The sequence below is a fragment of the Camelus bactrianus genome, chromosome 2 (assembly GCF_048773025.1).
Source record: "Camelus bactrianus isolate YW-2024 breed Bactrian camel chromosome 2, ASM4877302v1, whole genome shotgun sequence".
Lineage (NCBI taxonomy): Eukaryota > Metazoa > Chordata > Mammalia > Artiodactyla > Camelidae > Camelus > Camelus bactrianus.
In genome coordinates, this window is record NC_133540.1 from 82,171,298 (window position 1) to 82,285,114 (window position 113,817).

The following is a 113,817-nucleotide window of genomic DNA, read 5'->3' on the forward strand; positions in this document are numbered from 1 at the left end:
AAAAGATTTGAAAAAAAAATTCATCCCATTGATTATATATAGATCTGCTTAGGAAAAAAGTGGGGGAAATTAGCATTAATCTATCAATGGGGTCTAAGAAGTTAAGCTCCCAGATAAAATGCAGGATGCCTGGTTAAATTTGAATTTCATATAAATAATAAATAATTTTTTTTACTGTAAGTATACTCTATGCAATATTTGACATCTTCCCACATTTCACAGCTGTACTGCCCAGATTTGAAACCCAGCTGAGCTATTTATTTGCAAGGACAAGCTATATTTGAAATACATTTATACAAAAAAACTAAATTTTCACTTACTTAAATTCAAATTTAAAAGTTTCCTATCTTTTTATTTACTAAATCTGGTAACTAACTCTATCCCAAAGTGAATGATTCATCTGTGAATATATATCTCTGGATATGTATTGTTATGAGTGTGTGTGTGTGTGTGTGTGTGGAGAAAGAGATGAAATTGAGATGACTTCAAATGGAGCAGAGGCAATACACTGGGTAACAGTGACTGTATATGGTTGTTGTCAAGCAGCAGTGCCCACACCTGTAGGCTCAAGTCCCACAGCACAGTGGGCAGCATAGATGACAAGCAGTTAGCCTCATTGTCTGGAGTATGTGTGCATGCCTGAGCAGGTCACCAGAATGGGACCTTGGTCTGGATTGGTAGTGGCAGTTGTGGCAGCAGCAATACAGGTAGCAGTAGCAATGGCAGTGACCATGGCCCAGGAAAGGTCTCCACATGGATGCCGGGCTGAAACCAGCTCATCCAACTGTTCCAGAGCTGTCCCTGCAAAGTCTGCACAAATATTAACTCTCCAGCCTGAGATTTGTCAGAAAGACTGCAAGCATTCCATCAAAAAACTTTGCCAGTAAATTATATGTATACATAGTGTATAACACATATATGTATACAGACATATTTATTATGTAATATACACATGTAGACATATTTCCTCCCTCTTTCAGCTGAGAAGGTTTAGAAGCAAGGAAACCAAATAGTCAGAAGCACACTTAGCTCCCAGATCTTGGTTTCTAATACCATTCTCCCATAAAAGAAACCAGAGATCCATGCAGAAATGGCTGATTTTAGGACTAGAGCAGGAAATACACAAGATGCACCCACAATATCTTATAGTTCTGTAAAGAAAGTACTAAAAAGCAAACAAAGAAAATGATGGTGGTATGCCAACTAGTTCGGACACAGAGGGCAACTGAAAGAGCTCCAAAGGTCAAATTTGGAACAATTTGAGAAACAAAGTATTGGATTATAATTTAAAGTATAAAATAAATATCCATGAGCATATACCGATATAAGTAAATGCTTAAAAAAAAAAAGTGACAGAAAAGAGCCAAGTCTCTCATGCAGAAGAATTCCAAATAATTTATGTAGATACTCCATTCTCAAGAAAGTGGGATATAATTCTCCATTTCTTAAAGGCAGGCTGCAAATAGTAATTTCCTTCCAAAGAGTATGGTATGGGAAGGGGAGGAAGAAGAGTAACTTTACAGTAGAGAAGTGTCATAAACACTGCCTCAGCCAGGTGACCAAGATCAACATTACCAGTAATAAACCATGTTGATGGCACATAATAGTGTAATGAAAATGGCACTTTACCTCTAGGGTCTTCCTCCCCAAAACCTGTGACAGCAGTCTAATCATCAGAAAAACATTAGACAAACCTTAATTGAAGGACATTCTCCAAAATACCTGTCCAGTATTCCTCAAAATTATCAAGGTCATCAAAATAAGATAAGTTTGAGAAACTGTCACAGACAAAATGATCCTAAGGAGACATGAGAACTAAATATAATACAGTAGCTGGAATGGTGTCCTAGAACAGAAAAAGGACATTAGGGGAAAAAACTGAAGAAATGTAAGTAAGGACTTCATTTAATAATAGTGTACTAATATTGGTTCATTAATTATAACAAATAAGCCATATTAATGTAAGATGTTAACAACAGAGAACAGTACGGGTGTATAGACACTGCACTTTTCTGTAAACCTAAAACTGTCTAAAATTAAAAGTTTATTTAAAAACTTTTAACCAAAACATTTGCCTTTTAAAAAAGGAAAAAGGAATTGTGATCTCGCCAAGAGCCACTGACATTAATTTTAATTACACCAATTGAAAACTAGATTAGTAAAAGTATAAATTTTGATAACCTAACAAATGAGTTTCCATAAATGTACACCAAATGTTTTATAATAAACCAAGGTATTATATTATAAATTGTTACTGTTTATTGTGAGAGAAATAGTTGTATTTTTGCAGTTTATTGGTTTATAATCTTACTCATGTACCATCGATATCCCTATTATGTTTTACAAGTAGTTAAATATTTTTAGAGGACAAAGCTTAATAGGGACCTCAAATTTTCACATTTCACTAGGCCCCACAAATTATGTAGCATCACTTATTTCTACATCATAGGGCTTTTAGGAAGTTAAATGAGATCATTTATGTTAAGCACTTAGCTTACCACCTGCTACGTAGGAAATGCTCAGTTAACAGTAAGTATTGTTACTGAGGAGTTATTGTCAATGCCCAGATTTTGATGCCCACGAAAAATCATTCTTCAGAGAACATCTGTAATACCTCAGTTGAATTTTTAACTAATTGGGAGCAAAGCCACTTTAAGACCCAACCAATTGGTGTTACATAGCTGGTGGGAGATACTGGCATACATATTTGCATGTAAAATTAAATATTTGAGAAGGAAAAAAGGTGTGGCAAAATACAGTTCAGGAACAGCTTCTGCTTTGAACAAGATTTGCTGATTTCCTGTTGCTGTAACGAACATTTTCAGTACTTTGTTTCCTTTAATCCTCACAGTGCTGTGACGTGTACAGCACAAAGCTGAAAGCAGACTGAGATCAGGCAAGTGGAGTAAACTTTTCAGACCACAATATGAGTAACAGAATCGGGAAGGGAACTCACTGTTTCTTACTTCCAGGTAGTTTTCATCACCTCACATTTCCCATGGTACATGTACTATTTTCATTTTTTTTAATAAAGGTATAGTTGATTCACAATGTTAATGTAAGTTTCATATGTAGAACATAGTAATTCACAATTTTTAAAGGTTATACTCCATTTATTGTTATTGTAAAATATTGGCTATATTCCCTGTGCTGTATCCTTGTAGTTTATTTTATATATAGTAGTGTGTACCTCTTAATACCTATCCCTATCTTGTCCCTCCCCCTACTCTGTCCCCACTAATAACCAGTAGTGTGTTCTCTAGATCTGTGAGTCTGTTTCTTTTTTGTTATATTCACTAGTTTTTTTTATTCTTTAGGTTTCACATATAAGTAATATCATACAGTATTTGTCTTTCTCTGCCTGACTTACTTCACTAAGCATAATACCCTCCAAGTTCCTCCGTGTCCTTGCAGATGGCAAAATTTCATTCTTTTTTATGGCTGAGTGGTTTTCCATTGTACCACATCTTTATCTGTCCATCTGTTGATTGACACTTAGGTTGCTTCCATATCTTGGCTATTGTAAATAATGCTGTTATGAGCATCAGGGTGCATATATCCTTCTGAATTAATGTTTTCAGTTTTCTTTGAATATATACCCAGGAGTGGAATTGCTGGATCATATGGTAGTTCTATTTAGTTTTTTGAGGAACTGCCAGACTGTTTTCCACAGTGGCTGCACCAGTTTTCATTCCCACCAGCAGTGTACAATCCTGGGTTCCCTTTTCTTCACATCCTCACCAACAGTTATTAGTTGTGGCCTTTATTTATGATAGCCATTCTGACAGGTGTAAGGTGATATCCCATTGTGGGTTTTGATTTGCATTTCTCTGATGATTAGTGATGTTGAGCATCTTTTCATGTGTCTGTTGGCCATCTGTATGTCATCTCTGGGGTACTATTTGCTTTGGTTAACATTTCCTCACTTTAATGCATATTGCAAAATGATTGGATATCTTTAACAAACATAGTTTGAACAGGTAAGAATTAAGAATGACTTGTTCCCCTACCTCTTTTACAAGTTTAGCTTCCAGTTTTTTCTTATAATGACTACAATCCTATATCATGAGCTCATTCCCTTCCAGCTCTGTTGGGTTATGCCTGGAGCCAGCTTTTGTTTAACTCTTGATTTTAGACCATAATTTTCTCTGCAGGATGGTCCTGATAATCCTCTAGACGATCTCCTGGCATACCTGGCCTAGCACATCAGCACAGACCATAGAGGAGGGATTTCAGACTTTGTTGGAGAAAAGCTTGTTGATGTCTTCATGGTGGGAACCATGTTTTTATGACATTCTACCTGCTTGGCCAGCCAGTCCCATTGAGGTGGCTGCTCTCAGTCCCTCATGGGATTCTCAAGCAAGTCCTGACAGCATGTTATCTCATTCTTTACTCTGCACCTCTTGCTTACCACCTGGGCTTTTCCTTTGCTTGTGAGACACACTGGAGGTGCACTGGATTGCCCAGCTAGGTCTGTGAGACTTAAGTCTATACATGGACTGGTGGGAAGTATAGTATCACTGGCTTGTTTCTGTTCACTAGCTTACCTCATGCACTGTGGTAGGTGCTATGAATGCTGTCACTGCTGTCTTGGGATTTAGCTTCCTCATGGCTGCTGGAAGGACCAGGTGGTGGTACAACCTAAAAATGTGTCACTGTTGGTTCACCATATGGTGAACTTTGTTCAGAGGCAAACAGGAGAAGGTAGTTGAACTCTTCTCTCTCTCACTGGTCAGACTATTCAGAAACAAAGTAGCTTATACAGACTTTCTGAAGATACTACAATCACTTTGTATAAGGCTCTGGCCAGACTGGTAAGCTACCTCATTGCTTTTGCTTTTCATTCCTTCCTGCTCATTGGCCCCTTTCCCTCACTCCTTCCCTAGAATTACATGCCCCACCAACGTAAAGTTTTCGCCGAAGTTCTGTTTTCTAGGAAATCCAGACTGAGATAGTTAGTGATCCTAAGATCCCCTTTCTGCCAAGAGTCAAATCCTATTCACCTTATTGAAAAAGATCAGCAATAGCTTTAAATTGTAAAAACAAAATCTTTGTGAACTTAACAGTTAACTGATTGAGAGATAAAAGTGGGACAGAAGAATCCTATCTACTGGGCTCTAAGAAAGTAGAGGAAGTTGCATTACTAGGAGAACCATGACAAATTTCACAGGTTTACAGACAGTATGGTGAGTGGAAAGCAGTTGCACATGCGACTATTCAAGGCTTTAGTACTGAAAAAAATCTTGATTTGTAAGAGGTGGTGTTCAGGATTTTCAGTGACAGACATATCAGAAATAACTGATGTAGTAATAGGTGAGTATATGGATAAACAAGTTATTCCATGTGTAATTGTTTGCTTGCTTGCTTACTACTGTGATTTATATTAATGCATACTCTTCATTCATGGCCAAATAGCCAGAGCAAATTTATCCAAGTAATGTGTTTAAATAATAACAACCAGACTTGAGAGAAGAAGAGCACAGCATGACCACTATTTCCACACTCCTCTCATGGGTTAAGACAACCCTGTCAAATCCTTGGGAGAGGAAATTCAGTGACGTAAAATACTTTAATGGAGCTATCAACTTGTGCCCTACAATTAGTAGTAATCTAATTTATACGTCAGAATAAAGAGAAACGAATAAACATGACAAGGGATCAAATAATGTGACGATATTAAAAAATCAGATGTCTCCTGACATAATACTATATATTGAGTCTTTTGGATCACACCAAACTTCCTATCAAACATATCCTTTGATGGCCTGCTTGCTTAATGTATATGCACAGAGCTTGTTTCTGTTACACTTAAGCAATTTCATGACACTTGATCATTTTCTTGTGGTGGCTGAGGCTGCAGGAGTTCAGATGCACTGGTAATGGATGACTGGTCATCCAAGTGACAACACACATGGCCTAATTCTAAATAATACGTTAGAGGTTTAACCTGTCTGAGGTTAGGGGAAACTCTGATTAATGTCTTAATCATTTGAGCACTGAAATGAAGAGTCATGTCATAGTCTTATATCTCAAAAGCAATGTTCTTTCACCGGATTAAGCTGCAGTCTTTTAGAATAAAGACTCGTTTCCCTCTTATGTGTGTCATAATTGGGCCAATTCTTCTGTGGCATCTCTAATATTAATAAGAAATTCTCAAAAGAAAAAAAAAAAGAAATTCTCATTTCAGGCAAAGGACCAGTGGATGATTGTAAAGAAGAAGTAAAAAAATCTGTTGCTATTTTAACTTAAATTATTCACTAAGAAGACAAAGATCACTGAATATAAGGTAATCAGTTCATTTGCCTTGTAGTATGCATTTGAAACTGGTACTTTGTAGACTTGTTTATTTATTCAGCAAATATTTACTGGAGGCCTACCATCTAGAGGCACTGTTCTAGGTGCTGGTGTTTTGGTACTGAATACAACAAAAGTCCTTGCCTTCATGGTAGCTTGAGAGGTAGTCAAAGAGAGGAGACAGGGAGTAAACAAATAAATACATAATATAATTCCAGATTGCTTTTGGTACTATGAAACAAATTAAAGCAGAATGAGGGCTAGGAAGTGAAGAGGGCCTGGGCACTACTTCAAGTAGTGGAATGAGAGAAATCTCTCTGGGCAAGTGAGATTTAAGTTGAGACCTGAAGAATGGAATTCTTTGATAAATATTAAACCATTTTTAATTCAACAGCTCTTTTAAATAAATTTATATTTTATGAATTTCAACAGCAGCTTTACACGTTTGGAGGTGGAAAGTAATAGATATTCACTATAAGGCATTGTTTGGAGCACTAACGGATTTGAGGGTTCCTTATGATAACTGTGCACACACTCCTTCATTTAGGGCTCCAAAGCTGGGAAGCACTTCTCTAAATTAACCCCATATGCCCCGTCCTATCCCTCTGCTCCTTAATGTGTATTTCTTTCCTAGATTGCTCAAATGTGCCACCTTCATTGCTTTGTTCAAGTTCATTATTCCCCTCGCCTGAAATGCCAGCCTTTACCCACACTGTCTACCTGACCAAATTCTCCCTTCCCATCAAGGCCTAAACCCCTTGAAAGCTTCTCTAATGATACATCATAGTTTGGGTGCGTAGGGGGTACTATCTACTAGGCACTGTATTTAATACTTTATGTTTGTTATAGTATGTATAAGCCTTGGTACTATTAGCATTCCTACTTTGTAGACAAGGACATGAGGTCTTGGGGAGTTTAAGAAACTTGCCTAAGTAGAGAGAGAAATAAAAGGGATCCAAATTGTAAAAGAAGACATAAAAGTGTCACTATATGCAGCTGACATGATACTATATATAGAAAACCCTAAAAGGTCCACACAAAAACTACTAGAACTAATTGTAGAATTCAGCAAGGTAGCAGGTTACAAGATTAATGTACAAAAATCAGTTGCATTTCTTTACACTAACGATGAATCAACTGTAAAAGAAAGTAAAGAAACAATCCCCTTTAAAATAGCACCTGAAGTAATAAAATACCTAGGAATAAATCTTACCAAGGAGGTGAAAGACTTATACACGGAGAACTATAAAACATTGATTAAGGAAAATTAAAGAAGACTTTAAAAAATGGAAAGATATCCCATGCTCCTGGATTGGAAGAATCAATATTGTTAAAATGGTCATACTGCTCAAGGCAATCTACAGATTTAATGAAATCCCTATCAAATTACCCAGGACATATTTCACAGAACTAGAACAAATCATAATAAAATTTATATGGAACCCTCAAAGACCTTGAATTGCCAAAGCATTACTGAAGAAAAAGAAAGAGGCTGGAGGAATAACTCTCTAAGACTTCAGAAAATACTATAGAGCTACAGTCATGAAGACAGCATGGTATTGGTACAGAAACAGACATATGGACCAATGGAACAGAATAGAGAGCCCAGAAATGAACCCACAAACTTCTGATCAACTCATCTTCAACAAAGGAGGCAAGAATATACAATGGAATAAAGACAGTCTCTTCAGCAAGTGCTGTTGGGAAAACTGGACAGCTGCATGTAAATCAGTGAAGCTAGAACACTCCCTTACACCATATACAAAAATCAACTCAGAATGGATCAAAGACTTAAACATAAGACAAGATACAGTAAACCTCCTAGAAGAAAATATAGGCAAAACATTATCTGACATACATCTCAAAAATGTTCTCCTAGGACAGTCTACTCAAGCAATAGAAATAAAAGCAAGAATAAACAAATAGGACCTAATGAAACTTACAAGCTTCTGCACAGCAAAGGAAACCATAAGCAAAACAAAATGACAACCTACAGAATGGGAGATAATTTTTGCAAAAGATGAAACCGACAAGGGCTTGATCTCCAAAATATATAAGCAGCTCATACGACTTAATGAGAAAAAAGCAAACAGCCCAGTCCGAAAATGGGCAGAAGACCTAAAGCAAGCAATTCTCCAAGGAAGAAATACAAATGATCAATACGCACATGAGAAAATGCTCAATATCACTAATTATCAGAGAAATGCAAATCAAAACTACAATGAGGTATCACCTCACACCAGTCAGAATGGCCATCATTCAAAAGTCCACAAATGACAAATGCTGGAGAGGCTGTGGAGAAAAGGGAACCCTCCTACACTGCTGGTGGGAATGCACTTTGGTGCAGCCATTGTGGAAAACAGTATGGAGATTCCTCAAAAGACTAGGAATAGACTTACCATAAGACCCATAATCCCATGCCTGGACATATATCCAGAAGGAACCCTACTTCAAAAAGACACCTGCACCCCAATGTTCATAGCAGCACTATTTACAATAGCCAAGTCATGGAAACAGCCTAAACGTCCATCAACAGATGACTGGATAAAGAAGAGGTGGTATATTTATACAATGGAATACTACTCAGCCATAAAAACTGACAACATAACACCATTTGCAGCAACATGGATGTTCCTGGAGAATGTCATTCTAAGTGAAGTAAGCCAGAAAGAGAAAGAAAAATACCATATGAGATCTCTCATATGTGGAATCTAAAAAAAAACATAAATACAAAACAGAAACAGACTCATAGACATAGAATACAAACTTGTGGTTGCCAAGGGGGCGGGGGGTGGGTAGAGACAGACTGGGAGTTTGAAATTTATAGATACTGACAGGCATGTGTAGAATAGATAAACAAGATTATACTGTATAGCACAGGGAAATATATACGAGATCTTGAGGTAGCTCACAGCGAAAAAGAATGCAATGATGAATATGTGTATGTCATGTATATCTGAAAAATTGTGCTCTACACTGGAAATTGACTCAACATTGTAAAATGACTATAACTCAATAAAAAAAGTAAAAAAAAAAAAAAAAAGAAGAAGAAACTTGTCATACAGATGGGCACAGCAACGTCAGATTCCAGCTCAGGTCTGACAATTCTGATGTCCATGATTTACACCATTCAGAGACAATGATTCCATCTCGATATGATCTCACCATCTTAGAATGCTTACAGAAAGTTCTCTTCCTAACTTGGTCCTGGCTTGTTTGTCCACTAGTATTTCATATTCTTAGTGTATACTTCCCAAGTTTGTAGGCAAGGAGCATATTTTGTACTTCTTGAGCAGATTCAATAAAAATAAGTATGGTTCTGAACATAATGTAAATTCAGAAAATACTTGGTGGTCCACCTGCAGTGGGGACAAGTAGGCCCCTCCTGCACACAGATGGGTTGGACCCTACCAGCAGCTGTAGCTGCTCCCTGGCCAGCCAGGCCCTCCAGTGCAGTGCGGCCATCCACCGGCAGGCCAGGCAGAAGCAGCAGCAGCAGGAGGAGTGTTACATTTACTACAACCTCTTGGACAGGTGCAACTGTGGAGAGTGCTACCCCTGCTTCAGGGGATTTGCAGTAACAGCTGCTGTCCTACAGGACCCCACTGGGTGCAAAGTGCAAGAAGAAACTCACAGGGATGTGCCCTGACTTCTCCCTCAGGGACATCTGCCTCCTGGGCACCCAGTGATGTGAAATGGAGTTTAAACATCTAAAACTGGCACTTACTCCAGTTATCTTGCATCTGAGTTTGCTGTGCATTTATACTTTCACTTATACTTCACTAGATCATATGTTTTCTACAGTGGAATCCATTACTTAATACATATACATTTATCATGGAACTTGATACTGTCCTTTGCAGAAGTGAATTTTAAAAGTAGAACTTAATCTGTGCGTCTTCCCATTTTTAACCTCCTTTAGATGTGATACCACGCTCATTAAAAATTGTCCTCTGGGCTGTTAGTTATCTCCATACATTTTGATACCTGGTCCAAATTGATAAGAATATGCACACATCATCTCAGTTTATACTCCTTGTTTACCCGAAATAAGGATTGAAAGGGAAGTTTTTCCTTTGTATATTATCTTATCTCCTGGTGGGACTATACTTTGTCCCTTAATGAGAACTGTCAAGTAACTATGCAAGTTTGACAATAATGGAAAATTTGTGAGGCCTGATACTTGGGTTGTAACGCCCTCTGCTGGGAGAAATGATAAAACATAGGTGTTCTGCTCGCAAAAGAAAAAAAAAAAAAAGTCCAGATTTCAGAGGTAAAAATTAAATACTTACTATCTTTTAAGCAAATGTATGTGTGTAGACATAGTTTATACAGAAAAATAATTCAAAATAATTCATTATTCAAATACTAAGCTATTTTGGTAATTTAAAACATTCAGTTTATAAAAACTGGATTAACATAAATTTCAGTAACACATTGTGGAGGGCAAGACTGTATATTGTATGTATCACATATAAATATGTCCCATTTGAGCTTAAAGAAACATAATTATAGCTTTTCATTTCTTTGTGGCTGTGCAGTCATATGATTTTTTAGGACTGTTTGATGCAAAATTTTCAATCTTGTCAAATTTTGTATCAAGCCATACATCCCAATTTAAGGTAGGGGAAAGTATATTCATACTAATGAATTCATATTAATGAATATCTCATCTCAATATCAGACTTGTGACTTAAAATTAACCATTTAGGTTGGCATTTTTAACAAAGCTTTTCCTTTGGTTATAAAGTAACCATGCTCATTATGGAAAATTTAAAAATCACCAGAATTAACTGTTGAAATCGTCCTGTATTTCCTTTTAGTCTTTTTTGTGCATATTTTATACAGTAGAGACAAACTACATAGTAGTTTTGTATAACTTTTTTCTCTTAACATTATGATATAAATTTGTTTGATTCTGGGGGGAGGATATAGCTCAGTGGTATACCATGTGTCTAACATGCACAGGGTCCTGGGTTCAACCCCCATTAAAAATAAATAAAAACCTAATTACTTCCATCCTAAAAATAAAATAAAATAAATTTGTGTAATTCTTGTCTTCTCTCTGTATAGTACCTGCTTCTCTTTCCCTTCTTTGAGGTCTCCACCTCTCCTTCTACTCATTTTTGATCAGAAGCTACAGCATGAATCTTCCTATTAGTCATCATTCTGGTTGATTAACAGAGCCCTTAACTTACTCTTAGAAACTCTCTGTTCTTGGCAGGAGTAGAAATTAGTGCCAGGGGTCTGTTTTAAATAACTAGGCTAGGCCAGAGAAATATATGGGTCTCAAAATATCCAAGTGTTCGCTCACATTTTTCAGCCCCTTTAAGTTAGAAGGGGCCGTTTGAGGGGTTATGGTTACTGGTCCAGGAGCATTAGTGGGTATCTGTTCAGTTCTGTTAGTGGAGCTACTAGCAGCTCTCTCTTCTCTGCCATGGAGTATGCAGGCCACATGTTCACGTGGCACAGCCACAAGGCAAAAGCAGCCCGGGTTGCTGATCCAGCTGCCTTGGAGAGTCATCCTACTGGAAATAGTCTATGAGGGAGAAGTCAATTTTGATGTGTTAAACTGTGGAGATTCAGGTGTGTGCTAGCAGGGTACAGTCTAGCCTGTCCTGACTAATGCACGGATGCTCTGTTCAGTTACGGTGTTTGACAGTGTGTCTTCTCTGTTTGGGATGTCTTTCCCATGTACCTCCACGCCTTTACCAAGAAGTCTTACCCTCTTGTTCATTTTATAGGGCTTATCCTCGGGGCACTTTCTCTAATAAATCTTTGATTGCCACACCTCCTTTCTGAGTTGCCTCTTCCACGTGCTTCTGTCATATATAGGTATATGAATGAATTATTCTTGGTTATTTATGTATTGATAAGATTATTTTGTGGGTATTGGTTATGTACACTTCCCTTTACAACAATTAGCACAGATCAGAGGTTTTAAAAGTGTGGTCTACTGACCCTAGAGAGTCTCTAAGACCCTTTCAAAGAGGTCTGTGAAATCAAACCAATGGTGTAAAAGTAGTGGTGGTGAAAACTGCTAGCACCTTAGCAAGGCAGTGGAATGAAACTTTATCAGGAGTCAACTGTATCACTGTATTTTTCACACACACTTTCAAAAAGTGTGTGATGATTATTGACCAGACATCAAGTTTCCAGACTTGGCAGACAATGAACTCTCTGAGGTTTGAGTTCTTCTGGCACAAACTGAATGAATACCAGGCATAATCCTTTCAAGTCATCATTGGTTTCCTTTTCTTAATCTCATATCTTGAAAGTACAATATTTTAGTGTGTAATACATAATATACATTGCCATAAATGTTCAAAACACTTACATTTGAAACTTCCTTTTTATTATACATTAACTGCATGAGTGTTGTTATGCACATTTAATTAATTTATATGAAATATTTAAGGTAAATGTTTCTAATCAAAACTACCTGTGCCAAATTTTGCACTATTCTTAACATAATGATAACATCAAGACTATCAGAAAACAAATTTTAAATTATCATTTCATAGATAAAGGAACCAAATTAGTAGTTCTTTTTCTAAAGTTACCAGTTTATATAATTAATTAGAATATACTTTAAGTTGTAACTTTTTGTTTATGGTAACTCCATCATTTAAAAATATTCACAGAATTTTCCATCTGTTTTGAATACAGTATGAGTTGAAATTATGCTGACTGGCAGCACTTGACTTAAAAAAATAGCCAATAAAATTTTATATATAAAGCAGCTGCTTCTGCATTGTTACTTCCCATTACAAAGTTTGTCATTAACAAACTTATATTTAATAAAATATGGAATATAGTATAAGTAACATGTATTTAAAAGCTGAAATGATTTGTCAGTTAGGCTCCATAAAGCTCTTTTCATTTTGCATTAAAAATTGAGATGCACATTTATTTGTAATAAATTGATTTTTTCACAAAAAATGAAATTTATTATTCCACATTAATAAACTCTAGCCCTCATTAAACACAGGGAGCAAAGAAGATTTTAAGTCCAAAATGGGGTTCTGACAAGGGTTCACGTTAAACAATTCAACTATTGCGGAAGCTGCATCTGAAGTCTTAGAAACATGTAATTACAGAATTAATAAAAACCTTAATGGTCACTAGTATCACTCTTCTCCACTTATAATTCCACCTACACTTCAAAAACCAAATCTTTGAAATCTTTATGCCCCCTCCGGATGAGTAGATATCCAGTTTCTACTTAAACCCTTCATCATCCTCCTGAAAGAAGGTAGTTTTATTGCTTGTGTTATTTTTCCTCTTTCTTAGATGGCTCACAGGAGCAGTTGTCAGGAAGGTTACCCCAGTATAAAAAGGCACACAAAAATGTAAACTCTTAACATCTCTGGTCAAAGTCACTTCCTTATTATGAATTTCTGTGATGGACTGAGGCAGAATGATGTACAGCGGATGTTATTCTGAGTTTTCCGCAAGGTTTTTAATGTCTTCCTGTCTCAATTCCTTCACCTGTAAATTTAGGATAATAGTAGGGTACTTCATAGGACATACGGATTGATTGGGACAATACATGTAAAATTATTAGAATCGCATATAGTAAGGACTCACTAAATGTTAAGCTTTATCGTTTAATTGATGATGGTGATGCAGTATTTGATGTTAATTATGACAGTGGGTTAAATATCAAGGCAGTTAACTAGAATTTAATATGCTGAGACTTCTTTAAGAGATGTTGGTCTTTGAAAATTTTAGGAAACTAGGATTACACATGATAGAAAAGAACTGAAAAATACCATTTAAAAACAAATTTGTGAAATTTAGGACAACTCCATTATATGGCTGCACATGATAGGTACTTACTTTTTCAGATATTTGATAGAAAAATGATTATCAGTAGACTGAGTAAAATTCATATTTTCTGAGTGGAGAAAATTCAGTAGGTAAATTATTTTATCTTTGTACAATCCAGGTAATTGGAAATTATGTAAAATTTAAATCCTCTGTGTAAGGACTATTGTGAAGACTCTAAGGCAGATTTTCAGTAAATTTGAGTTAAAAAAATTAATATTACAAACTGAAGTTACTTAACTTGTGAGGACTGTACGGTTCATAAAACAGGACACTATGCTCACGTCCACAAATTGTGAGTCCAAGAATATGGCAAATAATATTTCTCCCTATAAAACAGCCAGCTATAAGGACAGGGTGTGGATATGTCTCCTGCTAGGACGGAACCATCCCGCCAGACTTTGAACACCCTCAACTTCCTCCTCAGCCCCCAGCCGCTGTTTCTGGAACCATCGTCTCGGCCATTCCATCGTCCACCTCTGAGACCCGCTAATACCATTCTGTGTGTAGTTGGCTCCAACGAACCATGAGCTACATCAAGTAGACGTACTCCTCCAAGGTTGGAGGCCGCTGTCAGCGCCTGGTCAACCGGCACCTGGGGACCTAGCTTACCCTCCTCCTTCCCTCCCTCTGGTGCTCCATACCCAATGCAGGACAAGCCCTGATGGCTGCTAACGCGAGTTGGCCGAGGAAAAGCGCACAGCCGCCCCGCGTCTCTGGAAGACGGAAAACCTGCGCAGCAACCGAGCCCTCGTCCAGGAAGACCAGGAGCCATGCGTGGGGATGCGCGGGGCGGCAACCTGCCAGCTGTGGAAGCTGCCTTGGCCTGGGAGACAAGCATTCCTGGGCTCTGCCTGCCACCTCTGTGGCTTCCTAGAGAGCCATTTCCTAGGCCCAGAGCTGAAACTCCTCCAGAAGATGGGCGACCACCTGACCAAACCCCACAGGCTGTTGGGCCCCAACCTATCGTCCTCAAGTGTCAGTAGTAGCCTCCCACGCCCAGTGGCCTTTGAGGACCCACCCGCTGCTTCCCCCTGGCCTGCCTGAGTGCCTCTCTCTAGCTTCGAGGTAGCTTTTTAATCACCGTGGACCCCTCTCCCAAGCCATGGACCAAGTGGAAAAAATAACAGAGAAAAAGCCATCTGCAAACGACTCAAGAAAATAACAAACAAAAACAAAACAAAGAAATGAAAAGAAAATTTTCATATTGAAGAAAGATAGGTTGCTTTTAAATTCGTTTTAATTAAAGTACATTTTCATGGTTCATAGCTATATCTTTTTGTATCTTACAAATAAAGAATCTCCACAGATTCTCTACAGTGTATCAACACTGAAGAATTAGCGTACCTGATCTCTGCAAGAAAACATGTTGTTTTGCTGATGGTGAAATTCTTTCAGTGATTACAAGAGTTGATCAAGACCCCACTACAAATAGGAGGCTAAGTCAGTGCCTAAATTCAGACCAGATTCAGTTCACAAATACACGCCTTCCGCAAAAGCTATGAAATGAAGGCAGATACAGCATGTTCCAAACCAACCCTCGGAAGGTAATTGGTTCTGGTCTCTCAAGTGCTGCCTTTTAACTTGCAACAGACAAGGATTTACTTTCGTAATTACAGAAAGTCTGAATGACTAAAACCATGAGCTTTATGCTGTGGTGAGATAACCATGATGTGGGTTCATGAAATAGAAAACAAATAGTAATAGTACATGACTGATAGGAGCACTTTCTTTACTTAGGCTTTTGTCAACTAAATATGAGATTTCTTGTCTTGTAGAGTCTGCTTAAAGTTAAAGTTCATCAATATTCCCTTAGGACCACAATTCTTTCAAAACAGCCATTATACATACCAATTTAAAATGAATATTAAATAAGGCTTAGGAGTAGTAGGCAAAAATGAGATAAAAGAATGGCTACAAGATGTGTTTCCCTTAGATACCAGTCTTGGAGGCAATCCAGTTGCGGTAGGCAGTCACTCGCGTGTAGACACCTGGCTTGTTGATTGTACCACATTCTACTCCCCAACTTACTATTCCAACAAGGTACCAAATGTTTCGAGAATTGGGATGAACCAGTGGTCCTCCAGAGTCACCCTAAATTAAAAAAATGTATTTATCATTATGAGAATTTACTTCCAGATACTTTACTTACACTCACTGATAAGCCCAGATGAAGTTCGTGATTCATGCTTCATAGAGACCATAGGAAGGTATGTGATGTAAATCCCTGCACCTCCCTTAACCTCAACTGTGGCTGACCAGAATGTATTTCCTGGGGCTCTTTGGGATTAACTTGAACCTTAAAGGCAAGAGCTCATAAGTTTCAAGGTCTAGTTCTATCAGAAAGCTTTGGGAGACCTGTATTAGGGATATTTTTGGAGTACAATTCTTTATATCTGAGAAAAGTAACAAAACTGTGGCCATAAGTGGCTAGGAAGATAAAAGAAATAGGCTAGACGTATTTTAAAAATTTCTGAGCCTGAAATGTGGTTAAGAGTACGGACTGTGTTGCTAGCCTACCTTGGCTTACATGCCAGTTCTCCCACATACTAGCTGTGTAACCTTGTGCAAATTATTTACCTTCCTTTGCTTCAGTTTCCTCATCTGTAAAGTGATGGTAACGATAGCACCTATATCACAAGGTTGTGATGACAATTAAATGGATTAATATTTGTAAAAGACTTCAGTCAGTGCTTGACTCAGAGTAAGTCCAACATGTGTTTATTAAACAGTTATAAACAAATGTTGTACTTAGGGGAGAATTACTTTAGTGCCAGAGCCAAGAGGGAGTTTGACAGGATTGTAAAAGTGCAAATTAGTTGAAGCATAGAATCATTTCTATGTTGATGATTTACATAAAAAATAATAGCAGTTACTTATATACTATATGGTCAGTGTGAATAATGTCCAGCCTTACCTGGCACGCATCAATATTTCCTTCCATGTACCCAGCACACAGCATTGTGTCTTGTACCATACCATTATATGCTTCCTTAGCGTTACAAGTGTTTGTATCAATAATCTTCACAGGTGCCTTCTGAAGTAACACTGGGTATTCACCTAAAGGAAGTAAACATTATCAGCAAAAGAGCTCCTCTGTAACAAAGCAGGATGGAAAACTTGTTTTGCCCTCTGTGTGTAAGACCTGTATTTGCATATTATTAGGATGAAAAAGCCCACCCTCACTCAAACCAATGAAAAAGAAATACTTAACAGTTTGAAACATCTTTCTAATGCTGCTTTTCTGTGTCCTCTCTCTTCTTACATCTTTGCACCAGAAACTTCTCAATTAAGTTCTTCAAGTTAAGGAGTTTCTACAGCAAAATTGGTTCCCTTGTAATGTTTCAAACCAAGGCGATTTGCAAAGTCATAAGTTCATATGCACCATTCCCTGAATAGTTTCCTGAGAGTACTGGTCATCTAGGGGTAAATGATGCCTTTCATTCTGTGCCTAGATCACTAATTTTTCTTGTTGCTTTTCTGCCTTATGTGGTAAGTGTTCACTTGACTTACCATCATATGAAAGTGCTCCCCATCCTGTAACAACTACTCCTTCACCTGGTGGAAAAATCTGTGTGGCTTCAGGAAGACAAACTCGATGTACATCGTTCTTAAATAAAACTTTTTCAGTGAGCAGTATAACTGCAATATCATCATGATGTTCACCCTTGATGTAGTCTTCATGAATAATAATTCGTTGAATATGATGTTGCATGTAGGGAGGACTTACTTTGGTGCCAAAGCTGACAGTATAGTTTTTTGGATCTTCTGTCCTAAGGAAACAAAAATAATGTGCTTTGTATTTATTTCAGAGGAATAGAAATAGAGCTTGCATCTATTATAGTCTTTTCATGACATTAGTGGTATTTCCTTGCTTTATAACCCATTAGCAGGAATACAATCTGATTTTTTAACTCATTTAAAAACTCTTGTTTGAGCCTGTACACCATATGCTTGCATAAGGCAATGAGAATGTAGAAATAAAAATAGTCCATGCTTTCAAGAAATTTAAATGTAATGAAGGATGGACATAAACACAGGCAGCTATAATTGCTTAAATGGTTATGTATATAATTAGTGGTACCACAAAACAGAAGGACTTAAATCTGCATACCCTAGGGAATGGAAGATTTCTTAGGAGAAGTAGCTTTTTGATGAGACTTTGGAGCTGAGCCATATTTGCCTAAAAGACAATGAGAGGGAGACAGGCAGATGCAGAGCAGAAAAAGAATATGAAACAGGATGATATGTTTCAGTGACTATAAGTAGTTTGGGATGTCTGGAGTATAAGGTGATGAGAGAAGAATCATGTTGAGAAATACAGCATCAGGAATGAATGACTTTTCCCATTATTACTGATAAAGTAGGAAAACCTTAGATTGGCTTGTCATGTAATTTGTCTTTCAAACCAGGACACTTGAGAACGAAAGGGAATGGCGCTGATGATTAGCTGGGGATAAGGTGTAAACTGGAGCTGTTGTCTCCCTAGCCGTGGGCAACATGATGAACTTACTTTCGAAAGCAGTGAGCTGCAGTCACCAGGTATCTTTCACCGATCAAAGATGCCCCACAGTAGTGTCGGCCATTCTGTTGGAGACTTGCTTGCCAGGGCCACTCTCCCTCCTGAGCAGTGGAACCTCCCTTGATTCTATCATATGTAGCTGACATCCTTGCTCGTCTCCCGCAGCCTGTCAGAAAGTCAGTTTTGCTCCATTAAGAATAGGAAGACACTGTTTGATTACAAAGCCAAGAATAAGCTGAGTTATTCTTGTGGGGTTCAGTCTGACACTGTTACTGAAAGGAACAGAATGTAATCTGCACAAGAGTCCCCAGCAGCCCCTGGATCACCCCCATACCCAGCCTAGTATCTCCAGGACACTCCAGCACTTGAAGAATATGAAAGCTGTGCAAGGCAGATAATGTCCCAGTTAAGTCTGTGGGCTCTGCAACCAGACTAGACTCCCTGGTTTGGCCCATCATTTACAAGCTACATGAATTTACAAACTGCATAAATTTACAAGCTACATGAATTTGGGGAAATTATTTTACTTCTTTGTCCTTCAGGTTTCCCATCTCTAAAATGGGATTATAATAATACCTATTTCTAGGATTGTTGTGAGGATTAAATGAGTTACATGTAAAGCAATTTGAACTGTGCTTGGCTAAGAGTGAGAAACCTTGACTGCTGTGTTTTAAATCATCTCACATTTTAATTAAAAAATATCTGAACTTACGATTGTTGATAATCTTTTCAGCATTGACCTTACTGATTTCTGAAATAGAAGAAAAAGCCCATAGTAAATTTAATGCCTGGCATTTGTCCACTGACCCTGGAGCTAATGAAGTAAGATGGTAGGTCCACCAGAGCAGGAGGGTCTAGAAATAATTTTGAATCTCAGGATAAGATGTTGATAGAAAGGAGAGAATATTGGTTTATTCGAATTGCTCTTTTACTACATATGAATGTGTGATATGGAAATACCATCTTCATGGTTCCATGTTAGAGACTTCTTTTTATTTAATTTGAATTGCACTGTATGTCTTCTAAAGGGGAAAATTCCTAGAATCTTTCCTTTGAAGACCAGGAAGACCCCAGGTGAACCTGACTCCTGGTAATACACAAAAATAACTTTTAAAAAGTGACCTGTCTCATAATGGCAGATCATATCCTGTTTTTGAAAGTTATGGGAGATTATGAAAAGAATACAAGAATACATCATTACTCATAAAGATTTTTCAAAGACTTACTATTTTCTTTAGAATGAGCAGCAGATTTTTTCTCCCAGAACTTTCCCCCAGAATCTTAAGGTATGGCACTATAATGATTTCAATGTGTTTAAATGGTAAGGATGCAAATTATTGCTCTGAAGTAAAATGACTTATTCATTAAAAAAAAATTAAGGATAAGTTTTGTGCCTGGTGCTTGTGCTATATGTTAGGAATAAAAAGATGGAAGTAGTACTACTTCCAACTAATACATGAGCTTACCCTCGAGTCTAAGAGAATCAGGATCTGTAGTCAAGGATCCTGAGTGGTTCCTTAGCATTTGACGTAAGATGCTTTCAATTCTTCTTCTTGTGTTTTCCTTCATTGATCTGGGAGCCTTGAATATCAGCCATATATTTGCTGTCACGCTGTTGTGATCAGGACTGAAAACATGGTTAAAAAAATAGCATATTCCTCTTTATTCCCTGAACTTTTATATCTTTATCTTTTCCTGCTCCTTTGTGAGTTTGTGCAGTACCTTCACTTTAGGTTAATCACAGGACCATCCATCTGCCTATGTTTACTTGGTGACAGTTTGTATACAGCTATTCAGTTTAGGGAACAAGTAGTTTTACACATCTGAAAAAACAGGAAAAGCCTGAGGCACAGGGTAGAAGTATCACATAAGAAGTGGGGTCATTTATTCATGTATTCATCAATCATTCATCTGGGCACCGTCAGCCCAGACAAGTGACTGGGCTAGATGCTACTGAGTGATGCAAAAGTGACTGTAGCATGGCTTCTACTCTCAAGAAATTTCCAGATCTATAGGAGAGATAAAGCATGTATACAAATGACTATAATAAATGAGGCAGAAGCAATAAGATACTGATCTTATCTGCAAGTAGAAGATAGACAAATTGTATTTTACTTAAAGGATCAGAGAAATTTTCATGGAAGAGGTGACATACACACTAGTGCTCTAGAATAACTGATAGTAATAATATTAATTAACACTTATTGGGTATCTGCTGTGTTCCAGGTAGTATGTTACCACATTTATTATCACGCTTAGTCTCAACAGCAGCCCAGCAGCATGGGCGTCATTGTCTTCATTTTATAGGCAAGAAGAAATTGATGCTCTGAGAGGCTACCTAATGTGCTCAAGGTTACACAGCTATTAAATTAGGATTCAGATTCAGTACAATTGACTGCCTAATCCAGACTCTTTACACTACGCACTCTGTCCCTCCAAGTCTTGTCAGCCAGTGTAACAGTGCCTAGGAGATTGTGCTCAGATGGACGTGGATTTTAATGCTAGCCAATGAGTAGCAGTAAAAAGGAATTGTTGAATAAAACCGAACCTAAGGAAGATTAACCTGACTTGTAGTGTTCAGGGCAGATTTGGTTGGTTTTGGAATATGGGTATGTAGCCCAAGAGGCTGGCTAATGGACATGTAGGAATTGTCAAGCAGCTCTGAGGCTAGTGTCTGAAGTGGCATTATTACGCTTTGGATCTTTCTAATGGATGATTACCTTTTAGCATATAAATAAATATTTCTAGGTAGCACTCAGCTCATACAAGTTTGATTTTCATAACAAGGTGAGCCAAAATGAAAACCTCTGTCCTGCAGCCTCTCCATCACTTCCAGTGGGTCCACACTTCCTATAGATACCTGAAGTTACATGCATGGAAAAACAAAGCAGAAGCCTTTGGGTGGTTGTTGTCATCTTTGAGAGATAGCTGGGCCCTTTAATTTTAGCCTCGTGTTTCTTTCCAGTACTAAAATCACCACCCTCCAGGTTAATTCTAGCTGAGATCTTAATCCATTCTGCAATTCCAGGAGTCCCTGTGAGTTCCAGGAGCAGGAGAAGGGCAGACATGGTTTGGTGGCATTGATGAAGGTAAAAGCAATAATTGCCTTCATTAGTAATGTGTTTATTTGCAAATATTTGCACATACATTGTCCTCTTTGATCTTGAATACAGTTTTATGAGGGAGGTGGCGTAGGTGTTGTTATCACTATTTCACAGACAGGAAAGCAGACTCAAAACGTTATGCTGATTCACCCAAAAGTCTAGGACTACTAAGTGGCAAAGACTGGGCTTGGGTTGTCTAACTGCTATTCTAGGTCTCCCTCAGCAAGTCCGTGCTGCTGCAAACACACGTGCAAAGACCACAACATAGCTATTTCAGTTCTTGTTATGGTCACTAGAATGATTTCCCTGATGTCAAAGCCTCATGTAGATATGCTCTTTTCTACCCTAAAAGAACTCTAGGGCAGTTTGCCAAGGTGTTTAGCTGACTTGAAGTAAAAGGACGTGAAAAAACAGGATATATGCTTATGCTACAGTTAAATAAAAATGTTAGGCCATTAAACATTGGTCTAAGGGACTATCTAGTATTTGCTGGACATGAAAACTTTAAAAACTATAGAGATGAGTCATCTGTAATTTAAGGAATAATCCATTCTCAATAGAGCTAATGAATTCAACAAAATAGCTCAAACTTTGCTTCAATTTTTTACTGAATAATTATCCTGACATTTAGCTTAGGATAATGTTTATTATTAACTTACTGACTAATGACTATAACATAACAATAGACGCTTTTTACAGTGGCACTTGAAATACAATATTATGTTTGATAGGTTGATATCTTTTCTGTTATTGTTACTTACACTAGTGTGATGACTTGAGAATTGATGTATTGTCTGTAAATGCTAGAACTTTGAAATGCATCAACCATCTGTTAAAGAGAACACAAAGTCAAACATCAAATTCCAATAATACATTTTTGTTTCTGAGAATTAACAATGAGATAAATATAAGAAAATTCTAATTTACCTTAGTCTCGAGAATTTTGCTAAGATAGTTATTTTCTGGTGATGTCTCCCTTTCATAATTGCTATTATATGGGATATCCAGCACTGTGAAGCTGCCTTTGTAATAGTAGGTCGTGTTTTCTGTGAGATAAAGAAGTGATCCAATAATTATTTAAATGAAGTTGATTTCAAATCCAGACATAGATTACATAGTAATACCAGCTAGTAAATATTGTGCTCATATTAGATATTGCTAAACTCTGTGAATTTTTCTGGCACAGTTGATTAGATAAACCGAGCATTGTGGAAAGCATAAGACCAATAATGGAGCAAATATGTATCAGACAAAGGTCAAAAAGAAGAGTAACATCTTGATTGAGACAGATAGAATAGACTATAAATGATATTTTTGTCTACAATAACCAAATGTCAAACTATAAATAAAAAATAGTTACCATTTATTACATATCCTATATGAAGTTACTTTGTAAAAACCATGTAAAGTATACCCATTTTTCAGGAGAAATGTGGTCTCAAAGATATTCAGTAATTCACCTAGTACCGTTCAGCTACTAAAAAGAGCCAAGGCTAAAAACTTGCTCTGACTGACTCTGAAGCCCAATTCTAATTCATTACATTTTATTCCTAAATTTTCATAGATACTAAGCTGTTTGACATATGATACATCTTACTCCTAATTTGTGGTAGATATTAAGCATCTAGGAATATGCTAGAAACACTGTATAATAGCACCTAGCATGTAGTAAGCAGTAAATAAATGTTAACATTATTTTGTAATATGAGCATTGCCTTTGAAGACCATCTTGTGGAAGAGATGGGCTCCATATGGATAAAATCATTATGTGAGATACTAATAAGGATATAATTAAATGACAAAGTTAATTGTTCAACTAGAAGTTCTGTATGAGTGCAGAGAAGGGAGGCACCATAATTAAAATAAAATATGATTTATCATTATAAATGTGGTGAAATATTCTACAGAAAGGTGATGGAAAAAGAAGTCAGAAACTTTTAAACAAAATGCTGAAAATGTGTTGTTTATAAATAATAATTTGGAATGAACATTGTTAATTGTAGTTAGCTTGTCTGTGGTTCATGGATCACTACCATAGAGATGAGGCTTTGCAATGGTGGTATATAAGGGTTTACCATAAATAGCAAAAATAGACTTTAAAACTGTTCAACTCTATTTTTCATAATTTAGTATTCACAATGCATACTTCAGTTTTTATTTAGATTTCTAAATATTTCTACCTATTAAAGTAATTAAGCAGCCATCAATATTCCTCAGTATAAATTAATAAATTGGCAAGATACAGGGTTTTTATTACAACTGCATTAAGAACTTCCGCTGAGCTAGTGGATAAACTGAACATTTAATGTCTAAGACATTTAAGACTAAGAAACCATACCCTAGAATAAGGAAATGCATTCTTGAGTATCCTATTCTCAATTTAATTCTATGCAACAAGCCTAATAACACCTCTGAGGTTGCTCACCATGCTGAGGTCACTGTGAATACATCTATGGTACTCTGTTGGTACCTGATGAGATGAAAGTAACCCCTTATGGATGAAAACTCTATAAGGCATTCTTATACCTTATGATGAACATTCCCATCTCCATAAGTAGTCCAAATGCAAATATGAATTGAGAAAGATAATAAAGGGGCAGAAAGAATTGTTTTGCAACTTTTTCATCATTTGATTACTTACAACTTATTCCCGTAAAGAAAACCTACAATTTACACACATACATTTTTCATAGTTTTGAGTTTGGGGATTTTTTTTTATACTAGGTATCTGGGTGCAAAAACAGGATTTAAGCATGATTTATGGGAGCACTTATATTTAAAACCAGTAGAGCAAAAGCACTTCTAAATTCTCCTTCTCTATGCCCAGAAAAAGGTAAAAAAAAACAAGTGTGAAAGGCTTAATTAAAAGAATCCTAAAAGGCACTGACACTTTTGGACATAGGAGTGGAAATGTGATTAAAACCAAGAAGATTGGTTGAAACATCTAGATCCCAATGTTTTTTTCCCCAACTTCTAAAGTTTTTAGATTAGGGAAGTTGAGACACAGTTGAAAACAGGTGCACCATACTAAAAATCAATGTGCTGAATTTTTCCCTCAACTTGACTACAGAAAGCTAGTAGTCCAGAATATACTCATGCATTCCATCTAGGAATTCTGACCAATTCAACAGAAAATACCCAAGTATATTGGTAAATTGGCTTCTCTTAACAAAACAACCTAGATAGAACAGCCTATGGTTAAAGCCATTTGTTAACATGCATTTCTTTTATAGACTTCCAGGCAGCTCTTTAATCCTCATTCTTAAACATTAGCAGACACTAAGCTAAAAGATCAACATATGTTTGAGAAAAGTATCTAATATGAAATACTTCCAAAATACGCAGAGAAAATCTTGGAAAAAAAGAGACTAAAAATTAAAATAAATTACTATATTCAGAGAAGATTTTGTAAGAAATAATATTAACATGTTATATAAAGGAATATCTAGATAATAAAAAGAATATCTTAGCTATTGAATATATCACTGCAGAAATGAAGAATTCAGTAGAAAGATTGGAAAATAAACTTCAGAAAATGACCAAGAAAGTGATTTTTAAAAATAATAAGGGATGGAAAATACAGAGAAAAAGATAAGAAAATTAAAGACTACATTTAGGAGGCCTAATGCCCATATTACAGGAGCTCCAGAAAGAGAGTGAAGAGGGTAGAAAATTATCAAAGAAATAATCTAAGAAAATTTTCAGGCACTAAAGTACATGAATTTCTAGATTAAAAGGACCCACTAAATGCTAGCACAATGATTAAAAATAATATCTACATTATAGCACCTTAACTATAAAATTGCAAAATACTGGGACAAAGAAAAAAATTCAATAAGGTTTCAGAAGGTGGGGGAGTAGGAGAAGAGATTTCATTCAAAAGCTCTAGAATCAAAATGTCATCAGACTTCTTGACAGACATTATGAAAGCAAGACAAGTAGAGCTTTAGTTTCAAAATTCAGAGGGAAAAGTTTTTTCAGCCCAGAATTCTGTGCCATTAGTTGAGGTTAAGAGTAGCTGAGACATTTTCAGACATGTGAATTGTTGAAAGTGTAAACTTCCCTGAAAGCTTCTGGAGCATACAGTCCACCACAACTGAGCGAATAAAATAATTAAAAACGAAATATGGAATCTAGGCATTAGGGGACCAAACCCAACAGACAGTTGAAAGTAATACCCAGGATGTTGCTAAAGGGAAATCCCAAATCAACAGCTATGTGGTCAGGGTGAGAATGAGTACGAAATCCATAGCAGAAAGTGAATACATAATACCAATAACTGAAAATTTAAGGTCTGGCAATGTTAAGAATCAACTTACAGAGTGAAAGTGGTTGCCTCTGAGAAATGGGAAATAAAGGTAGTGGAGGAGAAGCTGCATTTCTCATACAAAGCTTTGATGATCTGACTGTTTAAATTATGAGTACATGTAGCTTTGGAGGAAAAAAAAGTCCAAGCATGACAAAGTGATTAATGGTGAGCATACTCCCCATTTGAATATATGTGTACATATATTTTCATTCAAAACTAAACAACTAGTAGTTATGATTATGATTACAAATCAAAATGGAATGTTATAACTGTTGACAATGTAAAAATAATACTGGTAACAAACTACTGGGAATTGTGGGAGAAAAATGAGAAGTATAAGTGTGCCTATTTTCTTACCTTTCATAGCAGGCTACAAATAAGATAATGTTTAAAGTTAAAACATATGATTTTCTAAAAATGATTGCAGCTTTCCTTATGTTTTTCAAAGTCTTTTTTAAAAATCTATGTTGAGAAGACTTTAATATTAATGTCTGTTATGAAGAAACAAATAGTTAAAATTCCATATTCTTTGGTTTCTCTTCATCACATACAATGAGTGTGGTATTTTAATTATAAAATAACACACATATTCCATCTCAGTAGATTACTTTTTCTCCCTGTCTATCTGTGCATTCACATCTCTATATGACATACATTCTTTTTTTACCTGTGTATATTCAAAAACATGTCTGTAATATAATGTTTGGCAAATGTTAACAATGCTAATTTCTGGGATCTTGGGTCATTAGTGGACATTCCAAAAGGAGATTATTCATTGTTTGCAGTCGTTTCTTTGTCTTGTAGAAATAGAAATGAAGATTACAACAAACTGTATTTTTTTAAAAATGTATTCTTTACCAACCTACTGCCAGAAAATGAACCAGGAGACCTATGGTAGTTCCCAGGATTGCCAACACTCCAAACACAATGAGGGCAATCATCCATAGCGGCAAAGATGTACGCGAAGCTGTGACTGGTCTGCAAGTAAAGGATGTGAGTAAGAAAGATATGTTAGAAAAATCACAGTCATTCCAAATCTTTCTTTCTTTCCTCTTACTCACCCCTAGAGGCTTCACAATTTAGGCACAGTAGTAGCAATAGACATTTGAAGACAGAAAAAGAAAGAAGGAAGGAAAGAAGGAAGGAAGAAAGGGAGGGAGGAAGGAAGGAAGGAGGGCAGACGAGCCAATGAGCTTATCTTAAAGCTTATGATTAAACCCCTCTGGATCTGTGCTATGGAATTATTATTCAGAAATATGATGGTTGGTCCCAGGTTATCTATACTTAGAACCTAAGTCCCTCCCATGATCAGTGGTTAGTTACAGAGTTAGTATCAAGTAAAGACCTTGCCAGATGGGGCTGGAGAGGAGGGGAGGAGAATAGAAGTGTCTTAGAAGTTCTCGATGTCTACGCTTATCATAATTTTAAAAATTATGGTCATGATCCTATATTATTTATTACATCCTTATATATAAAGAACACACACAAATATGAAGTGCTATATTGGATCAGAGCAATGTCCATCTCTGCTAGCCATGAACTCTAAATACTACCTTGGCAAGGATTTAAAACACAGCTTTTTTTCTGAGATTTTTCCCATACCATCTTATAGGACTACCCTACAAAAAAAGGAAATTGATAAAATATAGTTTTGAAGTCTTTACTTCCACTTTTATTGCTTCTTTCCTACCTGGTGTCTGTACATCAGACACCCATATGCAACCACAAGATTAACAAAATCTCTTCAAATGCACCTGCAGAATCGACCATGTGTCCAGATCCCTCCAGGCTCTCCTGGGCAATCAGATTAATGCCTCCCTGAGAAGCTACCCACTGAATTAGGCATGAACCTTTCCTGGGTGACTAGGAGTGCTTAGAAACAATGGATTAATTCTTGAAAATCTTTCAGGTTAGGGCTTCACATAAGTGTCAAAATGATGAAGCAGAAGGAGGAGGTGCCCTATAAATAAAAAAAATTATCCACCCATCATAAGGTGATGACCATCTTACACGCAAAACAAAACAAAACAAAACAATCTGTTTTCTCTCCACTTTTAAATGTATGTGATTACTCTTTCCTTTACTGATAGACCAGATGTGTCACTAATAAGATATCAGGGTTACAAATAATATAACATCTTTAATAAAAAAGAAGTCACACAATATTTACTTTAGTTCAAGAAAAAATGTTCTTAGTATGTTCTATCACAGTGAGCATACTCTTTCTAACATTTTTATATGGATGTGGCTATTATGAAAAAATATATGAATATGTCTTGAGGGTCCAACTGTTGACTCAAGATGTACATTTTCAGAGGAATATTTGCGTAAGGTATGAATTTATATTTCAATTCTTGGGACATTAGATATTTTAAATTAGGTTTAGTTTATTTTGCTAATATATTGCATACATTGTGAAGAAAACTCCTTAGGAGCCAAAAGCATGTTTTTAAAAGGTTGGTATTAATGAACATGGTAACTATCTAGTTAGATACTTAAAAATGAATAGCACATCTGTACATAGTTATACTATTCTAGGTCATGAACATTTTACAGATAAAAATTTATGGTTTTATATATTGTTCTACAGAGAACAACTATGAAACAATGGTACGATGAGATTCAAGACAATTTTCATGAAAGCACTTTTGAAAGAACACGATGTGAAACAAAAACAAGGGAGTCATAAGAATCACCACCACCAATAACAATATAACATTTGCTTTATGAGAGAAGAAAATTCTCTCTCCGCTTCTTTCTCTCTCCTTTGAGACAGCCACACATGCATATTACTTTTCATTCATAGGATGTAAAGCTGCATGTTACCTTTCTGAAGCACTCCTCAAATCATTTAATGAAACTATAGATCCCAGATACAAATGCATGTATGTGATAAGGCTGAAATCCAAAATGCTGTGAGAAAACTGCAAGTTCCCCCCAAACTCAGTTGTTTTACTACAACCTTTGGATGGGAGTCATAGTGGGGAAACAGTGCTAATTCTATTTAGGTCAGAAATTGAGGCAAGCAAATCTCCACTTACCTATACATAATGTGCTGATATAATGGCTGTTGATGTTAATAATGATAAAGGAAACTTCTGCACTTCTTTTGTCCTGATCAGTGGTTCTCAGGTAAATGTACTAACCACAGTGATACTTGGGATTTTAAGGGCTGGGTGCAATAGCAGAAAGCAATTAAAAGGAAACTTGTTTAACAAGTGTTGATGACAGCTGTGGATCTGTGGCTTAAAGGAAGACATGAAAATTCTCTTTGAGTGAATACTTAAAAAAAGACACTAGACATAAGCTGGATTGGTTGCCTGACAGGTCCACCCAAGAAATATCACCACAAATTGGTGAACCAGTGTTCTGACTCAGATTCCACCCACCCCTTTCACAGAGCTCCTCCCCAGTGAAACTAGCTATACCCACCAGAGCAGTCTCGGACAAATGACTTCAATATACATTGTTTTCTTAATACAATAATTCTGCCATAGCATTACTCATTTGAAACATGCTTAATCTAAACATTCTCCCAGGGACTCTGCATACTTTTGTAGAAATGGATTTACTGATGGAGGTAGGTTATGGTATAAGAAATATCGGTTCTATTTTGGTGATTCTTTAAAGGAAATGGAACTAATCAATCCAGTCGAGTTGTTTTACTGAGTATGCATTATGTTTTTGGATGACACACCAAATTCTTATGAAAACAAAAAATCAGGACATTGTTTAGATATTTTGGATACAAATATCTAGAGTCGTGGCATCATATTTCATATCTTTAACCATCCAATTTCTCCATTCACTCATTTAATAAATATTTGCCATGTACTTCCTGCGACTATCCATTGTTCCTAGTAGTGGAAATACAACAATGGATATAATAAAATTCCTGCCTTTATGGAGCTGACACACTAATGGAAAAGACAGACAAACACTCAAAAAATAGTAAATATTTCATTTAATATGAGATATTTATACATGCTATGAAGAAAATAAAGCAGAATAATTGGGTAGAAAGTGGGGGTCCTCTCTTTAAGAGGGTCAGGAGAGGTCTCTCTGAGGAGGAGGCTTCTGAATGCAGAACTGATGATGATATTAATTGGCAAGATACATCTTCCTAAAACACATATTCATGACATTTCTTCATTCAAAAAATCATCAAAACTCTCAGTTGCTTTCAGGATAAAATACAAACTTCTCTGGTTGATATTCAAGGCCTTTTAGAATGCCATTTCTTTCTTTCTTTATTGCCCCATAATAGCATGGTGTAACATGGTGTAACAGAAAGGGCATGGCCTCTACCCCAATGCCAGGCCCACTAGTACTAGCTGTTTGACACAAACCTCTCTGAACTTCAACTTTCTCACAGGTAAAAATGGTGTCTAACAAGATTGTATATGTAAGGTATGTCTCAGCTGAGACCATGTATGCTAAGTGCTTGGCACAATGCCCAGGACATTGTGTTACCCTAACAATGACTTTACCTAAAGCTTGAATTTACTTGAGTCATTTCTCACAGTTCTGTTCCTTGGATGGCAAGTGCTTTCCTAACTCCAACTTTTTATTCATGTCATTTAATTCTCCCAGGACTGCCATTTCTACCATCCAATGTTTATTCATTCTTCATGGTCCAACCTAATTGCCACTTCCTTCATAAAGCCTTCTTTGTAAAGCATTATCCTCTTTGATCTTTTTTTTTTTTTTGGCCTCTAATATTTACTGTCATCAGTACTCATTTTGGATTTAATAATCTGCTATATTATATTGGTTTCTACTTAAAACTGTTTTGTGGATGGTCCTGTCACATCAGTGAAAGTGTAAGCTGGTTGAACCCGAAGGCACAAACTATACCTTCTTTTTCATTGTTTTTCATAATGACCATCAGAGTTTTAGTATCCAGTAGATGTTCAGCAAATAAGTTATATGCTTCAATAAAATGATTACCATCCAAATACACATAGACCTCCCAAAAGTCAGTAAAATATATTAAAAATGCATTATGAAATGTAGGTAGGATTTTAATAGAGTATTCGCAGAAGAAACAGAGATGGAAATTAATATATAAAAAGATGCTTAATATCATCCATTAGCAATTATAAAAACATACATTAAAATAATATAACACTACTAAAATTAAAAGTTAAAGATAGTATTTCATTATTTGGTAAGTGTGTGGGGAAATAGACTCTCATATGTTGGCAGTAGGAATCATAATTGAGTCAGCAACTTTAGAGGGCAGCTTGGCATCAACTATTTAATTTTAAAACTATCTCCTATAACTAAGCAATTTCACTTCTAAATACATATGTAGATATTCATCCTGGCACATGTACTTGAACAGAAATATATAAGGATGTTTATTATAATGTTTTCAATAGCAAAAACAAAATGGAAACAAAATGTTAATTGGCAGAGGAACAGTTAAACTATATTATACTGGTATAGTGGAATATTATTCAGCTGTTGAAAGAAACGAGGTAATAATAGATGCGATGAGTTGGCCCCACTGATCATTCTCAGGTCCCCTTCTATGCTGTAGGGATTAGAAAGCTAAAAATGACATCTCCAAGACTGCCATGCCTTTAGGATTCTGAATGCAAAATAGATCCTGCCAGCTGGATGTACTCATATGAAACTTGAAAGGAAGAATGTCGTTTAAGGCAGAAATGAGGCTGCTTTGGGATTTATGCTGGTAATAGGTCATGAGGGTATTCTGTTCTGCAACAACATTCCAGTTTCCATTCTCCGGCTTCCGGGGGCTAAGAAACAGTTTTAGAGTAGGCAGAGACCAGAGCAGTTCATGGATGTCAGGAGGCTTTGGTAGTAATATCACTGGTGCTGGTGTCTTACTGGTCCCTGGATTGACTTCAGCATTGCCAGGTGCAGTCTCTTCCCCTGGGCTTTGGTTCTGTAGTGTTCTGTGGATCATCCTTGAAGCTCAGCCCAGGGCCTGCACAACCAGCACTCTGACAATTTTTGAAGTATGCTGATTTCCTACTTCAAATTTCTTTCTGCTTAAAAATGCCTTTTCTACTCTGAACTCTGACTGATACAGTTATAGATGCATATAGAAAAACTGTAAGAAGAATTAGAGATGCAGAATAATAATTCAATATGACATCATTAATAATTAAAAGAGTAAATAATACTTTACATTTTAATGGGTGCTAATATATGCACTTAAATCTGTATATTTATGTATGAAGAGATACATAAATATATAAAAAAGATCTGGAAGGATTTCAAAACAGTGCTTAAAGGGGGAGGATATAGCTTGGTAGTAGAGTGCCTGCTTCAATTTCCAGTACCTCCATTAAAAAAAAACCTACCCCCCCCCCAAATAAAAAGGAATTGTAAAAAAAAAAAAAAATCCAAAACAATGCTTACCCTCAAGGAGAAGAAAAGAGACCAGAATTGAAAATGATGACTAAAGAAATTTTAGCCTGATCTATAATGGGTTTATTATTTTCACAAGGATAATGTATTAATCCATTGCTAATATAATTAAACATTTTAAATATACTTGTTGAAATGAAATAAAAATTTATCTTTGATACGGATCTGAGTAGAGGGAAAAAGGAGGAATTGGCAATAAAATACAGGTTCTCAGGGATTAGGGTCAAATTAATACTGGCTAAAAATTAAGTATTGGCTTTGTAGAACTTTCCAGGATGAGATGATGGCTTGATGACAATAAGCACAAAATCCATGAGGACACAGTGGATTAAGTTTCATAAAGTTGTGGGTTAATTTTTAAAAGATGGTAGGAGTTTACCAGAAAAAAAAAATATATCAGAGAAGGACATTCTAGACAAGGAGTACACCATTTGAAAGGCTCCAGATAGCACGTTTCAGATAATAGTGTGATTGGAGCACAGGTTAAACGCGAGGAAACGATGGGAGAGAAAAACAGCGATGCATGGAGCAGCCAGATCTTAACAGTGCACTTCAGTTTTATTCAGTTGGACAGGATTATTACCTCCATTGAACCAGCCACTGGTCTGGGAACACAGCGACAGAAAAGAGCCCATGAGAAGTTCGGTCTAGTAGGACATTCAGATGCCAAAACAGATAATGTTTACATGTTGTAGAAAATGCAGTAATAGGTGAATGCCTGGGGCTATCTGGAACACTAGTCTGGGGATGTCAGGAAAGTCTTCCTGGTAAGAGGTAACACCTGAGGTTTGTCTTGACAAATGAGTTGGAAGAGTGAGTCAAGCTTTTTATGGATTTGTAAATCATAATAAAGAGTTTAGGTTTTATTCTGTAAGGTTATTGAGACGAAGAGGGGTGGAGTAGGATTTTAAGCAGAAGAGAGAGGTGCTCCTAGACTTCCTGATTATTAAGACCTTGTACCTGCTCTGATCATGGCTCAGTTTGATGCCCTTTAATCCCTTGTCTTTCATCAAATGGTTGGGAAGGAAAATAGGGGGACAATCTCTCATTACCCTGGCTGGAGATTTCTGCCTTGTTGAAAATTTTTTTTTATTAAATGAGATAAATCTGACTTAAAGAGCATAAACCTATGAAACCAAAGATAGAACCAATGGAATTCTTTTGTGATATATACTCATATTTAATTAAAATAAAGTTTGGTTTATTCAACCATGAGTGTAAACCGTGACAAAACTCCAAGTGAAGAGAATTAAATTTATTGAGGAAACAACATAGGAAAGCATGATGCAATGATTTTATTTTCATAATTAAGCATAATAATTGTAGGGAAAACAACATATTATAATAACATATAATTGTCTTTTCTGGAATCCTTTAATTAACCACTATAAACTGCAAATCTGAAATGTGCTTGACACACCACTATTAAAATATTACAAAAATAGCTTCTTCTGAAACCTCCTCTTGCACTGAAATCATGAAAAGTGAAAACCAGTAACAAACCTACTTTACCTCTGTCACTAGCAGGCAGTACTTAAGGTATTTAACAAAACATCTGGCACAATGGCCAGAAAGCTAGTTTGTAATGTCTTGGAATAGAAATTGTGCTCAAATTGCGTCATCTAGTGAAGATTTCTTTTTTTGTTGTTTTTTAATTTTGAGGGGAGGTAATTAGGATCAGTAATCAAACTGGCTCAGGGGTTGACAGGAAAGTTTCAGGCTTTAAACCTCACATAAATCCCACTGACCTTATTTCATCCAAGATTCAAAGCCAAATATCCAGGCATTTCCAAAGGTAAGTACGATAGAGCTTTCCTAGTCCAGTTGTAAATCCTATACAAAATATGGTAATTAAAATAACAAAGGATGATATTTTAAATATATATTCCCCAGGATGATTCCAGGGCCATTTGGGGGTTATGTGAAAGACTGAGGAAAGGTGAAAATTCTGTTTTGACATACTAATATAAATTGCATATTAGATCCTCAATTGGAAATTTTAGATGTTTGCCACTGAAGGTGCAGGGAGAAGTCAGAGCTAAAGTTAAAATGTTTGGGAGTTGTCAGCAGATAGTTGGTATTGAGAGTATTGGACTGGAGAAGACCATTAGGGCATGAGTGTAAGTAGAAAAGAGTAGAGATCTGTGGTTTGAGTCCTGGGAAACTCCAACATTTAGATTTTAGGAAGATGTAGAATAGCCAGCAAAAGAGACTGAAAAGAAATAGCCGTCAACATAGAAAGATGACCGAAAAAAGTGGCTTTTTTTGTGGAAGCCAAGTAAAGAGTTTTAATAGAGAATGATCAACAGTACTAAATGCTTTTAATATTATTGATATTCTTACTTAAGAAGAGGATTGAGAATTTAGCATTGGAGTTGGCAACACAGAGCTTATTGGTGACCTTGACAAATGTGGTTTTGGAGGAGTTTCTGAAACAACATCCTGATTGGAGTGAGTTTAAGAGAAATGAGAAAGAAAATAAATGGAGACAATACTTTCAACCATGTTTGCAGAGAAATGTGGCAGGAAGATGTAGGATTGGAAAAAAAAAAACTGTTCTTATCTGAGAAATACTGTATAATTACTGTGTCTATGAAAATGATCCGGTAGAAAGGGTAAGATTATGATATAGGAGGGATAGGTGACAGCAACAGGAACAAAGTCCTTGAGAAAGGATCTTTTCATAAGTGCAGAGTTTGGCCTTAGAGTGGTGTTGATTCAATAGTTGATCCATTGTGACAAAAGGAAAGACAGGTGACAATAGTGGCTAACACCAATCTTGCATTTGCTATGTGCTTTAAGGCATTGTACATTTGTTAACTCCTTCAAAACTCCGTAACAACACCATGAAGTAGATACTGTTCTTGTCCCCATGTTACATTAAGGAAACAGAGACACAGTGATGTCGAATAATTTGCCCAAGATCACACATCTAGTAAGTGACAAAGCTAGGATTTGAACACAAGTAGTTTAACTTGAGTTCACTTACCGATACTACCTTTCAAGAAGGAAGTAGTTTGACAAATTTTTATGGTAAGCACTAACAGAAACTCTCACCTGATTCCTTCTGTTTTCTTGGTGAAATAATGAGCAAAATTATCAGCTGAGTGTGAAAAGAAACTGTTGGCATTAAGGAGAGGAGAGAAGATGCGAATGAATAATTTAGGAGAATGAGAGCCAGTTTTGACAAGGAAAGTATAGAAGGATTTTCAGGAAGTACTAAGAACATATTTGATGTTTGTGATCATAATTTTAAAGTGAGACTAGTCATCATGATGTGTATTTTTCTCCAGCTACAGTCAGTAACTAAGATCCATGCACTAGAAAGTTGGAGAGTGGGGTGTTTGCAAGTTTGTGGTTTTGCCCTGCTAGGTGGTAAATGGTGAAAGGGGCAAAGCAGTAGGTATATATGGCATGGTTGACCATAGTGTGTAGTAGTAGCTCAATAAGAAGAACATAGTGACTCAGTAAGACGAACATGAAGATATTTGTGGGATATGCAAGAGAAGTTTCAGTCAGTAGGATAGAGTGACTAGTTTTTTTTTTTAATAGAACCATATATATTTTTTAATTGAAGTATAATCAGTCTGCAATGTTGTGTCAATTTCTGTTGTACAGCATAATGTTTCAGTCATACATATATACACATACTCTTTTTCATATTCTTTTTCATTAGAGGTTACTACAGGATATTGAATATAGTTCCCTGTGCTATGTGTCAATGGAATAGAGTTACCAGTGGGTTTTGGACCATTAAGCCTATACCTAAGACTAAATAAAAATGCAAACTTAAAACAATTATCTAAACTTTGCATTACTTTATTTTCTCTTTTCTGGCTCACTTTTCAGTGAAAGCATTCCTTGAATGCATTAATATGAAAGTCTGTGTTGCTAAACAAAATACTGTTTATGAGTTAAAAGATCTAGTTTCTATCTGCTGATAGGTTGACAATGTTTCTATTGTAAATACAATTCTTGAACAAGAAAGTCATTATTAATATTCCATTATTAAAGCTAAAATGAGTTGGTTTTAGCTTCCATCACTTCTGTGTTAGGGGTATCACTCATTCAGTTCTATCTGATTTCCCCCTGGAATTAGCAGGAGACAGACTGAGATCAATGTGCTATGGGCCAAATGTTTGTGTCCCCTCAAAATTCAGGTGTTGAAACTTTTAATCCCCAGTAGGATGGTATTTGGAAGTGGAGCATTTGGGAGGTAATTAGGTCATGGGGGTGGAGTCCGTATGATAAAATTAGTGCCAGTATAAGATGAGACATATGCTCTCCATCATGAGAAGATACGAGACAGATCCTGCAAACCAGGAAGCAGGCCATTACAAGACAATAGATCTGTTGATGTCTTCCTCTTGGACTTCCTAGCTTCTAGAACAGTGAGAAATAAATGTCTGTTGTTTAAGTCACTCAGTCTATGGTAATTTGTTGTAGTAGCCCAAGCTGACTAAGACACCATGCTCATGAGTTTGGGGAAGAAGGAAGCAAATTCCCAAATATCTGGCTTCTGAATTAAGGGACTACTACACAGCCACTAATACCTCTTATATCTCTTAGGAGTAGCATTATCCTGTAAGTCTGTCTTTTCTTCTCTACTTTGAGTTGCATTATAAAAGGATTCCTTCTGTTCTTATACCTAGATAAGTTCTTGACCCAAGGAAAAGGGTGAGTATCTATCTGTTCATTTCTTTCCAGGAAAATTGCAACAGCCTTCTACCTACTCTTCCTGCTTCTCTGTGTAGCCTTCACCTCCAACTCCAGCCCACCCTCGTCATCAAAGCTAAAGCAATCTTCTCAGAGTATGTATTAGATCATCTCTCTTGCTTCTCTGCTCAGAAAACTCAAGGGTCTCCCACTGCAGTTAAAATAAAATCCTAGGTCATTAGAAATCCTTATTTGAGTTGGCCCTCAACTGCCTCTTCCAAATTCTTTCCTACCCATCTCTTACTTACCCACCAGGCTTCAGACACACTGGCAGACACACTGGGCCTTTTTCTGCTGACACAACCACCTTGCTCATTTCTCTTTTGAGGCTTTTACACTTGTTCTCTTCGGACTTCTCTCAGATGTTTTATGTTTTGCCTCCTCATTGTTTAGGTCCAGCTCAAATGCTACTCTTTTGAAAAAGTTTTCATACTACCAGATCTCAAGTACTTCTCATCTGCCCCATTTTTTCTATCATATTACCTTTTCCCCCTTCCTAACACTTACCACAAACCAAAATTGTCTTATGTGTGTGCTTACTGCCTGTCTTTATCCACTAAATGCAGCATCCTTGGAAGATGATACTGTGTCCATACCTGACAGTTCCTGGAACGCACTGAGTGTTCAATACATACATGTGACCTGCCTGAGAAAGGAGAGGGGAGGAAAAAACACCACCTTGTCTCACTTAGTTATGGATTGGCTTCACATCATTATGTACATCATAAGTCATAATTTATAATAAGGAAAAAAAAGAAGAGTAATATCACAAACAATTGAAGGAAGAGAATTTTTAGGTTTATTTTAGCTGGTTTTAAATTTTTAAGCTACTTTTTAATTTTAGGAAATTACAAAAGGTGAATTATTTGCAGAGATTACAGAGTCTGTCCTCCACACCACTGCATATGCACTGTGAGGAGAGCTATAGATGCCATACAGTCCTCTGCCCTCAAGGACCTCACATTATTCTTGCTGCAAAGGAATACAAACAAATGACAAAAGGACATGAAGAAATATTATATAAATAATTGCAACTTAAAAATCATTTTAAAATTCCTGACTGACTTTGGATTTGAATTCTACAAGGGAAAATTCACATGAGGGTTGCAACTTGTCAGAGAGACTGAAGAATGACTTTAAGGAAATAATTTTTCTTCTTAGTTTCTCGATCTCTATATTGAGACACTCGGTCTAGCTGAACCTCTGACATTCCCCTCCATTCCAAGATCATATGATTTTACAAGGTACACAAACTATCTCACATTGAAATAAAAAGTGAATATACATTATTTGTCTTATGTATTTTGGTTTAACAAAATGCATTTATAATATATAGAATGAAAAATAATTTATTTGGTAGATCCAGCATATGTTCTCATACCAACAAATATGTATTTCTTTAATTCTAAAAAATAAAGGTCTATTCTGAATACAATGGTAAGATACATCAGAACTAGGCTATTAATAAAAATATTACGGTCATCCTTTCTTTTTTTCTTCCTGTTTCCTAAATTAGTTAAATAGATCAATAAATAAATGGATAGTGCTTTAGATAAAACATTAATCAAGATATTTATGCATTTTTATATAAGAAAATGATTAGTATACCAACAGTCAAAAAAGATTTTGAAACAATAGATAAGAATATCCTGTAGTTGTCTTTATGTTCCATTCCAAGGTTACATTTCTTTCAGAGTCCAGTCTTGGAGGTAATCCAGTCACGATAAGCAGTCACCCGAGTGTAGACACCTGGTTTATTCTTTTTACCACATCCTTCACCCCAGCTTACTATTCCAACAAGGTGCCATATATTCCTAGAGTTGGGGTAAGCTAGTGGTCCACCAGAATCATTCTAGAAGAAAAGAGGGAAAAATGTTTCGTGTCTTGTCGAAGAATTTCCTTTTACCTCTCCTCTGGAGTTGCAATGCCCTGAGCATTGCAAACATCCACCCTCTGGGCTTAGAACTGTGGAACTCTTGGGTTTCTTCAAAACCCAGGGCAACTACCAACCAGAATACATTGCCTACAGCAGCTAAATATTGGATTGGAAAGACTAGGATTTGATTTTGTTAATTAGTCCAGCCTTAACTATGGAGAAAGTGCCTCAGCTGCTCCATGAGGAAGCCTCTGAAGAACGGATGTCACGTGCACGTGCTAAACGTCCTGCTGCATCTCTCCATAAGGAAGAGACAGCATTCTTGTCGGCAGGGTGCCCATAAAATAGAGCCAAACTTATTTTATCACCTTGTAAGTATGGATTCCTAGACTGAAAACTTCATGAGGGCAGGCATGGTGTTCACCACTGCATCCTCAGCATCTACGCTGGTATCTGGTACATTAATGAGAGTAATAAATATTTGCTTTCTGGATTGAAATAAGAAGTTACTCTGTGAAAATCATTAAGACAAAAATTTTTTTGTGTGGTGATAAAAACTACCACTGAATTAGTACTTTGGGAAAAAATGATTTGATAATATTTCTTGAGGTACCTGACAGGCATCAGCTTCTCCTGACATAAATCCAGCACACAGCATTGTATCAGTCACCAAGCCAGATAACGCATGTGGAGCATTGCAAACTTTGTTATCAATAATCTTCAGAAAGGCCTGCCGAAGTATTACTGGAAGAGGACCTAAAGGCAATAAATTCTGCAAATTATAGAGATCTTAACCTTGTTTGTTGATACAAAGAGCTTCTGTGGAATAAAGCCGATTCTTTGGTCACCAAGAGCCAGCCAGTCCCTGACTAGACTGGTTTCTTTCTGATGTTTATTATCTGGCTGCCGCATACATTATTCCAATTTTTCCAATTCTCATTCTCAGAGGTATTTCAGAAACTGAAAACAATACCATGCTTTTGGTCCCATCACTTTGTTTTCTTTTCAGTATATTTACTGATTGGTTAATTGTGTGAGAAAGTGATTGATTGATTGATTAAATATTATTCCTGTGAAGATATTACATATTTACAGAAAAACTCACCATTCATATAAAGTGTTCCCCATCCTGTAACTACAACGCTGTCATTTTCTGAGAGCTTCATTTTGGCTTCAGGAAGACAAATCGTACGAACGTATTTCGTAAAAGAGACTTCTTCAGCAAGCTGCACAAGGGCAATATCATCGTGAACCCCAGCCTTGCTATAATTTTCATGAAAAATAATATTTTGGACTTTCCTTGTCATATATGGTTTATTTACTACAGTTCCAAAGTTGACAGTCCAGTCTTCTGAATTATTTTTCCTGGAGGACACAATTCAATTAAAATTCACTCAGTTTGGGGTGTTCACAGAGGTTATTATCTTATAATTTTAAGGTATGAGGTTCCCAAACAATACTTATAAAGCACTTAAATTCTTATTTTTAAAAATTGTCTTTGACGTGGGGATGTTATAAATGCTGCAGTCACATAAAAATAGTGCTAAGGACTATTAGAGCTGTTAGCTTTCTACAAATCCTCCTGACCAGAGTCACTGATGTTTCCTGCTGCTTCAGCCCCGTCCAGTTTCTGAGCATTTGAGTTGGGTAGGGCTCACATGAGCAGCCCCAATGGAAGGGGTCCAGAATCACTGTTCTTTCCTACCATACACCCTGCACTCCTAGAACCTGTGGCAGTCTCCAGGCACTTCCATAAATTTTAAAATTGCAAATTATTTTAACACAGTCACATTACATTTACCAAGTCAATGCCTCTTGGCTTCTAATTTAGATTTTCTGACCAGTTTCTCCAGTTCCCCTGAGATTCTTTCTCAGTTAGGACCTAACATCCTATCTAACCATTTTTACCTTCCTCAAAATGTCAGGTATTGGCGGTTTTTTTGGTGGTTTTTTTTTTAAGGGTTTCAAGACCTTCCTATAACTGTGACACTGTTCAATCTTTCTCCCATTTTAAAATCTTCAGTGACTCCACATACTCAATAGCTGTGTTTTTCCAGTAAGTTAGCATCTTGTCATTTAGAAGTATTCCCGATCCCAGATATAACTACATTTTCTAAGCATATTTTCTAATGTTTCCTTTTACAAATCCTCTAAGATTCAAATTATTCTCTTTGCTTGCTGTCCACAGAATACAACTTGTGTTGTTTCATGTCAACACATTTGAAGAAGGCTATTTTCCCAACTCGAAATGCTTATTATCCTTTCTCATCTACTCACCCTATCAATCAAGTCTTTCATCTTTAGAGTCTGGATCAAATCTTACAACTGCATACCTCAGCTAGATATGTTCTCTCTTGTCATCAGGTTTCCATCAAACTTAGTACCTGTGTTGTACATACACCATGCCACCTTCTACTTTTAATACATCACATTTAAATTTCTTCAAATAGATTGTAACCCCCCAGAGGACAAGACAAATAAGCACCTTGTAACTGGAGTCAGACATACCTGTATTCACATTCAATTTCTGTTATTTAAGAGCTGTATGATCTTGGTCAAGTTACATCACCATTTCTGAACCCTAGATTTCCTCATCTTTAAATAGGTTAAATTATACCTTCCATATGGAATTACTATTATGATTAAATAAAATGATGTAAGTAAAGCACTTAACATTGGGCTAAAGCAGCTTTTTAGAAAATGTTAATTTGCTTCCATTCACTTTTCCCCCCTTCCAAATTTAAATTTCTTTGCTGCCCTTCAATTATACAAGTATTTGTAAATTTCATATGGCTTGGCAAACTTCACACATTCAAGTTAACCCCCACAGACTATCCGAAATAGGCCTGCACCTAGACTCCTACATTTAGTGAAACTCTCAAACTTACTTAGCAAAGCAGTGAGCTGCAGATAGGAGCCACCTGCTGCTGATCAGAGAGGCACCACAGTAGTGCTGGCCCTTCCATTGCATGCTTGCCTGCCACGGCCAGGCCCCACCCACGGCTTTTTTCCCATTCACAATTCGATTGCCAGATGTAATACTGTTGGCCAGTTGTCTCCCACAACCTAAAGAAAAGATTTATTTATACAAGAGCAGGTATCTGTGATTATGCTTTATAAGAAGTATTTTTAAAACATTACTTGAAACCCTTCAGTGATTGTTCAGCACCTCCTAACAATGCTGTCTCTTTCCTGTAATGTATTCATATCATGGTAGTCCACTCTATCTTCGTTTGGGTGATGTTTACTTTTCCTCTTTTTCAGTCTTAAACGTCTTTCACTTACTGAGTTACATTGTATCTGTCTTATAATTTTACTCTCCCCAAATAGATTGCAAAGTTCTTGAAGGTAGAAACTTTGCTTCATTAATGTCTGTATGTTGCATAGCATGTACAGTGCTGTCTGTAAAGCCCCATGTGGATAATAGATATTCCAGAAATATCCACTGATTGAATGAATGCATGGATGTACCATGTTGTGGGCCCCATGATACTTTAAAGAGAATTTGTTTAAAAGGTACAGAACTGTTTTTTACCTTATAATAGACGTATTTTTCTATAGCCTAGTTTTGCATTTTCTTATTATCCTAAGTTGTCCTTTTTCCTTCCCTTTTTTTTATATATTAACTAATTCAAACAAGATATTTTTCATGATTCCATTCTTTGCAAACAGTTGTCATTTCACCCTTTTGGACAACCACTTACAAATGGTCAGTGTTTTTTAAAAAGGAATTCCCAATAAATATCTAGTATATCCAATAATTTTGAAAAACTACTATAGATTTCCACCTGAGGTGCTTCTAGATACTTTCTAGAAAAATGATAGAAAACTGTTTGTGAGTGTATTAAATTTATAATAAAGTTTCTAAACTTACAGTTGTTTGTAAGCATTTCAGCATGAGCCTTGCTGATTTCTGAAATTAAAAAAAAATAAAGTTGATAAAATATCATCATGCAATTCTCTTCAACCCAAGGACTAGATTTCCTAACCTAATTACAGCCAACATTTAACTATTCAGGCTAGTTCGTGTATTGCTTATCAACCCCTCTCACTCTTACTTGTTATATTCTGGCCATCTCTCCACATCTTTACCAGGTAGTACAGGAAAAGGAAATAAAAAAGCAAAGCTCTCAGTTTTATGATAGTTGAAGTAAAATATTTAGTGAAGTAAGAAGCTTATACTCTTACTAAAAGAGGCACTGGGCATAATCTTTGGATTTCTTTCCCTTAGATAATTCTCATTACTCTGAAATACTCAGAGTTATCTATATTTTAAAGGAAAAAAATCCAACTAAAATTACATTGGGCCTATCCTACTCTTTGCAAGTCATCTCATTACTAAGACTGAATTATGAAATTTTGAGAATTTAACTTAAATTCAAGTCTCTTTTCCACTGGGAAGAGACTTTAGAGAGAAAGAGAAGAGAGAACTAAAAAAGAACACATCAGAAAGTGCTAACTCTTAAATCTCGGGGATACAGAGGGGCAGTAACTGGTACAGTCTTCTTTCCCAACAACTACTCACGAAGGAATTGTATTGCTTCTTTCAGAAGCTCTGCCTCAGACTCACTTGTCATGAGTGGCCCATTGGTGACAGGGTCTGTGTTCTGAGGCAAAGGACCTGTGACTGGCAGCTGGCAGCCATTATAGCTTTCAAGGACACTAGGATCAATTGTCAGTCTGGAAGAACCACAAAACTGGGCTCTGGAACCACAAGCTTAGACCACCTAAATAGACCTTTTAACAATCCAAGTTAGAGTTTCAGGACAAATGCAGGACCTTCAAGATGCTTACAAACGTTACTTTCTGCACTGAGACAAAATTCTGTCATTTTCTTCTCTTGTTTTCTGGGGAATTATTTCAGACAAGTTTTTCTTTAGTAGGATTACTTCCATTCTTCTACAAGAATCAATAAGAGCTCTCTGTCCTCAATTTCACACTTACTCCTACAATCTTCAGCTCAATGATCAAGAAAACACTTAAGTCTGTTTCCTATAATGAGATCCTGACAAAAGTAGAAGGTAGGGAGAATAATGCTTCAATTACTACCTTTCACCCCCTTTTCCATCCATAATACCCAACCCTCCCAAACTCACAAGCATATCTGTGGTTCAACACTCCTTCCTATCACTGTTCAGACAAAGATTCCATAGCACTACCCTTTCCACTATCAACTCAATGGTAGGAGTGCCAGAGTTTGGAAAGACTATTTTTTCCTAAGTAAATTTTTTCCTAAGTACATTTTTTCTGGTACTTTTTTTTTTAATAGTCTAGATACTTAAGTAGTAGAAAATAATTAAAATAGTTGAAATACCTATAAATTTAAGGGAGGTGGGAACTGCATTCCAGGATGCCATGTTGTCTTTCAATATCTGATGTAAGATAGCTTCTATTTCAGGCTTCATGCTATTCTTCTTTGCTGGAGGAAACTTGAATGTCAGCTGTAACTGTACACTGGAACCACTGGGATTAGGACTGGACAAAACAGAAATGTTCTCATGTGCTACTTCCTGATTTTTTAGATGTCTTATGAACATACTGAATTTCCCACATTGTAATTATTATATTGCCTTTACATATATTAAAAAACAATACACAGATATTGTCCCAGTATATATAAAGTTCAAGGATCCTTAAAAATCTTCTAATTGGTTTAGAGGTATTGTTTGTGAAAGAGGATGTGAACGTTAGAAATCAGAATATTTCAAACATGTATGAGAAACTGAGTACTGGCCAACAAATAATTGGCTTGAAATTTCATTATAATACAGTAAAAAAAAAATAGTGTTTTGTACAGATGTTTTCTTAATTTTAGAGGAAGAGATAAATAAGAACTTAAATGCAGGGCTGGGAAGCATTCAAAAGATAAATTCTAGCATATATTCAAGAGCCAGAACTAAGCTTCTTCCCGTAGTTTCTTATGAGTGTCCACCCCAATGGATCTATACAATGAGAAGGCTCAGAAAGATAATTCTAAGCATAAGAATATCTCCGTTATCTGTATATTCAGTACATTATTTTTATTGATCAGGAGAGACAATTAATTCATTTTGGAAGACTGTCAATGCAAAAGCTATATTAATCACAATTTTTAAGAAACCACAGCTCTATTTTCAAATAATTAGGATCAATTGAAGGGCCTTCAGACGTTTTTGTCTGTCTGGAGGTAAGTAGGTTGGTTGGTTGTCTAGCTGGATTTTTTTTTTAGTTTTAAGGAATTCAGACTTCTCCAGAATAGATACTGACAGTTGCTAAATTACAAATGCTCTCTCCCTTAATCACTTATCCCCTATGCTCCGTGATACCTGCCTCCCCGCATCTCTCACCACCACCATTACCACTGTCAGGCACACTTACAATACATATTTAGACAAATGTTATCGTAAAGATTCACTTTTCTCCACAGTCATTACAGTGATGGTGATTATTAAAGAGACCGAAGGAGGATTATTTTAAGAAAGATACGGCCAGACGAGTATGAATGGGAAAAGAGGTGGCTAGTAGATGGATAGCAAGACAATCTTTATTTTCCGTAGAGTTACAATTGTCTTTTAAATTATCTTTTATCATAGAAGTCAGTTAGAACTGACTGCCACCAACAACCTTACAATTCCCCTTCAAGTACCGAGATTACAGATTTGTACAGAACACTTCCTACCCTGAACAGAAATTTGTTAGATACAGTGATATTTTAATTTATGGGGAGTCCTTCCTTCCTTCCTTCCTTTTTTCCCTTCCCTTCCCTTCCTTCCTTCTTCCTTCCCTCCCTCCCTCTCTTCCTTCTCTCCTTCTCTCTTCCTCTCTCTCCCTCTCTCTTTCTGTTTTTCATCACTGTTGTTACTTAAAACCAGGACTAATGTGACATATTACCTACATCTTCTTCCATATAATCTTGAATGAATTTATACTTACAGAAGTTTCATGACCTGAGAGTTGATATATTCTTTGTATACCCTAGAATTCTGAAATGTGGTAGATATCTGTCAAGAGAAAAAACCAAAAAAGCCATGATGTATGTTTCAATCAAATTTATAATAAAGTTAATAAAAAAGATCTCTTACTTACTTTAGTCTCAATATCTTTGCTCAGATTTGTGCTGGCTTCTGAAACTGCTTTTTCACAACTGTCATTATATGTGACTCCAGAAATATGAAAATTACCTTGGTAATAGTAAATCTTTCCTGTGAAATAAAGAAATATTCAGAAAATTTTAAAACAGGAAACGGCTTCAAGCCCCTCTGTATCTTTATCTCAAAATTAAATTTCAATAGATGTACTCAGTTAGGGCAATTAGTTTACTACCACTGAATGAGATATTCCCCTAGCTGTCATCCAACTCAAGTTACTCTATTAACAAAGATTGTATTAGCTCCTAAGCCAAAATCCTAGAGCAAAAGGGTTCATCTTTCAAAATGATTTCAAACAACCTTTGCAAGTTTGAATGTCCATTTTTACTTCACAAGAAGCCTGGTTCAACTAATTTAACTTTAGGTAATACAAGCTTGTCTAGTCTTATATCTGAAATGATAGATGGTTGAACATGTAGAGAAATTCAGGGGTGACTTATCATTCCACACACTTCCTACTCAAGCCAGGATGCCTGTAGTTCTCTCTTTTGCATTACTCCTTTCCACTAAGTCATTGTTTCTCCAGAAGAAGGGATCTATTAAAATGCAAACTATATTTTGGAAGGTTAACTAATTAGGCTACTGGTCCCCACTAACATATTGACAGAACTTCTTCACGGGGGCTTAATATGGAAAACTCAGAACTATCCTTAAGGAAATGATGTGAAGAATGTTATTTTTTAATGAGCAGAGACAAAAAGAGGCTAGAAGGATTCAGACTATGGAGAGTTCATGGATAGACATGCCAAGCAAGAGTCTGAGTGTCTACTACACTCATGAAGGACAAGTTTTGAAATTTGAAATTAAGATGATTATGGAGAAACAAAGGAGAAGCTAGGTTGAAAGAAAACTTGAATTGTCACTGAATCAAGCAAAATGTGTCCATATGACATTATTGTATAGGGTGATATATTTCAGAGGAATAAAACAAAAATCATGATAAAGTAGAATAATACACTTGAAGTATTAAAATGTGGGTTTGTGTTCAGCTATGTGACTTAAATCCTGTGATATCAAGCAAATCACTTGAGTTGCCTGAACCTCAGTTTCCTGCGTGTGAGACTAGGGATAGTAGTAAAACCTGCTCTCTCAAGTTCAAAGGATTATTGTGAGGATCAAGTGGAAGAGTAGGTAACAAATTTGTTTAAAAACCTTAAACAGTTACACAAATTTTAGAATTAATTTTTCTGAAAAGTAAAAATAAACTGGAAAACCAAACTTTCTGAATGTAGGTTTAATAAAAGATATTAAAAATAAGATCAAGTTAGTATGAACATTCAGCCATTTAACCATTCTTGACTGTCCACTATTAGAAGAACCATTAGTGGATTATCCATTCTTACTTATCAATTATATCTTTAATAATCAATATTAGAAATGAGCCAAGAAGAGTAGGGATCTCCAAAGCTTGAGGTATATTTACTAAAAATGTACAGCTTAACTGCAAACCTACTATATAAGCTCCTTTATTGACAACAAATATTGGCACCAAAGTATTGAATTTTTCAGTCTTGCCCATACTCCCATAGTTGGTGATACAACTTACAGAGAGGATCAAGGAAATACAGAATTCAGAAAAATTTATAAACTTTGGTGTCAAATTATATAAAATTATTATGTTGAAATAAAATAGTAGTGACAAAGTTTCCATAAGGAAATTTAATATTCATATTGTTTCTTACCAATTTCTAAGAGTTAAAAGAGATTTAGTGGTAAGGGTGAAAATTGAGTAGTCAATACTGACCAACTGCCAGAAAATGAACAATGAGACCAATAGTTATTCCCAAGATTGCCATCGTTCCAAGGAAGATAAGGATTGTCATCCAAAGTGGCCAAGATCTTCTCTGGGAAAATACGTTGTACCTACCAAAGGAGGAAAACGGCTCAAATCAGATGATAGATATTCTAAATCTACCTGTTTCTCCTCCAACTCATACAACACAGTTTATAACTTATGCATTAGGTCTTTATGTTAGTTTAAAACACAGATGCCTTAACTGTCTCAGTGAGGATGGACATTACTGTTCGTCCATTTAGCAAGTCATCTTTGAGTACTGTGTTACAACAGTGAGTAAAATAGCATGGTTTGTGTTCTTACGTTGATAAGGAGAAGTTGGTTTGCTTTTTTATTTATCTAAAGCAAGTTATAAAACATTACATGTGGTCTGGTTGTATCTTTGTAAACTAAAGCCACATCAGATGTGTGGACATATATAGATTTATAAACACAAATATATAACATCATTTATATGTTTAATTGTGTAGGGAAACATCATGATGTCAAAAGCAACTTTCCCATATTATAAGATTATGGGTAGACTTTTTGTCATTTTTGTTTACTTTATTCTTAACTATGTTTTCTGATGTTTCTATAATAAATATAGATTATTTGTAAAATATAATTTAACAGACAGGTAAGATTCATCATCAAAACCAATCAATTAGATGAAAAATAATCAGAAAACATTGTGACTTGGCATCATACAAATAGAGAGGTCTAGGGTTACAGTTAGGCCATATGGCCACCCTTAGTCTAATTTTATAAAGTTTGGACATTGTTTATTCTTTATAGCTTGAAAGATATGATGTCATGAAATTGTCCATTTGGACGAAGACCTGTAACACACAAAAAACAAAATCTGATTTCAAGTTTCAAAATAGCCTCAGCTGTTTCTTCAATCTCTTTGTATTCTGCATCACCCTAAACAAAACTTGCAAAACAGAAGAGTTTGTAATCAGTGGGTACATTTAGCAAATCATATATTCCCTGTGAGCAGGAGAACCTTTTTGTTCTAATCTTTCTAGGACTAACTGATTTTTAGGTAGAGAAGGTCCTTTAAAAATAAATGAGTACCTTATGCCACACCTGTACAACTCCACCCAGTTTTGTTTCCTCTCTGTTCTCTATTCTTAATCCTAACTCTTCCTTGTATGCTTTTATACTAGAATTCAGTTGTTTAATCTCATCCTCAGAGCAAAACATCTATTTAGGCATGGTATTTCTTATACTAGATAAATCACAGTTTAAAAGGAGTATACAGTTAAGGTAATTAATAATGATATTTATAACCTTATTAATATCCAATAATCTGTGTCTTCTAATGAGTAGAAAAGTTCACTGTGATAGCAAAGTCTGAAATTTGTTTTGGATTAGTCAGTTGTAATGTAGTCTGGTAGCTCAGTCTTTCTGAGACATGAAAGTTTGAAAGACTCACACAGGTAGCCTAAATTATGTACATGGCACATAAAGTAGCTGAGACAGTTTCTATGCAAGTAATCACTATATTCAGCTTATAAAATGTTTATCGTTGAAAGCCCATTTTAGGTGTTCTTGGAAGTTCTAAAGAATACATATAGTTGACTGCAGCACTGATAAGCTTTTCCCTTTCATTATGGATTTCTTTCAGTCATAAGCATAATTAGTCCCCCAAAACACACACACACATGAAAACAAAAACAATTCAGCAGTAGTAAACAATCCTATTTTTTAAAAAAAGAACAAAAGCAGAGTCTACAGAAAGAAAATCATTTGAAAACCTTTTAAATTTTGAGGCCCCTTGTATTTTGCCAGGTGCTAATTTAGAATCTGTGTTGTAAAGTACATTATTCCAAAATCTATGTACTAGAGAACAAAAATAATAGTTCTTATGGGTGGATATAAAAAGTAAGCAAAATTTTGCTAAAATTCGTTTCCCCCCCCCAAATTTCTGAAAATTTCCCAGAGACTAAATACAGGGCCTTTAGGCCTCAGAAACAATTGCATGGGCCCAGAAATAACAATCTAAATTATAAAAAGCAACCAATTAACAAAAAACTAGAGGATACGCTATAGCAGCTTGTTAGCTTTTATAGACTTACTCTCCCAATTAAAATCCCATTTACCTGGACATAGTATTTTGATAGTTGTGGTGGTGCCACTGGCAATGGTAGTGATGATGATGATGACAGTGGTGACAGTGATAATGATAATAAGGATCTTCTGGTGTAGCTTTTAAGATGATCAGTGTTTCATAGGTTTATGTGCTACATCCAGTGTTGGTTTGTTTTTTGGGCTGGGTGAAATATGGAGAACAAATAAGATGAAACTTGTCTGACTAATGTTAATGACTGTCATATTTCTATTGTTTCAAGATAGGAGTCATCCAGGGAATGACAAACTTCCTTGACTTGGCTATTTTGAAAAAAATAATTGCCAAGTCTTGGATTTGTCACCTAAAGCTACACCCCAAAAACAGCTTTGTGGTAAGTCGGGATAATCCTAACTCTGTGTTCGGTCAATTCCATCATTCTGGCTTCTTCTTCCTTAACTGAAACCAGCTGTAACTAGGTAGAAATTTCTGACAAAAGACTTTTCACAGGGTACCAATTTTAATATAACTAATATTGCCATCATTTTGCTTAACTTTTTAGCACCCCTATGCCACCTGGACTGAATGACCAATGCCCTCTGGCAAGAAACTGTATGTTTGTAAATCTCAGGCAATATAGTCCTTTCCTTTCATAAACTGACCCTAATACAGTTTTTCCCAGTTTTTGGTCACTCTCTGCTGCCTTCATATGGCTGGTTTTTATGTTTTTTCCAAACTTTGTAATTATTAACTCTAAGAGAGCTTGATATAAGACTACCATTGCTGGAAGTGGAACTAATTATTGGTGATTTTTTAAAAAAAGATTTTCTTAATTTTAGTTTAAAAATTGTCAATATTTCCTTTTAAGGTTAGTATTTTGTGAGTATATGTGTGCAATTCATTTAAGAAATCTTTGCCTTTCATAAATATATACTTCCATGTTTTCTTCTAAAACCTTTAATGTTTCTTCACTGTCTGCACTTAGGTCAACAATTCACATTGCATTTATTTGTGTGTGCATTATGAAGTAGGAGTAAAAGATGCATCTTTTCCCATATGACTATTAATTGACCCTGTACATCTTATTGAAATCATAAACATGCAATCTTTATCCACCGCCCTTCAATGCCACCTTTCTTATAAATCAAGTATAAATCAAGTGTGGATCTCGTTCTGAACTTCTTTTATTGTTTCTTTGATTTATTTTTCTATTACTGTGCCATATCACACTACTTTGATTATTGAAGTTATAGAATGTATGCCAACTCAAAGAAAAACACGCATTATAAGAGTTGTGAATTCAGAGTCTTACTATAGCCTGGTGGACAGCCATTCAGTTAGCTCTGAGGAAAAGGCTCCAAAGAGGTAGGGGAAAAACCAAATTAAATATGATTACCAGATTAAATCTCGGTAAAAGATTACTGCTAGTCACAAAGAACAGATATCCCAAGTCAGTGATTTTAGTGCTTTTCTGTAAAATGGAAAATGCAAAAATCCAAGGTCATTGAAATTCTTCCTGAGATGTTTATCTATTTAAGGAGCATACTTGTCCAAAGCACGGAGGGCCTTACTCATTATGCTGTCCTCTTAATTTCATCTCACAGTGCAGTAGGTCAGTGAATATAGTGGGTTGTGACTTAATCCTTGTAGAACTTGGTGGTGAGCAACACCTTGAGTTTCTCTGTTTACACTTGATGTCTGGTATGTAAGCCCATATTTATTTTCCTTTGTCAAAATTGTCTTTGCTATTTTTAGTCCATTACATTTCCTTATAAATTTTAACATCATCTGATTAATTTCCAAAAAAGAATTTCTAGACTTTTGTTGGTATAGTATCGAATCTATAGATCTTTTGGGGAAGAACTGACTTCTTAAAATATTGAAGTTTCTAATCCATGAACTTGGTACCTTCTTTGTTTTATTTAGATTTTCTTTAATTTCTCTCAGTAGTGTTTATTAAGTATCTGAATAGAAGTCTTGTACATGTTCTCCTAGAATCAGTCTTATATATTTGACTTACTGAATCCTACTGTAAATGTCATTATCGTTTACATTTCATGTCATATTTATTGCTGACATATATAAATACAATTGACTTTTATATATTGACCTTGAATTGAGAAAACTTGATTCATCTATTAATTTCATTTTTTTCTATTTGTGTATTCTTTTGGGTTTTTAACATACACTTCCATCTGCAAATAAGAACAGTATTATTACTTCTTTTCTATTGCTTATATTTTTATTTTGTTTTGGTTGTAGTTGATTTATTGATTACTTCTAGCTTAAGTCATAGAATTCTAGTAAACTGTTGAATAGAGTTGGTGATAGCTGGAGTCCTTCTCTTTTTCCTAATTTCAGGGAAAGGTGTTTGGTACTTCACAATTAAATAGGATGTTTGCTATCATTTTATCAGATTAAGGAATTTTCTTTTGTTTTTAGTTTGCTAATTTTTACAAAAATGGATTTTTAATTAGCCAATGCTTTTTTTGGCATCTACTGAGATAATCATATCCTTTTTCTACCTTTATTTGATCAATATTGTGAATTACATTGATTTGTATTTAAATGTTAAACTGATCTTGTATTTCTACAATAGCCCCAACTTGATCGCAAATAAGATACATTTTACATTCCATTGGGTCTCACATTTTATTTTGCTTAGGATTTTTGTATCCATACTTCTGAGAAAGAATGACACAATTTTACAGTCTTTTAATGTCATTGTTACATTTTGTAATCAAAGCTATGTTGGAGACGGAAAAGATGGCGGAGTAGAAGGACGCTTGCAGGTCACCCTCTACCACAAATACACCAAGACCCACATCTACAGACCCACTCAGCCAACCAGAGCACCTGTGGAACTCCGACAGAACATCGCCCTCTTCAAAAGATAAAGACGCCAAAAATCTGGTACGAGAAAAGGAAAAAAGAAAGAACAAAAGGCAAAGCAGCACCGGACGGGGCCCGCGGGGAGGGAGCGGCAAAGGAGGACTAGCGCTGGCTCGCTGGGTCTCCCCTCTCCAACTGAGAGGCCAGCGGGACGGAGGGGGAGCCTCCGAGGCTCGGATCTGTACAGAGCAGCCCTTGACTGACAGAACTAAGTTAAACGGGCACACAGCGTCCCCCCGACACCCAGCCTGAGACGCGGGCCGGCAGCGGCGGGCAGGGCCAGGCTGCACAAGCCGGGCGGAGGACGGGGACGGCTGCACGGAGGCAGCCCCGGGGGAACGCAAGGGGCTGCGCGCCGTGGCTGTGGGTGCACAGGGCAGAACAACCTGGGCCCTCCATAAAACAGCAAGGTTGATGTGCTCTCGGGGGAAGGGTGCACACCCCCATCTCTGAAAACCCACGGAAAGTTTTTGGGGGAAGAGAGGCAGAGCTCAGGCACAGCCGCCATATACTCCGGCACTTAGCACCCAGGCAGAGGCAGGGGCGAAACCTGCATCCGCACCGAAGCGCTTAGCAGCCTCAAAGGCCAGACAGACTGGCCTGCAGCCTGGGGCAGATAGGATCCTCCATCCTGGTCCCTCAGAGAACTTGCTCCACAAAGACAAACAAGGAGCTGGGTTTTCGCTCGGAGCAGGGACAGGGCTGTCCCTCGGTCTTCCCCGAGCCCACCCGCGGAGCGCCTACCAGGGCGGAGCGCCGACCAGGGCAGAGTGCGCAGCCGCACAGAGTAGCGGAGCTACCGGCGGTGGCGCAGGTAGAGCGAGAGCGGCCCCCCGCCTTTCGGGCAGGAACACAGCCCCTGACCGAGGTGCTGGGAGGGGGCACGACCCGCCCTCCTACCCAGCCAGTCTGCAACATCTGACTGCGGCATCCGGAGGGGCAGCGACCCGCCCACCCACAGCAGAGAGCTGCACCTGACCCAGTGTTAGGATGAGGCGCGATCTGCTTGCCGACAGGTGCTGGGAGCAGCACAGAAGAGGGCGCCAACGGAGGGCCTCTGAAAACAGTAAGCTGAGCTTCCAAAACAGGAGACAAAGACAGAAAGACTTCACATTAAAAGCACACAGACTCCAGGAGAACACCGACAAACACCCCCCCCTTTTTTTTAAAATCTGTTTTTACCTGTTCTCTTTTCTATTACTCTCTTAATTTTTACTTCTTAATTCATTTCTATTTCTCTTGGGTTTTGATGTCCTGCTATTCATTAGACACAGGTTTCAAATACATCTATTCACCTCCCCCCCCCTTTTTTTGTAAAAGTTTCAAAAGGACGTCTCAACCCGATTAATACTCTGCTTCAACTCACTCTTCTATTATTCATTATACACTGTTTTCAAACCCTCTTTCTCCCTTCTTTTAAAATTCTTTCTCTCTCTCTCTTATTTTTTTTTCTTTTTTTCCTAAGTTCTATTCCTAAATAGGCATCAGATAGATAAAATCCTTAAGGACCAAAATAAACAACTGATACTCCATAAACCACAGTGCCGGAGAGGTATGAGCAAGATGAAGAAGCAGAAAAACCTTTCCCAATTAAAAGAACAAGAGAAATCCCCTGAAAGATCAACGAAATAGCCATCGATAGCCTACTAGATCAAGATTTCAAAAAAGGAGTGATCGAATTGCTGAAGGAATTAAAAGAGATAGTGTTTAGAGATATAAAATATGTCAAAAATGAAATCGAAGCTATAAAGAAGAGCCAAGTAGAATGGGTAAACTCATTGACAGAGATGAGGAATGATCTAATAGCTGTGCAAAGCCGACTAGATAATGCAGAGGAACGAATTAGTGATCTAGAAGACAGGGCAATAGAAAGCACCCATTCAGAAGAACTACAAGAGAAGCAAATAAAAAATAATGAAAATAGCATAAGGGACCTATGGGATAATATAAAGCATCCCAATCTTCGCATAATAGGGGTCCCAGAAGGAGAAGAAAGATCAAAGGGGATTGAAAAGGTTTTTGAAGAAATCATGACTGAAAACTTCCCAAACTTAAAGAAGGAATCAGATATCCAAGTACAGGAAGCTCAGAGGGTCCCAAACAGGAAGAACCCAAATAGACCCACACCAAAACATATCATAATCAAGATGGCCAGAGTTAAAGATAAAGAAATGATTCTAAAGGCAGCAAGAGAAAAGCAAAGAGTAAGTTACAAGGGAACCCTCAAAGGCTCTCAGCTGATTTCTCTACACAAACACTACAGGCCAGAAGGGAGTGGCAAGATATATTCAAAGCCCTGAATGAAAAAAAGATGCAGCCTAGGATCCTTTATCCAGCAAGGCTATCCTTGAGGATAGAAGGAGAAATAAAGAGTTTCACAGACAAAAAAAAAGCTGCAGGAGTTTAGCAACACTAAACCCATGTTAAAAGAAATATTGAAAGGGCTATTCTAAATAGAAAAGCAGCAGGATGCTACAGAAATGAGAAACACACAACTGGAAAGGTGATAACTCATGAATTACAAATAAAGTAAACATGAAATTATAAAAGAAGACATACAAATCACTGAGAGTGGGAGAGGGAGGCAGGGAAATATAGAATATCTTTTTCTTTCTTTTTAAAATTTTTTTAACAGTAGGATGGGTTTGAGATCATGTTACTATCAGTTTAATAAGAACAGTTACAGTAATGGGTTGATAGATTTACAAAAAAGGGTAACCACAAGCCAAAAATTTACAAAGGAGTCACAAAATTAAATAAAATCCATAATAATAAAAGGAAAATTACCAAACCACAAAAGGAAGAAGAAAGGAACAAAGAGGATATACCAATTCAACTGCAAAGATAAGTTCAAAATGGCAATAAACACACATCTATCATTAATTACTGTAAATGTTAATGGACTAAATGCTTCAGTCAAAAGACACAGAGTGGCAGACTGGATAATAAAGCAAGAACCTTCAATATGCTGCATACAAGAGACCCACTTTAGGGAGAAGGACACATATAGATTGAGAGTGAAAGGATGGAAAAGGATATTCCATGCAAATGGAAAAGCCAAAAAAGCAGGTGTTGCAGTACTGATTTCAGACAAAATAGACTTTAAAACAAAGGCCACAAAGAAAGATAAAGAAGGACATTTTATAGTGATTAAAGGAGTGATACAAGATGAGGATATTACACTCGTTAATATATATGCACCCAATATAGGGGCACCTAAGTACATACAAGAATTACTAACAGAGATAAAGGGGGATATTGATGGGAATACAATCATAGTTGGAGATTTTAACACTGCATTAACATCACTAGACAGATCTTCCAGACAGAAAATAAACAAGGCAACAGAGAAATTAAATACTACAATAGAAAAACTAGATTTGGTGGATATTTTCAGAGAATTACACCGCCAAAATATAGGATATACATTCTTTTCAAGTGCACATGGAACATTTTCCGGGATCGATCATGTACTTGGGCACAAAAGAAACCTCAACAATTTTAAGAAGATAGAAATTATCTCAAGCATCTTTACTGACCACAATGACATGAAACTGGAAATCAACAACAGAGAAACAAAGGAGAAAAAAAGGAAAGCATGGAGATTAAACAATATGTTATTGAAAAAACAATGGATCAATGAGGAAATCAAAGCTGAAATTAAAAAATACCTTGAGACAAATGATAATGAAAGCACAACCACTCAAAACCTATGGGACACAGCAAAGGCAGTGCTAAGAGGGAAGTTTATAGCGATACAGGCCTTCCTCAAAAAAGAAGAACAATCTCAAATAAACAATTTAACCCACCACCTGAATGAATTAGAAAAAGAAGAACAAAAAGCCCCAAAAAGCAGCAGAAGGAAGGAAATAATAAAGATCAGAGAGGAATTAAATACAATAGAGATTAACAAGACCATAGAAAAAAATCAACCAAACCAAAAGCTGGTTTTTTGAAAAAGTAAATAAAATCGACAAACCTCTGGCCAAACTCACAAAGAAGAAAAAAGAGAGAGCACAAATTAGCAAAATAAGAAAGGAAAATGGAGAAATTACAACAAACAAAGTAGAAATACAGAATATCATATGAGAATATTATGAAAAACTGTATGGAACCAAACTGGATAACCTAGAGGAGATGGACAAGTTTCTGGAAACATACTGTCCACCAAAACTGAATCAAGAAGAATCTGAACACTTGAACAATCCGATCACTAGAAAGGAAATAGGAATAGCAATTAAAAACCTCCCTACAAATAAAAGTCCAGGACCGGACAGCTTCACCGGGGAATTCTACCAAACATACAAAGAAGAACTCATACCAGTCCTTCTCAAACTCTTCCAGATGATTGAAAAGGAGGAAATACTCCCAAACTCATTCTATGAAGCCACCATCACCCTGATACCAAAACCAGGCAAAGACACTACAAAAAAAGAGAATTATAGGCCAATATCACTGATGAACATAGACGCCAAAATCCTCACCAAAATTTTAGCAAATAGAATCCAACAACACATAAAAAAGATTATACATCATGACCAAGTGGGGTTCATCCCAGGGACACAAGACTGGTTCAACATACGCAAATCAATCAGTGTAATACATCACATCAACAAGAGAAAGGACAAAAACCACACGATCATCTCAATCGATGCAGAAAAAGCATTTGATAAAATTCAACACCCATTTATGATAAAAACTCTCGCCAAAGTGGGTATAGAGGGAACATATCTCAACATAATAAAAGCTATATATGACAAACCTACAGCCAGCATAGTACTCAACGGTGAAAAACTCAAAAGCTTCCCACTAAAATCTGGGACAAGACAAGGATGCCCACTTTCACCACTCCTATTCAACATAGTCCTGGAAGTCCTAGCCACAGCAGTCAGGCAAGAGAAAGAAATAAAAGGGATCCAAATTGGAAAAGAAGAGGTAAAAGTGTCATTATATGCTGATGACATGTTACTATATATAGAAAACCCTAAAAGGTCCACAGAAAAGCTACTAGAGCTGATTGAAGAATTCAGCAAGGTAGCACGTTACAAAATTAACGTTCAAAAATCAGTTGCATTTCTTTACACTAACGATAAATCAACAGAAGAAGAAAGTAAAGAAACAATCCCCTTTAAAATAGCACCCAAAGTAATAAAATATCTGGGAATAAATCTAACCAAGGAGGTGAAAGAATTATACACAGAAAACTATAAACCATTGATGAAGGAAATTAAAGAAGACTTTAAAAAATGGAAAGATATTCCATGCTCTTGGATTGGAAGAATCAATATTGTTAAAATGGTCACACTGCCCAAGGCAATCTACAGATTTAATGCAATCCCTATCCAATTACCCAGGACATATTTCACAGAACTAGAACAAATCATAATAAAATTCATATGGAACCATCAAAGACCTAGAATTGCCAAAGCGCTATTGAAGAGAGAGAAAGAGGCTGGAGGAATAACTCTCCCAGACTTCAGACAATACGATAGAGCTACAGTCATCAAGACAGCATGGTACTGGTACCAAAACAGACATATAGACCAATGAAACAGAATAGAGAGCCCAGAAATGAGCCCACAAACTTTTGGTCAACTCATCTTTGACAAAGGAGGCAAGAATATACATTGGAATAAAGACAGTCTCTTCAGCAAATGGTGTTGGGAAAACTGGACAGCAGCATGTAAAACAATGAAGCTAGAACACTCCCTTACACCATATACAAAAATCAACTCAAAATGGATTAAAGACTTAAACATAAGACAAGATACAATAAACCTCCTAGAGGAAAACATAGGCAAAACATTATCTGACATACATTTAAAAAATTTTCTCCTAGAAGAAATAAAAGCAAGAATAAACAAATGGGACCTAATGAAACTTACAAGCTTCTGCACAGCAAAGGAAACCAGAAATAAAACAAGAAGAAAACCTACGGAATGGGAGAAAATTTTTGCAAGTGAAACCGACAAAGGCTTATCTCCAGAATATATAAGCAGCTCATACGACTCAATAAGAAAAAAATAAACAACCCAATCCAAAAATGGGCAGAAGACATAAATAAGCAATTCTCCAAGGAAGACATACAAATGATCAAAAGGCACATGAAAAAATGCTCAATATCACTAATTATCAGAGAAATGGAAATCAAAACTACAATGGGGTATCACCTCACACCAGTCAGAATGGCCGTCATTCAAAAATCCACAAATGACAAATGCTGGAGAGGCTGTGGAGAAAGGGGAACCCTTCTACACTGCTGGTGGGAATGCAGTTTGGTGCAGCCACTATGGAAAACAGTGTGGAGATTCCTCAAAAGACTAGGAGTAGACTTACCATATGACTCAGGAATCCCACTCCTGGGCTTGTATCCAGAAGGAAATCTACTTCAGGATGACACCTGCACCCCAATGTTCATAGCAGCACTATTTACAATAGCCAAAACATGGAAACAGCCTAAATGTCCATCAACAGGTGACTGGATAAAGAAGAAGTGGTATATTTATACAGTGGAATACTACTCAGCCATAAAAACCGACAACATAATGCCATTTGCAGCAACATGGATGCTCCTGGAGAATGTCATTCTAAGTGAAGTAAGCCAGAAAGAGAAAGAAAAATACCATATGAGATCGCTCATATGTGGAATCTAAAAAACAAAAACAAACAAACAAACAAAAACAAAGCGTAAATAAGGGACAGAAATAGACTCACAGACAGAGAATACAGACTTGTGGTTACCAGGGGGTTGGAGGGTGGGAAGGGATAGACTGGGATTTCAAAATTGTAGAATAGACTACACTGTATAGCACAGGGAAATATACACAAAATGTTATGATAACTCACAGAGAAAAAAATGTGACAATGAGTGTGTATATGTCCATGAATAACTGAAAAATTGTGCTGAACACTGGAATTTGACACAACATTGTAAAATGATTATAAATCAATAAAAAATGTTAAAAAAAAAAGCTATGTTGGCCTTATAAAACAAGTTGGGAAGTAACTGTTTTATTACACATTAAATTTTAAAGTTACATGAAGTGAAAAAAATCTTAAGGAAAAAAATTCAAGTTTCTAAAACTGATATAATCACCAGTATAGGAATTGCTACCTGCCCTTCAAGAATACCACATTTTGAACTCTGCACAAACCTGAAATAAACTTTCACTTTACCAACTAACTACGATTCCGAAATTCATATGTTGAAACAGCTAACAGAAATATAATCTGACTCATATAGACATTATATGACACCGTCATTTTATCTTTGTAAAACAAGACAAAGATTTAAAGCTGATGTATGTAATGTATTTATACTAGATATCAATCATCTCATATGCATTTCTTTTTTCTTTTTTGATTTGCTTCTAATGTCAAAAATCGCAACTGTGGATTGATGTGGTTCTCCAACATTCCATGAATAAACAGTGTTGCTGCTGAAACAGTATAAGCCTTTCTTCCATCTTGGACAAAGCCTTAAATGTCAGTGCTTACACCAGTTTTCTCCTCTTGGCACCATTGCCACAAAAATCCTGTCAGTTGTAAAGGAGAAACACACGTCATGTTAAATTTTTGGTCTTATTGAATCATCATCCTTTACATGAGTACATTTTAGAATTTACGTGTGTTCTAAGAACATCCTATAAATTGCATGTCCCAGTTTCAGTTCAATTACAAAGTCTCAGTGTCTTAAGCTTGGATAAGAATTATCAAGTGCTATGTAGCAGCTGATATTATCCACCACATGACAGCACTTCCTCTTCCTGGGTTTATATTTTCACCCAAAGCTTTACCATGATATTTGCATTCAAATATATTTATTTTCAAATTTTTCAAAATCTTTCAAATACGCCTTAAGACTCTCTACTGACTGGCCCACCTTAATTTTATTATTTTCTGTCACGAAGTTGCACATGCCTCGTAACAACTAATACTATTTATTGTTCTGTTTGTGCCATACTTTTTCCCCAAGAATCTTATAGGACCCTAAAGTATAGGGTTTATATCTTATACTAATTTTCCATACATTTCAGGTTTTCAATAAGCACTTACAGTCTCATTGTCTGATTCTTACAACATGAAACAGCAAGCAAGGGCCTCTTCTTTCTTTTATTTCTACATAGTATTTAGCGCTTATTCATACTGTTTTCTTTTGCATTTGCAATAATATTTTGGGTTAGCTTATCTGGCGAGCTAACAGTGGCCTTTTTAATGACGTTGTTCCTTGATAAGCTCACTTCTAACAGGACCTAGCTTTCAAAAATAGAAAAATGAGAAGCTCAGTTTTATCAATAGCCCATCAAGATCCAGCTCTAAGGAATTATTTCATATTTATTAGACTCATGGCATATTTTTTGACCAAGGTGTCAGGTAGTTAACTTAGAATGGGAGCTACAGTATTTTCTATGTATAGAATGCATGAGTCCATTACTAGGAAACTACCTTTGTATTCTCAGGGAACCTGGGTAATATACTCAATAGGTCTGTTACTCAATAAGTGACACATATGTGTTAAATCCTACTATTCTGGTACTTGAGTGCCTACTTACTTCCTATAAACCCTCTAGATTAAAAATGTCATTTCTTGTGCATTGTTAATTTTTGTTGCTAAAAATATAATTTCGTTATATATTCTGTTCCTACTAACGAAAATTTAGGGGAGATTGACATTCCTTGCCAACCCTTGTAACACAGTGAACTGAAGCCTACATTAATTAAAAGATTGTAAGAGACTAAATTGCTATTCAATGAGTTTCAGTTTTTTGTAAGATGGATTACATCCCTAGGTACAAAAGGTACTTACGAATGAAATTGTTTGCAGTGTTATAGCTAATGTTTATATAATTTTGATGACTCATAAAATATGAAGAATACGAAAGTGGAGATAACAGTCTACTTTTTTAACTGAAAGAAGTTGTTACTAAAAAATCATTTGCCACTCAATCTAATAATTCTGGGTAAAAAGAAATCCAGAATAAATTATTAAAAGTATGGCTTGGTCAAATCTAAAAATTGGAAACAATCATTACTTGAAGCCTATGTTTGTTCACTTAAAATAAATGTTGTCAGATTAACTTTATATCACTTTTAGATTAGGAGCTCAAGGCAGTGTGGTAGATAGAGACTCATATATTTCTCATATACTCTTCATCATCTTAATAATTATTATCACTAATATGAAAAAAATAATAGTTGCTATTTATTGAAGGGATACTAGTGGCCTTATATTGTGTCTTCCAATGTTACTAAGTAACTATTTCATATTAATTTTTTCAACAATTCTATGAGATAAATATTATCACTCTCACTTTATAAATGAAGAAATTGAACTTCAGAGAGTTTATTTGTCAAAGGTCACATAGACAGTGAGTAGTAAAATCAAGGTTAATTTTTCAAAAATATATGGGACTGGTATTTCTTCTAATGATGGACTAAGCAATTCAGAACAACACTTCTGATAAGTATAGCAAGAAAGATGGCTAAAAGAAATAGTTGAAAATTCTTTTGAAGAGCTCATAGAGCTAACAAGATGATGAATTCCAGGCCAAGATCTTGGTGAAGATAAACCCAAAGAAGTTAGTTAGCCTGCCATTTGGAGCTACTATTTCTGAAAGAGGACGCCAGAGCTGAGTAGGACATATGATAGGATCAGGGCAACAGCATCAAAACTTGGAATCCAGGGCCTGCACTGGGTAAGGGTGGTTGGGAAACCCACCACACTTTGAGATGGGCCTCTGAAAGGCAACTTCCTAAGTGTACATATATACCTAATGTCTGAATTGGATATCTTTATGAAAAGAACAATGATACTTGACCCCTACATGGCATTCTACTATAGGAAGATCATAGATCCTAATGTAAAAGGTAAAATAATAAAACTTTAGAAGATCATTTAGGAAATAAGCTTCATGATCTTGAAGAGAGCACAGTTCTCACTTTTTACAAAAAGTATTAAAAAGTATTAACCGTAAAAGAAAAGATTGATAGATTGGACTACATTTGGAACTCCTGTTTATCAAAAGACACATTAAGAAAGTTAAAGGCAAGCTGCAGACTGGAATAGATATTGCAAAAAATTTACCTGACAAAAGACTTTTATCAAGAATAGATAAAGCACAGCTCTAAGTTAGTCAGAAAAAGACAGACATCTTAATAGAACGCAAAACTTGAATATGCAATTCTGAAAAGTATATAGATATTTATAATCATATGAAAAGATATTCAACCTCATTAGTCATTAGGGAAATTGGAATTAAAATCACTACATATTGACCATTTTGGCTTAAACTAAAAAAAAGTAATAATGACAAGGGTTGGGGAAGAGGAACTAATAAATCACTGCTGGCAGGTGTGTGAATTGGTCAGCCACTTGGGGAAACTGTTAGAGCAGGCAGATAGCAGGTATGAGCAGAGAAAGGGGGACACAGACCAAATGGCAGGAATTGGGCAGAAAGGAGGGGCACAGGCCAAATGAAGGAAACCACACATCCTGTGAGCAGCAGGGATCCCTGGGCAGAGAAAGAAAAGCTGGAATCTTTGAGCTGATAAGGGGCCACATCTTTTGGCCTGGAGACCAACAAAGAAAGGTCAGAAAAGGCAGGAATTTCCAATGTCCGAATGTAACCTTTTACTCATTATGCCCTCATTTCAATAAAATTAGCCTTGCAGATCAGAAGTACCCATCATGCACCGACACCATGACTATTCCGATCCAGACTAAATAAGGACAAAAATCCCTCCTCCCTTTGGGAAGGTGTAGTCAGGGAATACGACCCCAAACCCTTCCCTCCCCAATGAATATTCCGCCCATTCATTTTTACACCCTATGTAACTAACTTGCCAAAGAAACTCAGGGCAGCTGCTCACCTGAGCCTGCCCACTCTCCCCTGAGAGTGTACTATCCATACTTTAATAAAGCCTCACTTTACCTTTTTAACCTCTAAGTCTTGTCTCTAAATTCTTTCTGGGACGGGACAAGAACCTGGAACACCAGTTGCACCTATCGGCGACAAAACTAGTTGACAGTTTCTACTAAAACAGAATGTGGGCATGCATAGCAACCCAGCAATTTCACTCCTGTTCTAAACCCACCAGAAGCAGCATACATATGTGCACCAAAATGATGTGGAGGGGCACTCCCAGCTACACTATGCATGATAACCCCGAAGGGGAAGCAACTCAGATGTCCATCAGCACTAGAGTAGCTACAAACTTTGTGGTGTTTTCACATAACAAAATGTTCCACGGCACTTTAAGTAAAAGAACTTCAGATACATGCAGAAACATAAGTGATTCTCAAACGAAAGGATTAGATTCAAAATAATATACACTAAATGATTTTATTTCTGTAATAGTCAATGACTGTTAGATGTATAGAGTTAGAAGTTCAGGATACCATTTGTTTTTGTGGAGAAAAAGGCACATTGATTGGGGGGAATTGGGAGAGTGTGGCTTCTGGGATGCTGGCAAAGCACTATTTCTTGACTAGGTGGTAATTATATGCCTGTTCACTTTGTGACAATTTATTGATCTGTATATAGTCTTCTGTTTTCTGTGTTACAGTTAACAGCAAAATTTCTGAAAAAAATATGTCATCTATTAGAAAGGGAAATATTTCTATATAAAAGCAAAATAAAAAGCTTGTCAACAATATGTACCCAAAACTTAATATACTGCAGAACATCTTTCAGGGTTCTGTGATGGTAGATACAAAAGATACAGTAAAGAATGTGTCTGCTGTTTAAAGAGGTTACATGTAATAAGAGAAATAATATATCTGTAACACATGTAGGTATTTTATTGTAGTCGCTAAATGACTTTCCAAGATAACTGCCATGTCTAAGAGATTCACATTTCAATATATTTTCAAATGGAGTTTTCATAAAAAAAGAAAATGAGTACTCAGTATTTATTTAACTAAACATGTAAATATTTATGTAATAAATGTGATTTTGTTCATACAATTAAACATTTTAAATGTATCCTTAGTAGCAAATACTTTCCAAGTTACTGGGGAAAGAACGACTGAAATCAGAGATACTACATATTTTCTTATGGTTTGCAAAATATTTTCAGCTTTCTGAAAATACTAGTATTTTATATTACTTTGCACGAGTCTTTTTAAAGTGCAGACACAAGTAGCAGTTGAGTTCTATTCTATTTTCTTTCTTTCTTTTTTTCTTTTCTTTTATTTACTTGTTTATTTTTAATATAGTTATCCTAATTGTCCTCTCAGAATTAGTCCATCTGGACCAGGTTTTCTTTCCTGACTGAAACTCTGATTTTCAAATTAGTAGCGCCATCTAGAGTCCTACCGACATATTTCTCTATGGGGAAAAAAAGCCCATCTTTTAATGTTGCACAGAGTACAATTTATTTAGTACTGTCCTCATATCTATTTTTAAACATAAATTGCTTTTTAGTGTTAATTGTATTTATCATGTTGTACATTACATCTGTAGTACTTATTTATCTTAAAACTAGACTTACCAGCCCCCAGAACTGCCAGAAAAAAATATTCTGTTGTTTATAACCCACCCAATCTATGGTATGGCTGCTTTTTTGCAGGAAAAAAAATGGATATCAGCAGTATTTGTTCATTTACACCACAAGAAGTGCTAACACTAACAAAATAAGTATTCTAGTGTTGCTAAAACACCACTGCTACACTTGTTTTCTGCTAAAAGTTGTTCCTTTGAAAATGTTTTGTGAATTTCTTGGATGCCACAAAATTTAATTATTAAATTCCCTATGTTTACAAAAAATATATTATTAATTTAATAACCCTATTATTAAGATATTATATTTGAACATGTAATAGGCCCTGCAGAGTTTCTAAGTGACTACACAGGATGGTGCAGCAGGAACAGTGGTAAATGTAAAATTTGTACAAAGAAGGTTAGAATTGGAAATTGTGCATTTGCAGAGTACTTTGTATAAAATTGGGAAGGAAATGGGAAGATACAAACATTTTGGTGCTGTGCTCACTAGGAGTTAGTACCTTTTTTAATGTGAGCTATCTACTTCTCTGCCTCTAGAGGCTGGATTTTCCTTCCTTGAAGACATTTTACAGAGTCTGTGGTTGCTGGGATTCACCTTGTATCTTGTTCCCATTCTCTTGCACCAGGTAGCTACCTGATAAAATTTCACTTTATAACAGGAAAAGAAAATAGGTAACATATGTGTTTTACCAAGTAGTATATGTGTTTTAATACTAAAATATGAAAATTGATATTAGAACTTTAAAAAAATTAGTGCTTCTTTAAAAAAAAATCAATCTGAAAGATAATTGATGACAGCTAGGCCTTTCAAACCACCCCCAATATACCACATTGATTTCTGCCAAATTGGCCTTTAAGGCCAGATTTATCAGAGTGAATAATCAGCAAATGCTTGTTTAAAATGCAAACTCTTAAGCTCCCCTAGACCAACTATATATGAGTTTAAGAATGAGGCTCAAGACGTGCTTTTGACAAGTACCTCTGATAAATTTTATAGACAAGAACATTGCTCTGAGAGTACTCGAATGAGGTATAATAAAAATAAGCTCTAAGATCTAAGAGTTCCTTTAAGACTTCAAAGGATTTTTGTCCTCAAAGAATGAGACCAAAAGGTTTTGGCATATATTAAAAGTAGTGAGGTAAATTATTAGTACACCCTTGTACGACCAACTGCCAGAATTTTTAAAAATTCAAATAAGAGCTACAGCTTAATTAATAATGTTGTACTAATGTTAATTTCCTGTTCTTGATCATTGTACTATGGTTATGCAAAATGTTTGCATTAGAGGAGGTGGGGTGAATTTTTTTTACAACTCTCCTGTAAGTCTAAAATTAATTCAAAATGAAAGTTTTTTTGTTTAAAGCTACTAAAGTCTTTGAATAATTCCCTCGTAGACTTTATTGCAGAGATTAAAAAGTAAGGCCAGTATCTTGAACTACTGTTGCTTGTGTAATCAGAGGGTCCCGTGACCCGCTCCTGGGGTTTGATTGATTTGCTAAAGTGGATCACAGAACTCAGGAATCTACTTACTAGATTACCAGTTTATTACAAAGATACTGAAGGATTTGAATCAACAGTGAAATGAAGAGATACATAGAGAAAAGTGTGGAGAAAAGGCATGGAGCCTCCATGCTCTTCTCTGAGTGCCACTCTCCCCCAAATCTCCATGTGTTCATCATCCCTGAATCCCTCTGATCCCTGTTCTTTTGGACTTTTATGCGACTTTCATTACCTAGGAAAGATTGATTAGATCATTAGCCATTTAAGATCAATTCAACCTCCAGTCCCTCTCCCCTCCCTGGAGGTAGGTGGGGTGTGGTGTGTCTAAAAGTTTCAACCTCTATTCATGGTTGGATCCCCTGGCAACAAACCTCCATCCTTTTTGCTTTCCAGAAGTTACCTCATTAACATAAACCCAGCTGTGGCAGAAAGGGCTTGTTTTGAATAACAGGACAGCCATTTCACTTTGGACTCTGAAGCTATTTCATGAAGTGAGGACAGGAGACCAAATATTGTAACAAAAGATGCTCCCATTGCTCTTCTCAGTCAGAAAATTCCATGAGTTTTGGGAGTTGTGAGCCAGGAAGTGTGGACAAAGACCAAATATATATTTCTTATTATAAATCAAAATATCACAGATTAGGTTAAAGACAGTACATCATGAAAATATTTTCACGTTTCTTTTTTTATTTTTTAAAATATGTCTACTAGAAAATTCAAATTACATATGTAGCTTACATTTTATTTGTTATGAATACTTCTGTTAGACAATATTCATCAGCAGATGATAATCACTTATAACATTTTGGCTTTTTTCCTTTCTATCTTTTTAGGTCTACATGTATAAAAAATGACCATGATATAAAATGAATAGCCCAGACTTGTAAGACCAGTGCCTTTATAACAAGACTGTTATATTTGTGTTTGTGAATATGTATTGGAAGGATCTGGGGCAAGACAATGCTTAATCTAATCAACAGTAATTCTAGGGTAGGAAATGGTTGGCTCTTGTACAGGAAGAGAGGAATAATTTTTAGTCTTGGGGACTAAAATGAGGTGTTGTGGGACAGTAATGTAGGTGAACTGTCTCTGGTTTAGAGAAGGCAAACTTTCATTATGGAACTTTTTTTTCCCTAGCATCTTTTGTGGCATCATAAATCTCTCAGGCACTGCTTTATATGTTCTTGGTCTCACTTCAATTCCAGATACAACTATGGTGAAGAGTTCCACACACACCTCAACCTCCTTCAGTCTGACATCACCTCACCTCAAGTGTTCCAGGACTTTTCTAAAAACTTCAGCGTGGGATGCCTGTGGAATTCAGATGAGCGCTTACATTTGCAGAGTCTGGAAGTGCAAACAGGTAAGTCACCATAGGGCAGCTCTCAATCAATGGGAGAAAATATTCCTCCTTTAATTTCTCAAGTGGATAATTCTGAGAAGTGGTCTATAGGGCTCTTCAGAAAACCCTGAGGGATGGAACACCTTCCCCCAAAGGTGCCAACTCAGTAACATATCCAGCCTAGGCTTTTCCTTCTCTGTTTTTAATTCCAATCCCCCATTCCTGGGGTTGCTTTTAGGAAACTATCTGCATGGAAGTTGTTTCAGGCTCTGTTTTCAGGGGAACCAAAGTTAAGATCATGGAGTCAACTGGAATCACAAAAGCAGGGTGGAGTCTTGACTTCAGAGGACCTCTTCCCACTCCATGTTCATTGTAGGCAGCCTCTAAAATGCCCCGAGTAGTGTCAGCCTCCTGAAATGCATACCCTTGTGTAATCTCCTCTCCCAAGTGTGGACTAGACTTAATGATTCACTTTTACAAAGCTGAATGAAGTTGAGATGATGGGATGTTGTTTCTAAGATTAGTTTAGGTCACTTCCAAGGATACAAAAAGACTGTAGCTTCTGTCTTGGGCACTGTCCTGGGCTGGATAGTGTCCCACAAACATTCACGTCCGACTGGAACTTAGAATGTGACCTTATCTGGAAAAAGAATCTTTGTGGATGTACTTAGTTAAGATGAGGTTATACTGGAGTAGGTGGGCCCTAATCCAATACCTGGTATCCTGATAAGAAGAAAGAAACACAAGAAGCAAAACGCAAACACATGGGGAGAACCTCTGTGCTGACAGAGGCAGAGAATGGAATATGAGAAAACTACAAAAACAAAAAAAAAGGGAATACCAAGGATGGCCGGCAACCCCCAGAAGGTAGGGAGAGGCAAAGAAAAACTCCTCCCTAGAGCCTTCGAAGGCAGTGTAGCCCTGAAGGAACTTTGATTTCAGACTTCCAGCCTCCAGAACTATGAGACAGAAAATTCCTGTTGTTTGAAGCTGGCAAGTTGAAGGTACTTTTTTATGGCTGCCCTAGGAAACTAATACAGAAGCTTTCTCTCATTCTGTTTCCTGCTCCCTCTGAGGAAACCAGTTGCCATATTGTTATTTGCCTGAGTAAAGGCTAATGGTGACTCTGGCTAACAGCCAGCAAGGACGCAATGGCCATGTAAGTGAGCAGATCCTCCAGTCAAGCCTTGAATTGACTACAGCCCTGGCGATGCCCTGATTAAAGCTTTATGAAAGGTCCTGAGCCAGAGACACCCAACAAAGCTGCACCCAGGCTTGTGACCCACAGAAACGGCTAGATATTAGATGTTTGTCGTTGTACGTTGCTAAGTTTTGGGGTGACTTGTTTCTCAAGCAATAGAAAACAAATGTAATGCTCTGCCATGAAAGACAAGAAGGACTCTTGGTGGCCTGATGTAAAAGAAGAGGACGTGTTTCTCTCCAGTCTCAGTGGGGAGACTAATGCTACAACTCCACCTGACAACAAAGCCATTCTCATACCTGGGGCAGGTGAGGAACACATGTGACTGTGGGTTCACACACTTAAAACAAATGGCCCAAAGCCAAAACATATTTGTGTAATGTCTACTAACAGAGTTACTGTTTAACCAAGTTTTCTGGTCTCAGGAATATTAAGAAAACTAATCAATTAGAATAGTACTTGAATAATGATAAACAGTGTAATTTTAAGACAAAGAGAAACAATGCCATTCATCCTAGCTGAGCATTCTGAGCCCCACTTCTTCTAGATTCCTTCTCAGAGTATCTCAGGGTTTGAAGGCACTGTTTTATTCATTTAATAAATAATAATTGAATAATTGCCATGTGTCACACACTGAAATACAACAAACAAGAGAGGAGAATTTCTTACCTCACAGAATTTATATTTTAGTGTAGAATATAGGCAATAAATATTTGTGTGTGTGTATGTGTGTAGTATAGGGTCAGGCAGGAATAATTGCTATAAAGAATGTAAAGTAGGGTAAAAAAATGAGTAACAGAGGCTACTGTGAGAGATAAGATCATCAAACTAGGCCTCTCTGAGAGACTGATATTTGAGCAGAGACTTGAATGAAATGATGAGGGGGACAAATCACATGACTATCTAGGGAAATACCTTTCTAGGTGGAAAAAGCAGTAAAAGCAAAAATGCGGAGGCACGAGAATTAATGAGATGCTTGAGGGACAGCAAAGTACCCAAAGAAGTTGGAGAGTTAGAGAAAGAGCAGAAATATAAGAAGTTACAGAGGTAATGGCCTAAGGAAAAATAGTTTTCATTGAACCTTATAGGATGTGATGAGAACTCTGAATTTTATTTGAGTTTGGTGGAAAGCCATTGTAAGGTTTTAAAACAGAAAAGGATGTGATCAAAGTTGTATTTCAAAAGACTACCAGCGGCTGCAAGAAACTAGTTCCTTGTGAAGCAAGAAACTATCTGTCAAGGCTGAGTGGGAGGAGGCAGGGAGTTAAGAGGTTGTTGTGTTGCCCAGGTGAGAAAAATGGCTATTTGGACTGCAGAGATAGTAACAGTGTTGACATTGGGTATAGTTTGATGGTCCAGCTGGCGGGATCTGTTGATGGATTGGTTGTGGCAGGTGGTTTGGGGCCTGAGTAATAGGTTTGTGGTGGTGCCGCTAAGTAAGAAGGTAACTCGCAGAGAAAAATAGGGAGTGGAAGTCAGAAAGCAAGACTTCCCTTTTAGGCATGCGCCATTGAAAAGGGCTTTTAGATGTCTTTTAGATGAAAAGGGAGCTGTTAAATGGGTCATTGTTTATATGAAACTAGAGTTCTTTGAAGAGCTTTCAGCTGGAAATGTAAATTTCGGAGGCTGAGGAAACTGGAGACCAACTCTTGTCACTAGATGCACTGACAGGTTGACTGTTCTAGTTGAAGGAGACAAGCAGCAGACCAAGTGAGGTGGCTTGACAACCATGAACAGGAGGTTGAATTGCAGACGGCAGAAGCTCACAAGGAATGAAAAGACTTTAGGAAGCTATTATGCTGTGATAAATGCTTTCATGTTTCTTTTCCCAGAATGAACTCTATTTCATGGTAATGAGAATAATTGAAAATGATTGCTGAACTACTGAAGCTAATATCTCTGGAATTATGGATTTTCAGACAATGGGAGAAGTGGCAAATGACATTCTTTTCAAAAGAGCAGAAAATTAATTTACAAACAATAGACAAGTGAGCTTCAGTTTAGGCAAAATTCTAGAGAATATTAATATATTAGAAAAGCTTTAGATGTGGGATGGGAGAGAAAGAGAGGAATCAAGAGGATGTCAAAGTTTGGAGACCGGAAAAACTGGAAGAATGACATTGATGGAGATGGGGAAGACAGTGGGTATGAGATGTTTGAAGAAAGGACATGCTGTGTTTAAACTGGTATTAGACATCTGAGTGGAGATAACCAATAGGCAATTGGACATATGAGTTTGGTTTTGGGGAGAGAGGTCTGGGGTAAAGATAAAAATCTGGAGAAGTCATCATGTAGATGGCATTAAAGACCATGAGACTGAATGGGATCTTGACCAAGGAAGCGTAACAAGGTGTTAACTCTGAAGTAACCCAGCACTAAGGGGTCAAGGACAAGGGTAGCTACCAGAAAATGAGACTAGCCTGTGAGTGGAGGCTGAGAGTAGTAGGAGATCAGGAATTCGTGGTACCCTGGAATACAAAGAAGGTTTATGAAGGAGGGGTGGGGGGGGGAATCAACTGTGTCAAATGCTCTTGATAAGACGTAGAAGATGAGAATCCACCATTAGATTTACCAACATAGAGATTACAAATGTTCTTGCAAAGAGTAGTGTTAGTGAAATTATGAGGCATTTGATAATGTGTTTAATGGATATTGGAACGAGAGGTATGGGAGATGGTGAATATAGACTTATTTTTTTCAGGACACTTTCCCTTAAAGTCTTGGAACAGTCACTGGTGGGGAACATAGGATCAAGATAATTTTTGATGTTTGCTTGTTTGTTTGCTTTAAGATGGAGGAAATAACAAAAAGAAAAGGGAGGGAGGGGAGAGTTGCTGGAGCAAATTCTTTAAGTGAGAGGAAGAGATCTAGTGTGTAGGGGAGCAAAATTTGCCACCCCAAAATATGTCTCTTTGGCATAAGGATTAATTGTGACTGATTTTTTTTAAGAAACAGAAGATTCAGGAAGTCTTTTCTGTTTATCTCCTTCTCTTCCTGCCTAAGGAATTTAAATAAAGGGGCTGTTGCTGAAAGGGTTATCACCAGAGATACCTGCAAAGAATATGAACTAGGTGTTGTGAGGAAAACTCAGCAGGGCCTGGAGATCAGAGTCCACTCTGTGTCTGATTTGTCCCTTGTGACCTAAGTAAACATTTATTTACCAAACATTTGCTTTTCCACTTCCTCGTGAATTGCCTTCCTCTCCTTTGAAGTCCCAGACCACTACCCTCAACATCCTCTTTTGTCTTTAGCTGAAGATGATATTTAAGATGACGGCTTCTACCATCTTGGCCAGTTTCTCAGTTTTCCTGGGTATCTCCCATGCTTACATGTTATTAAACTTTATTTGATTTTCTCCTGTTAATCTGCCTCATGTCAATTTAATTCTTAGGCCAGCCAGAAGAACCTAGAAGGGTAGAGGAAAAATTCTTCCTCCCGGACAAGTTGGAGGATCGGCTTTCAATCAGAGCACCTGGGACAACAGGTAGGCCGGCTGAGTGTGCGGATGAAGCTGCTGCTAAGTAAGTAGAAGAGGTGGAGGGTTTCCACAGAATGCTTCAATCTTCAGTGAAGGAGGGAGGAAGCAATATCATCAGTGGAGAATGGGGATGGATAAAGAGGTGCTAGGGGAATTGAGGAGAGGAGAAGATATGAAATAGACAGCTGGAGAAGGGCAGAGTGAACAGAGACACATAGTATGATGTGGGGAAACATTAAAAGTGTATTGGAGGTTTGTGATCATGAATTTGACATTGGACCAGTCAACATGGTTGTGTATGACTGCATGGTATAGGAAGAGCAGATGGAGATTTGGACTTTATTAGGGTTGTTGTAAAAAGCAAATGTCACATAGTAGTGAAGCAAGAGAGAAGCCCAAGAGTCAAGCATATGTGCAAGGCAGTGATCATAGTGATTGACTGTGGTATTTATTTAAGCTGGATACAGCTATGCCCAAGAGGTACTGATTAATGGGTCATTGTCAACTAAGGGAGATATTCCGACTGTGTTTAACAGGCCTCTCTCTGTATTTCACTCTCCAATATGATAAAAATTATATTAGGACAAGCAAATTATAGTGTCATGGTTACACAAATTAAGAGCAACAGGTATTTATTGAGTATATCTCTATACTGAAATCCATTTCACAACTACAGTATAGAAGCTGATACAGATACCATTAAGTATTATGTATCAGGAAATTTATTTAGGCACAAGAATAGAATGATCATCTAAATCATACCTTTAGACTATGTTTGATAGGATATCATGTGGGAAAGTGGAAAACAAGATTTTAAATCAACCTGCATGAGATACTTGGAGATAAAGTCCAGAATTATAGAAATTAAGACATAATACATTCATGAAAACATTATGCAATATTGTTCATTCTTTTCTACCCAAACTAACGTCTTCTTTTTCATTTTACATACAGTGCCATGTTTGCTTGTTTTTATTACTATCTTCCCTCTTAATTTAATAAATCTTTATTGAGCATGTGCCATAAATATACTTTCTTATGAACTGTGAAGTTTATAAAAATGAGTTAGTCATGGTCCCTACCCCCACAGAGTTTACAGTGTAGTGTTGAAATCAGATCTATTCACACATGTCTTAAAATATGGGGAGAGAGTAGAGGTACAGAGAGATTTAAAAATGGTAAGAAATCATCTGAAAAGAATATGACAGTTTCTTCAGAAATCAAACATAAGCTTACTATATGACCATGAATGCACTCTAAGCCATTAATCCCAAAGAAATGAATACTTATGTTCATACAGAAACCTAAACACAAATGTTATAGTACCTTTATTAACAGTAGCCAAAAATTATAACCAAGTCAAATGCCCTTCAGTGGATAAATGGTAAACCAACTGTGGTACAACCATACTGTGGCTGTGGAATAATACACAGCAGTAAAAGGGAATAAACTGTTGACACACACAACCTGCATCGATAGCAAGGGAATCATGCTGAGTGAAAAAGCCAACCTCAAAAGTTTACATACTTTATGATTCCATTCATATACCATTCTTGGAATGACAAAATTATATAGATGGAGAATAGATTAATGGTTGCCAGGGGTTAGAGACTGGGGATGCTGCTAAGGAGGGAGCCAGGTGTCTGGATCATATGAGGAATCCTTATGATCAAACTATTCTGCATCTTGACTGTGGTGGTGGCACACAAATCCATATGTGAGACACATGGAACATGCACACACATCCACATGCATAATTACATGTTTTAAAAACTGATAAAATCTCAAAAGGTTGATTGATTGCCTCATTGTCAACTTCCTGGTTGTGATATTGTACTATAGCTAAACAAGATGTTACCATTTCCAGAAACAGGATAAAGGATACACAGGATCTCTCTGTATTATATTTTACAACTCTACATGAGTCTATGATTATCTGAAAATAAAAAAGTTGTTTTTAAGTGGGTAAGGAATTTCAGAAAAGAGGATGTTATGGCCACTTGAGGGAGTCAAGGAAAGCTTCACGGAGGAGGCATCATTTGAACTAGACTGTAGCTCTTGATATGATCCAGTCACTCCATGGTTAATAAGGTTTATCATTTTTGAAAGTTGAAATGAAAAATTAGAATAACAGTCGGAGAGCAACTTGACAGAATGTTTTAGAATGACCCCGATAAAACTTCTTTTGCAGAATCAGAATTAAAGAAGAAACAAGCCCATTCTGTTGCTCTAATTATGTTTCAAAAATAATTATTTAACCTATTATAGTCAAGATAGTCAAGTAGCAATCATATAAAACAAGACTGTAGTTTTATTACAGTAACAGTTATAATAGCACCATTTCTTGAACACCTACTCTGTTCCAAGAACTTTGCTAGAGAAGCACTTTCAAATATTATCTCATTCTAATTCACACTACAGTCATTTGAGGTAAATATTATTATCCTTACTTTATGAATGAGTATACTGAGGCTTAGAGTGTTTATGTAACTGGCTTAAATCACATATTTAGTGTAAAATCTGGGATTATTTCTTAAAAATCAATGTGTAAAAATAATAAAGCTGTATCTTCTACATAATACAAAAGTAAAAAGGTAGTTCAACAACATTTATTGAAAGACTATTATGCACAAAGCACTTCACTAGGTGCTGTAGGAAGAGAGATAAAAGACGTAGCTGAGGAACTGCCTGCTTTCTTCCACAATAAATAAGTATTATTTCAGCCATGACTTCTTAAACTTTTCCAATGAAGTGGTTAAAACAGACAAGTCCAAGAATGCTGAAACTTTTATATGTTATCTCTCAAAAGAAGCTGTCGTTTAAAAAATCCAATACTGTATTATCTATTTCTCTGTGCACACAAAGTTTCAGCTGTTGCTCACATATTCACTATGGCTTTAACTCTACTTCTCAAATCTTTCATTAAAAAAAAAATATATATATATATATCTCCCTGAGAAATATGATGCCATTTTGAAATTAAACATCTAAAATTTGTCCTTAATTTAAATCTCTTCAAATGTATTTGCAGAAGAAATTACTTACATCACATGGCTTAAATTTTATTTTAGTTTGGAAACTCACCTCCAGATACCTGAAAAATACTATTCATAATGTCAGTTTACCTGGATTCATTTTTAAACGCCTTCACAAAGATGAACTGTGTTCTTTCTGTTTTACAAGACCCTAACATAGAATGTCTACTGCAGTTTTCATTATTACTTGATGGTCCTGACGTCGTTCTTCCCTGTATCTACCTATAGCTGTGGGTGCCATCTAGAGTCCCAACTGCAAAACATACTCCAAGGGAAATCAGTTTTTAACAGAACACTGAGAGTAATGTGGTTTGAAATGTACTTGTCTTTGTTTAAAATTCATCATTTTCCTCAATTTTTAAAAAGTATTTCATTAAATAGAATAAAAACAGCTTATGCAAAATGTTTAACACTGTCGATTCTTGTCAGATTTCATATCTTATTTTAGCCAAGTGCCTAAAATTTGATCAGTTCATATGCCAGTGTTATTTGGGCTAATAAATGTCAGATTTTTCCTACTAATGTTACTTTCAAAGTGGTTATGGTACAATACAGAATTTGTATGAGTAGCTGTATACGATGAGGAAAGGGTAATGGAAAGATTGAGTGAAATCTCACCATTAACATGTACGTGTGCCATGGCACCAGTGCTTACTTCATAATGGCCCAGGTCACTTGAATGTTGTGTCTCTAACAGCCCAGTAGTGGTTTACCAAAGCCAAAATTATGAAGGTGGTTGATATTAGGCTTTCTCTTCAGTTTTCTGTCCAGGCAGTGAGCAACTTGGTGCCATGCTAGATGTAACAGGGAGTTTCCAGGATGAATTCCCTCTGATATCTTTCCATCTAAGCCCAGAGGAGTCTAAGAGGCCCATGGTCCAAGTGTGGAGTGCAAATGCGGTAGGGGGAGGAACCTGCAATCATCTCAAAATAGAGGTCCCACCTCCAGCTTTATTTGCACAGCTGCAATTACACACTAACACTGGGTCCTTATTCCCCTTCAAGGCTTTGCAGTTTGGGAAAGCTTTAAATATAAATACACAAGCAATTGGTCATAATCCTATTTCATCCATTAGTTTGTACTGAATCTATCTTCATTCCCTCCTATTCAACTGTACAAAAATCTCACCATATAAGGTATGCTGGTTGATCTTAAGTGAATTTTCATTCTAGTGAATTTTCAAATTTTAAAAGAATTTGCAATAAATTGATTATTGACATTTCCCCATCTTTCCCTTCTTCATCAATTATCATAATGTCAAGCAAAAGGATGATTTATTATTATTATTATTATTATTTATTATTATTATTTATTCTTCTTATTATTAAATATTGATATTCTTAGTAGTGCAATGTTACATAATTATTATTTGCTAGAACTTAGAATAAGCCCATTATATAGAGTTTGTATACTTAGCGTTGGCCACAAGAAAGCAGAATCTTCCCCACATTTATCTCTGTAGTTGTTTGCTGGAAATAAAAATAAAGCTGTATCTTAGTTTCTCTTTAGTTCCTTAACTTAGTTCCCATTCTTTTTCCATCATGAAGTATTTGTTATTCTGTTGTCTGTTTGCTTGACCTTTCATAATGATTATGATCATTTTCCTCATTCCATAAAGAAAAAAATACTAATGCTTTTCTACACATGAAAAATGTAGTTCTTTCCTTTTCATATTTCCTTTCAGTCTCTGTCCTACACCTTGAAAGTGGAAATTTACTGATATGAGAGAAGCTGAGGAAATGAAGGAAGGGATCACTTCAAATTGTGTACGTGCATGAGAAATTGATGTTAACAAGCTAAAATCTGATGACAGTAAACTTCTAGGGAACAAGTGAATGCAAGTTGGGACGGAATCCATCTGGCAGAAGTTAGGAAGGAAATATATGCACATACAAGCAGACAGTTTAGTTCGATCAGACAAATCTAGGTGATCTGCAAGGCTTCTTCTGCAATTCTGTATCTTTAAGAATGGCCTGTATATAAAAATGTGTTCTACTCTACTGGGTTTTTCTCTCCTAGACACCGGTTTTGGAAGCGATCCAGCCCCGGAAAGCAGTCACTCTAGTATAAACGCTGGGCTTATTGGGTGCCCCGCAACCATCGCCCCAGCTCACTATTCCAGCAAGGTACCAGGTATCTCTAGCATCTGGAGTAACCAGTGGTCCTCCGGAATCACCCTAAAGGAAAAGGGAGAAAGTAGTCATTAATAATTTAGTTCGTTACAGAGAAATCTACTACTTTTCTAATTTGAGTTTAATGAAAAGGGCGATTTTCAAAAGTCTTCTATGTGCTCCCCTCTACCTATGCCAGTGACTCACGGTAAGGAGAAGCTCCCCTACCTGGAGAACTGGCTTAGACTCAGGGTTCAGAAAACTGAGATTAAAGGCTCCATCTCTTTGCAGAATGGTACTTATCTGATACATCCGTCAAAGCAACTGTCCGTTTTCTTTATGAGTGTGACACAGTTCCCAAAAGAAAGGTGAAGGGTTTATTACCGATGAAAAACATGGACATTAAAGTCAGACACCTGGGTTTAAATCTCAAGTCTGGCCCTTCCAAGCTAAGACCTTTAATTTACTTCTTTGTAATGCTTCTAATAATACCTACCTCCAAGGATAATTTTGAAGATTACGGAAGACAGTGTATGTAATGTGCTTAGCATGGAGCCTGGCACAAAACAGAACTTAGTAAATATGTATATAAAATCACAAATTCCACACAATTGTTTATGTCTTGCAAACTCCAAAGGGCTGTTTCTTTATACAAGTCATAAAAACAAGGTACTGGATGATCTTTCTGAAAAATCCTGGGGTCTCTATTCACTGACCACCCATCAACACTGGAACAACAAGCTGGAAAATAAGGTGACATCCAGCAAGTATCAAATAGAGAAAGATGTAATCTGCTCTGCTAACACTAGTTAGCTCACACTCGAGGAAAAAGGAAAAGGGGAGTATGGACGTTGCGATGACTTATACGTGTTTTGTTTTAGTAAAGGACAGAATAATGGGAGTAGAAGTACAATCTTCAGGAAAAAAAGGAAAAGGTCTCAGCTCCACTACTGCACAGGCAGAAGCCTTTGAGGCTTTATTTTAAGAAAATGTTAAAAGAATCCCTGCGCCTGGGAACCTTCTCCCTGCCCAGAGAGACACACCCCAGACTTGCTTAATTCTTGGGTCCTGGCAGGTTACACTTCCTCCTCTACTGAAGCTACATTCCCATGGGCATTGTCTAAGCCTCTGCAAGCTGGTATTTCTACTCTGTTGTTTCTGTGCATTTTTAACTTCCTCTAAGTCAGCCACCAGCCACTCCGGGCATTCTGCCTACCTACACTGTCCACGTTGTTTTTCAAGGTCCAGTTAATTGTTGTTAATTCTCTGCTTACAAAATTGCATAGCCTTTGAGGGGGGCTTTTGGTCTGTATCTAACCCTATTTTTCTCATAAATCCAGTTATTTTTAGTGAGTGGTTTAGTGAGAAACAGAACAAGAAGTTTATTCAAGAATATATATATACCACAACAGAAACTTTTAAAACGAGAAAAAGAAAGTCAAACCAGGAAGCAATTAAGGTGATCAAAATATGAAGTAAGGTGATGGACTAGATGAGGATGTTAACAGAAAGAATGGAGACAAAGAGATAAATTTGGAAGAAATGGTAAAGGGGAAAAATATTCTATAACTTACTTGATTACACGTGAAGGAGATTTAAGAGTAAAAGAAGATTCCAAGCATAATAAGATCCAACAACACAAATGAGAAAGTTGAAAATGAAAAAACAGGTAACATTTCATGATGCCTGTTGAGTTTAAGATGGCACATACACACATTTTAGTCTTATACTAACAATTTAAAATATATAAATGGAAATGGTTTTGAAGTGGGTGGAAACGTGAGACTGAATTTGGGCAAGAGGTTGATTTTGGAGATATAGGTTTGGAAGTCACTAAAGTGACAGCTGATTTAAAGAAAAGAAAAGATAATTTCTTTGAGTGAGTATATAGAGAGCAGAAAAAAAAATGAAAAGATTCTTTAGGAATAGCCAAACTTAGAGAGAGGGAGAGAAAGAGAAACCATAATAAGTAACCAGAAAAGAGTGATTGAAGAAGGAGGGAGATTAGGAAGTCAGCATATTTCAGGATCATAGAACCCAAAGAAAGATCATTTTTTAGGAGGAGGTAGCCACATGTACCATCATGTTTGAAAAAAATGAAAAAATAAGAAGTTTCAGCAAAGAAATACCATATATAAAGGATCAAATGGAAGTCTCAGAACTGAAAGATATAATAATCAAAAGAAAACTTCCCTATATGTGCTTAGAGAAGAATGAAGATGACAGAAGGAAAAAAAATCAGTAAACTTAAAGATAGAATGATAGAAATTTCTCAGTTTGAACAACAGAGAAAAAGCAGAACAGAAAAAAAAAAAATGAACAAGAACTCAGGGACCTCTGAGAGTATAACAAAAGAGGTAACATTCCTATCATTAGAGTCCCAGAAAGAGACAAAAACGTATAGGGCTGAAAAAGTATTCAAAGGAAAAAAATGGCTGAAAATCTCCCAAATTTATCAAAGGACGTAAACCTGCAGATTGAAAAGCTAAGCAAACTCTAAACAGGATCGCCCAGAGAAAGCCATGCTAAGATACATAATCAAACTTCTGAAAACTAAAGACAAAGAAAAATTCTTGAACACAGGGAGAAATGACACCTCACCTATAAAGGGAAAACAATTCTAACGGGAATCCTCATCAGAAATCCCAGAGGGCATGATTTAAGTGCTGAAAAAAAAAGAACTGTCAATCTTAAATTCTATATCTGGCAAAATCACACTTTAGAAATGCATAGGAAATAAAGAATTTTGAAAATGAAAAAAAAAAAAATCTAAGGAAATTTTTCACCAGCAGATCTACATCAAGAGAATGGCTAAAGGAAGTTTCTGAAACAGAAAAGAAATGATAAAGGAAGAACCTTAGAAAACCAGAAGGAAAGAAAGAACAGACTTCCCTTCTCCTCTTGAGTTTTCTAAGTTATGTTTGGCACTTGAATCAAAAACATTGTCTGCTGTGGCTCTCAATATATAAAGGAGAACTATTTAGTATTTGTATTTATTAATATTCAATATTATAAATGAGAAAGGGTAAAGAGCCTTAAGGGGAGGTAAGTTTTCTATTCTAAACTCCACTCAAACTAGTAAAATTCCAATACCAGTAGACTGTTGATAAGTTATGTGTATTTAGCTAAGAGGAACCACACAATTTTTCTACAGAGAGAATCTTTTGTAGGTCAAAAACACAAATAGCTAAATCAAAATGGAATTCTTGAAAAAAAAAAAAGGTTACTGTATGGTTCTGTTTACATGACACTCTCAAAATTACAAAAGTATAGAGATGGAGAACATATTAGTGATTCTCAGGTGTTAGTGATGGTGAAGTGGTGGGTGAGGAGAGTGAATGTTATTATAAAGGGAAACCTCTATGCTGATAGAAGAGTTCTCAACTGCAGTGATGATTACACAAATCTGCACATGTGTTAAAAAAAAACCAAAAACCCAAAACCTAGAAGCACACATTGTACCAAGGTTCATTTCCTAGCTTTTACATTGTGTTATAGTTATGTGAGATATAACCATTGGGAAAAACTGATTGAAGGGCCTCTCTATACTATCTTTGCAACTTCTGTAAAGCTATAATTATTTTAAAGTAAAAGGTGAACAAAAAGTTATGCAGCAAACCACTTACGAGGCATGCATCTCTATTTCCCTTCAAGGAGCCAGCACATAACATTCTAGGAGTTATGGTATTATTGTAAATTTGCGGTTGGTTACAGGTTTCAGTGTCGATGAAATCCACTTGTACTTGCTGAAGACAATTTTGACTGATATCTAAAGGGAAGAAAATAGACTTTATATTAATAGATATACATATATTCTGTAAACCTGTAGAAAATCTTTTATAACTATTGGATAAGATGGTGGCACAGAATCTTAGGATATGTATTTTGTCAGATACAGTAATATTTGTGAAAATTTTTTTCTATTTTAAATGAAAAGTTAGGTGCCTAGGAAAGGACCTCAAGTTGTTTAAGTAATTTTTATTCCATTGTTGGGCTTAGAAGGTAATTTCAGTAGGTGAGAATGGTGGCTTTATGAGTCTCTGATCCTCACAGTTGGGTATGTGTGTTAATGATCCCTAATCTCTGATGTAGTTAATTCCCTAATACAAATTTCAGACATAGTCACTCTTTCAAACACCTTACCAAGCACCATGACTAAAGTAGTAGTGATGAACTTGATAGTAACCTAAGGCATGAAGGAATTTACGTGTCTTCTAAATGACTTGGTTCACAAGTAGAGCCTGGCTTGGCCCACGTCCACATGACCAACCATCAACATATTTCGGCATAATGACATTCCATTCTTTAAATGCATTAGAATACCGAATTAGATTACTATGACTTGACTTTCTCCCAGATGCTCACTTTCATTTCGCAGTGCTCCAAATCCTGTCACGAACATCACATTATCGGGGTGGAATTCATAGGATGCATCAGGGAGACAAATTCTGTGTACTGCATTTGTGTAAGGAACGGGGCTAGAAAGCTCTGCAACCGAAATATCATAGTCGTGCGACGGGTATTTGTAATTTTCATGGACAATTATCCTCCGGAGGCCCCGTTCTATTTTCGGAGGCATTAATGTTACTCCAAAGGAAGCAGTCCATCTGGCTGGGTCCTTATACCTGAGGAGAAAGTATGAGGAACAAATTTCACTTTGTACATGTTATCAATATAACCATTTATATTAAATAATTCAGTGGACAGGTGTCAATATAAGTTTTATTTGTTAAATTATAGTTTCTGTATATAGAAACAAATTCCAAGCTAATGTTCGGAGGACAGATCTTGTGGAAATACCATGGTGGCATGTTTCTCAGGCTATGCATGCCTCTCTGCATGCTGAGTCACCCACTCTAGACCCTAGGATTGTTTGACATTGCTGGGCATCAGTGTCTCCAAGGGGCATTTGGAGAGCATATCCTGGACAGAATGAGAGAACAGAATGTCTTATTTTATGTGCACCATGTTGCCTATCTATGAACATACACAATTCTCTAAAAATCAAAAATGCTGGAGGCAAGGGTATAGCTCAGTGTCAGGGGACATGCTTAGCATGCACAAGGTCCTGGGTTCAATCCCTAGTACCTTCATTTAAAAAAAAATCAAAAATGGTACACAATAATTTAACAAGGCATTACTTATCCTGTATACTGTAGACATTTTGCACTGGATTGGAAGATTAAATTGAAATTCCTTGAAAAATAACTAGTCAGCCTATTCAGTTGTATAATTTTTTTCATATTTAAGTTTTCTCTTACCATGTGGAATTTCCCCATTGGTGTCAAACCTATAATCTACCTGGCCTCCATCGCTGATAGATATGCAGTAGAGATATACAGCTCTTCTCTTTAACACCAAGCTCCAAATCCAAAGATGACTTTAAAATTCCTGCTTCCTTTGACCAACTGTTGTGTAGTTGTCAATGGATAATTTATCTACATGTACTTTGATGTCACTTCCATTGCCAGACTCTAAAACCTCTTACTAAGGTTTATGAGTTCCCCGCTCTCTTTGTGATGTATGTATTTTCTTTAATTTATATTGAACTCGTCTCTCATGAGGTATTTCCTTCCTGCCAAGCCCACAATCCTTTGCTGACCCTCAGTCATTCTCATGGATCAGGATTTACCTTCTAAAGCAGTGGGCAGCACTCACAAGCCATGTGCCATTAATTAAAGTCGCTCCACAGCGATGTCTCCCATCCCATCGCAGGCTAGCCTGCCACGGCCATTCATCCTCTTGTGCCTCTGTCCCACCAACAACCATGACCCTATATTTTGCAGTTTTGTTCCTTCGTGTCCCACAGCCTGCCAAAGAGAGATGTTGCATTAGTTAGCAGTCGCTTTTAAGTATCAAATTGTGTCATTATGTCTCAAATTTCTTATACTTTGTATTCCAGTAGTATCAAACATTTTTTCCTACTCTTACCTTTCCTTAAATTGTAGTGTTTCATATTTAACTCCTATTCATTTTGTAAGAGTTAAATCAGTCATTACTTCCTCTAGAATGCCTTCTCTAATAATTCCCCTGCCTCCAAACTGGATTAGTTACAACTTTCTTGATTCTTACAGAATAATAATAAAAACAGTAAACTCTTTCTTTCTATGTGTGTGTATATACATATGTACATATATCTCCGTTTATATATTTCTACTAATATATATTAGTAATATATTATATATATGCTTATGATACTAACATATTAGTACTAGAATATATACACATATATATTATATCCTTGTTGCCTAACACAGCACTGGCACATAGCAGGTTTCCAATAAATAATGGTGGCAAAAATATATGCTGTTTAGGTAATGAGATCATCCTTTGGTTTTATGTTTAGTTAGGTTTGTGAACTAACCAACATTCTGAGCTGGTGAGTAGCACATTTCCTTCCAACTTTCAAGATAAATGTATTGTGTGCTAATTCTGTTGACTATGAAATGTATTCTCTAAATCAGAGTAGGGTACTATGCTATAGGGGAAGGGAAACACTAGGCCTAGAGTCAGCACTTTTAAAATATGGGTGAAGGTATTATCTGGACCTTCAACAATTTCATCAGTATATACCCCAATCTCATAATTGTCTGCAATTTTTATAATATGGGATTAATATTATCAAGATTTTATTTAGTGTACAGTAACACTGCTTCTGTCTCTACCTGAAAAAATATCAACATACAGACCACTTTTATATAATGTTTAGAAAACTTTCATGAGGGTATATTGTAGATATCTGCAATCAAAACAGTGAGAATTTTTTTGCCTTTTCTTGAAAAACTGCACAACTCACTTCCACTACACATCTGCCACTGGCTCCACACATCTGTTCCAAAGCCCTCCCAATTTTTATCCTTTTGCAATAAAATGTGCCTCAAATATAAGATAAAACACCATAGATGTGTACAGATCAAACTTTATTCTGACCCTATAATACCAACAAAGTAAGCCTAAATAATCTAGAGTTAACTTTTTACATTCAGGTAATGCAACTTTAATAACTAATGTATTAAACTTACAATTGCTCAGAAAGTCGTCTGTTTCTGTCTTGTTGATTTCTGAAACACAGAAATGGTGAATAGAACAGGGTCAGCGTATCAGAATTACATAATGCCTCTGAATACTTCAACAACTAAAGGTTGCTCAATTCCATTATAAGATAATAGCTCTAGATTGTTTAAAAAACAAACAAACAAACAAGGAACACAGGTAGTTTATCATAGACTTAGTATGTTCACTGCCTTGAGGAAAAGGGAGGTTTGAACAGTGTTTCCTAAACTCAAGTGTGACTGAAAGTCACCTAGAGAGTGTTGTTGCTGTAAATGCCTGCTCTTTCCCGGTAATTCCAACTCGGCAGCTCTGTGCTAAGAGGCAGGAACCTGAGTGTTACAGCAGGTGCAGATGTTCCACAGCCTCTCTGCGGGCAGTGCCGCGCTATAGTGCTGATCCCCCAAATACAGTGATATTTTTATTGACCATTATTTCAGATTTTGTTTTTTACTAAACTCATAGACATAGTTCCATTTGTATAACATATCTGAGTGGTGTGCCCCTAAATTAGTCCTCACTCCCATGTTATTAAAAACAGTGTTATGGAGGGGAGCGATAAATTAGAAATTTGGGATTAAAAGATAACACACTATTATATATAAAACAGATGAACAAGGACCTACTGTTTAGCATAGGGGACTATATTCAATATCTTGTAATAGCCTATAATGAAAAATAATCTGAGAAAGAATAGATGTAGATAAACGTATAACTGAATGACTTTGCTATTTAACTGAAGTGTAAATCAACTATGCTTTGATTTAAAAAATAAATAGATATATATACAAAAAGAAAACAAAGAAAGGAGAAAAAAAATTTAAAAATTAAAACAATGTTATCCTTTTACAGGTCTTCTTTCTGCTCAAGTTTTAGCAAGACAATTTGCCCTCAAATTGCCATTCAGTTTGCCCTGAAATTGACTAGCCAATGACTCCTTAGATTGTTGATTTCTCAACAGTTAGGCCCTAATCCTATCCAGATACTAAACCAACAGTTACATCAAACTCTAAGCACTCAAATTTCATGATTCAGTAGATTTCCAATGACCAAACCTATTTCCTTTGAACGTGGCAAGATGGGAGTTCTAACTGCAAAAAAATAATGTTAATTTTTCTTATAATATTTAATAGTACTGATTTACAAAAAAATAAAATCTGTATTCTAGAGAGGCTTCCTTCTGACTTTCTCCATTATGGCTATATTTGAGGAAAATGACAAAAATAAGGAAGAAGTGACCATTTATTCTCAGTAAATATTTTAAAACACCACCACTAATCTCCTTTTTCAATAATGTGTTCTCTATCTCAAGCTTTCCCTAGAGAAAATTCTGGCTTTTCATGTTGCTACTGGTAAAAAAAAAAAAAAAAAAGTAATAAATGACCCCAAGTAGAGTCACTTGTTCTAAGCCCCACATCAGCAATTAAGACTTAATATCTAGCCTAATTGTGGTTTCCATCTATCCCAAGAATGTAACCGCTAATCAGTCAATCTGGCATCACCTGGTCAGCACTAGTGAAGTAATCTGCCTGACAGATTTGCAAATCTGCTTGCAAAAGAAGGTGCCCTTGCCTGAAACAATCTACTCTGCTAGAAAGCCTCCTTGCCCAACCTCATTCTGTCTATAAATGTCTTCCATTTTGTACAGCAACTCAGCTCCTATCTATCTGCTAAGGTGTGGTGCTGCCTGATTCATGACTCATTAAATAAAGCCAATTAGATCTTTAAATTTATTCAGTTGAATTTTGGCATTTTACAATACTACTGACAGGACTGACTTCACGGATGTGTGACTTGTGTGTCTGCACTGGGTCCTGCACTCATTATGAACTTACACTGGGTTTAATGCTCACTGTCTTGAAATTCTTAATAATTGTTATCTCATAACTTGTGCTTGGAAATGAAGTCTGATAGGATAATAGAGCATGGCATGAGCAGAGGAATACACAATGTGTCCATGGGTTCTTGCCACCCCATTTGCTTATACCATTCACAATACCCTGTGAACTAAGAATTCCAGTGGACCCACAATGTTCAGCAAACTCAAAGTGAGTACAAAATGAGTATGTGATGCCTACCACTAAGGAAGTAGAGGACACTGGCAGTTTTTGTTTGAAACAGAGCTTGCTTTGAATGCCAAAGAAGGCATTGGCATTCTAATTAACACAAATGGCCAAGGGACCCTAGCACATTCTTTCTTGCTCCTGTTACTTCTTTGCATTAGCCAGTAGCTTCTGCTGAAAATAATGACATAGAGGGATCTTTTGGTCCTTTGTCATATAAACAGAAGGTAGAGAGCATTGGCAAAATGTGCCAGTATCAACGAAAAGTTTTTTAAAAAGCGTGATCTAGACTTGTGTAGTGTTTCCATTGATCTGGTAACCAAAATGCATGTATGTATGAGCTGTGAAATACAGCTGTATATTTTTATTATTCCAAATAAAAGTTAAACACTTTTATATTTACATTTGAAATTGATATATCACAATATAAAGGTGAACAGCGAAACTCATGCTAGTAATTTTAATTTTTTTCACTTAGAATAGCATTCATTAACAAATAAAAATACCATCACAAGTCGAAAAAGACTGTGAAAGAAGAAAAAGTTTTATATTTTAGTACCTTTAACAGCACATTTTTATTGCTTTTCAGAGTCCAACACTTTAATTTTGCACTGGGATCCACAAATTATGTAGATAGCCCTGACTAATGAGCCTCTTTTTCTAAGTAAGTAGAGGGGCTGACCACCAGGTTAGGCCTCTAGTTTGGTTTACCAGCTTTTATACTACTGCTTTGTATTCATTCTACTTGACCCCTATCCTGTAGTTTCTAGTGCTGACATTTCAAATATTGTATTCCCTAGCCACATGTGCCCAGTGAGCTCTTGAAATGTGGCTAAATTGGAATGTGCTATAAATATAAAATATACACTTGATTTCAAAGCCTTAGTACAAAAAATACTCACGAATAGTATTTACATGGACTACTTGTTGGAATAGTACTAATTTGGATATATTGGGTTAAATGTGTAAGGTATTTAAATGTATTTCACATGTTTATTTTTACTTTTTTTAATGTGACTACTAGAAAATTTAAGATCGCACATGTAGCTGGCATAGTATTTCTACAGACTAGCTTGTTTTTATTTCCACTAAGGATCGCCTATGTTCCTTACTTTCTAATAATGAAGACCTAACACTGCTTATTTTGTCCCCCTGCCCTGACAAAAAATACAAGTACCCCAACCACACAAAATTATCAGACTTTACAAGTTAGTTGTAAAACATACCAAAAATAAGTTATATCAAAAAATTAATTATAAACTTTTCATTGGTAACCTGGAAGCAGGTAACAAGGTATATTAATGACATTTGAAAGCAAATATGTGGCTGGCATGAGCCTTTCTACACATCATACTCACAGGACATAAAATGTAAGCAACAAGAAAAAGAAGGATAAATATACAAAGAAGCTTTCTCCCATTTATCACTGGATTCTATAGCTAAAGTGAAAAACCCAATGTAGACAAAGAACCCAGGCTCAGGAGTTACTGATAGACTTGCATGGGTGGCATAAGTTTTGGGTGGTATTAAAAATTTTTAAACTTCCTTTGGACCAACTTAGTCACAAAGAAATGTTCTGCTGGTGGCAAGACCCCATAATAAAAGACATCCAAAACACAATTTTTTAAAATCAATGCCCAAACTTATCCTGGAGCTATTGTATGTAAGAGAATTGAACTAAATAAGAGGAAATAAACTTACTTTTAAGTACAAATAACTCAAGATTTAAGTTAGGGGATCCTACAGCATCTTGCAGCTTTTCATGTAGAACACGCTGAATAATTATATTTGTGGTTTCAGGATCCTCAGTAGAGCGAAATCTAAAAATCAGCAGTATATGAGCCAACACTCTATGTTCCCTGTGACTGTGGGCCGAAAAATAAAGAAATAAAAATGTGGTTTTAAAAGGTATAATTCATAATAAGATTTATGGTAATATCACACTCCATTTTTTTTTATCATTCATTTGAAACACATTCACACAAAAACAAATCCATAAATGCAATTTTAAAACTTCCAGTTTGTTTTCTTCTATATTCCTATTTTTTACCACATATAGAACTCCCATCTCAGCCTCTCCGATAGCTGGTATGCTTATGGTCTCCCTAACCACCAAAGGATCTAGTTAAGTACATGGATTACTAATATAAAAAGGCAATTCTCTTGTCAACCACACAGAATTATAAAGTACAATATATAGTCAGTATGAAGTCAACTCTGGCTATGGCTTTCAGGCTTAATCCTCAGGGGTATAAATCCAGTGATTTCTCCTAAGCAAATTTCAGGTTGCCTAAACAACTCCTAACCCTAACGATGTTAGAAAACTTAGTCAAATTGTCTTGACTTCATGTGATTGTATTTTCAAGATAGAGCATTAATTAGCCTTAGCATTATTTGAATGAATTACTACTTTGAAGTCATCTTTGATTACTCTTTCTCATTCTCTGTCAGCTACTCTACCTTTCCTATTCACATATAGTCAGTTCCCTTTTAGTCTGGGTGCAATTGGCAGCCTCTGGGCTAAGCCCTGAGGTAGGTGAGTCCGAGGCATTGGCCCATTAAGAGCCACCTCCTCAACAGCTACAATCTTGTGGGTCTCAGAACTTGAATTCCATTGGTTTTCAAAGTTAGATGTTTTGGAGGCTCATCTCTCAAATGCAGGTGGTAGAAGTTGGGGTGCCTCGTGGGTTTCAAACTCTTTGCCCATTGAAGAGAACCCTGGGGTTTGAGGGTTTTTTCCTGGTGTGCTGGGGTGAGGCTTATGGCAAGACTGTGTCCCAGTTTCTCCAACCCTCTTCAATGTGGTTTTCTTTCTCATCTGCCCAATGTGTAGTAGTCGCTCAGCCAGACTTTGCTTTTTTTTTTTTTTTTTTTAGGAAATTATCTCTTATGTATCTTTGGAAGGCAGTTTTGTTTATAGTTTTGATTATCTATCCTCTCTGATACAGCATTTCTACTTTTAGAAATTTAATCTTTAAATACACTCTTGTGTGTGCAGGGAGATACGTACTTACATGTTCATCATAACCTTGGTTTTAAATCAGAAAAATATGTAGCAACCCAAGTGTCCATCAAAAGAGCTTTGGCTAAATCAACCCTGACATATTCTGAGAGTGAAGCCCTGATATACACTATACAACCAGCTAAAGAATGAAATAGATCTATATGCAGTCATTGAAAAAATATTAACAACAAATTGTTAACAAGATGTGTTATTTCTGGGTGTGAAATTACTGGAGAGGAGGCTTTTGCTTTCTGTTTTATGTAATAGTATTTTTGAATTTTATGTAATTTTGTATTGCTTTTGTAATCTGAAAAAAGAAACAAATAGGGCTTTAAAAAGATTATTGTTATCTATCTCATCCCTCTTCACAGCCTCAGCAACCCTGTACCTCCATTATTTATTCTTTCTTCTTTCTCTTAAACTATTCCCATACTGGCTGAGTAATAGGAGCAAACAAACAAACAAAAAAAACAAAACCCTCCCTCTACTCCAGCTATACAATTTATCTTTCACCTTCATATCACAGAAAACCTTCTTAAATGGGTAAGTTACATTCTGCCTCATATTTACTTCATTGCAGTCAGCTTCCTCCCCTTCTGTTCCACTGTGTTGCTCTCTACCTAAACACTAATGACTTCCTCATTGACAGAGCCAGTGAGTTCTTTCTAGTCATTTTACTTGGTCTCTGGGGAGTATTGTCAATGCTTACCACCCTCTCCCTGAAACTCTGTCTTAAGCACCAGCAGAACCTCTCTCTCTCTCTATTCTTTTTTCTTCTGCTTCTCCTCTATTTCCTAAGTTTCTGTTTCTCTTCCATCTCCTTAAATATTGTTCTTCAGGCTTTCTTCGTCGTCCTTTTTCTTTCATCACCCTTTTCTGAAAAGTTATGTTTATACCCACACTTCCCAATACTTAGAGTTGATGATAAGCAAATGTCTGTCTTCAGCTCAGTTCCCTTTTCCTCCCCTACATCAGACTCATATTTCAGGCTTATCTGGTCCCTAACTATCTCAACTCAGCAACTCTAAGACTGACTTTATCTTTGCAACAAACTTGCACTTCCTCAAATTATAGTAAGAGAAGAAAGACTTAATAACTAGCAAGATTTCTGGGATGAAGAGTAAAATAAATTAGAAAATGATTTGGAAGATAGAATAGGTAGAATTTAATTATTCACAAAGTGTATACAAAGTCATCATATGACTTCTAGGTTTCTCATTAGTGTGACTAAGTTTTCCCTGAGTTTGAGAACTTTCTGTGAAACCTCCATGTGGAGATGTGACTAGCAGGCATTAGGTCTAGAAATCAGGAAGACAGTTTAGATTGGAAAGAGAAGCTTGGATTTCAAAAGCATGTGAAGCCAGGTGCGTGGATGAATTTTTAACCTTTGAGAGAGTAAAAATTTAAGAAGTGAAGAAGCAGATACATACCCAAGAAATAATATTTTAAACATTAGAAAGTGGAAATACTGGGAGGAACTGGTCAAAGTAACACCTCAGAGATGTCAGCTAAGTAATAGACTGAGAAGTAACTTGGGGTTTTTATCACGGAAATAATATTGGAAATAGCTCTTATTTTATTTTTGAAAAATAAAAATAATTTTTATTAAGAATGTATTATTTAAGATTCTTAAATAGTATTTTGCTTAAAATAGTATGTTCTGAACTTCTATTTATTGTTGGTTGATGATAATCAGACCTGAGAGCTTAAATATGTGTAGCAGAAACGGGTAGAATGGAAGAAAAGAAAGAAAATTGGTAAGCTGGAGAACCAAGAGGAGAAGAAAAACCTCATCACTGCACAGGTTTACACAGGGCATTATTTGCTATTAGACCAAGAGATGTAGTTCAGGTGCCTGTTTGTGCTAATTAGAGTTTCCAAAAAAATAATGATAATAATTCCATAACATAGCCACCAATAACACTTCTGTCCCTCGAAAGCATCTTGCAAATGCTTTTTTTTTTTTTTTTTGGATTTGAAGAATGAATAAGGCACATTGTAACCCATAACTTACACAGGACAGGTACCAAATGAATATCTGTTGAACTAAATTATATCATATCATTGACACTTCAAGCAGTATTTATTACTAACCAGGTTAATAGCCTTAGCTTTAAATTATATTCACAAGTCAGAATTTTAGATCTACATACCTGAACCTGATAATGTGAGACTTAACAAATTTGTCCCTCAGTGAAGATTTATGAAACATATTTTTCACCTGTTCCAAAAATATTCAAAATGTCAGTAAGATTAATTTTCTGAAATTCTGCAGTTTGTTTCAAAGCTTAAAAACATTTTAAAAACAAAACACATTGACTGACATTTCACAATGTGCTGAAATTGAGGAATTTTGAGAATTCTTTGTATTCTACTCAGTGATTTCAGCTGCACTCTGCTAGGGAATCATAGCAGAACGGCTAGGAGTGACATCTGCTGCACTATACTCAGAAAGAGATGGTTTGGGGAAAAGTGAGAGTTCACACCCTGAGATACAGACTTTTTCTGTAGGTAGACTAAAGGAAATGAAATAACTCTGGCAAGTAGTGGGTCACTGAAATAAGTCAATCTACTGCCACACCACTGTAAACACACTATCTCATCTGATCTCACAAGCTAAGCAGGGTTAGGCTTGGTTAGTATTGGGAAGGGAGAAATGAATGCATAACAGTGTCACGTGGCTCTCAAACCTGTTGAAAAAGTTACCAAATATCCTGTCAAAATCTGCCCTCGGTTCACCACTCAAAATGCTCTGACGAAGGCTCAGGTGAACTGGAATACTTCCTATGAGGTGTACTCTAATAGAGTAAAAGAATGTATTTTGTAGAGATATTTCTTACTACTACAAATAAGAACTCCAGCCAACTTACATTTTTAAATTAGGAGTCAAGGTAAACATGTCAAGTGTTTCTTTTCTTACTGTATGGATATTTGCCAAACACAAGCTGGTTACTACAAGCTAGTGATTGATGGATAAAACCACTGAACCCTTTTATTTTTTTCTTACATTTTGTTGATTCCTTAAGAAGAGTTTATTCAATATTTCCCTGAGTTGGTGTTTACAAGTACAAAAACAACCAAGATTTGACCTGAGCAAAGTATTCAAATTCTCAGGCTTCTGAGTCTACCAGGCAGATTCCAGGTGAGTCATTGCCATTCTGTTCGCACTCAGGATATTGGAACTAGAAGACAATTTGGAAATTATCTAGTCTAACTCCTTAATTTTCACACAAGGGAGTCTTTCCAGATGATAAGAGATGTGTCAAGAGACATGTCACTAGCTAGTAGGTGGTACTAGAACTAGGTGTCCCACCTCCCACTTTAGGATGCTTTCCATCACACATTCCACTAATTGCCTCCCAGACCATCAGGAAGAGTCCAAATTGTTCTCTAAATAATCTGACAATGATGAGAAGTTATCGCCCAGGCTCTTGCTTTTTTGGCTTATACTGTTAATTTTCCCACTTTTTATGACAATTGATTCATCTCTCAGGTTGAATGTTGATGCCTTAGGGTTAAAGATAAGTATCCAAGGATTTCCTGTAAACTTACATACTAAAAACTGGTCCAAGGTTAGATATTTTGGGGTACTAAAGTACTATTCAACTATGTGTCTGAATAGTTTCAATCTTGTGGCCTTTTGCTCAAGGTTTCTTCTTTAAGAAATAAAGGATACAACAACTATGTTTTGGGTCACCCTCACATTTCCAGAATTTCTGGTCTCTGTTGAACAAGAGTGTAGCACTAGCTAAGGAGGGGTCAGTTAGGAGGGACAAAAAGGAATGGCTAACACTCACTAGGCTTAGCTCTGCAAGGCATACTCTTTTAAGTCATGTCAATTTTGTTTATATCTCTTAAGTAGGGCCTCTTCCCACTTTGCAAAGATACATGAGATTGGTTAAATTTGAGAAGCTAAGGTACTAAAAATTATACTCAAAATTGATAACAAATGCCATTGAAGTGGGAAAAAATGCTTACCATTGATTCAATTTTCTGGCTCATCTCTGTGAAATTTTTAGAAGCCTCTTTTTCAAAATCATCATACAGCTTGTCACTTGTAAATGATAGTGTGCTGTAATAACTGTAGGTCTTCCTTTGATCTATAAGGAGAGAGACAAAAACTCCCCATACTTTTTAGCAGATGTGTGTAAGCATCATCATTTCCCCATTTGTTAGTTGCTAGACAGACTGAGAGAGGAAAGAACGTTCCTAACCTAGGTCATCATCTCTGTCATCATACCCCAAGCTTCATTGTCATCTAAGAGTAAAAGACAACACCATTCATTGTTATAAGATCTTGAGTGTAAAAGCCATAAGAAATGCTTGGTGTTCCTGTAGGCTAATTAGTCATGTGTTATCCATTCCTGAATAAGCCACAAGAGGCAGAAAGTCACTCCACCTGAGCACACAAACAGGGATGGATTCAGAAGCTACCCAAGAGTAAATGCATTTTTAGGTTTCAAAAGTAGATTTCTCCCAGTTCTATAAACTATACATCCAATTCTGGCCACAAGGATGCTAGTGTAAGAACTTTTATTTTGGCTAAAGAAGGAGGTGAGGGTAGGGATTAGAATGCTGGAGTTCAGTATATCAAAGCTGAGGGAGCTAGAGCTGTTACCCAGCGTGACTCTCTAGGGACCCTGCTTAGTTTCACCTGATTCCCCTGTCACTCCATTTATTTTCTCCCACCAGCCGTAGGAATTGGCTTGTCCACTCCTTTAGCCATTGTCTCCATTTTTAGCATCCAGTTCAAGCAGTCCATGTTTTTGCTCTGCTGAACAATTAATGCAACATAGCTTTTCCTCTACCCTCCTGTACTCAAACATGTCACTAGGTGTCAAAACATATTCCCAATTGTCAGAATTACTTGGCATGTGTAGCTGTTGAAAATATTATTAAGAATGTTAACACAAAAGTAAGAAAAACAAGGATGAACATGAGTTTGCTGATAACTTTCACAGCTTTTTGAATCTATACCCTACAATGATGTTGTTCATAATAGATTCACCTGCTGCCATTCCAATCACAGAGGGGACAGAAATGCAGTCCCAAAGGCCACTGGACACAAATCACATATACAGTTTTATGCTGTCCTGGGCTTTATGCCCAAGTGATGTTTTTCCAAGTCTGATCACCTCCATCTTTATCTGTGTTTCTATTACAGATTTGTTTGGCTTAGTTTGGTTATCTAGGCAGGCCAGCTCCTAAATGCTCATGTGCTGTATCTACTCTGTTCTTAGGTTACATCTGTAAACAGAGCTCAAGTCACAAATATGACAGTAACACATATCAGAACAATTGCTATTTATTCAGGTGTGCTGTGTGGACAGTGGAAGTTTGTATGTTCATATTATTCAGCTAATTATCCCAACAATAGGATATACAGGAACAGTTTACTAGAAAAATCTAACCAGATTTTTATTGTATGCATATGAGGAAGATTTGTAAGCATTGGGAAGAGACAAATGAGAAGTAGTAAAGAACATTTCCTCTTACTGAGGCCATGAGACCCCCTTTGCCATACTAGAAATCAGACAAACCGAAATATGCCCCAAGCAAGTATCATAGGTGTGATTCGTTCATTTCATTAAAACTTTTTTAAAATTTAGGTATAGTCAGTTTACAATGTTGTGTCAGATTCATTCATTTTTATCACTCAATATTCAATAAATATTAAGTATCTAATATGTGCCAGGATCCTGCTAGTTCCAGATATACAGAAGTGCATAAAACATAGTTCTAGGCATCCATGGAGATGAATAATGATGCTTATAACATAATGGGACTTAGTATATCCAGAACAGAACTATAGAATTGTGAAGTTATTTTAGCTATTCTTTTTATATTAAAAACACGTACCAGAGAAATGACCAAAATGCACATACTCCAAATTCAAAGACCTACGTGTGGGCAAATTCTACCAGGAAAAAAAATGACTTTTGAATATTTTTTTCTTTAAACTACCCAGAAATAATCTACCTTATTTAGGAAATTAAGATTGGATTTATGTCTGCTAGCAGAAGAAGATAACCAATTTACAATTGCCATTTCTCTTTATAGGAAAACAACTTCCTATACATTCCCAATTAAATTAGAATCAAGTGATTAGGTTTTTTACTTAGAGGATCTTGAACATCAAAGCATTATCTAGTCTCTAAGGGAGATATTAAACCAATAGGTCAAAGTGGAGTCAACTCATTAAAACCCGAGGCAACTAGCAGGAAACTTCAGAAGGGTTGTTATGCCTGGAAGAATAGTTCTGAAGTACCCCGGGGACTTTTCTAATGACATAGCAGTGTTCACAGTTCATCTAGCAGGGAGGTACCCGATTACCACAGTCTGAACCTCTTTATAATTAACCTTCTCAGCATATCTCATCCTCTTTAATCACTTGCAATATAACACAAGATGATTTTAAAATAACAGAAGTAGGCATTTATTCAACAATATATCACTTTGAGCCTTTTTCCAGCTTACTAGTACAGTATAGGGCCTACTTCTCTATGATCTCTGATTGTACAATTTATTGGGCTATCAGGATTTTCAGTGAGTTGTAGTTATTATTTTAAATCAAGGTGATTGCCTTATGACCTCCAATAACACAAAACATTGAACTCTAGCTTTCCTGTGGTCTTCCCTTAATTAAGGCTTGATTATTGCTTATTATGGAATATAAATACTAGCCTGCTATTCCCAGCAGGAGGCATTGGTTCATCAAAGATGGAAGAAAGACTCCTCCTTGGTTTATGAAGATTAAACGATTGACAAGGCAGGTAAAGAATTCTTTGCACTAGCTATGCAAATGAGTTACAGAAATGAATGAATAAGCTTGAAACAAATCAAAACAGGAATGTACATCAGGAAATATCTGAGGTAAATTGCAGTCTGCCAGGGCAGCCGCTACTTACTGTATCTCGCATAATCAAAAGTGAGTCCAGTGCACACTGTCAGGACAATTAGGGAGAGAAAGATGATGAGGACAATAATCCAGGGCTCCAAATAAGCTCTCCTCCTGACCTTCACCACTGACAGCCTGAGAAAGAAAGCAAATAGATGGATTATGTTACAGTGCACACTGCATCTGCTCCTTAGGTAAAGCAGATATTCCTGGGGAATGAATGTGGGACACTCAGTTAGGTGGAAGAGGACTGTTTGGTTTTAGAACACAGCCTAATCAGGGCTTCTGAGGCCATTTCTGGCTCTGGTCGCTTGACTTTAGGCAAGTAATTTGACTTCTCTATGCATCAGTTTCCTCGTTCATAAAATGAAGATAATACCTATCTCATAGGATTGTTGCAAGGATTAAATGACTTACTATATGTAAAGTGCCTCCAACAGTACCTAGCATGTAGAAAGCGCTATGTTAGCTATGATTTACTGAGCTGATCGTGTGCAAGATACTGAGTTAGGCACTGCAGGAGCTACAAAAATGTTTCAAGTCTGCTTTCACCCTAGAATCTTAAATGGCCTATGATATGTATTACAGCTTGAACCATACCAGCTGTTCCAGGCAGGGTTTCTAATTCTATTTTCCTTCTAGTTTTCTGATTTATTTTCAAACAAACTTAAAGACTACATGCAAGTGATAACCTGAGATATCTTCTAAGAACCTGAGAGAGCTAAACTTCAACAATGCTGCAGGAACTCTCTTCTTCAACCTCTCCCATTGGTTCTGCTTTCAGAAATAAATGTTACTAAAAAAATGCTGATCAACCTTGTTTTTGATTGATTAGCAAAGTTGCTGTTCCCTTTGGTTGTAATAATTATTAAGCAAACCCTCTTCAAGAAAATGAAATAAGTCAACAGTTGGCCAAGTTGGTTAAGTACGATGCTGTTATTTTAAATTTCTTGAGGTATTTATCATGCTGGCTAAATCAATGGCATATATTCTTAACAGTACTATCTTGTACATGAGAACTGGGGGAAAGGGTAATATTATCCTGGGGAGAACTGGAGATGGAATCAGAATAAAGAGAATTCTGAATCCAGCTCTTTCCTTACCAGCTTGGACAAATTATTTAGACTCTGAACTATGTTCCTCCATCTGTCAATAAGGGACAGGCTACCAGTTCTGTCTAAAGTGCGTTGTTGACTGTGGAATCCAGAATGAGATCATGAATGTGAAAACCTCTTGGAAAACTGTGAAGCATTTTGCAATGAATAATTTTTGCTTACAGAAATCAAGGAGACTCTGTTTCCTGGTGTTGTAGGACCAGAAAATGGGATTATCACTCTGGTCCCTGGCCCACCATCATCACATCCTGGCTCTGCCTCAATGTCCTGTTCTGTGGGAACTATTGCAGAAGTCAACCGAGTCATCGCTACATGCCCCTGCACCTGCCCCTGCCCCTGCTGAAGTCACTGGGATGTAGTGGAAGACTCCAAGGATTCTACTTGGTCTCCTCCCTTATTCCTTTTTTTTTTTTTTTTTTTTTTTTTTGCTCCCTTATTCCTGAGATTTTCCCATGGGGCTGTAGCCAAGGAAACTTCATCTTCTTCTCCCCAATCTCTTTCATCTCTAGTTCTCCCTTGAGTGGGATTCCAAACACCTGTTCCTAGAATTACTGTAATATAAAAAGACTTCTCCCCTTATCTTCTGTACATTTTTTATGTGCAAACATGTCTAAGAAGACTATAAGTTGATTCCTATTTCTTCATTCCTGAATGCTTATTATTCACTTGTTGGAGAAGAAAGGATATGCCTATAGCAGACATAAGCAAAACTTTGGAGGAATATGGGGAGGGAGGGCCTCTCAACTAATGTCAGTACATGCCAGATGAAGAATATGAATTTGTAATTATAGGAAACATGATCTAATAGTCAAAAGCACATGATTGCTATGTAGAATTGTGACATATAAAACAGAAGTTCTTTTTGTTCTACCATAATTTTTAATCAAGACAAAATTAAAACAGTGCAGCCATTAAATTGATGAGGTGGAGCTACATGTATTAACATGCAAAAGGTAAAAGATGCATTTTAGTGAAAAAAACGTTGCAGAATAATATGCATTCTATGTTGCACTTGTTGCAAATAATAAAACTACATATGTGTGTGCATAGCAAAATATATAGAAAGACACAAAAATATTAGCAGTAAGAAGCAGAATAACAGGAGACACTTTAATTTGTATACTTTTTGTGTTTTGCTGGATTTTTTTGTGTGTGTTCTGGTGGATTTTTTTCAACAAGGCTTTTGAATTAAATGAGAGAGAGAGGAGAGAAATAACAAGGAGGATTATGCATGTCCTTTCATGGAGCTCCTATCACTATCTTCGCCAAGGTACTGCTGTCTTCCTTTCCTGTCTCCCACCTTTCATAATGATTTTAGTGGTGCTCTGTCTTTGGTGGCTTTGAAGAAGATAAGACCAATAGCATGGAATAAAGGAAAAGACAATCCATTAAAAACACTTTGAATAAATTATCAAGAGAGTATGTTTCTGACTCTGGCCACCAACTTATTTATTGTATAGTATGGTACTAGCAGATTGAATTCTCTCTCTTACTTTCTCCATATGAAAAGCAAGGATAAGAATCCCAGACCCTTCTTAGCTCTATAGAGATAAAAATGATAAAGTATTTTATTGCTTTGCGCTCCCAGGTAGAAAATCATTGTACAAATAGTAAGGATTATTATTATTATCATTATTATTTTAATTATTAATAATAAAGGTAATGACCACGTTACTGCAGTATTTGTCATCTGAAACATGATCTCTTTCTTCCTAGTCTATATGACATTGCTTTTCAAACTTATTTGACCTGTTTCTTGTTAGTTTTTTTGTTGCTGTCTCAGCAAGTGATTCAGTATTAAATTGCTCCAAATTAAATGTAATAGAAGTGTGCTCAAAAAATTATTAAAATGGAGAAATAAACCCTTTTTATATATCAACAGACACTGATGTCACTAACCCCCTCCTGCACATAAACCCTTGCCCAGTCATGATTGGGGCCTTTTGAAACTTATCTGAACCTCCTCATGGCTGAAACTTCAGACAGACTGGATGAATTCTAGTAGCTTCACTGGTATCAAATTTCTTTCTTTTTGTGAATTTTCTTTTCAATTTGAGGACATGTGTGATTAGACAGTGAATATAGCAGTTAAAATATGGGTATATTTTTGTCAGCCCCAAATTGCCAGAAGACAAGTCCAGAATTGCATTATCCTGATCACCTCTTAATGCGCTGTTTTTAGAATAGTACTAAAAAAGAAAAGCAGCAGCAGCAACAACAACAAAAAAGTGAGGGGGAGAAAAGGTACTAACACAAACAAACCTTCTGATAAGCACTGGAGAACCGTTGTCAAGGCTCACAGTGCTTCAAAGAAAAGTTTACCGGAACAAATGCCTACCTGACACCACTGCCATGCACTGATTAATAGCGCATCTCCAACTCGTTGCCCATTCTCTGTAATGTAAACATCAGCACTGATGTTTAGTTCTGTTTCCCCAGCTCAGTCTGGCTGAGCTGTTCTGAATGAGCATGTACACAATATCAATAAAGCTGGTAATTCCATTACTATCAACTATTTCATTATTGTCATCCATTTCAGCCGGAGGTCAGCAAACGTTTCTGTGAAGGTCAAGATAGTAACTATTTTCAGTTTTCTGGACCATACATTCCATGCTGCAGCTACCATACTCAGCTCTGTGTAGCACCAAACAGCTGCAGATAGTACACTCAGAAATGAGCAGGGCTGTGTTCCAAAAAAAACTGAATTTGTGTACACTGAAATTGACATTTTGTATAAGTTTCACTTGTCATAAAATATTTTTCTTCTTTTGATTTGTTTCAACCATTTACAAAGTATAAAAATCAGTCTTAGCTCAATTAATTTATAAAAACAGGTGGTGGGCCAGATTTGTCCCTTGGGCCATAGTTTACTGAAAGCTGATGTGAGCAGTAGCCTACAAGTCAAGGCTCAACGCTCTTCAAAGAAAAGTTTACCAGAACAAATACCTACTTACAAGCCAGTGCTAATTGTGTTAGGAAGTTATAATAATCTTTTCGTTTTCTAGTCTCACTCACAGGGCAAATCTAATGTAGTCCATCTCCAATCCCATTGCCACCAACCTTGTTCTAGAAATCCTGACTGAAACTTGTCCTGCAGCTTGATAACAGGTTTCTCTCCTGCCTCCTCAGTCTCTGAATTATTCTCCAGTACAGTAAGCGGTCTTTCTGGAGGTGAGGGAGCCAATGACTGAGAAGACTTGAAACCCAAGTTGGCCTCAGTTTGCTTGGCAATCCGCTCTTCCCCAAAGCCCTTTGACTTTGCTCCTGCTGCCTCCTATGTGGAGTAACTTAGTCTGTTCTTTGCTTGAATTGTAAAAATCAGAGTATATTTAAGAGCCAGTTCAAAAAGTCCCCTCTGCCTCAGGAAGTTTTGTTCACCTCGAGTATCTCATTAGAATATGCATTTTGAGCTCCTTAGGGATGGTGTCTGAGACTTACTGTATCTCTGTATTCTCTGACTGTACACTCAAGATTTGTTTCCAGAGGGAACTGAAATTAACTAAACCAAACTGAATGGACCATTTGTCAGTACCACAGTATGGGTTTCAGTCTCTCTCAAAGCACTTCTGTTCTGCCTTAGCCTTAGAAAAGAACCTGGGATATTACCCATAAGAAAAGATAGGTCAGACACTGGGAAGAATAATCACCATTTAAGTAAAGCCTTATTTCCATAAAACACTTTATATAATGATCAAGCGTTGTAGTTAATATTTCTATTTCACCCATGTTTAAAATACATGATTTTCCAACTGATTTGATCTATCTGCTGTGAAGTGATATCATAGTACAGAAAGTGACAAATGAAAATAAAGGGTCATTAATTTCAGGAGACATTATTTGGGGTCATTGAATATCTGTATATAACTACAATATCCAAACAGAAGCATAAAGAAAGATACCACAATGAAATAACAGCATAGTACCTTATGACATTGCTAAGTCAATGCTTACATTTTAAAATATCAATTAATAAATATTTATTCAGTTTTTATTATGTGTTCAGCACTAGCTTATTTCTTTAGCTCATAGACTGTGCCTGCTTGTCCTAGCCACGCAAATACTCCAGATGCTTTTTCCTTTGTGGAAGACTCACAAGCTGGCACTGGTGAGATCTTTACTCTTTCTTACACTTTCTAGAATAAGACTATAAAAATATTCAAGGTGGAACTAAAGTTTTGAATATGTGTGAATGGATCATGTTTTCAGTGCCTTTTTAAAAAGAAATACAAATTACTCATGTAAAATTATGAACCATGTATTTCTGTCTTGTCCACTCCCACACAAAAACATCTACAAAGTGTCTAACAGCGTCAGCCAGGCCCTTGAACTGAATGACCTGTGCGTTCCTTAACAGTGGTAACTGTGGATACTTCTATTAGAGAAGTTACAATTATATCAAGGTGGTAGTCTAATTAGGAGACAACTGTTTCCATTTTATTTTATAGTACCAAGACAAATGGTGGGAAACTTATTATTTTTATTATAAATGTTTTCATTTAGATTCCACCTTGTTCTAGACTGGTTTAAGGTAGCTTATAAGGATATTTATATTTATATTATCAAATTATATATTATTACGTTATATTTATGTATGGTATTAAATATAGGGATGCAAGGAGAAAGCAAAACATTAAGTGAAAACATAAAGTGGGAATAGTACTAAAACTACATATCCTAATTCGCATCTACATATTTCCTTAAGTCAGGACATAAAATTTGTAGCTTTTTAGCAGCCAACTCAAAAACAAAACTAAATAAAATAAAGCACGCAAACAAACCCTCCTCCGGTGCATTCTCCATGGCATGCATAAGATAAAAACTGAGCAGTTGTTCAGCAGCAATACAATTCTTTTGTATTCTAATAAAAAGGACACTATGTAATATAATGAACTATATTCTCCACAGTATTCTTAGCACAGAAACAAAAATTAGTTTCATAATACTCTGTTTGTCCCTCAATACTGGCAAATGACATCAATTACTAATCAGTAAAAGCAGTATGTGGGAGAAGCAGTGTGGAATTATTCATACCAAGCTCTAAGATAATTTTTTAAAATATCTGACAATACTTCCCTAATTGTTGAAACGGCTCCATGTGGCATTTTCAACATGATAAAGTACCTAAGGATTATTGAAATCATAGACAAAAAATACCGTATTACTTAGGTAAGTTTTTAATAAATATTGGGAATGACAGAAAACCCTACCACGAACTGTTAATTTAGGCAAAACCCATAGCTTAATGATTCCTATATTTAACCACCCACAAAACTGAAGTGATACTATCTTTCCTCCTACCTACTTTAAAAGGAAGTTGTGCATCGTCGGTGTTGGATACATGTATTATATGTGTCAGTGACAACTCGGTGGTAAGGAGTGTCTCTAATCTCTGCTATGTTCTTATCAAGGTCTTTATTAAGTTCCCTGCCAGATATGGTGCATCACAGGAAACTACAGACTGAGATTCAGGTTGGCACTTTGCCTGACCTCTAGAAATTTACAATCACACATAGATGGGGTGCAAAAAAATTAAAGGTATTATTAAGTAAATTAGGTGTGGGTTTATAGACTTATAAACTGAGCTGTTTTAACCCTTAATTACACTAACATGTTTGCTTTATTTTCTTCAAATTCTTTCCAGTTCAGGAAATAAGTCAGCATGACCTACGTAAGCAATTTTAAAAGCAACAGTTTCCCACAGAAAGTTTGACAAGAGTGGCCACTGCAGCTAGTCATAGGGAATTGTATGTACTTTAAAGTGTGGAAGAAAAATAAGAATTAATAGGGAAGTGTGAGTATGTCATGGGAAGTATACCAGAAGAACAATGGTTGAGAAACCTGACCTAGAGACACTCTTGAGGCTGCTGATATATAGCACTGACTTTCAGAAATTTCTTGTAACATTAGATGCCTTCCTATCCAACCTTTCTCTTGAGTTTGTCTAGATGCCTCTTAAGAGAGTTGGTATTATTGAGTGGAAATAACTCTGAACTGGAAGAGCAGTGGCCTGTGTCTTACTCTTAGGATTTTCATTTAAGGACTATGTCCTTCCATTTAAGTCTAAGTTTCTCAGATGAGAACTCTGAGAGCATATTCAGCATCACGTAAGTTCCAGCATCCCCTAACCCTCAACTTACATGACACTGCATGTGCTTTCATTTTAATGATTTTAATTGATCTAGTTTTAATTGATCTAGTTGCTCTTTAATTTCCACCAACGCATGTGTTCCATGTCTCAAATAACCTAAAAATGCTTAACATTATCATGGTTAAAATTCAGGCTTTTTAAAAATAATCAACTTTAACATAATTTTTCAAGTGCATCATTTTCCTGATGGCTAGATGTCAGACTATTTGGAATAGTCGAATTAAGGAACTGCAAGTCATTTGAAATAATCTAACTTTCATATGAGGAAGTCATAAAGTTTCTTGATTACTTGCATCCTAAGCCAGTTTTAAAATCCCTACACCCATAAAATTGTATTTTGTGAAGTCACTGATGGCTCTTAAAATTGGAATGTGCCAGTTGGAAGATGTGCTGAGACCATGTGGTGACCCTCTGGCTGCTATTTTCTTGGCAAGCACTTGTAAGCCATACAAGGACCTAGAAATTTCTGTATATAATAAAACCCTATCTGAATTTATTTAGCTATGAGGAACAACTGGAAAATGTGTGGATTCTGTTAATGTTTATATTATTCTTCCGAAAGTGAGATTTCTTGCTTAATAAACTTGCTGCCTCAATTGCTGACCCAAAATATAATGGAAATATTGAGTCTTAACTTTTGGATTGAACACAAATTTGTGAAATATTCACCTTAATTATACTCAAATACATTGGCATTTTAATAGGAACATAGTGAAATATGCTCAGATTCATATTAGGATAAGGTATAATTTGCTATGTAAATTAATACCATAAAATTACAAGAAAAGCATTATCCGAAAGACCTAAATATTTTCAGTCACTAGTGCCCATGGCTTTAATACATATCTATATGCTGATGGCTACCAAATCTTTAACGGCAGCCCAGATCACTTATCTAAACTTCACATCCATGTATCTACCTGTTTGGCGTCAAAACAACTTGGGTTTAGTCCTGGCTCTGCTTCTCATTAGCTAGGTGGCTCTGAGCAAGTTACCTTCTCTCAGTCTACATTTCCCCACCTATAAATTAGGATAATGATAAGACCCAACTATACGATTCTTTTAAGTGTTCAGTGAAATAACACTTATTGCAATTGACATCATGCCAAGTACACAGTACATGCTCATCAAATGTTGGCTTTGTCCTTATTCCTTCTTCATAATGAGGCATTAATTTGTTTTCAAAGCAGGTTGAAAAATGCTTCAGATTGCCTCATGTGCCTGAGAGGATAAGGAAAAGATGGAGCAGGTGAGGCTCCCAAGCCTTAGACCCACTCCACCCATCACAACACTGCTCCGCGCAACAGGGGCTTGTACTAGGCCTTATGTGTAAAAGGGATTCAAGTGGTAAAGAAAATGTGGAAAACTACTCATCTTTGGACCTGTCTAGCTCTAAAAATCTGTAAGTCAAGCCTGTGGTCACCATGAAGTATATAGTTCAGGGCAAGGATTTTATTTACTTATTTTTTAAATCTTAAAAAAAATTTTTTTTTCACTTCTTAGGAGAGAGGTAATTAGGCTTGTTTATTTGTTTGTTAATTTTAGTGGAGGTACTGGGGATTGAACCCAGGACCTCATGCATGCAAAGCACACACTCTACCACTGAGCTATACACTACCACCTAGGGCAAGGATTTTAGAACACTACTTATGAAGCCCAACTTTAGCTTCACTGCTGAATCCAGTATTATATGTCCAGGTGCTTTATTATGACTTGAATATGTTGTAAGTTTTGAAAGATTGGTTTGAAATCTTTTAGATGTATTATTTATTTCTTTGCTATTTTCTGTATTAGGAAAATTGAGAGATTAAGATTAAGCTAATTGTTTGAAAAGCAAGGAAGGTTATCTCTGCTTAACCAAGGGAGCCCTTGTGATTCTGAGGGTCATGATGTGGTGGAGGCAGCAGGCAGCACTGCTAGAAAGTGCAGGACTGGAGTTAAAAATGTATGTTCAAACTCCAGGTCTGCCAATCACTTACTCAGGCATTTGGAGACTTCGATCTTCCTAATCTTTGATTTCCCTATCTATAAAATCATGGTAATATTAAAATTGCCTGCCTCTCAGTGTTGTTAATAGGTACCAAATAAGAAATATATGTTGGAATTACATGTAAAGAATATATACATATTATGTGTGTATGTGTGTGTATATATATAGTGTATATATAATATATATGTATTCCTATTATATGTACACTTTCTGAATTTTTGTAAATGTGACCCAACGAGCTTTTAATGTGCAGTAACTAATTTTTAAATGTCCATATATTTCTATACAAATTCAAATGGTAATAGTAGCAACAGTAATAATAATATTTCCTGTGTCTGGTTGACACCTGTGTTAATTTACCTCTTATATTTAACAACGTTGGACTCAGTACACAGATGAACTGGCAGGACGGATTCAATCTCTAGTATTAAGTGACTCACCCATTCCTGTGACCACATGCAAATTACCTAATCTTTGACTGCTGTGTCCCTTAACTTATAGAACACAGACAGAGATGCTTCCTGTCTCTCAACCTCAAGGTCTATTTAGATGACTATTCAGTGAATAATAACATTGTTCCTTGTAAATGTAACTTTTATTTTAACACAATAAGACAGTTAAATCAGCACAGTAGTAGCACTGCCTTGGTAGGTAAAGAAGGTATTGTGGGGATAGTATAGCACTGAGGTTAAGAGTATAGATTTAGAGTCAGGTGGACCTGGGTTAATTCTCAGTTGTACCATTTATCATCTCTGGGCAACACAGTTACTTGTCTGAGCCTCAGTTTCCTCATCTGTAAAATGGGTATAATAATATAACCATAAAATGTAAATGTGCATGATATTTTAGAACAGTAGTTGACACACAGTACATGTGAAACAAATGATAGCAATTATATTGCTCTTCACTGGCTCATAGCTTGACTTTAAATAGAGTGCTTTGGGGAGGGATAAATTGGGAGTTGGGATTTGCAGATACTAACTACTATATGTAAAATAGATAAACTGTATAGCACAGGGAACTATATTCAATGCTTTGCAATAACCTATAATGAAAAAGAATATAAAAAAGAATATTTATATATGTTATGTATGTACAACTGAATCACTGTGCTGTACACCAGAGACTAACACAACATTGTAAGTTGACTATGCTTCAATTTAAAAAATACTATAAATAGAGTGCTAAATCCTTCTGTATCTGCTTTTACAGCTTCAAAAAGAGGTATCATCAGATATTTTCAGAGGAAAGGTTGCAAGATAAAATTTAATGATGACTGTGTGATACTTTGGACTACCCTAGGCTTTGTTCTATCATCTCAGAACTACTCTTCTAAAAATCTCAGAAATTGCTCAACCACGCAGGCCACGTGCATACACGGGAGATTGGGCTTGCAGGTTCTGGCATGATCTGCTATCTCTGTAGCCCATTTTTGTCTTTCTCAACTTCTTAAAACTTTCCTAGTCTCTAATCCACTCATTTCAAACCTACTAATTTATGCTTGAAACAATGAGTCTGTCCTTCATAATTTTCATCCACCATTTTCAATGAGACTGTGTCCAAAGCGGTATGCTTTGAGATGTTCTTAGTGGGGTACTTCTAAATCCTAATCCTGACAAAGCCATGAAGCACAAAAACATCCGCCCTCAAGCACAAAAGCATCAGGCAGACTCAAATCTCAGTGCTGACAAGTAAGCACCTGATGTTGATTGTTTTCCTTGAATGTTTCTATTTATTCCCTTGCGGTATTGAGGCAGTGACATTTTTCGAGGAAAGCAGACAAGGATGAAGGATAGCAAAGGTCCACCAGACAGTGATAGTCGCTACAGACTGATGAATTCCTTCCAGGAAATGCTGCACTAAGGTGAACTTGATTTTCACACAGTAGCATATGGTGCAATCTCGTTTAGAAAATGGTGACAATGTAATTGAAGTGCTATGCTCTCACTTACTGATCACCTTTGAGACAGTGCAGAAAAGTTAAGTCATATTCTTACCTTGTTAAGAACAGAGTCAGTTTTAAGAAAATTAAATAAGGGCAGCCTGTGAATTCTTCAAATGTTTCTATAGACCAGTAATGAAAGTAAAACTCTATCACCACCCTTCCTCCTTTCACATCTACTTGCATTCTTTGATATTAACCTGTACTGATCTGTTTCTTTGCCTGTACGTCGTGTAGACATGCATGCCTACACAGACATGCACATTTTCTCCTTGTGTGTATATGCAGTGTGCATGTTTTCCTTTTCACTGCTGAAGTGCAGACTTTCCAAAGAGTCTCTCTTTAGCCTCACAAACATGATAGACAGCGTATTACAGTAGAAAGAGCATAGACTTTAGAGCCAGAAAGGCCAAGGTCAGATTCTAGATCCAACACTTATTAAGTCTAGACAATTTGAGCTGCAGTTATTTCATGTTTTAAAGGAGTGATCACAATAACAGCATCTCAAAGTACTGCCAAAATTAAAATATGAGACAGTATTTTACAAAATGTTTAATACATAATAGGTGCTCAACAAATCTTTTTCTTCCACACAGAACTTAGTACACAATGGGAACTCACTAAAAGTTTTACATGGACCAGGACTGATCTTAGCTGAAGGAGAAGTGAGGGGCAGTGTTAAACAGATGGAGCAGCATCATACAGCAACTCTGCACCTAAGTGTCAGTAGAGTGACTCTTCACTATCACTATCTAATGACTAACCTCAGGGCAGAAAGGAAGGTGTTGCTAGATTAATCTTACACTGAGATTTTCTCTATAAACAAACAGATTTTTAATCCAAATAAGACCACCCTCCCTATCTAACACAAACTACCCAAATCATGTCTGTATCCTCCCTTCAGTTTCCCATCCCTTCTGAAATTATCCTCTCTTCCTTAATCATCACTATGTTGCATAAATGACTACTCTTCTTCCTTGGAGGGAAAGGTGACCTGGGAGAGAGCACCATTAAGATATAATTATACCAATTTGGTTAAAACAAAGAGCTACCTCTTTAAAAGCTGACCTATTTCATTTCTGCTTTTCTTTCTTTCTGTCTTACAAGTTCCTTTACTTTTTTTATGGCTTTATACTATATCAGTTCTTCTCAAACTTTAGGTTGAGTAAGAATTTCTTTGTGTAACTTTTAAAGTTGCGATTCCCATGCCTCAACCAGAGATTCATAAGAATTTCTTGGATGAGAACTGGACTTCTCTATTTTTATAAGTACCCGATAAATCTAGGGGAGGGGTCCATGGATTACACATTGTGAAATATTGCTTATCCTTCCTAGTAAAAATGGAAGTTGTCCATTTTGTTTTACTTGAATATTACTCATCTTACTTTCATCCATGTAAACATGTGTAGATATTAATGTCTACAAATTTGACCTGCTTAATTTTAATTCTTGTCAGTGGTTGCTGGTCAATGTAGTTAGCAGACATCCCATCAACAATAAATCTATTTGATAAATATATTCTCTTCCCATATCTCTTCCTTATAAACTGATTCTTGATAAATTTTTCTTTAACCTTCTGCTGCATGGGTTTTTATCAGATTAATGTGTTGATTTCTTCATATTCAAACAATAGAATCAAATAAGAGTTTGGGGGAAATGACAGCATCTGAAGAATAATGTTTACCTGACCCAAATTACTTCTTACATTTACATTCTGAAATAGTGATTTTTACTTAGAACAGGAGAAGTGGGATAGGGGCTATCAGAAATTTGGCTAAAGAAGAAGGAGCATGCTGTTTGATGAAAACTCTCCACTTATTTCTGATGCACCTTTCAAGTTTTGAGCCAATGGCCTTAAAAAGAAAGTTCCTAATATTTCAGTTCAAAGCATTCTTGTCAGTACATTTATTCCTGCAATAAACATATGACTTACCTGTTAGAGAAGTTGATTTTGTGACTAGGCACATCATTGGATTTATTTTAAATATTCAACTATAATACTTTAATTATATTGTCTTTTTGAATTGTTTCTTATTCTTTTAAAACAGAAAATTTTTTAAAATTTATAATATTTACTAACAGAAATAAGAGTAATTTTGATCTTCATGGTTTCAGATTTATATTTTTCTCATATATAACTTTAAAAATAAAAGTATTTCTCAATATAATGTATATATAATATACTATAACTTGGGGCAAATAAAACCCAAGCTAAAAACACATTCTGTTCTTCTTGAAACAAAACAAAAGACAGTTGTCAAACACAATGTGCCTTTATCTGTTGTTGAACTCTTCTGAAAGTACATAGAAAACATTTTGGGGTGGGACACATGAGGACAGAGAACACTAATATAGAAAGAAGAGAAATCTATTTCTTGACATAATTACAGGTTAAATATCATAAATATTTTTGTATATTAAATAAACAATAAATTGGAGATCTACATATTTGTTGGTATGGTTTATGCCATTTTAAACAAGCTAATTTAAGACAAGGAGAAGGAAAAGAAAAGGGAAACTTACTGATACATTGCTGCCCAGCAAGGAACAGTCCTGTGGAGACCAAAGTCTGCAGTCAAGTGTGTATATCCAGGCTCTATCAGCAACGTTGTGGTCTGGATTGAGGTGAAGAAAGAAATCACTGATGACCTAACTAGAACCAGTCCGACAGGTCTCGGCTAGTGTGATGGGGGCTGTGTAACTGGCAAGACAAAGCCAAATTTTACGGGGAGTGGGAGAACATGAATAATATAAGCACTTTCTAGAAGTGGGGACTTAAACGCTAAGCACTGTTAAAGGTTATAATAATTTTAAAGTGTTAATGTAAACCAGATTTTTAAAAATAGAAACCAGATGTTTAAATATAGAAAGAAATTTAAAAATCATCTTGCTCAGCCTCCTTATGTTTCCAGTGAAGAAATTGAGGTTTCATTGTTGGTCAAAAGCACATAGTTTTTTCACCTATTTAGGACTAACACCTTTTTTTTTTTTTTAACTAATCTGACATGCTTTCTACTCTGCCATGCACAGAATGAAGGTTTTCCTTTGGTACTGACTACAAATCAGCTGCTGAAAATACAGTAGAGATTAGAAAAGCATTAATATCTTAAAATTATGTGCCACCATTCTTCTGCAAAAGTCAAGTCGTTTACAAATATTAACCCCCAACTGAGACAGTGTGTGTTCTTCATTGTAGTGGAAACAGGCATATCAGCCAACACTGAGTCATTACTTTCTTATTTCTGAAAAGTTCATAATGTATCTTTTTAAAATATGCATTGACATATGTATATGCAAATATCTGTGTGTTTGTGTCAGGTGTAATCTTTAGATTGCCTCTCCTAATCCCCATAAACTAGATTAGGTGTTTCTCCTCTGTGCCTCCATGGTATCTTAATACTTACTGTATGGTACTAGAATTTTTAATTTATATCTCAACTCCTCTAGACTGTGAATTCTTAACAGACATTAACTCTATTCTTAACACATATGGGCTTTCAAAAGTATGCATGAGAAGGAGAGAGGGAAGGAAGGAGAAAGGGGATATGTGCGACCAGACCTAAAAATCACCATAAGGAAGGCAGTAAATACTGTTGAATATGACTACACATCCATTTAGCCATCAGCCCCTCTGAACAGATGTACAGGTTGGGATCCATAGTGAAGTGTGGGATTAGTCTACCAAGAATTGGGATCACTCTCTAACAGTAACTCAAGAAACCCTTATGGTGCGGCACACAGTACTGGGACCAAAGAGAGCATCACATCTACACTTTCTGTTCTAGCCAAGAGATTACTTAACACTGAAGAATAGAATGTGTATTTACTTAAAGTTATTCAATGTAGTATCAGGTTTCTGTCTGCTCACTGGAAAGTACAGTTTAGCCAGAAATAAAGAAGAAACAATAATGAAGTAAAAACTTCCAGGTTATGAGATTAAATGGTTCTTTTATATAACCTTTAAAAAGTGAAATCCTCATTAATTATATGTTAATACTGACTTAACATACTATATTCTATTTCATATTCATATATTATGAAAATATTGATTATATTCTTGCTTTCAAAGGAAGACAGTTTCCTTTTAGGAGTGACTTTGGGCCAAGACTTGTCAGACTCATTTTAACAGAACCCCATGACTTTTTTTCGCTACCAAAATCTAGACTCCAAACTCAAATAAATCCTTTATATTGTCCTATGGTTGCTATATACTCAGGTTTATGTATATCTAGAGATGTAGATGCAAAAAATAAGAGAGCTTTCATGAATTTTTTTTTAAAACCCTAACGAATATAAACTAGAATTTATAGAAAACCAGAAAAGTAGAGATTAAAGATATGTAAATAGAGAATGAGTGGATGTCAGCCAAAAGAGAATCATAACTACATCCTTCCTATAAATAGCCTCCATTCAAAGAGCATTAACTGTGCCATCAAATTTCATGATATTACTTACCTTTTAATAGAAATTTGAAGAATAACAGGGAAAGAAGAAAGAATGAAACATTAGAATAAAGTTTTCACCAAACAGAGCATTTCATGTATTTAAGGTATTTCTCTGATAGTTATTTGTAGAGTTGTAGGGTAGAAAAGCACAGTCAATCCATTTTAAATTAACTGATCTCTAAGAGGGAGAAAAGTATCTTAGAGCAAGTTTATCTTTCATTCAAATATTTATTTTCTTCATGCTGTTTTCCTGAAATTATAAATGTTTTTCTACAATCCTTTGCCCTAAACTGTGTTGTGAAGAAAATGTATTCAGAGCTATCCTCCTCTTTGTGTCTGAGATACAGCAGTCTGTCTTCCCTGTGTCCTTCTGTGCAATGCGGAAGCAGAGTCGGAAGGAATGTATTTGTGGACCTGAGTCTCTTGGAAACCCACAGTAGATATGTTACATTGCATAACTAGTAAAATAGCTGCTTGACCTCAGGCATTTTTACCAGCCAATAAACTATTCCGTAGTCTTTTCTATACATGGCGACATCATAGCAGTGAGGCATCTGATGGCCGTAAACATAAGTATTTTCAAGAGTATAGGGCCAGTGTGGCTAGTAATAGCTGATTGTTATCATTGTTTAAATATCCCCTGGCCTGAAGCAAGTTCTTTTATGCCTCATAATACATGGATGCTTATGCGTAGTAATCTGATTAACTTATCTTTATCTGTAGCTTTTTTTTTTTTTTTTTTTTTTTTTTTTGAGAAAGGGGACTGGGACTGGGGATCTGTCACATAGTTAAGTAGATAAGAAATCTTATTAATCCAATTTTGTTTGAGAGTTCCTTGTCCATAGGATTTTTTTAAGACCAATTAAGTTTCACAAAATGTTTCTTTGTTTCCTGAAATTACTTTTGGAATAATATTTAAAATGAGAGATTATAACCCTATAAATTCCATAGGGAATAAAACATTCCAGTGTACACACATAAAAAGGCAAGTTTTAAAATCAAATAAAGAGTGTTGTAAAATGTAAAAAAAAAATTCCTCTATGAGATGTTCTGCACCTGCTATAACTATCT

At 36.3% G+C, this 113,817-nt stretch overlaps 3 protein-coding genes and 1 non-coding gene across 4 annotated transcripts; all 4 read right to left on the reverse strand.

Annotated features, from left to right (window-relative positions):
• Positions 1–15,346: 15,346 nt before the first annotated feature.
• Positions 15,347–29,258, reverse strand: LOC105078891 (transmembrane protease serine 11B-like protein). Its single transcript, XM_010967548.3, has 10 exons — positions 29,101–29,258; positions 26,922–27,037; positions 22,678–22,796; positions 22,512–22,579; positions 20,113–20,273; positions 19,359–19,397; positions 18,638–18,812; positions 17,638–17,897; positions 17,042–17,184; positions 15,347–16,218 (listed from the first exon to the last, which is right to left on the reverse strand). The coding sequence occupies exons 1-10, from the start codon at positions 29,106–29,108 to the stop codon at positions 16,057–16,059; spliced, it is 1,251 nt and encodes a 416-aa protein (XP_010965850.1). The 5' UTR covers positions 29,109–29,258; the 3' UTR covers positions 15,347–16,056.
• An 8,695-nt stretch (positions 29,259–37,953) lies between these two features.
• LOC105078892 (transmembrane protease serine 11B-like) lies at positions 37,954–50,212 on the reverse strand. Its single transcript, XM_010967549.3, has 10 exons — positions 50,063–50,212; positions 47,925–48,043; positions 46,119–46,234; positions 45,966–46,033; positions 44,368–44,528; positions 42,928–42,966; positions 41,942–42,119; positions 40,159–40,418; positions 39,667–39,809; positions 37,954–39,029 (listed from the first exon to the last, which is right to left on the reverse strand). The coding sequence occupies exons 1-10, from the start codon at positions 50,068–50,070 to the stop codon at positions 38,868–38,870; spliced, it is 1,254 nt and encodes a 417-aa protein (XP_010965851.2). The 5' UTR covers positions 50,071–50,212; the 3' UTR covers positions 37,954–38,867.
• A 24,048-nt stretch (positions 50,213–74,260) lies between these two features.
• On the reverse strand, positions 74,261–110,906 carry LOC105078907 (transmembrane protease serine 11E-like). Its single transcript, XM_045504694.2, has 10 exons — positions 110,825–110,906; positions 97,117–97,241; positions 94,187–94,308; positions 92,362–92,429; positions 88,906–89,069; positions 85,114–85,152; positions 83,724–83,901; positions 82,457–82,716; positions 81,718–81,860; positions 74,261–78,157 (listed from the first exon to the last, which is right to left on the reverse strand). The coding sequence occupies exons 1-10, from the start codon at positions 110,830–110,832 to the stop codon at positions 77,996–77,998; spliced, it is 1,269 nt and encodes a 422-aa protein (XP_045360650.1). The 5' UTR covers positions 110,833–110,906; the 3' UTR covers positions 74,261–77,995.
• TRNAA-UGC (transfer RNA alanine (anticodon UGC)) lies at positions 105,915–105,991 on the reverse strand. Its single transcript has one exon. It is a non-coding gene; the product is annotated as a tRNA-Ala (tRNA).
• Positions 110,907–113,817: the final 2,911 nt, after the last annotated feature.

What these genes read in the sequence shown, in the direction of transcription:
- LOC105078892 (XM_010967549.3), bottom strand. An exon ending in TCTCAGGTCATGAAACTTCT is followed by an intron (nt 44,529 to 45,965) that starts GTAAGTATAAAT and finishes TGTTTTGTCCAG; the next exon opens with TCCTAATCCCAGTGGTTCCA. An exon ending in GCAGCTCACTGCTTTGCTAA is followed by an intron (nt 40,419 to 41,941) that starts GTAAGTTTGAGA and finishes TGTGTCCTCCAG; the next exon opens with GAAAAATAATTCAGAAGACT.
- LOC105078907 (XM_045504694.2), bottom strand. An exon ending in TTTTGATTATGCGAGATACA is followed by an intron (nt 94,309 to 97,116) that starts GTAAGTAGCGGC and finishes CTCTCCTTATAG; the next exon opens with ATCAAAGGAAGACCTACAGT. An exon ending in TCTCACATTATCAGGTTCAG is followed by an intron (nt 89,070 to 92,361) that starts GTATGTAGATCT and finishes TTCGGCCCACAG; the next exon opens with TCACAGGGAACATAGAGTGT.
- LOC105078891 (XM_010967548.3), bottom strand. An exon ending in GGTTCATTTTCTGGCAGTAG is followed by an intron (nt 22,797 to 26,921) that starts GTTGGTAAAGAA and finishes TTTATCTCACAG; the next exon opens with AAAACACGACCTACTATTAC. An exon ending in GGGAGCACTTTCATATGATG is followed by an intron (nt 17,185 to 17,637) that starts GTAAGTCAAGTG and finishes TACTTCCTTTAG; the next exon opens with GTGAATACCCAGTGTTACTT.